The 140,958-nt window shown below is 35.9% G+C and overlaps 12 protein-coding genes and 3 long non-coding RNA genes across 48 annotated transcripts in view; 7 read left to right on the forward strand and 8 right to left on the reverse strand.

The window, feature by feature from the left end:
* The first annotated feature begins 9,428 nt into the window (after window positions 1–9,428).
* On the forward strand, window positions 9,429–11,827 carry LOC147566728 (large ribosomal subunit protein eL20-like). The gene is made up of 4 exons (XM_086653252.1): window positions 9,429–9,704; window positions 9,828–9,943; window positions 10,039–10,102; window positions 11,268–11,827. Exons 1-4 carry the CDS (start codon window positions 9,690–9,692, stop codon window positions 11,607–11,609), a joined length of 537 nt encoding a protein of 178 aa, XP_086509378.1. The 5' UTR covers window positions 9,429–9,689; the 3' UTR covers window positions 11,610–11,827.
* Window positions 11,828–15,582: 3,755 nt separating this feature from the next.
* On the forward strand, window positions 15,583–18,472 carry LOC147566729 (hydroxyethylthiazole kinase family protein). Its single transcript, XM_086653253.1, has 2 exons — window positions 15,583–16,350; window positions 17,809–18,472. The coding sequence occupies exons 1-2, from the start codon at window positions 15,868–15,870 to the stop codon at window positions 18,202–18,204; spliced, it is 879 nt and encodes a 292-aa protein (XP_086509379.1). The 5' UTR covers window positions 15,583–15,867; the 3' UTR covers window positions 18,205–18,472.
* A 5,132-nt stretch (window positions 18,473–23,604) lies between these two features.
* On the forward strand, window positions 23,605–33,670 carry PAP23 (purple acid phosphatase 23). 4 transcript variants are annotated; one of them, XM_086653257.1, is made up of 16 exons: window positions 23,612–23,637; window positions 23,687–23,785; window positions 23,893–24,263; window positions 24,366–24,557; window positions 25,076–25,412; window positions 26,072–26,289; window positions 26,450–26,640; window positions 27,275–27,556; window positions 28,548–28,634; window positions 30,439–30,466; window positions 31,036–31,083; window positions 31,541–31,698; window positions 31,924–32,013; window positions 32,158–32,259; window positions 33,139–33,478; window positions 33,600–33,670. In XM_086653257.1, the coding sequence occupies exons 3-11, from the start codon at window positions 23,966–23,968 to the stop codon at window positions 31,056–31,058; spliced, it is 1,656 nt and encodes a 551-aa protein (XP_086509383.1). In that variant the 5' UTR covers window positions 23,612–23,637; window positions 23,687–23,785; window positions 23,893–23,965; the 3' UTR covers window positions 31,059–31,083; window positions 31,541–31,698; window positions 31,924–32,013; window positions 32,158–32,259; window positions 33,139–33,478; window positions 33,600–33,670. The 4 variants fall into 4 exon arrangements, with proteins under 4 accessions (XP_086509380.1, XP_086509383.1, XP_086509381.1 ...); XM_086653256.1 differs by lacking the exons at window positions 23,612–23,637; window positions 31,541–31,698; window positions 33,600–33,670 and adding an exon at window positions 30,766–30,824 and having other exon boundaries at window positions 23,648–23,785; window positions 28,548–28,999; window positions 30,439–30,492; window positions 32,102–32,259; window positions 33,139–33,540; XM_086653255.1 differs by lacking the exons at window positions 30,439–30,466; window positions 31,036–31,083; window positions 31,541–31,698; ... (2 more) ...; window positions 33,139–33,478; window positions 33,600–33,670 and having other exon boundaries at window positions 28,548–29,151.
* A 4,477-nt stretch (window positions 33,671–38,147) lies between these two features.
* Window positions 38,148–39,785, reverse strand: LOC147566731 (uncharacterized). Its single transcript, XR_015237470.1, has 2 exons — window positions 39,541–39,785; window positions 38,148–38,735 (listed from the first exon to the last, which is right to left on the reverse strand). It is a non-coding gene; the product is annotated as an uncharacterized LOC147566731 (long non-coding RNA).
* Window positions 39,786–43,580: 3,795 nt separating this feature from the next.
* Window positions 43,581–49,786, forward strand: LOC147566732 (uncharacterized). Of its 2 annotated transcripts, XM_086653258.1 has the most exons (11): window positions 43,581–43,802; window positions 43,897–43,982; window positions 45,342–45,480; window positions 45,621–45,702; window positions 46,961–47,040; window positions 47,304–47,406; window positions 47,515–47,671; window positions 48,243–48,371; window positions 48,516–48,602; window positions 49,171–49,215; window positions 49,363–49,786. In XM_086653258.1, exons 3-11 carry the CDS (start codon window positions 45,378–45,380, stop codon window positions 49,558–49,560), a joined length of 984 nt encoding a protein of 327 aa, XP_086509384.1. In that variant the 5' UTR covers window positions 43,581–43,802; window positions 43,897–43,982; window positions 45,342–45,377; the 3' UTR covers window positions 49,561–49,786. The 2 variants fall into 2 exon arrangements, with proteins under 2 accessions (XP_086509384.1, XP_086509385.1); XM_086653259.1 differs by lacking the exon at window positions 48,243–48,371.
* A 458-nt stretch (window positions 49,787–50,244) lies between these two features.
* On the reverse strand, window positions 50,245–58,233 carry LOC147566733 (4-hydroxy-tetrahydrodipicolinate reductase 2, chloroplastic-like). Of its 4 annotated transcripts, XM_086653262.1 has the most exons (10): window positions 57,854–58,233; window positions 56,619–57,615; window positions 53,743–54,097; window positions 53,381–53,618; window positions 52,710–52,843; window positions 52,536–52,610; window positions 51,688–51,789; window positions 50,764–50,873; window positions 50,591–50,678; window positions 50,245–50,506 (listed from the first exon to the last, which is right to left on the reverse strand). In XM_086653262.1, the coding sequence occupies exons 4-10, from the start codon at window positions 53,418–53,420 to the stop codon at window positions 50,438–50,440; spliced, it is 618 nt and encodes a 205-aa protein (XP_086509388.1). In that variant the 5' UTR covers window positions 53,421–53,618; window positions 53,743–54,097; window positions 56,619–57,615; window positions 57,854–58,233; the 3' UTR covers window positions 50,245–50,437. The 4 variants fall into 4 exon arrangements, with proteins under 4 accessions (XP_086509388.1, XP_086509389.1, XP_086509387.1 ...); XM_086653263.1 differs by lacking the exon at window positions 57,854–58,233 and having other exon boundaries at window positions 53,743–54,031; window positions 57,323–57,392; XM_086653261.1 differs by lacking the exon at window positions 57,854–58,233 and having other exon boundaries at window positions 53,743–54,031; window positions 56,883–56,941.
* Window positions 58,234–59,156: 923 nt separating this feature from the next.
* On the forward strand, window positions 59,157–64,137 carry LOC147566734 (Small nuclear ribonucleoprotein family protein). Of its 2 annotated transcripts, none has more exons than XM_086653264.1 (2): window positions 59,157–59,339; window positions 63,333–64,137. In XM_086653264.1, exon 2 carries the CDS (start codon window positions 63,521–63,523, stop codon window positions 63,851–63,853), a length of 333 nt encoding a protein of 110 aa, XP_086509390.1. In that variant the 5' UTR covers window positions 59,157–59,339; window positions 63,333–63,520; the 3' UTR covers window positions 63,854–64,137. The 2 variants fall into 2 exon arrangements, with proteins under 2 accessions (XP_086509390.1, XP_086509391.1); XM_086653265.1 differs by having other exon boundaries at window positions 63,484–64,137.
* Window positions 64,138–65,003: 866 nt separating this feature from the next.
* On the forward strand, window positions 65,004–70,252 carry LOC147566735 (Tetratricopeptide repeat (TPR)-like superfamily protein). Of its 3 annotated transcripts, none has more exons than XM_086653266.1 (3): window positions 65,004–65,476; window positions 67,228–68,548; window positions 69,129–70,252. In XM_086653266.1, exons 2-3 carry the CDS (start codon window positions 67,333–67,335, stop codon window positions 69,959–69,961), a joined length of 2,049 nt encoding a protein of 682 aa, XP_086509392.1. In that variant the 5' UTR covers window positions 65,004–65,476; window positions 67,228–67,332; the 3' UTR covers window positions 69,962–70,252. The 3 variants fall into 3 exon arrangements, with proteins under 3 accessions (XP_086509392.1, XP_086509393.1, XP_086509394.1); XM_086653267.1 differs by having other exon boundaries at window positions 65,259–66,313; window positions 66,352–68,548; XM_086653268.1 differs by having other exon boundaries at window positions 65,296–65,476; window positions 68,105–68,548.
* Window positions 70,253–70,313: 61 nt separating this feature from the next.
* On the reverse strand, window positions 70,314–70,805 carry LOC147566736 (uncharacterized). The gene is made up of 2 exons (XR_015230538.1): window positions 70,684–70,805; window positions 70,314–70,552 (listed from the first exon to the last, which is right to left on the reverse strand). It is a non-coding gene; the product is annotated as an uncharacterized LOC147566736 (long non-coding RNA).
* Window positions 70,806–71,297: 492 nt separating this feature from the next.
* On the reverse strand, window positions 71,298–79,265 carry LOC147566737 (heat-inducible transcription repressor). 2 transcript variants are annotated; one of them, XM_086653269.1, is made up of 12 exons: window positions 78,717–79,265; window positions 78,283–78,434; window positions 77,542–77,824; window positions 76,412–76,489; window positions 75,727–76,298; window positions 74,329–74,958; window positions 74,034–74,188; window positions 73,535–73,749; window positions 73,324–73,457; window positions 72,719–73,062; window positions 72,459–72,562; window positions 71,298–71,822 (listed from the first exon to the last, which is right to left on the reverse strand). In XM_086653269.1, exons 3-12 carry the CDS (start codon window positions 77,816–77,818, stop codon window positions 71,746–71,748), a joined length of 2,586 nt encoding a protein of 861 aa, XP_086509395.1. In that variant the 5' UTR covers window positions 77,819–77,824; window positions 78,283–78,434; window positions 78,717–79,265; the 3' UTR covers window positions 71,298–71,745. The 2 variants fall into 2 exon arrangements, with proteins under 2 accessions (XP_086509395.1, XP_086509396.1); XM_086653270.1 differs by lacking the exon at window positions 78,283–78,434 and having other exon boundaries at window positions 78,717–79,215.
* Window positions 79,266–81,980: 2,715 nt separating this feature from the next.
* LOC147566738 (uncharacterized) lies at window positions 81,981–90,542 on the reverse strand. The gene is made up of 8 exons (XR_015230539.1): window positions 90,280–90,542; window positions 89,271–89,502; window positions 89,014–89,173; window positions 86,445–86,872; window positions 86,094–86,191; window positions 85,955–86,019; window positions 85,644–85,855; window positions 81,981–82,020 (listed from the first exon to the last, which is right to left on the reverse strand). It is a non-coding gene; the product is annotated as an uncharacterized LOC147566738 (long non-coding RNA).
* On the reverse strand, window positions 83,032–85,510 carry LOC147566739 (uncharacterized). The gene is made up of 3 exons (XM_086653271.1): window positions 85,436–85,510; window positions 83,800–83,890; window positions 83,032–83,535 (listed from the first exon to the last, which is right to left on the reverse strand). The coding sequence occupies exons 2-3, from the start codon at window positions 83,887–83,889 to the stop codon at window positions 83,062–83,064; spliced, it is 564 nt and encodes a 187-aa protein (XP_086509397.1). The 5' UTR covers window position 83,890; window positions 85,436–85,510; the 3' UTR covers window positions 83,032–83,061.
* A 4,960-nt stretch (window positions 90,543–95,502) lies between the features above and the next one.
* LOC147566740 (serine carboxypeptidase-like 7) lies at window positions 95,503–115,099 on the forward strand. The gene is made up of 14 exons (XM_086653272.1): window positions 95,503–95,970; window positions 96,091–96,236; window positions 96,493–96,572; window positions 97,160–97,282; window positions 102,815–102,917; window positions 103,042–103,079; window positions 103,526–103,627; window positions 109,223–109,309; window positions 109,408–109,554; window positions 109,714–109,785; window positions 109,866–109,987; window positions 110,949–111,062; window positions 111,166–111,211; window positions 114,700–115,099. The coding sequence occupies exons 1-14, from the start codon at window positions 95,786–95,788 to the stop codon at window positions 114,781–114,783; spliced, it is 1,449 nt and encodes a 482-aa protein (XP_086509398.1). The 5' UTR covers window positions 95,503–95,785; the 3' UTR covers window positions 114,784–115,099.
* Window positions 115,100–129,937: 14,838 nt separating this feature from the next.
* Window positions 129,938–137,525, reverse strand: LOC147566741 (Translation elongation factor EF1A/initiation factor IF2gamma family protein). 9 transcript variants are annotated; one of them, XM_086653279.1, is made up of 13 exons: window positions 137,077–137,405; window positions 136,684–136,720; window positions 136,474–136,599; window positions 134,684–134,824; window positions 134,448–134,588; window positions 134,162–134,239; window positions 133,192–133,517; window positions 132,975–133,085; window positions 132,406–132,893; window positions 132,002–132,170; window positions 131,046–131,285; window positions 130,825–130,959; window positions 129,938–130,534 (listed from the first exon to the last, which is right to left on the reverse strand). In XM_086653279.1, exons 3-13 carry the CDS (start codon window positions 136,586–136,588, stop codon window positions 130,412–130,414), a joined length of 2,067 nt encoding a protein of 688 aa, XP_086509405.1. In that variant the 5' UTR covers window positions 136,589–136,599; window positions 136,684–136,720; window positions 137,077–137,405; the 3' UTR covers window positions 129,938–130,411. The 9 variants fall into 9 exon arrangements, with proteins under 9 accessions (XP_086509405.1, XP_086509400.1, XP_086509402.1 ...); XM_086653274.1 differs by having other exon boundaries at window positions 134,445–134,588; XM_086653276.1 differs by having other exon boundaries at window positions 134,445–134,588; window positions 137,059–137,405.
* A 1,510-nt stretch (window positions 137,526–139,035) lies between these two features.
* The window catches only part of LOC147566742 (histone-lysine N-methyltransferase ASHH3-like), a 9,968-nt gene continuing 8,045 nt past the window's right edge, over window positions 139,036–140,958 (reverse strand). For all 15 annotated transcript variants that reach the window (XR_015230545.1, XR_015230546.1, XR_015230543.1 and 12 more), the window contains exons 13-15: window positions 140,046–140,106; window positions 139,872–139,955; window positions 139,036–139,576 (exon numbers count right to left, since the gene is read on the reverse strand). Coding sequence is in view for 8 of the 15 variants with exons in the window: in XM_086653287.1 (XP_086509413.1) it covers window positions 139,878–139,955; window positions 140,046–140,106 (139 nt within the window). In the remaining 7 variants the exon portion in view is untranslated. The remainder of the gene's footprint in view (window positions 139,577–139,871; window positions 139,956–140,045; window positions 140,107–140,958) is intronic.

Raw genomic sequence — 140,958 nt, forward strand, 5'->3', positions numbered from 1 at the left:
TTATTCGTTTTTTATGGAAAATTAAGAACTTTAAATGAAAGATCTAGCTTACAAACTTTTCGAGAAAAATTTATTTATAAATTAGTCAAATTCAAAAATCCAATTGTTTAGGTAGATCTTTGAAATATTTCTTTGTCTGTACACAGACGCCCGTACTTGGTCCCTACCACAAGGAGTTATTTTTTTCTTCCTAAGGAGGAACAACTTACCTACTCTCTACCTCCACAATTATTTAAAGTTTTAATCTTAAAATAATGTAATTTTTGTTTTGATATTTAAAGATTTTAAGTAAATATAAACTTTCGTTTTATATTTAAAGTTTTAATCTTAAAATAATATAATTTTTGTTTTGATATTTAAAGTTTTTAAGTAAATATAAACTTTCAATCTTAAAAGTTTTAATATTTAAAGTTTTAATCTTAAAAATTTTAATATTTAAAATTTTAATCTTAAAATATTGTAATATTTAAAAATTTAACCTTAAAATATTTTAATATTTCTAAAACAAAATAAGAAAATTAGAGAGAGAAATGTAGAAAGGCTTTACTTTCTATCCAATCCATTTAGAATTAGATATCTTAAATTTCCAGTTTTTCATGGAATATTTTTTGGAATTAGATATTTTGAAGGCATTCTCTAATAAATATCACTTCGTTTGTTTTTTCAATACAAGTGTTCCTAAGAAGCTTCCAACAACCCTTCATTATCATGATAGCAAATCTAAAACACTAACTTAACTCTATGTTTAAGTTGGAAGATAGGTGAATAAACAATAACTTAACTCTATTTTCTAAATAGAGATGAAAGTAAGAGCAAAGAACAGTTCATACATCTCTAAAATCTCTTAGTGGAGGGTATTCACTCGAAACTTATTTAAAGTTTTAATCTTAAAATAATATAATTTTCGTTTTGATAATTAAAGTTTTTAAGTAAATATAAACTTTTGTTTTAATTATTTAAAATTTCAATCTTACAAATTTTAAAATTTAAAATTTTAATCTTAAAAGTTCTAATATTTAAAGTTGTAATTTTAAAAGTTTTAAAATTTAAAGTTTTAATCTTAAAAGCGTTAAATTTTTATTTTTTAATATTTAAAGTTTTAATTATAAAAATTTTAATATGTGACGTTTTAATTATAATTTTTTAAATATTTAAAATTTTAATAATAAAAGTTTTAATATTTAAAGTTTAATATTGTAGACGTCCTTTTCCACTTTAATATTGTAGACGAAGTCTGGTGGATGCTATTCCGAATAAAAATCTACATCAAGAAGCAACATCATTAATCCATAGAAAGCAGCAAAACAATCGAAGCAACATCAACATCGTTAATCAATTTCAGACTAATTAGAGTCGATTACATACTACAATTGGACCAATTTTAAACTAATTACACCAGTTTCAGGCTGGTTTTTTTTTTGTAGAAGATTGACACTGTTGACGGGTTGTAAACATGTCCCTAATAAAAATCTAGATTGACAAACATAGTTGTCAATCAAATGTTTACTTTAGTCGAGAGAAATGGCAAAACGATCATTCTAAGCGTATAAAAATGTTTGAAGGTAAAGAAAAGTTCTAAACCCCGACATTCCAACTGAAATATTATGTTCCTTTTTTCTTCTCTCTTTATTACTTAACTGGCGACGGAACATTGAAGAGTATCGGTCCGGTTTCAAGGAAAATCGACGTTCGAAAAACAGACAAGGTCATTGTTGTAGAAGAAGATGACAAAAAAACGGGTCTTCAGAAGGTTTTTGAAGAAGAAATAGAAGAACAAGACATACAAAATCAAATTGAGTGGATAAAAAAACAAGGTAAATTTTCTTTCTCTCTCTCTACATTGTTCTTCCTTAATACATTTTTTTGGTGAGAATGAAGTTAGGAGATATATCATTGTTTTTATAAACATTTGAATAAGAGTTCATATTTTTAAAGGAAATTGGGTCGGAGGCCAAATTTCTTGTATTTTTTTTGTTAAAAAGACGACCCATCTTTTTAACTAGCGAGGCCCCAAGTAAGTTATAAAAATAGGCTTGAAGGACATTTTTAAAGGCACCAACTTTTTAAGAGTAAAAAATACCCTTCATTCAATTAGAAATACCTAGTAATAATCTAACTAATAAATCAGGAATTTGAGTTTTTCTCATGAACGAACCGAGTTGGATTGTCGACGCCGATTAGGATTTCTGGGGTTTGAATCGATTTTGGCTATAAGATAGGTTGATGTTTTTAGGTTTTGGTGATTTAATCTATTTGCTTGTTGTTTGAAGAGACTTTTAAGAGGTTTAATTTAGTTTTTGGTTCTAAATTCTAGAGAGAGAGAAAGTTTTATATACTTTCGATGGAAGGAGAATTTGATAGTGTTTCTAGGTATAATCCAACTTCTTCATTGCTTTATTTTCATTGAGTTATGAATGATGGATGACAATTTGTTAGTTTTGATGTTTATGTTCAAACTTATTTGTTGGATTTATATGGAAGTTGTGAAAGTATAGTTGATGCAAGCAATGTGTTTGATAAAATGCTTGAAAGAGATGTTGTTGCTTGGAATGCAACGTTAGTTGGTTATCCAAGACTTAGGTTGGTTGAAATAGCTATAAAGTTGTTAAATGAAATGCCTATAAGAAATAATTTTTCTTGGACAATCATGATTGGTATTTATGTTCAAATTGAGAATTTCATGAAAGCTTTGGAGGTTTTTGGAAGAAATGTAAAATGATGGTGTTAGAGCTTATAAAATGACTATTATGAATTTGTAGGGGTTTTAGCTAGTTTTTCGATACAACATTCTATTAGACAAAATATAATAATTTGTAACAAATTTCATGTTAAATCAATTCAAAAACTAATTTGCAAACCATTTGCATGGCATTGCAAGGTGTTTGCAAGGCTCTACAAGGTGTTTGCAAGGCTCTGCAAGGTGTTTGCAAGGCTCTGCAAGGTGTTCGCAAGGTTGTGCAAGGTATTTGCAGAAGTCATGCAAGATGTTCGCAAGGCTCTGCAAAGTTTTTGCAAGGCTCTATAAGGTGTTCGCAAGGCTCTGCAATTTGGTTGCAAGGCTATCCAAGGTGTTTGCAAAAACCATGCAAGGTGTTTGCAAGACTCTGGAAGGTGTTTGCAAGGCTTTGCAAGGCAGTGCAAGGTGTTTGCAAGGTATTTTCTTATACTAGGGTTAGGTTGGTCTTTTTATTGAAATTGAAAATTACATAATTGCCATCAGGGAGGTGAAACCTAAAAAACTTTGATGAATGTTTTTTAACCAAAGTCATAATTTTTTAGGGAGTTTTGGCCAAATTCCCGTATTTTTAAAGGGGAGGTTTGCTCTTTTGGTGTATGAACTCTTCTGATCAGGGGATAAAAAATAGTGCAAAACAATGATATAAAAATTTAAATGACGAACCTCCGAAGGAGCAAGAGATTTCAGAATTTAAAGTTTTAATCTTAAAGTTTTAATCATAAATTTTTTAATATTTGAAGTTTTAATTTTAAATTTTTTAATATTTAAACTTTTATTTAAAATTTTAATTATTAAAGTTTTAATATTTAAAGTTTAATATTGTAGATGTCCCTTTTCCAGTTTAATATTGTAGACAAAGTCTGATGGATGTTATACCGAGCAAAAATCTGCATCAAGAAGCAACATCATTAATCCATAGAAAGCAACAAAACAACCTCAGCAACGTCAACATCGTTAATCAATTTCAGACTAATTAGAGTCGATTACATACTACAATTGGACCAATTTTAGACTAATTACACCAATTTCAGACTATCAAATTTAGTACTAAAACATACAAATCAGAGACCAAAATTGGTTAACAAGTTAAACTGATAAGAATCCTATAACGTACAAATCATTGCATTTTCGTTTCCATATACAATATACAACAGATAGTGAGCATGAACCCATGAAAATACATCAGAAAACTAAAATTTCAACCTGTTGGTGATGATGCATACCTTTTTTTTATTTAAATTGAAGGGTTCAGTTTAGTAACAATACGCTATACTAATTTCACAACACTTTAAACATATAATTAGAGAAATTTCTCCCAAATTCATCACATTAGACATCTAATCTTTGAACCTTACTCACATGTATACAATGAAGCCCTAGTTGGTGACGATTTCCGACCAAACCCTCCCAAAAACCGAGCTTCAAAACCCCCAAAGGCCGAGCTTCAAAGAGAAAGAGATAAGAGAAGACCCTAGCTTTTGGTCGATACGAAAACCACAAAAACTCTTATCTCGATCTGATATGAACCACAAAAACCGAGTTGAAAACCACAACAACCCTTATCGTTGATGTTTGGAACGAAGAACCATAGCTTTTGGTCTAGAGATGCGTTCTGACCAAACTTTAAAGCAAAAAATCGAGTTCAAATATTGTTGTTAATGTTGGAAGGTATGGAACGAAGAACCCTCGATAGCTTTCCTCTACAAATCGAGTTGAAATTCTCCCAAATTCAAACATGAATGGCTGGAACGAAGAACTCGGGTAAAAACTTAGCCCTAGTCGAATGGTTTTTGTAGAAAGAAAGTGGACTTAGATTGATCATTGGACATAATAGATCGTTGAATTGGATTAAGGATGCAATTTCAAGGTTCTGTTATGTCTAAAACATCCTAACATAATGAGTTGGAAACTTGGAACATACTACTATGACTAAGATTACTATGTTTGTAATTCCTCTAAATCTTATTCAACACGAGCATGTCTTGAGTTCTTGACAACCTGAGTTAAGCAATGTTGATTATGAAACAAAAGAACGACTCTACTAGATTTGGCTGTATGATGCGTGAACGGTGTACATGAAGCATGTTATTTTCTTTATACTTAGCTTATGAACCAGTATCATATAGTACATAGTCAAGAATATTTAAGAGGATCTAATGAACTTAGGAATAAGTACTACGACGTAAAATTAAGTAATATGACTAGGCAAGTCTTCAATACAGATTAGCCGATAAACTCTAATCCGAAGTACTAATCTATCTTTGATCATAATCAACATTGTTGTTTTCTCTTTATCTCTCTTTTGTTGTTTTGTGTTTCTTGGGGTTGAAGGTATAGACTTGAGCAAATAAGATTTGTCTTTCACGTTCTTAGTTTGTAGATCTAGGTGTCTGGTCTTTCTCTTTAAACTAAATCAATGTTGTCCACTTTCTTCTTTTTCGTCTCTCATTTTGGTCGCTGCTATTTAGAGAGCTACTAAGTGGGGGTTGTCCACTTTCTTCTTTTTCGTCTCCCTTGTTCGTCAACTTTCTATTTAGAAAGCTGGTTATTTGTAGATACATTTTTTGCTATTTACAAAGAGTTTGACTGTATCACAACTTCTTAGATATTTAGAATTAGACTTTTATTTTACACATATGTCCTTCCCTCCATTTAAAACCTTACTCTTCCCTCCAAAAAATTTTAAAGCTATTCTTTCAACTTTTATCTTAATGTGTTAGGGCTTTAAGGCTTCTTTAGGTAGTTTTCAAAGAAATCTTGTTGTAGATTTATCTTGAATCATATACACTCATGGAAGTTGATTTCTCTTTAGCTTTTTAGGTGGTTTTCAAAGAAATCTTATTATAGAAAAAGATGAGATTTTGTTGCCATATTTTTTGTTAGTTCTAGCTGAAATTTTTTTATTTAGATTCGGTGGTTCCTGCTGAAAATCCATTTTTTTCCATCTTATAGTTTTTGTTGTTTTTCACCGAAATTTGTTGGTAAAAACGTCACCAAAACTGTTCGTCGTTCTAAGCATTATTTCACCGAAAATTTGGGTCGTTCATAAAAGTTAGGCAAAAACGTCGACCTAGAAATCTAAGTTCGTTTTTGGAATAGTCACCACAAATTAGTTTATCTTACATCTAAAGTTATGTCTTCAGTTAGAATGTTGTTATATGAGTTCAATGAAGAGTTGTAGTTGAGTTCTTCTATATAAAACTCTTCCATTACTGAATCTTCTTGACCATCAAGCTACTCCGTTAATGTACATTACTCATTGTTAGTTTCTTTCATATATACTAGTGTTTCTGGTAGGTGATTGTGAGTTGATTGTTCATAGTTGTGGTGTTGATTGTTGGGTTGGTGGAAGATGTTGGTAGTTGGGTTTAGGAATGAAGGAGATAAAGTATCTTCTACTCTATAATCAATATATATATTTTTTTTCAGTTTGATCCTTATCAAAATTTGATTTTAGTTCCTATGTGCTCTGTAAATAGCAAAGTCTTATTTACAGAGAAAGTGAAAAGATTCCAACTTTTGGGCTCTCTAAAGAGTCAAAGTAGCTTTGTAACTAGTTTTGACCCTCTTTTTTCTAGAGTTTGAAGATTTGAGTAAAACATATTTGTTTCTTACTTTCTCTCACTAGAATTCGGTTTTGTAGGTCTAGAATTCTAATCTCATATCACAAATACAACAATCATAAAGGAAACAATAGGCCGCAAATTTGGGGAATAAAGAAAAATCTTCGGGGAATAAATTCACCAGGGAATCTGTGTTTCTTTGTAAATCTAAGAGCATATTTTCTATAGGGAATACATAAAATATTTACAATTTACAAAATTAACTTGAAGTAAAAAATAAATAATTTTTTTTTATTTTAAGTTCTTTACCTCTCTTTCTTTCCCCCTTCTTTCCTTTTTTCTTCAGAAAAACTTATCCATCTCGACTCCTCCATAAATTCCAGCCAAACTTTTTGTTGTTCCAACTTCTATTGCCCTTACTCTTTTAAAATAAAAAACAAAGTTAGAGAGATAAAGAGCGCAAAAACATTCTAAACCTTAGAAGACATCAGATAACATCTCTTGTTCTTAATACATCTTTCATGAGACGTCCAATCCAAGTTTCTTCATCCATTAATCCTCCCAAGAGAGGTAAACACAATCTAAACCGTAGAAATTAGTTAATTTTGAGCCCCAAAACATATTTTTCATCACTTCTAAACATATTATGTTTGTTCTCCATGTGTTTTAGGGTTTAGTGATTAGAAAAAATTAGAGAAGAAGATGAAGAAATACTTGAAGGAGTTTAGGGTTTAGATTCGTAGAAAGATTTTGTTAAAGTTTATAAAAACTCCTTCTAAATTCTTTGATGGGATCTTCCAAAAATTTAATTTTTTTAACTCCCAAAATTGGAAGTCCTGTAACAACAAATAGAAATAAAAAAAAGTCAATCTTAGTTGATCAATTGTGTAGAAATTTTTATTCCCCGAAGATTTTTCTTTATTCCCTAAAGTCGCGTTCATGCAAAACCTAGTGATATCGCGATTAATAAGAATATTGCTTATTGACATCTTTATCAAAAGTGCGAGAAGGGAATCGTTGTCTTCGTTGGAACTCTCTTCGTATTAGCCGAAGAGAAAGAGTTTCAGGCAAAACCTTGAAACCTTTGATCGATGGTCTCGTAAGTCTTGATTGTTTCGTGGTTGATTGACCATAAGTGGTAGCTTACACATAGCATATTCAACCGACCACAAGATTTTTGTGGCAAGTCTCGTGGTCATACGACCACAAAACCCATGAGTGTTATGTGACCCTTTAGAAGGGTTTCACAGTAGACCTTCCTCAAGGGTTTTAGGGTTTCAGACAAAACAAAAATTTTGTCGGTAATGCTTTCCCTTTATTTAAGACTAAGGAATTTTTGGCGAAGGGAACTCTTTTGTTTACCGAATAAGGATTGACAAAACCCGCAATTTTCCTTTAGAATTTTGTCCGCAATTTCTTTTTTCCCGTCAAACTGTACCCTTTTCTTTTTAATTTTTTTGAATCACATATGACATAATGAAAAAAACGAGGATCTCTCTTTAGATTCGTCACTGAGGCTGAGAGAGAGGACTCTAACCTGACTCGATTATGAGAAACAAAGTGCCTATATTTGTTTATAGATGACAGGAGAGGATAAACCACATGCCTCAGACTCAAACCACATACTCTTAAGGTTATAGTTGATGAGCCAAATAAGAATGCAAATACTAAATTCACAAACTCAAATGTGATTTCTGACAAAACAATATCTTACTAACTATATCCTTTGGGTTGAGAAAGAATAAAACTAGTGAAACGGAGTTTGTTCCTATATTATTTGGTTAACGATTATAAGAACAAGGTCAATGTAGGAGTTCGGGGAGCTCGTGATTTTTTCAACTCTAAGAGCATCTCCAATGCAAGACTCAAGAAAACTCTAAAAATCCTATGTGTCAAGTGTGAAAATGGATCTCTAAATGGTATGTTTCCTATTTGGTTATTTAGAGATACTCTAATAGAAAACCTTCTCCAATGCAAAACTCAAGAGAAACTCTAAAAAACCTATATTTTGATGTAAAGTTAATTGGCTTTCTTATGTGACACTTAGAGATCCTCAATAGGACACTCTAAATTTAGAATGTCATGTTAAGGATCTCTAAAATAACTATCGCTACCTCGTTTTAGAGATCCAAGTTAAGTGTTGCATTGGAGATGGATTTTGAAGAGAAACTCGCAAAAATTCTATGTGACATTCTGAGATTTAAAGTTTGAGCGTTGCATTGGAGATGCTCTAATATGGGACTTCCAACAAGACTCCCCAATTGCATCCCATCTGCTTCTCCTATCCCTTTTCAGATCAAGACATCATTGTTAATGGACCACCGTGTAAGAATCTCCCTCTCTCTCTCTCTACATTGTTAATGGACTTCCTGAAACTGCTTAAACCCTAATTTCAAATGTGTTTGAAAATGGTTTCAAACCTAAGGATAGTTCAATTAGTATGTGGAGACCGATCTGGTTGTGGCGGTAGTTTTAGTGGTGGTGGTAGAATACGGATCTGGTGGTGGAGAGATTTGATCTTTTGTTTGAATCTGTTGTGGTGGTTTGGGGATTCAGATCTGGTGGTGGTATAAGGAGGTTTTGATGATCGGTTCTGGTGGGGTGATGGTGGTGGTGGTGGTTGGGTGGTGGTGATGGTGGATTCTGTAGTAATTCTCTTATTCTAGTACAATAATATTGGCAGTTGTCCGGCGACAATAAAGGCTTTCCGACGAAAATGGCGGTTCTCCGGCGACTATGGCGGTTTTCCGGCGACATCGACGGGGAAGCAAATTAGTATTTTAATTATTTTGTATTATCAATTATTTTGTTTATTTTGTCGGATCTTTAGGATTCTTTTGTCAGATCTTTAGGGTCTCTTTTCTCGGATCTTTAGGATCCTTTGTGTCTGTGTCTAGTCCAATTTCTCTCCCTTCATGAGGCTCTTCTGCATTTGTGAAGTTTTCATAGGAGAGAAATAATCAACTATCATCCTTGTAATCGTGATTTTACATCACTTATGAATGGATATGTTTCCAATGGTTCAAAAAGAAAAAAACAAGACTCCCCAAATTGAAATTATGTAGGGCGTGAGAAATATACGTGTATGAGATTTATCTTCATTATGATAACGGGCCAAAGTGTAACCGGGGGGTCCTCAACAAAAAAAAAAAAAAAGTGTAACCGGGTTAAGTGTGAGATAACAACCAGGGATTGGGTGCAAGAGGTCGACCCGAACTTAATCCGCGTAAGGCTTTTAGGGTTTTGAGAGAAGAGGCAAAAAAAAAGCCTGCCTCAGCTTCTCCATATATAAAGTCAAGGAAACACGTTGTCTTTCTTCTTCTTCGCCTCAGAGAGAGAGAGAGAACTTGTTCTTTTAGGGTTTTGAAATTTCACTTCTCATTGCAGACATGGTAACATTCAGGGTAAGCTCCTCTTATCTCATTTCCTATTATCTATAAGGATTTCGTTCACAGTCCGATCTAAGTTGCTTGGGTTGTTTTTTGTGGTGTTAAATGAGTATTTTGTTCTTTGTTTTCGGGATCTAGTTTCACCAATACCAGGTCGTTGGAAGAGCCCTCCCTACTGAGAGCGATGAGCATCCTAAGATTTTCAGGATGAAACTTTGGGCAACCAATGAAGTTCGTGCTAAGTCTAAGTTTTGGTAATGGACTAATCTTTAAAATCCCTAAATCAGGAACTGTTGTGTTTTTTTCTATCGTTCTAATTATCTTCTTTCTTGGGAATTTGTGTTGGAAGGTATTTCTTGAGGAAGCTGAAGAAGGTTAAGAAGAGCAATGGCCAAGTACTTGCCATCAATGAGGTATATATATCTTTCGACGTGTACCCTTTGGCTCCTTTATGTGTGTGGTTGTCTAGGATGTAGATTTTGAATTTTATAATTTTGTCACCATTGAAGCAACTTCTTTTTTCATGCCTGAAATTGAGCTACTGTAGTATCTTCATCCGTGTGTTTTGATCGATATTGATATCATTTGGATCTTATACTCTAAAGTGCCTTTGAAAATATTGTCGTTGAAGCCAGCTCTTGAGCAGTAATGCTATTAGCTTCCTCATCTTACGCTTTCTTTTGTGAAGTTTCCAAATGCTTAGTGTCCCCATACTCTTTTTCAGAGCTTTCTTGGCAGCGATAGTAATGTAGTAAGGTATTGTTTTTGTAGCAGTTAGTTTTCTTAGTAACCATGCCACATAAATTTAGTGAAAGCTCGGAACAGTTATGTAGTTTTACTGTTTTAGTGATAGACCAGGGCTGGGCCAGACTTGCAGGAGGCTCAAACCGGTGCTAACAATGGGGGCCATTTTGCATGTATGGTGAAAAATGAAAATATATACCCAATGATGCTTTACAGAAGATTTGAACCCTTGACAGACCTCTTGGCTCTTGCACATAAGCCAAAGTCATAACCACCAAGCTACAACTTTATTTCTATGAAATTTCTATTTAGAATATACTTTTTGCTGAAAATGGTCTATAAGACCCAAAAAATGAGGCCCAAATTATGTTTAGGCCTAAAGCAGCTGCTTTGGCTGCTTGTGTCGGCCCTGTGATAGAGTAGAGTGGCTGAATTAACTTGCATGATTATCACTATCCTTGTTAACTTTTATTCTTCTCTAGGAAGTTCTATTGAGAGTTGTTCTATACATCATTAATACAGTTTGAAGTATAAGAAACACCAACTTTCGACTGCTAGTTCTACTTTATCCTGTCGTAATGTTAATTGCATTATGATTAAAGTTGTGTATATATAATGACTATCATCTATGACTTACTCTATGAACAATTGAGATTTGTTAGTTGCACAAGAGTAACATGGCAGATGGAGTAGTTCAAAAACATGTTTACATTAAAAAAGAAAAATTTATATACTGTTGCGGAATATAGTTTAAAAAAGAAAAATTGGAATTTATCTTTGCTGATGAAATCATGTTAACAGATTTAGTGTTAATGATTTGGACTACGTGTGCAGATCTTTGAGAAGAGCCCAACAAAGATTAAAAACTACGGTATCTGGTTGAGGTATCAGAGTCGAACTGGGTATCATAACATGTACAAGGAATACAGGGACACAACTCTTAACGGTGGAGTAGAGCAGATGTACACTGAAATGGCTTCACGACACAGAGTTAGGTCCCCATGCATTCAGATCATCAAGACAGCCACAATCCCGGCCAAGCTTTGCAAGAGGGAGAGCACAAAGCAGTTTCACAAGAGGGACATCAAATTCCCCTTGGTCTTCAAGAAGGTTAGACCACCAACCAGGAAGCTCAAGACCACATACAAGGCAACCCGTCCCAACTTGTTCAAGTAGATTCTGATTTTCTTGGTTTCTTTTATCGGATTATTAGTTGAGGTCAGGTAACAACTAGTACTTTTCCTAGTATTTCCTATGTACTCATCAGAATCGTTCTCTGGTTTTTAAATTCGTATTAGATTGTTGGATTTATTTTGGTTTGTAGGAAAAACAAATAGGATTATGAAACCTAAAATGAGTTACATTGAGCTATTGAAATATTTCTATGTCCTAAACTTTAAATCTTAGCTAGTTGAAGTATGGAAATCAAAGTCCATACTTCCATTTTTGGGGTAAGTTTGGGTTGCACTTCCTCGGTGGGCACAAGAAACAAAAGTTTTTTCCACTTGAATAGAAACTAGCCCTTAGGCCAAATGAAGCATGACTGCGACACCATTGTTATCACAGGTTCTTGACTCATATCAATTACCTTGGACTCAATGTTTTTGTTCTGTCAATTTATTCGTTGGAATGATACATCAAGGAGGTTGAGCTCCAATAAATTGGGGTATACCAATAAAGTTAAATCTTTTGTTCACCCATAGTTCAAATTTCTGCTGAGCTGTTTTTATTCTTTCCTTCATTTTGGAAGGCTGTAATTTTTGTGATCCAGCTCTCTAGGCTCGCCTGAATGTGAGACTGGCCAAAGCTCATCTTCATTTATATACTCCCTCCCGGGCCTTCAGTGCATAAAGGAAAGTCTGCTGGGAGAAGTATTTATTGTCTAGACCACAATTTTCGTAATTAAGCTTTGCCTCCTAATTTTCATCTTATCATCATTTTCACCACCACAAAGTTGGACAACTACCACTTTTTTTTTTTTTTGAAGCCAAGGGAACCATATCCATTAATAAGTGATAAAATCACATTGTTTACATGGATGATACATCATTCTTATTTCTCTCCTCTGAAAATTTCATGAGAGTTACATACCTTTAAATGCAAAGTGCCTCATGAAGAGAAAGAAATGGGACTAGACACTGACTCAAACAAAAAACCCTAAAGGCCGACAAAAGATCCTAAAGATCGTGAATGAAAAGACCCTAAAAGGTCGACAAAATATTACAGTAAAACTTATAAAAGAACCACCGCCTTGTTGCCGGAAACCGTCGCCGTCACCGGAAAACCGCCGCTGACACCGGAAAACCGCTGCCGACACCGGAAAACTGCCGCCGACATCGGAAAACCGCCTCCTTCTTCGGAGAATTGTCGTCATCATACCACCATAGAAATCATATTACCACCACACCACCTTCACGAAGCACCACCTGATCTTGCCGTAGAAAACAAATCAACTAAAACAAACTTCAAACAGATTTGAAACTTCAAATTACCCTCCAAAATCCTAATTTTGTTCCAGAAAACTTGCATTCTTGATATGATTATTACCCAAGTAGATTAATAAACCCTTTCAAATTTCAGTTGAACTTATCACTTTGAGAACTTCATAATCTAAGGGAGAGAACCCAACTTTAATCTTTCTCTTTAAATGAACATTGGTTTAAAGTAAGTTGTTATTTTTAGATGAAGACAGGGAAAAATGGTTGTTCTTCACTGCTTGGATTTAGATGAAGACAGGGAAAAAGACAGATAACAATAGTACTTTGGGGTGGAAGGAAAAGGAAGACTATGAATCTGACCTAAAAGATTATTAATGGAGGAGAATTAACAACAAAGGAAAGAAAAATAGGAACCGGTGAAGGAATGATCCTTCGCCGGGAGAACGAAACGCAGGAAAAATTGACAACTACCACTTTGACCACCACTCCACCTCTTCTCTCTCCTTTGTTTTTACCTCTTATTCTCATTATTTCTACAGTTAGTTCTCCCTTCTGTCTCTCTCAATGGTGCTCATTCTCTCCTCAGTTTTTACTGCTCGAGGTCTCCTTTGCCTCAAATTGAAAGGGGGTTAGGCGAATGGAAGATTTCATTGCGTTGGAATTGAGAGAGAGAAGGATAGAGAGAGAATAAGCACCATAAAGTGAGATAGCTTCCTTGCGTTGGAATTGAGAGAGAGATAGAAACAAACACCGAGAGAGAAGAATAGAGAGGGAATAAGCACCATAAAGTGAGATGGCGAGAGAAGGAGAGAGACCGAGAGAGAGGATAAGCAAGAGAAAAAGAGGAAGAGCGAAGGAGTTGAAGGTTAGTGAGAAAATAAAAATTGCAATTTTTGGAATGAAAAAGCCCCTGGGTAAAATCTAGTTGACCAAAGTTGTCGGAGATTTTTCTTTATGTCTCAAAGACGCGACCTTTTATTTTTATGAAAGAGAAATATCATCTTGGGTTTTAGGTTGTTCGTTATTTGGATGCAATATGGTTCAAGATTTGATCCATGCTAAAATACTTATGAAAATAATGGTCTCATTTTCCTCTCATCTAACCCCTTACAAATAAATTTTCACATCGAATCCCACATGCTATGTAAATTTTTGTGTACCTTCCCTGGGCGGTGTCACGAATAATAAAGTGGTTTGACGTTGCCACCCAAAAGGTGTACGACACCTATGTTCGAATCAGTTCATGCAGTAGAAGTACGCCTTTATCTTTAAGTTTGTCGTAACTTTGACAAAGGTAAACAAATATGTCTCTTGGCAGCGGAATTACAAGATATCAACACACTGCAATACTCAAGAAAACAATGAACAAAACACGTCAACATGTTTGGGTGGAACTCGATCTTTATTCACAATGGCTGAATATAAAGGTGTTACTTACTAGCCCACTAGTGACTCCCGTTGGACTGTTACACGACTTGCACACTTCCCTAGTCACTCACTTGCTCGGTTGCTCTTACATGAATGCTTTGCAAAGGAGGGGAGAATGCTCCACACACATTTAAGGGCGGAGAATTCCAGAACACTCTAAAGAATTCTCTACCCTATTCGTCTAGACTATTCTAGAGATGTCTTGGGTCTTCCAGAGCTTCTTCGAGGGTTCCATAAGTTTCCCGACTCTTACAGAATCTTCTCAAATTTTCAAAGGTTCTCCGCACAATTCAGTCTCCAAAATGCTTCAGAGAGTTCCACTAAGACAAGGGATGCCACTTTAGCACAATAATTCGATTAATTTTTGAGTGACAAAAATTATGGGGTAACATGCTCTGCCGCCTAATTTGCTGACGTCGTTGGCGCGAACCTGTGGCAACACAGGCAACTACCTCGGCTCCTTTGCTTTGTCATTTGTTAGTGTGTTGCTCCTTTGATACTTGGTGATGCCTTCCAAGCTTTTGTGCTTTCCTTGGCCTTTCTATTTTTTTCAATAATATTTATAATGTTTCGCATGCAAAAAAGAAATATTCTACGAGTAATAACGTTATTATAGTACTGACAATAATTATACCTCAAATTATTTTTTGTTTGATCAGACTATGATTAATAGAGATTGATTTTGTTTGATTATTATTCAATCTGTATCTATGTCTTACACACCAGACATCATTTATGCCTTTTTGACAAAATAATGAGTCCAACAAGATAAGCTCAATTACCAATTATCCAGGGAGTCTGGACTCAATTAGCAATAAGCGTTAATGGGGTAAGATTAAACAACCCTTACCATTATCATCTTACACCAAATTAGGATCTTAAATGTCATATTGTTTTCCCAAGACATCATTCTATTCAAATTACACTAAATCCATCAAAATCATCTTACACCAAATTAGGATCTTAAATGTCATATTGTTTTCCCAAGACATCATTCTATTCAAATTACACTAAATCCATCAAAAATATCTTCAAATATCCAAATCCACCAAATTTCGTTGACATTTTGTCTCATACTGAGTATCACATACATTCATGGACTCTTAAATGTCTTAATTTGACATACTCGGACTCTCAAATAACCTTATCGAACCCAAATAGATCAAAATATTCAAAAAAACACACTCAAATGTATAAATTTGAATGTGGTAGATATTAATAGAATCTCAATCGTCTTAATTTGAATGTGGTAGATATTCACAGAATCTCAATCGTCTTAATTTGAATGTGGTAGATAACTAGATATTCACAGAATCTGAAATGTCCATGAAAATCCTAATGGAGAAAAGGTCCATCTAAACCAATAACCCCCTAATAATTCATGAAGTCAACGATTTCCATTCATTCCTTCCTCCAAACAGGCCGTACAATGTCTTGATCATTCAGTTGTCTCTCTCTCTCTCTGGTAAACCCCGACCACGCCTACGATACATCTCTTGTTTCGCCGGTTGCCGGCTCTGATTCCTGAAGTGATTCTTTAGAGGGAGGTGCAAAGAGAAATCCATCTGATGTCGACCGGAAGTGAAGGAGGAGGAGGAGGAGGAGAAATGGTGTGGGCACAGAAATCATGGAGGAACTTAGAAAGAGTAAGAGAAAAATCACCCCTGATCCAGTGCATAACTAATTTTGTATCGATGGATTTAATGGCGAATACCCTTTTATCAGCTGGTGCTTCCCCAGCTATGCTTCACTCTATCGATGAAATCACAGACTTCACTCCTAACGTCGACGCTCTCTGCATAAACATCGGTACCCTCACCACTGAATGGCTTCCGTCTATGAAGTACGCCGCCGGTTTGGCCATTCAATTGGGTAAACCCTGGGTTTTAGACCCCGTTGCTGTTTCCGCTTCTGCTTTCCGACTCAACTCCTGTCTTGAACTCGTCAAACTTAAACCCACCATTATTAGGGGAAACGCTTCTGAAATTCTTGCTCTTTCAAATGCTTTTCTAGGAGGTTTGGAAGAAAATGAGACCCATAATAATACGAAGGTACTACCACACTTCACTTTCTAACAATTTATATAGGTGTTTAGCCATAGTCATTTCGATTTTTATGTCAAATGCTTTCAATAACTTGTTGGTCTAACTAATTACGATAAACACGTAGAAATAGAAACAATGAGAAAATATACATCAATATGATACTGAGGAGTTAGCGTCAATGTGCAATGGTAGAATAGCGTTTATTCCTCGTGTGTGCGTCTTCTTTTTTTGAAAGGTAATATGTACCTGTGTCTCGAAATGGGGACGTAGAGGATGAAAATCAACTTGGTAACAACACTCGTGCACCTCTATAAACGTTGCATATTAGTATGTTACTACTCTTCATTTTGTTCTAGTAACCCCTTTAGATGTGATGTACATGTGTGTGTTATATTTGAAATTTATGACGAAGTATATTAGTGACTATCCGAGTTCCTGGGCCCGCAGTAAGACAGAAATGTAAGGCTTCAGATGACACATTGGTAAGAGTACTTGTTATTTCGTAATTACACATGAGCTATAGAATACCCTCCTAGGCGAGGACATATCATGTTGGTTGACAAGTTGGATTGTTCTTGAAACTGGCACCTAAAATAATCCGATCGTTGACACTCCTTCGGTTCGGGAATAAGTTAATAAATGCTTTGAACCAAATGGCTCGTTTCGTTGATGTCTTTACTCTTAAGTATGATGCCTTGTAAAAGCCATTTTTTTGCAAGCTAACAATTACGTGAAACTAACTAAGTTAAGGTGAAAGCTTTGGGTAGTTCACATGTGTTCTAAACCATGCTGCCTGCATATGACTGCACTCTGAAGTGCCAGTGTGCATTACACATGATAAGTTCAAAGATACAAGTTGGTGGCTTTTTGTTCCTAACTAATGCCAACTTCTTGGGTTTTAACTATTTGCTTACTATACGAACTTTTATAGTGATTATCTTCAAAAGGAAGTTCTAATCCTCAAGAAACACAATCAATATACATCATTTTGCATTTTTGTTTATTTAATTTGAATATGCAAACTCTACATTATTTTTGTTTTCTATTTCATGTTGCTTCAATACAAGTGTATTAACGTTTACGTAGAATAAAGAGCCAGATGAAATTTTGGCACCCGGCCTCCAAGTTTTCAGCCACTATCTTCTCATCCATATCACGGGTTCTGACGAAGTTATACTTGATGGCTCCAATCAATGGTTGTGGAAGGGGTATGTAGACGTTCTTAGTGGTGAACTCCAATGAAGTTTCTTAGCCTAAATGTTTCAACCAGTAACTTAAAAGACATAAGAGGTGTAGGTTAAGAAAAATGTATAAAGCTAAGAACAATAAAATTCGGAAATAGGTTGTGTGAATTTGATATTGTATTGTACTTAATATCATCTGCTTCTTGTAATATCAGAATTATAGTTTAAAACAAAGACTTGAAGTTGAACTTATGAAATGATGGTTGTTCTTATTATAAAGGGGGTGGACAGCTCTCATGAATCAAGAGACGCAATAGAAGCAGCGAAGTCATTGGCTATAGAGAGTGGGTGTATAGTTGCAGTATCTGGAGCAGTGGACTTTGTGACGGATGGTAAACGGTTGGTTGGTGTGAGGAATGGGGTACCAATGATGCAAAAGATTACGGCAACGGGGTGCGCAGTTACAGCTCTAATTGCAGCATTTGTTGCAGTAGAAGACCACTTGCATGCTTTTGAAGCCACTGTTTCTGCGCTTTCTATATTTGGTGTTGCTGGTGAGATTGGAATGGAGATGTCTAAAGGTCCAGCTTCACTACGTGTGCACTTGATTGATTCACTGCATTGTCTCGATCAAGCTACATCCCTTTCACGGATTAAAATCAATGCTCTGACTTGATTGAACTATCCAACGGGCAATAACTGTTTCAATAATGTCCATAACACTACTACATACACCATGTTTTATAATTCAGTAGATGCGTATGCTTCGTGACGCGCCTCAAGTTGGTTTCGTCTGTTTTCATCTTGAGGCACACACATTTGCAGCATAACAAATAACAACATCCACATTTTTTGTTTGTTGAACACTTGACTTTTTTTTTATTTATGTATTATGTTATCTTGTTTATATAAATGTGATGTGATATCATTTTTTTCTGCTAAAAGAATTAGCATATGCTTTTAATGCATCTTGCCTCCTCACAGCGCTTCGCTTTTCCAGAGCATACCACCTGAGGCGGAAAAACAATTTTTTCATCATCGACTGTACATCAGCTCTCTGGTGAATAGCAAACAGGGTAGCCAGCTTTTCTTGTTGAAACAGTATGACTTCCATTTTCATGCTATTCTCGAATTGCGCTTTATGTGTTAGCTGGAATTAAGGCAGTTGAAGGTTGAAGCCCCTCCTATGAAGTTCCTCAGAAAATTTGCCGGGGATTGTTTAAGAATTTATGTTGGAAATGGATTCTTAGTTGTTTTTATACTTCGTCAATTTTGTACAAAACTTCGAGAAAAACCCTATGGGGAAAAAAACTGGACGAAGGAGAAAGAGTACAACTAGACAACTAGTGCATATACTTCAATCGGTATTGGTTGATTATTCATGCGTTGCACCCCCTTCCCATGAACTAATTTTTTGAAAATAGTAGGCAATTACTTTGAGAATAAGTCAGCAAAATTATCACATGATTGTAGCTGGCCTAGTTCAGATTTACAATTTTGTCATACTTTCTCATCAACCACCACTTTCAAACTCGCTTCTGCAACTCTACTTATCCATACATGTGTTAGTTGAAATCAAACCCTTAGCTAGGGCCATTTTCTGTAATTTTGAGCGAGTTCCATTCGTTAAAACGAAAAAATTGGTGAACTTTGCATTTGTGTCACCGAGGATTTGATTTTCGATCTAAGGTTTGTACAAAATTGATTATGTATGAATGAGATATCAACAATCAAAGAAGCTTTAAGGTGTTCTGAGTACAGATGCGATCTAGCGCTTTACGCAACCCAAACCTTGCACACTCGCGTGAGTGGCTTTTTGGCCCACTTCCCACTTCAGGAGGAGCAATTAGACGATTATGAAATGGGTGAATAGGTGTTTGTTCAGATCCAAGTCACCAAATGGGTGAATAGGTGTAGATTAGACTGTTTAGAACATTTGATGATTACGAAAGCAACAGTTCTAGTGTTTGTTCTTTCAACAATCATAAGTTCAAACTGAGTCTGCTCACAAACAGTCACCTCGTATATATAAACCATAGTACCAGAAATCAGAGTAAATAACTCACTTCAATATACAAAAATATCTGGAGATTTTAAAGCATTCAAATTTCATAATACATACTGAAGTCGTTGTCTCTTGGGAGACATTCGCCTACGCTGCTGGTACAAATAACACGACGATCGTCGTCTTACGAAAAAAATCACTCACCTTGGTCTAACAATCTATTTTCATTTCTTACTTCCATTTTATTTTACGTTTCACATCTGAATCATGGGATCGGAACACCTATATTGTCATGGATATATGTGGAAAGATTTCACGAAGTTATCAATCTTCATATAAAATAATAGTGTTATTTCCCTAATGGCCCCCAACTTTGTGACCAGCTTCCCGCCTGGCCCCCTACTTTACGAAAAATACCCATATGGCCCCCTTCCGTTATAACACCGCCACTCTCTCTCCTCCATCATGTTTTCTCTCTCTGCCAAGTCATGCCACGTCATCTGTTACGCCACCTCATCACCTTCTCAGGCGAGAGTCGCCGGCCGGTCAATTTCCGGCCGGCGACTTCAAACCTAAAAAAAAAAAACATTTTTTTTCTCTCTTCCTCTCTCTCTCTCTAAATTTTTTTTTTCTTTCTTCTTTCTCTCTCTAGAATTGTTAGATCTAGAGAGAGAGAGAGAAGATTCATCACGAACAGATCTCTGTTCGTGATGAATCTTCTCTCTCTCTCTAGATCTAACAGTTCTAGAGAGAGAAGAAAGAAAAAAAAAATTTTAGAGAGAGAGAAGAAGCGAGAAAAAAAAAAGTTTTTTTTTAGGTTAAAAGTCGCTGGAGAAGGTGATGAGGTGGCGTAACAGATGATGTGGCATGACTTGGCAGAGAGCGAAAACATGATGGAAGAGAGAGAGTGACAGTGTTATAACGGAAGGGGGTCATATGGGTATTTTTCGTAAAGTAGGGGGCCAGGCGGGAAGCTGGTCACAAAGTTAGGGGCCATTAGGGAAATAACCCAAAATAATAAGTTCGTACTTTCAGTAATCTAATTGTTGATTATTTGCGGGATCGTGATGGCAGTCACGGTGGCAATTAAAGATAATGGTGGCGGACGAAAATGATGGTGACTAATATATGAACAAACAAAAATTTTATATGGACAAAATTTTAAGTGGGAAATACACAAAAATGACATAAATATATACTACATTTAAACTATATCCCTACAAGATTTGTTTTTCAAGATAATTCCGTCCTTTTCATTAGCCCTATAGATTCATTTTCTTCTTCTCTAGTTACTAACTCTTTAAAGAAAGAAAGTGCAAGAAGAACATTGTTGAAGATGACAAGATCAAACAAATCAAATATAGCCACGGTTGAAGAACCTTCACAAAGAGAAAAATAATTTCTTATCCAAAACCAAATTTCAGTATGCTAGATTTTTTATTCATCAATGTACTTGATTTTTTGTTGAATAACTCTAGACCAAGATTTTGAGCTTAGTTTCTAAGGTTTTCGAAACCCAATAAACCAAACAATTTGTTCCTCCTGCTCGTGTTTCGTGGGAATCCTAATAAAATTTTAGCAACCGAACGAGATTTTACCACAAAATTGGGAGGTTGATCATTATCCATTGAGATCCTTTCTTTCACCATTAAAAGCTTGAAAAAAATAAAATAGTAGGTTAATTGAAGAGGTTAGAACTTAGAGCCCAATTATCTCTTGTTATATGTTTGACTGTTTGAGAGTGATAGAGGAATAAGATCTTCTCTCTTTATATGTCTAAGCGTGATGGAGGTTGTAGTTTACTTGTAATTATGGTGAAAGAAGAAGAAAAATGTGTTTATCTTTAATCTAGTTTATTTGTTTTATAATCCTTAAGTTAATTTTTATTTTATATCGGGTCCTCATAGTTGTATACCCCAATTAAGATGTCATTTGACAAAACTAAAATAAGTTACTTTTTTTACTTATTTAAGTAGAAAAGTAGAAGGTTTGGTTGGTAACGCGGAAATTTCCGTCGCCAGTTAAGTTAAAATTTACCTTTCTTTTAAAATTTAAATCTGTAGCTTTTGACTTTAAAATTAAATAACTTATGTTTAACTGTCCAAATTTTAGTTTACCTAAAAAAAATTCGTTGTCTACTTCCGCTCCACCATTAGAGACCAAACTTCCGCCACACCATTGGTACTTGCACCACCACCACAACCAACCACTAAACCTCCTCCACCACCACCACCACCACCATCACACTTCAGCCACTACCGCCACCACTACACCTTAACCACCACTGCCACCACCATACTTCCATTACTACCACCACTCCTCAACCACAAGTCCACAACCATATTTCCACCACAATCAGACCTCCATCACCACCACCATCACCATGACACCTCCTCCACCACTATCCCTATGCATCCACCACCCGTCCCCCACCACCATACCTCAACTCTCAACATCATTGTACCTCCACGGCTCCACCACCATACCTCAATCACATCTCAACCACTACCACGCCTTCGTCACTATACCTCCAAGGCTACTCGACCACAGTCACTGCCACCAATATCACCACAAAAGTAATGGAAAAAGTCAAAAATAAATTAAAATAAGATTAAGTATCTGGAGAAGAAAAAGGGGGATTTTGACATATACCCCCACTCTTATATCAATATTAGGACTACACCCCCGTTTTTTTAAAACTTTTGATTTATACCCCCACTTGGACGGAAAACGGTAAGTCACCGTTAAATTTGAAGTGTGTGACTTCTACATGTTACTCATGACAAAAATGCCCTCAATTGAATCTAATGTTGCTCTCTTTAAAATCTCAACTCTTTCTCTCTCTAAACCACATAAATAGCAACAAATGCCATACTTCAGCAAAACTATCCACCCATCTTCAAACCAAACTCTTCTTTTGCTTCTCAATTCGGTTCCAGATTCACAAATATTCGTCGACTCAAAACCAAACTTCAATCTTTTATTCTGGGTTCTTCAATTTTTCTCTCTATACAACTCCAACCAAAATTTACAACGCGATTGAGGAAAATGTGTAGATGAAATTCGTCTTCCTGGTAATTGAACTCTTCTCTGGTTCGGTACATTCGATACAATAGAAGACACAAGTTTGGCTTAAGATCGAGAAGCCTCGAAATTACTAAGCGAAAATGATCGAATGAATTTTTGTCATATCTTTTTTGGTATAAATAATGAAGAGTAGATCGCCATTAATGATCCTCCAAGTTCATCATCTTCTTCACAATATAATAACAATAATAATGATGATTCTCACATCACTATGAATTTTCCTACCCAAGATTCAGAAATTAATCCAATACTTGAAGAAAGTAGACCTAATTCAGAGGAAGAAAGTTCAAATTAAGGATTTGGGCAAAATTGAAGCAAACCAGCCACTAAAACCAGGAAATGAATAATGGTATGTATGTGTGAAGAAGGATTTACAGAAAGTTCTGAATTTGTTTGGGGGTGATGTGGGTGAAGCTTTGTTTAATTCAATACAAGCTGGTCGGGGTCCAACTAGTTCCACTCAGATGTTTGGCATGTCCATTGGTGCGAGTTCCTGATCGTCTTCCACTTTCACTAGAAGGAGATTAATTTGTGTAGTGAGAAATTAGTTTGCTTTAGAGAGAGAAAGAGGGTTTTGTGTTTTTCTTTTTGTTGTAAATAACTACAATTCCAAACGGGGCTTGTTCTTGAACTTTGGATGAAGAAAGTTTTGATTTGAGTTTTCTTTCTAGGTTGTTGTTCTTGACCATTTCCTCTTCTGCGTCGTAATAGGTGGCTTTCTCGAACCCATTTACCAGTTTCCTTAGAGATTGATGGTTAAAAGAGAAGAAGATGATGGTTAAGAGGGAAGAAGATGGGGTTGGCCGTTGGGGTAGAAAATGAATTTTATAAGGGCATTTTTGTCCTTCTTTACATGTGCAATTCGACAACATGAAATTTAATTCCGAGATGACAGTTTCCATCCATGTGGGGGTATAAATCAGAAGTTTTAAAAAAACGGGGATGCACTCCTAATATTGATATATGAGTGGGGTCAATGTCAAAATCTCCCGAAGAAAAATAAGAAAACAAATTATAGTAGGGACCCATTATAGTATTACCAAACTTAACTTTTTTTTTTGATGAGGATATTACCAAACTTAACTTACTCTTTTACTTATAAACTTCATTTCTGTCTTTCATCTGTAAGACTGTAACAAGAATTTGGGATCAATCACTTGCAGAGGTGGGTAACTCGAGTTCTTTTCCCCTATTTCGTTATCCAGAAAATTTTAATGAATGAATTTACAGTTTCATCTCAAATCTTATCACTAGTTATTGATTCAATTGCAGGCAAAGATAGTTCAGTGGTTCACCAAATTAGTACTAGGGTATGATCAAAAGCAGGCATACTAGAATTTGAGTCATGGGTTACTCCTGCAACAAGCTTTTGGAGTCTGGGTTCTTCTTCTTCATCTTAGTGTTCATCATCCAGATTACAACAATACAGACGGAAGAAATTAAAAAGCAGAATCCACCACGAACAACACTTGAAGGTCCATTTCCACCTGTAACTCGTCATTTTGATCCTTCCTTACGTAGAGGAAGCGATGACTTGCCCATGAACCATACCAGACTCACCAAGAAAGTTCCTACAATCTTCCCAGAACAGATTGCTCTTGCTATCTCTTCACCAACTTCTATGTGGGTTTCTTGGGTTACTGGTAACTAAACCCTAACCCCAATTCATCATACTTCTGTTCTTCAACTTACCCATTTTATATACCTAATTTGTGTTGTTTGGGGGTTTGGTGAATAATGTATAGGAGATGCTCAATTGGGTTCCAAAGTGATTCCACTTGATCCATCTAGTGTTGGCAGTGAGGTTTTGTATGGGAAACAAAGTGGCAAATATCAGTTCTCAGCTAAAGGGACTTCAGCTGTGTATAGTCAATTGTACCCATTCGATCGCCTTCTTAACTATACCTCCGGCATTATTCACCATGTTAGGCTTCAAGGTAACGAACGTCAAACAAAACCCCTAGACATATATAGATCTTGCTTTGAGTATTTTGTTTGTTATTAGGAGTAGTTCCTCATTGGACTAATTACTAACCCATGGCAATTGAAGGATTTAAGTAAGGAGTTTTTTTTCTTCTGAATCATTAGTTCATCTTCATAATTTTAATAGAGATGTCAAAAAGTAATTTTAGTGAAGGATCTTAAGTGGAAGTTATCCACAATACTGGAAATTCATGATTGCTCTGAATCCTCTTTTAATTGTTCTACATTATCTTGAAATTGGAAAATGTTTTGTTCAAAAGTATCTTAATTGTATGGGTGCTCACTGTATCCTCACTAGTTCATGGATGAATGCAACAAAAAAGTTTAGGTTCACTTGTAGGATACTAATAATAATAATGTGCTTAAGTTACTAGCGGTTTGAGTAATCACCTTTGAATGCATTGAAAAAATGGTGACGGGGTTTAACATGGAAATCGAGATTACAGTATTTTTGGCTTCTCATCTCCTTTAGGTCTTGAACCTGAGACTGTGTATTACTACAAGTGTGGGGATACTTCCTTATCAGCTATGAGCAAGGAGCATAGCTTTAGAACCTTGCCCCTCTCTTCGCCCAACAGATATCCTGGTCGGATAGCAGTTCTTGGAGATTTGGGTCTTACGAGCAATTCATCAACAACTATTGATCATGTGATTAAGAATCATCCTTCGATGGTATTGATGGTAGGAGACATGAGTTATGCAAATCAGTACAGAACAACAGGTGGAAGAGGAGCTCCTTGCTTTTCATGTGCATTCCCAGATGCACCAATAAGAGAAACATATCAACCCCGGTGGGACGGATGGGGAAGGTAATTTTTTGTGAACTCCTTGAGCATCTACTAAGATAAGTGCTGCACCTAACTTTTTTTGCCAAATCTTTGAACCTCCTTCATGAATGACATTCTTTGCTGAGAGTTTTGTTCAGCAAATATTTACGGTTTGTCTTCACCCCAACCTATATTATCATTGATGGTAGGGCTCAGGAAAAAATATGTTTTTTATTAGCATAAGTTTGTATTTAACATAGACGCATTGAAAAGCAGAATTAGATTAAAACCTAAAAATAATCTGGGACTTCTATCGAATTTGAGCAGAGTCCCACACTCCAATATCTTAGCTGTCTTCGTTTATGTATAGTTTGTTAGTCGTTGTAACATTTTCACCATTTGACGTTAGAAGTAACAGGGTGGCCTTGTGTCTTTCTACTGTTAAGAGCAGGGTCTGGGTCTCGCTGTTTCATAAAAGAAAGTAACAGGTAAGAGCATGCTGAAAGTTTGAGGAATCGATTTATATACAGCCCTCAGGATTTATATACAGTACCCTCAGAATTCTGATCACTTTGAAGCTTCAAAATGTATTATTAGAAAATAGCACGTAATTTGCGGAACAAACATATTGGATTTATTTAGAAATATAATAATTTCCTTATGTCTGAAATATTTACTTGTTAGTTGAACGGGATATTTAGGTTTATGGAGCCATTGACCTCAAAAGTTCCCATGATGGTCATTGAAGGCAACCATGAGATTGAGCCTCAAGCAGCTGGGGTCACTTTTGAATCATACAAAGTACGTTTTGCGGTTCCTTCACAAGACTCTGGCTCCAACAGCAGTTTCTACTACTCTTTTAATGCAGGAGGAATACATTTTATCATGTTGGGGGCATATGTTGATTACAATACAACAGGTGATTTTATTTGTTTCTCGTTTTTGTTCAGTTTATAACCCATTGCTTCGTCATTTATGTGAATCAAGAAATCAAGTTGATATTTGTTTCAATTTCTCAAGTTGCATCAACGGAGTATTTCACACTTTGTTAATCCCTAATAAGATAATATTACGTCTAGGTACACAATATTCTTGGCTAAAGAAAGATTTACAACAAGTGGACCGAAGTGTAACACCTTGGTTGGTGGCTGCATGGCATCCACCATGGTACAACAGTTACTCTTCACACTACCAAGAATTTGAATGCATGAGGCAAGAAATGGAAGATCTTCTGTACCAATATAGTGTGGATGTAGTCTTTTCTGGTCATGTAAGTCAAAGCTTTGCCCTTTAAAATGATTTCCACTCTCACGTTCTAAGTAGCTGGGTCATAAGAAACTCACAAGCCAGCTCAGGCTCAGAGGTAGTCCGAGCCAAATCTGACGGTATCTGTCCGAGTTAGAAACACCACTTGTAGACTTTGGACCAAGTTTGATCTATATACATACATACATCAATACATGGCCCGTTGTTTCTCAATTAACTCAGTAGTATCATAGTCGAACCTCTGCATAAGAGGGTCTTGAGTCCAATTGCATAGCTCATGTTAACATATCATGTATTCTCGAGAGACCAAGTTATTTTCTATGCTAAAGCTGGCAATAGCATTTTCTTGCCTCTCTAATTTGCTAAAATTTTCATAATAAATATTAAATAGTAGATATTCTTTTTAATCTATGTAACATGAGCAGCTGTAACGGTATTCGTACTAACTCAAAACCAATTGAGAATGAGCGGAGAGACCCTAGATATTATGTTCTTAGTCATGAGATTTCCCTTGTTTTTTTGAGTTAATGCGAATACCGTTACAGCTGCAATCCCTTAAGCCATTCGTCACATATCTGGCAAGAGCTTTCAAGTCATGAAAGAATGACTAAAACAGGTGCAATCCCTTCTTATGATAGGTGCATGCTTATGAAAGAATGAATAGAGTGTATAACTATACGCTGGATCCATGTGGACCTGTTTACGTAACAGTAGGTGATGGTGGGAATATTGAGAAGGTTGATGTCGAGTACGCAGATGACCCTGGAAAGTGTCCTTCACAAGGAGATAATACACCTGAATTTGGTGGGGTGTGCCATTTGAATTATTCTTCTGGTCCAGCAAAAGGTAGATTCTGCTGGGACAAGCAACCCGAGTGGAGTGCGTTTAGGGAGAGCAGCTTTGGGCATGGAATACTAGAGGTATCTCCTTGTACTTTTATTATATGGTTGTGTTTCCATCTTGCATGGTACTCTTTAGATAGGAAATTCTATTGACTCCTACAATTCCACATGTGAGTCAAAGAAAAAAGAAAATCTTGTTTTCACTTGGAAGTCATTGTTGACAATGGGTGTGTAATAGTGTATTAAATCTCATCTTTTCTCTGGTGAATCATTTGGGGTTAAAGACTGACCCAAATCCACGTCCTTATCACACTGTTGAATGATGTACAAACTTGCTCTTTCGCTTGATTTTTTTTTCGTTTGTCTTTATTTTAAAGTTCTTCCATTGTGCTACATCATTTTCATTCCGCTATAGCAGTAATTTCTTTCTACAAGCAATTATTCGTTTGTTATGTTCTCTGAAAACTACACCAATTTCGAGCAAGTATTCAAGAGTATGATTCCAACTGACATATCATCAGAGGAAAAAGTTAGTTGTATCTAGAATATCTTTAATAACTTGCATTATTATTCAAAATATCTCTACCCTATCAGAGAGAAAACTTGATATTTCGTGTCTATAGGGAATACCATCTTTTAACACGATTTAGGTCTGAGTTGCATCTCTAGTTAACATCAAGGTGAAGCTTCTCGGGTGCCGAAATCAGAAAACACACATCCAACAAAAGAACGGAAACCCAAACTACTCTGAGATGGTTGTCGAGATCGAGATGTCATTAGAGGCACTATCCCAAGGATCAGTCAAAATCTAAGTGGGTTTACGGTGTACTTAATTAATGTATATTTACTTGTTTTGATTTACTTACAAGCATAAGTATCATATGAAAGTCTCAGAGCAAAAAAGAAAACAAGTTGCCGAATATGGTGGTTTATTTTATGGTCCTTTGTTGCTTTCTAGCTTTACACTATTCTTGGTATTCAAATATTAAGTCTTCCGCTGCTCTAAAGTCATTACGAAGCTAGCAGTTTTTTTCCTCTGTCTTATGTATTAATGACATTCTTTTGGTAGGTTGTTAATTCGACACATGCATTATGGACATGGCATAGAAATCAGGATGTCTACAAGGAAAAGAGTCCTGGTGATCAGATATACATTGTAAGGGAACCTCAACTTTGCTTGAAAACCGCGAGGAATGGTGAAGGATTACTTGGGGCATCAAGTAACCCTCCTTCGGCCGAATGACCTACTTTGAGAATTTCAGAACTTTGTATGTGGTGATCAATTCTGTTGCCTACAGAATTAAGGTGGATGGATGGAGACCGGTTCCTCACCTTCCCAATATTATTATGTCAACTCTATTGTCAATATAGACAAGTAACAAACCTTGTATATGGGTTGTCACCCACGAAATGTTTCGTGGGGTGGTTCAACGAGATTATTCACGAAGCATGACCCACAAATTTTTTGAACATTTCACAATTGCATTCCAGGTGATGAGACTACATCAAGTGCCTTTAGAGGTAATGACGTAATGAGACTACGTCACACTATAGTTAAGGTTATGAAATGTGTGAGATAGTTATATAGTATGTTCGTGATGTTTGTTCTGAATTGATTAATGATAGAGTACTGTTGGTTATAATTGCAATCGAGATAGTATTCTGAGATGCAACATAACCTTAGTTAGTGGCATATTCAGTAAGTACATTCCGCCAAGTCTGAAAAGTACTTAGATGGTGTAGTAATACTCCATCTTTATCTTCATTGATTTCAACTCCTAAATTTGATAAGGATGCAAACTCAAAATTTGAGAACCAGTCTTAAGAAAACTAGAGGCACAATTGGGTGGTCTTTTGGCTGAAGCATCCTCTAAAGAGGATTTCACTTGCAAGGTTGGGCAACCAACGGTTTTCAGACTTCCTGGTTTGGGTTCAAAGAAGATTGATTCAATAGGCCTTGGGAAATCTACCTCTTCCTGGTTTATGTTTATCTAGAAGTTCTAAAACTCTATAAAAGAAGTTGAGTTATCATTGTTATGCACATCTTTGAAGAATATTAATCAAGTTTATTGTTGACTAGGACAAGATTAATGGGTTATTGCTGACTAGGACAAGATGAATGCAAGGTAAAGGTGACTAGGACAAGATTAATGAGTTGTGTTCAAATCTCAACCTTTGAGTCCTAACTGTAGGATCCCACTGGTCATTGGAACGCTACAGTTCCTATCTTTTTGTCTTCTCTTCCTTACCTGAAATCCCACCTCCAAAAATTCTCGCCTCTTTCATCTTCTCCGTTACAAATCTTCTCAAGACTTGTCGATTGCTACCTCTCTAAGCTTTCACTTTCTTCATGAAGCCAAAAAAATAAAGAAATTGGTGATGGGAATCTCTTCCAATGGCTGAAACACTGTACCATCTCAATCGGAACCTCTCTGCTCGGTAATCCTGTTCTTTTCTTTGACCGATGTAAACTCAAAATCTTCATTTGAACTCCGAATGTGTTTCGCTTTATGAAGATGTTCTTGTTTAATTTGAGAAAGAATTGAAAGATCTCATCTTCCCCTAATCAAATTTCATTTTATTTGGTCTTTCTGAATGTGTTTCTTATTTTTGTCCAATTTCTTTTATATTGAGAATTTCTGTAATAGTTATTTGGTTAGTGTGAAGTTCTATGACCAAAGTTTAAGTTCTTGTGAAGTAACTGGATACACCTAAGGTGTTTGAGAAAATCTGTGCGAGGGAATTTGTCAATCTCTTACTTTGTTTGGAAAAATATCTCTCCTTATTTTGTTGTACACCTACATCCGATCCACTTTTGCTTGAGAAAGCCAAATAATTCTCCTTGGTTGGTATTATATTTAGCTATCTTTTTGCCATTATTGGCCATGTAATTATCTAATTCCTATCAAAAGTTAATTTGGGTGTTCTTTAATCGTGATCTGGTTCTTTGTTTGATATAGATGTATTGGACAAATGAAGCAGACTCAGGTAACATTCTAATGCTTGGCTGAAATGTGAGTGATTTTGCTTCCATATTTGAACAAATGTTCTTGAATTTCCTGTCTTTTTTGCATTCCTTTGGAACATTTACATGGATAATATAAATATTTATCATCACCCCAAATCGACCCCAAATAGTCTGTACCTATGAGTCTTTCTCTTCCTCCTCCATTATTTTCTTTGCCGGACATTCTTCTCCTTTACAATCTTGCTCCATCTTCTTCTTCAATCTCATGCTTTCTTCATCATCAATGAAGGAACTATGGTTAACTCACCTTATATAACAGGAAGTGGAAACAGCTATCTCTGAGAGAAAAAACACATAAAGACGGTCACAAGAAGAATGGTGAGACAATTTCTTCATCTTCACATACCATCTCTGAAGCTAAACCGTAAAATGTTGTATCTTCCTCTTCACAGTTACATGACTTCAGATTTTCCCTAATAATCTAAAAATCTAAATCTGTTACCTTTTGCAAATCGTTTACATGTTCAGTTTGATTTTGGTTTTATATATTTTTTGAAGTTAATGATATATATTGTTTTTGTTGTTATAGGTTGTGGAATACGGAGATCATAGACTATGGAAAGGTTACAATGTCAGGGTATAAGCTTATATCATTTCTTCTCTTCATCTTTGTTAATTAGTCTAGATTTATCATACACCTAATCGGGGTATATGGTTCTGCATCTTTCTTTCTTTTTAAGTGCTTCGCCGAGATATAATATTCTACGTATTTGTTAGTGGTAGTCGAGATTGAAGAAATACTTGTTTAGTTGACTGGTTTCCGTCCCTCTTGAGTCTCAAGAAGGATTAAGTTAGGTTTCATCAATTTAGTATTTCAATAGTGAATTTCTGGTTCCAAGAGTGGTAACAATCTACATTACCAAAGTGACATCCATAAAATTCCCTTTCTTCTTAAAGATATCTCAAAGTTTCATAAGCAAGTTAGATAGTTGATGTGTCTTCTTAGTCTGTTTCTTTTATTCAAAGCATAAAACTTAGGATTCCCTTGCATTTTTTTGGACAGGGGATTATCCATTTCCTTTTGTTTGGAGCAGGAACATATGATGAAAATGGAAATGGAACACTACAAGAAATGCTTCTTTCATCTATACGTTCTGTCTATAAGGGAAACAAATAAAAGATTTATAAGCAACATAACTTTTAAATTTTTTGTTGAAAGAACAAAGTGAAGGATCCTCTTAATAATTTTGATGTCAGTTAAACAATTCATTTTGTGTACCCATATGCTTTACCAATTTGATTTTGATTTTTTTTATCTTTTTGTTTAATAGAACCGCAGAAGAACATTAAGTATCTCGTGGGTTTGTCTAATAACAGGCCTAATCATATGTAATCAGCAGTTAGATTCTTTTATGATCATTTAATGAATTACTGTTCTTTACCTAATTATTGTTCTATCAAGTGTCGCTTCTTACAGATTTGTGACATGGTTATGATTCCAAGATGTCTGAACATTATACTTGCAGTCCTTCAGATCGATAAAACTTCTTTCTGGGGCCAATCCTAGGTAAATTCGAGATTGTTCCAAATTCCATATGTTCCTTAATTTCAAGAGATATTATTCACAGCTGATTATGTGTTCACTTGGGTTTTAGTGAATTTCAAGATATATTTGATCTGAATGATTTCATTGCATCCTTGCGAGAGGTAGTTCGGATACTGAAAGTTTTACCACCCGAGCTTAAGACAATAGTGGAGCAATAAATGTTTGCCACCAATTAGTTGTTTGAACTTATCATACTACCTTCACCAGGTTAGTTCGGTCTTCCTTTCAAGTCTTGGTTGATTTCTTTATTGACTGAATCCGATATCAACCATTTTATGTTCCACATTGATGTTTAAACAAAACCAATGCTCGCCTTGATAGCATTGAACTACACTCAGATAGAAGAGTTGGGTAAAAGGGTTAATAAGGCCAAACTTAGATAATTGAATACTTGAGTGTTGTCTGATTAATTCTTGAACTGCTATTTTGACATCTGAGACACCATTTTTTAGAAATCCAATGAACTAGGACAAATTATAATTCGCTCGAGTATATAGCAAATTTAGGTATTTTAGTCATTGACTTGATCTCTTGTGTTTCACATATGCTATGGTAATCGTCGTAGTTAGTGTTATGTTAGTTTATTCAAGTACCTAGAGTAATTTTTTCTCTTAAGAGGAAAACACTCATGTGCTTCTATTAACCGGATAACAGATTTTATGATGAATGTAAGCGACGATTTAACATGAGACTCTTGAAGACCTTTACGGATTGTCTTAATTGCCTTCATGTGCCAGTTGTCATACTCGATAAGGTTTTGTGCATGCATGGTGACCTTTCCCATGAAGTGTCGCACTTGGATCAGGACAGGAACATAACTTGTCCAAAAGATGTTCCAGACACAAGCTTGCTTTGTGATTTTCCTTGGTCAGATCCAGCTAAAGATACGAAGGAGAATGAACGACAGAGGAGTTTCATTCACCTTTGGACCTGATGTCATGGCAGAGTTCTTAATGAAGCAAGATTTAGGCCTTATATGTCGTGCCCATCTGGTTATTTGTTATCAAACTTGGACTTTACTATGTTTCACTTATTGGTTTGTTACATCACTTGCGCTTTTTTGACATGATTTTGCTCTTATTCCAGGTTGCGAAGATGGGTATGAATTCTTTGCTGAAAGACAATTTGTAACAATATTTTCAACCCCCAACTACTATGGTTTGATAATGAGGTATGTTGATGAAAACTTAATGTGCTCATTCCAAATTCTCAAATGCGATATGGACATCATTCCCTGGTTTTACTCAAGGTTCTATAACACCAGAGGGGAAAGGGTTGACACGATGGGGTAAGATTGATTCCTCATTTGGTTGATTAATCTCAAAGAGAATAAGACAATTTATTAGACCTACTGGGCACAAAATGTTATGTATCTCTCACTCTTAATTTGTTTGGGATTTTCCCATATTTAGATTATTTTGGTGATGTAGTAAGCTTTGAGTACGTTGAATCTCTCACTTTTATAAGATAGTAAGCTTTCAAATTTTCTAGACTAAGTGTTGTGAATCTCGCACTCTTATTAGCGAGTTCTTTTTGTCGAGTTGCAGAGGAGTAAGCTTTGAGTATGTTGAATCTCTCACTTTTATAAGATAGTAAGCTTTCAAATTTTCTAGACTAAGTGTTGTGAATCTCGCACTCTTATTAGCGAGTTCTTTTTGTCGAGTTGCAGAGGATTTGACTATTTGGGCATAGAAGATTACGATTTTTCTCAAGTCTATTGTAATCACACTATAAATTTGAAATTAGACTATTGATGAGCCAATTCAAAAATTGATCAGACTGTCAAACTACATAACATATTATGTTTTTTTTTTACTGATTCCACCTTTGTATGACACAGCAAGAGTATTTTGCCAACAACCCATGGTGAGAGGAACAAAATTTTGAATTGGTAATGAGTGAACTTCTTTTTCATTTTTTTTGTTGAAAACAACTTCTCCTAAAAGGGTTTTGAGATTCTATTTGATTGAAGAACAAAGTTGTCAATCTCCTTAGCAATTTTTCTTCATTTATATGTTTAACAATAGGTTGAGAACAACAGATTGATCGATTCACTCTTTTGCCTTTCTTTATTTTTCTAATTTGTTAGTAATCTTATGCTCGCACTCTTTCTCTTTTATAGTAACAGATTAAGACCAGCCTCTGGCTATTTTAATCGATGTTCCCTTCTTTTACTTTTTCTTTGATCAACTGTCATAATCTGCTAGAGTTTTGCATTAGAAAGATGGAACCCAACTGCAGTTTTTTACCATACCTTGCTAAATCTGACTTGCTTTTGTTTTACATCGACAATCATATTTCCTTTTAAATTTCCCTTTTCGAACTTTTTGGGTGATTTACAGAATGCATCAGGTATTCATTATTCTTTTGCTTGTAACTTTGATTTACTGTAATTTTTCGAGGTCGGTGTCCTGTTGTTGGTCTTTGTATTATCAATTTCGGTTTAACATCTTACATGTCAATGAATCGAGACGTTTCCAGCTACTCGTAGTTCAAGGGCAGTATAACTAGGTTTGGATTACTCTAAGTTGTCCTATTTTATTTTTATCATTAATGATGACCTCTTGATAGCTATATATCTTGTAACATGTTTCCTTCAAGGTTTTTGAGTACTTTGCATCTTTCATTACCCTGAATGAATGAAATGGGGGCAATCATTCCCATCTCCCCTCCATCTGAACCAAGTGTTGGAGACATATGCTTGAGAGGAGCACGAGCTCTCGGATGTGTTCCTTCAACATTTTTTTTTCCTTTTTCTGTCCTAAAAATGATGGCCATATATCCTTTGCAGTGCAAGATCATCAATTTTGCTCTCACATCACGACTATAGGTCTAAATATTGTAATTTAAATTGGTCAATATAGATTTAATGTTCTATTGGTTTTAATTTTTGGATGATTGCTGAATTTATTATACGCCATCTTCTTACCATCCTTGAATTAGGTCTTTCTATAGACCTCGTAAACTTCGTCCTTGACAACCACCTGTAAGTATTTTTCTTCTATGAAAATTGAGTCTTAATATTTAGAGTGTTCTAAACTAGCTTCTCGAATGATGGACGTCTGTGGTAGTCTATCCGATTTTTTGTGTATCTAGGCGATAGGCCGAAGCCGATCATTCGAGAGACCAAGTGTAGGGATCAAGTTATAGTACTTCTAATTAAGGGTGAGCAGCAGTCGGTTACCGATCATTTAGGGTCCGACCGAAGCCGGTCCAATCAATGTCGATTTGGCTAGATCACCGGCCGAAGCCGAGCCGATCAAATTGCCAGCCAACTTCGTTCGGCCCGGTTCGGTTTGGTTCGATTGATTTCGGTTGGTCAGTCCGGCCGAACACAAGAAACCAAATAAAACGTGAGAAAAATGAAATTATTGAAAATGATAATGTTTAACAATGTAATTCTAATCAAAACGTTAAGAGATAACGTATTAGACACAAAATAACTAAAATCTTTCAACAACCATATATTTAAGTTCAATTGTCTTGTAACCATCATAGAACATAACTAATTTAAAAAGATAAATTCCATTCACAAAGGTCAAACAAGTATATAAAACTTGAATAGTGGTGTATTAGTTTGATGGGAGATTGGGAGCTTTGATGTTAAGATTTCACACCTTACAGAAGGCGGTAAGAAGAATAGTTGAAAACTATATCAAATTAGGTTAGATTTTAACCTTTTTCACTTAAGGACAAATTAAATAGAAACTTATAATTCAAAGGAACTCTTTATTCTATTAAAGGTTCCAATCCCTAGAATATTCCTTTCTTAATTTTCAATCCCTATTTACTATTTAGTTTCAACTTTTAAATACTTATTTATAGTATTATTTATACAATATTTATATATATATGTATAATAAATATATGCAGTTCGGTCAGTTCGATTTTGGCGGTTTTCAAAATCCCAAACCGAAGCCAAACCAAACTTTGATCGGCTGATCGATTTTTCAGCCGAGCCGAGCCGAATACTATTCTGTTCGGCTTAAAAACCATTCGGTCTGGTTCGGCCGAGTTCGGTCTGGTCGGTTCGGCCGACCGTTGCTCACCCCTACTTCTAATAAGTCCGAGAATCGTTCCACGAGATAGGTAACTTCACATTAAATCTTAAATTAACACTTCATTCATTAATTTTGGTTGGTTTTTATAACAGGAAATTGGGCCGAAGGCCCAATTTTCTGGTTTTTTTTGTTAAAAAGACATCATAAGTTTTTATAAAGTTAGGGCCCAAATAACTTTCTAAAATGTTCCTCAAGGACAATTATGAAGACACCCACATATTCAAGGTCAAACTTGCCCTTTGTCTAATAAACAATACCCAAACAACCAATTTGAAATCAAAACCAGAAACTACTTGCTTCTTTATCAAAAACGAAGAACAAGAAAAAATGGGGGATTTGGGCGATTTTCATCCAACATGGTTGAACTGGATTTCGTGGTTTTGTGATCAACAATCTATTTTAGGATTTTGTGATTGAATCTCTTTAGTTGTTTTGAGTTTTGAGTTAGTAGTTTCTTAAGAATTTTAGTGAGAGAAAGTTGTAATTCCCTTTCATAATTTGTTAGGGATTCAAAAGGTTGAAAGAGAATCTCAAAGTATTTCTAGGTATAATCTAATAGAAAGAGTTGTAGATTAAGTTTAAAAGCAAGTCTTTGATTTAGTTAAATCTCTATTAACCTCATTTTGGGTGAATTGTTTAGATAATCTAAATTTTTTTTTTATTTTGTTTATGTTGGATAGATGTGATTAACTTTCATTGTTAACTGATTAATATTTATGCACGCTAACTGTTTGATAAAAATACTGAATGAAGATTGAATTGTTTCCAAATCATATTGCAAATCAGTTTGCAAACCACATTGCAAATCAGTTTGCAAACCACATTGCAAATCAGTTTGCAAACCATATTGCAAACCATATTGCAAATCAGTTTGCAAATCAATTTGCAAATCAATTTGCAAATCATATTGCAGATCACTTTGCAAACCATATTGCAGATCAATTTGCAAATCATATTGTAGATCAGTTTGCAAATCATATTGCAAATCAGTTTGCAAACCATATTGCAAATCAGTTTGCAAACCACATTGCAAATCAGTTTGCAAACCATATTGCAAACCACTTTGCAAACCATATCGCAAATCAGTTTGCAAATCACATTGCAAATCAGTTTGCAAACCATATTGCAAACCACTGCATGTATTGAAAAATATTTAATGAATTACAACCTATTTGTATTACATATTTTATTTTACGGGGGTTCGGGGGCGTAGCCCCCGTTCTTTTCTGGAGAAATTTAGAAACAATTAATAAAATAAAAGATGAAGAATTAATCTTTCGAAAAGGATTTAATCTTTCGTTCATCCTACATCTATTGAAAAATATTTAAAAAAACATGTGAGTATGTTGGGAACATTTTGAAAAAAAATAAATTGAAACTGACTTGTTTGCAAACTAGAATGCAAACTACTGCAAATCAATTTGCAAACCACTACAAATCAGTTTGCAAACCAGAATGCAAACTAGATTGCAAACCACTGCATACCAGATTGCAAAGTCACCAAACAAATTTAGAATCCTTTTGCAACTTAGATGTTAATACTTGCACATCCTTCAATACAAACGAACTCAATTTATGTACATCATGTATGTTACATTTTGACGAATTACAAACTATTTGTATTACGTGTTCTTTTACGGGGGGTTGGGGGCGCATCCCCCGTTCTTTTTTGTAGAAATTTTCAAAACATTTAATCGAATAAATATGTGAAGAATTAATCTTTCTAAAAAGATTCAATCTTATGATTTTAATCTTTCCTTCATCTATTGAAAAAGACTTAACGAAACATGTTGTGAATATTTAAAAAAGAAAAAGAAAAATTGAAACTGATTTGCGAAGATATGCAAACAACTGCAAATCAATTTGCAAACCAATACAAACCACAATGCAAATCAGTTTGCAAACTAATGCAAATCAGTTTGCAAACCACGAATCAGTTTGCAAACCAATGCAAATTAGTTTGCAAACCACTGCAAATCAGTTTGCAAACTACAACAACTTAAATTCATAAGACCAAATAAGTAATCAAATATATACTCAACATAATCAAATTAAAAAACTATAAAAGATTCATCAAAATATTCACAACACATTCATCAAAATATTAAGAACAAATACTCTATTCAAACGCAGATAAGTCTGAAATCATGCTTGTAAATGTGAAGAAATCTCTCAGTGAGGTTCCATTAAAGACACTTTGAGCACATTCTATCTTCCCACATTTTGCACACATATCAGTTAGAGCAGCAGAAAGATTTGAACTTCTTGGCAGTAATCCACTCTTATCTATATAAAAATGAATCCATTTCCCTTGATCTAATGCCCCGAGACGAGCACACGCAGACAATGTACAAACAAAAATAGCTTCATTCTGTTTACCTGAAGTATCACACAACATTTCGTTGAAATATCGAAGTGCATCACTATATCTTTCGCTCCCGAGGAAACCCGAAATAATAACAGTCCATGAAACTTCATTCCTTTTTGGCATGTTATTACACAATTCTTCAGCTCTAAACACCAAATATAATACAAAAAATGAATACCCATGTTCCTGAAACATCAATAGAGTACCCATGTTCCTGAAACTTCATTCTTTTCTTGACTTGAGTACCCAAGTTCCTGAAAGATCGATAGAGTACGAAAATGAATACCCATGCTACAAACATTCCAGATACTGCTTCTATTCCATAAAGCGGGACACTCGAAAACACCAAATAGAAGCAACATTGGTGCTATGCTCCACAAATGATCATAAATAAATCCAAAAAACTCACTTCACGTATAAATTTTTTCACAAACATCCTGTCGACTACGATAAATGATTAACCTATATACGGCGTCCTTCGTGGCTAGTATAGATGTTGATGTCCTGACTTCACAAGCTATAGTTTCATATAAAATCTTCAAATGCTTCTTATTAGACATTAACTTCATGACCAACACAGACACAATATTTGCATGAATTAAAGAAATCAATTTGCATTCAAAATACTTAGTTGAGATTAAAAGATAAGCTTCCATGGATCTTTACAAAAAAAAAAAGTAACAACCCACCCAAATAACCAGCCAAATCTTGCCTACCCATAAACAAAAGATTATGATATCCCTGAATGAATCAGTGATTCCCCACATTCCTGACTATGATTACTCTGGTTCATATAAAACATAAAATCAAGTTGATAACTAAAGCCAAGGCATTAAACAATGAGCAACTATTACTTTATGCATACCACGACCATTTGAAACAAGAACATAATATGATTTGGTTGAGAAATTTCAACGAACAGTTTGTAAACAACTATTACTTTATACATACCACGACCATTTGAAACCCTAAATATCTACCATTGACAACAACATATCATATACGAAAACATAATACACAATTAGTGAGAGATAAAGTAGTAAGAGAGAGAGAGGATACCTGAGCTAAGGAAGAGGATTAGAAATCATCAAGTTTGAAATGAAAACTCTTTAGTGCTTCGATTACTACCAAAAGGTTATTAATTCTTCTAACCTTAACAATATAAGAATAGAGTTTACCAAATGAAGATTAATCCAGAGAGAGGAGCTGAAAACCCTAGATTCGCTTGTTGTCTTCGTATATAGAGAAAGACGAGATAGAGAAAAAGGGTTTTTTCTGGTTAGATAGAGAAAAACGGGATAGAGAGAGGGAAATATCATACCAATATGAGTTTTTAATTTTCTCTAACAAATAAGGGTAGTTTAGACTTTTTCTTATATGAATTAATTTACAAAAATACCCCAGGGAGCTGAAGCCTACAAAAAGTTGATAGATCCTTTTTAACCAAAACCCAAATTTTTTAGGGAGTTTTGGCCAAATTTCCCTTTTTAAAAACTACTTAAAAAAAAACAATATTAATAGACTAATAAGAATGAAATTAAGGTGGAAAAGAAATCTAGGGTTCTTGATTCCACCACACAAATGAACTATCTAAAACATGTTTTTCATTAACAAATCTCTTTTTTCATGTATAACTCAAAATCTAACATAATAAACTATTTAGATTTCGGAAGATATTCTTCATTAACACATTTCAATTGATTATCATATAAGAGCTATATTCCTTAACAATCATTCATCATCTAATAAGCATACCCCATCTAATAACTTAACAAAAGCATGAAATATCTCACTATGAAGTTTGAACAATGAAAAGACCATAAAATCTATATGAAATGACAATTAATAGGCATTGAAACTCAATAGAAGAATTTATTAATCAATAACATACTTCAAAATGAGCCCAAGTATGGGTTTCCTCTACAACCCTAGATACAAGATTAGCTACTCATTGAATTTAGAGACATATACATTGATTGATAAAATAAAATACATGAAAATAAATAAGACAAAGAAAAGAAATCACCAATTGCTCCAATGGTTCCCAAGTATGATCCAAATTATGCTCCAAATCCAATTAATAACAATTTGAAAGTAGGTGGAAGTAGAAAAGTTTAGAAAAGAAATTAGAAATGAATTAGTTGTAGAAAAGAAATGAAGGAAGAAAATGGGATAGAATTAGAAAGTAGATCTAGAAATTCGAAGAGAAAGAAATTAGGTAGAAGAGGTGATAGAGGCTAGAGAAAGAAGAAGAAGATGATTTTAGGGTTAGAGAAAGAAAAGTAGAGAAGGAAATAGATTAGAGAAGAAATGGGAAAGAGAAAAAGGAGTGGGAATGAGAGGGTTGTTGAAGTCTACCCAATAATGTGAGGAAGAGGTTTATTTATATTATTGGTGGCTAGGGTTTTAGATGATAATGTTGAAAAGGGTAAAAATGGAAAGGTTTGGTTACTTTATCTCCAAGAAATAGATAAGTATTGGCTAAGGAATCAACTAGTACAATTGGGAACAAATCTGGAATTTCTGGTGAGAGTTATGGTGAAAAGATGGCCACTTGTCAATTAGTTATAGGCTGAAATTTGAGTAGGACAAAAAAAGGGGCTAAAGGGTAAATTAGGGAACTTAAAAGTAGAACAGAAAGACCTCGACTTTAATTCCAATGCTAAGGCGCTTCTCGGTTCACCATGTTATTTTGTGCTAGGAGCAGCAGCCGTCGGATTAAAAAGAAAGAAATTAGATGGCCAAGATTAAAAGAAATGATGTAGGACTACAGAAGTTATGTGGCCACGGTTGTATTGGATCATCTGCACCAAGGGTCCCACTTTGATACTTCACAGGAACACAGACATTCGATATCCCACATCTCCGACCTCACCACGTCATGACTTTTATCCCACTAGCCAGAACTGTGCCCGACTGCGTCCCACTTGGTCAAATGTTGTTGACCAATCATTGACTTTACATATTTCCCTGGTCTGTACTCCGTTTTGACTTTCGTTTTCTCCTACGGGCTCGTCTTGGACTTTACTTTTCACCCATGCACTGATCTTGGCCAAATTACTAAAATATTCTTGATTCCAAATGACCAAAATACCCTTCATGCATATTTTTCTCGTTTTGAATCATATTCACACCTAACTCTATAAAAGACATCTAATCAAGAAAATCAACCATTTTATTATAATAAAGACTCAAAACGCCATCACTAGGCTATGCACTAATATGTAAATTGATTGAAGAGATGGGTGTGGGATTTTCTTTGTGTTCACCATTATTTCTTATTATTTGAGAATCCTTGAGAATAATCAAGGCGACTGTGAACCTATCCGAGTGTTGATTAAATGTGAAGTTTGCTTTTGGTAATCCCATTTGTACTTTAGAAGTTTAAATAACAGGAGCTCATCCTTAGCTCAATCGGTTACTGCAACTTGGAATGCAAATTCTTCTTTGTTATTATAGTTTAATTTTTTCCCTTTGTTGATGGTTGATATATATTTGAGATATTGCTCCATTCCATTGTTTTGATGTACTTGAGTTCTCTTATATATTCAACTTGTTCGTTAGAAGATAATGCGGGAATGTGTTATGTGATTAATTTTTGGCTTCATTGGTAAGAATGCAGTTTGATGTAAATTTCAGAAGAAAATAATATAGTTAGATCTTTAGTGCAAGTAATACGCCTAAGCACAACCACAGTAAGAGACGGAAGTCGAGAAAAGGGAAGAATCATAATTAAGTTTGTTTACATTAGGTCATGCCTCTGAGTACTATTTATTTTACATTATGCACTATCAAATAAGTTACGCAAAAATACTCTCCTAATAAAATTTTAGGCATTGCAGCTACAATTCACTCATTATGACTTCAGGGGGACAAGGAACAATGTTGGCAAAGGATTATGCATTGTCTATGGTTGCTTCTGCTGATATGGGTCTTACGAAAAAAAAATTCTTGATTGAGTTGACGAAGTAGACAATGAACCAGACTTCGTAAACAATCTAAATCACTACATAAGAGACTAGAGCCATTGTCCTTGGCAATCTTCACATATGGGAAATAAAATGGCTTTTTGACAAAAAAAAAAGGGTTCTGAACTACCTGCTTCTAATATGTTTCTACTATCATTACATCTTTGTTGTTTTTCAATTGGTTTTATACTTGGACACTATGGTATTTTACGAATAATGTCACCTAAACATATTTTTTTGATCATTCTCAGCCAAGTGGGTATGTGGCATAACTCTATGGGACAATATGATGAATATAATGTATTATGTCTTTAATATAAATCGTGATGGGAGTTTAAAAGAATGAGTTTGGAAAGTTTTTTGAGAGACGGGCAATTAGGCAGCTTGAAGGCTATGCTCCGGAGTCCGGACTAACTATCGGGCCAGATGAACTCTTCAAAAGAATCTTTTAATCAAGTTGTTATTTAGTTGAAAAAGTGAGACGGAGTTGGAGAACGTGGAAAGCTTGCACCTATAACAAATTTGTCTAAAAATATCGTTAAAAGTTCATTTTGGAGTGGGTAACAACTCAAACATATCAACAGTCTATTGCAAATGTGTCCTGAAGTTTGGTTCTTAATACTTTAATATATGTTCTTTCTTCATTTATTAATTAAGTATTAAATCAGATCTCTATAAAGTATTGGTACTAATATAAATTTCATGATCTCTATGTTAACTTGTAACGGCTTCTCGGCCTCAATTATATCCGTTACAAATGCCCGAAATGTTCTGCTAGTTTCTAACGGGTTTTGTAGTTAGTGCCTGTTACAAATGTCTGAAGCCCTAAATTCACAAACCTTATTTCTTTGGGAGAATTACTGAAACCCCCACCTTTTTATAATGCACATTACGGAAACCCCCACCTTTTATTTATAATTACTAAAACATCCATCTTTTTTGAATTTTCCGTCACTTCAACAGAATTGTGCCGTTAGTGAATGTGAAGTGACCCAAATGCCCATTAGTTAAACTACCCCACATTTCATTGACCAAATAGTTGGGGCGTCTTAGAGATATAATGATGGGGCGCCTTAGAGATATAATGATGGGGCGCTTATAACCACGAATGAATTCCCCCTCCTCCATTCCACGACCAAACGAGAGAGGAAATTTCCCCCTTTTGACAAGAAGCCTTCATCTTCATCCCCCTCATCTATCTCTCTCTCTAACGATTAATTCAATCCACTTTATCTCCAAGCAACTATCTCTCTATCTCTCTCTCTCTAAGATTGGTTTCTGCCTGGTGTAAGAAGGTTGAGTTAGGGTTTCAGTAAGTGGTGTATCAATCTATCAGTTCCTCCTAAACCGAAGGTACTCTCTCTCTCTCTCTCTCTTTCTCTTGTAATCCATTGAAGCTACCCAAACTTACTCTATCTGTCTCTCTCTCTCTTCTAATCCATTGAAGCTACTCAAACCGAGCAAAATCGAATGGGAAAGGGAAACTCAAACCGAGCAAAAATCGCCCAAAATCGACCAAACCGAGTTAATCAGGTGCTCCATCTATCTCTCTCTCTCTCTTGTAGCTTATTCAAGTTACTCAAACACCCTGAAATTGATGTGTATTATGATTTAGGTAAGATGATTAGTTTGAAATTGATGTGAATTGAAATCAGGGTTTAATTTTTTTGAATTAGGGTTTATGCAAACTAGGGTTTAATACTCTCTCTCTTGTAGCCCATTCAAGCTACTCAAACACCCTGAAATTGATGTGTATTATGATTTAGGTAAGATGATTAGTTTGAAATTGATGTGAATTGAAATTAGGTTTAATTTTTTGAATTAGGGTTTAGGCAAACTAGGGTTTAATACTCTCTCTCTTGTAGCCCATTCAAGCTACTCAAACACCCTGAAATTGATGTGCATTATGATTTAGGTAAGATGATTAGTTTGAAATTGATGAGTATTATGAAATTGATGTGTATTATGAAATTGATGTGTATTATGAAATTGATGTGTATTATGAAATTGATGTGTATTATGAAATTGATGTGTATTATGAAATTGATGAGTATTATGAAATTGTGTATTATGAAATTGACGACGAAGTAACTTTTTTGAGTTCATTCTTGAATCACTAAAATCCACCGCATTCGGGAAATTGGCAAGTAAGAAATTTTTCACCAAATGAATTAGGTTTGCCGGATACCATCATTTTCCTAATTCCATTGCAATTGCCGTTTGTGCATCTAGAATACATCCATGAACAATCTAACACCGAATGTCCATGTTGATCGCAAAGTTGACAAATAACCTAAACATAGTGAATATTGAAAAATCAGTAATTATATAAATCAATCAAACGAACTAATGTAAAAAAAACTACCTCTTGTTGTGATCTTGCATTTTGATACACATTTGATGAACTTGAAGAAGCCATTAAATAACTAAAGTAAAACTTGTTGATGGAAGGGGTGAAGTTTATATGGTGGTTTCAAACTTGGGTTTAAATAGAAAAAAATTGCATAAAAAGGAGCAAAAAGCAGTCAAAAGGTGGTCAAAAGGTGGGGGTTTTAGTAAGAGTATTATGAAAAGGTGGGGGTTTCAGTAAGAGGCCAAGTCTGTTTAGAAAAGGTGGGGGTTTCAGTAAGTGTATTAGAAAAGGTGGGGGTTTTAGTAAGTTTATTATGAAAAGGTGGGTGTTTTAGTAAGAGGGGCAACAAAGTAATATTTAAAAATATAAAGTTAAATCTGACAGAATTTTCAAAAAGGTGGGGGTTTTAGTAATTATAAATGAAAGGTGGGGGTTTCAGTAATCTGCATTATGAAAAGGTGGGGGTTTCAGTAATTGCCCCAATCCCAAATGTGTCTTTAGCCTTCTTCGACTAAAGGATGGGTTAAACTTAAACGCAGTAATCTAGAGAGAGAGAGAGAGAGTAGAAGAAAAGAATGGCGATGGAGCTTCTAAAGCTTCCCCTATCCCGGTCTTCTTCTGCTGCCGCTGCAACATTTTCTTTCTTCTCCAAATCACCAACAACTTCAACTCTACCCAGTAATTCCTCTCTCTCTCTCTCTCTCTCTCTCTCTATATATATATATATATATATATATATATATATATATCTAACTTTACACTTTACATGTACTTTGTTAACATATTTTGATTGATTAGTTTTGTTATGAATTTCTCAGGCAAGTGGTACAATACCCATATTCGGTTTCCAGTTAGAACCTATGCTGTTTCCAAGTTTGGGAAAGCTCAACTTCAAAAGAAGTAGGTTTTTTTTTTCATTTGTCATAATTAGGGTCCAAAATAGCTTCTTTTTGTTCTTCAACTTATACTATTAGCCAATTAGGGTTGTTAACCTTCAGCTGCATTTGGGTTTGTTGTATTACAAGTTGGTTACTTTTTACCAGTTTATGAAAAGAAAATGCTTCCTTTATGTCTATTTTGTAAGTATAGGAAAACATGAGAATTATACATCAATAGCCTGTTCTAACGTATGCCCTAAGACTTATTAAAAATTTGTTCTTAAATAGTTCAAATTTAAGTTGAAATTAAAGAGCAAAAGCTTAGCATATTAAGATCAGGGGAGGGAAAAGCCATGATTTTGGATCAGGCCATTCAATGTTAAGAGTGCTCGACGTTTCAATCTTACTCTTTATGTTTAGAAACCTAACTTATCTTATATCGCCCTTGTTCCTGCCTATATGCCCGCGTGAAATTGTCCAACATTTTCTAGTGGTTGTTGGTCTCTTCCTATGCAGTAAGGCTCGGCTGAGTCAGCCGAGTAACTCGGGACTCGGCTCGGACTCGGCCATACACCGAGCCGAGTCCCACCGAGTTCCCGAGTCTAGGGTTAGCCCGAGTGACTCTCTTGATAGTGTAGGTTTGTTTATGAAAAGATCACATCATTCTGAATCCTTCATTCTTGAAATTTTTCAGTGTATCTTTGTGGAGTTGTAGAATCATGTGATTGTTTCTGTGAATGAACTAACAACCGTTGGATTATTTCTATATGGTTTCTATAAGTAGGTCTTAGCAAACTGAGTTTTTTGGGTGGAATTATTACTTTTTGTTTATGAAATAACTCCAAGTTATTACACAAGAAGGAAAACTTTGTATGCAAGCTAATAGAAAATTTGACAAAGTTAGTTTTAGAGGTGCCAAAAGATACATTTATACCTTTTAAATGGAAACATTCCAGAATTGGCTTCTTTCAGACTTCAGAGTGGGGGCATGGTCACCTCCTACCTGTGGTTCCACCCCTACTATAACCAATCGAAAATCACGTAAAAATAGTGTAGTCCACTTCAAAACTTAATTCTATTATCTTGGTCTATTTTTATCCGGAAAACAATAAACGGCATGCTTAATCTTCCTCGAAGTCATTGATCAGTTACAACTTTTTTCACTTCAGCTCAAAATTTTTTAGTCATGATATTGCAGTAAGCTAAATGCAACCTTTACGAGCTTGGAAGTGGTACTTTACATTTTTTACTAATCATCGTACACATCTTCTATGTTTCAGGAGAAAGAGACTAGATGAAGTTTGTCTTGAACGGTTTCAGCAATACAGTCGAACCTATATACAGTCGTGGATTCTACAGGGTGAGTTTGTGTTCCCTCTCGACCTGCAAGTTGCTTCCCTTTTTATAGGTTTTCGTAAGGAGGAAAAAGGATTCATGTGAGATTTTATAAATCCTAAGGTCCGTGCATTCAAGAGGTATTTGTTACTCTAAATGTACAGACACCGGTGAGCTTTCGAGTCATTTTATTATTTATTTCGTATTTGCATAACCTATTGATACACCAATACTGGAAATTTGTTCCTGTTAATTGTTGTGGGCCTTCTAACCCAAACCCAATTTCAGGCAAAGTAATTGTCGATGGAAGAGTTGTAAACAAGGCTGGAACACCTGTATCTGATAAAGCAGTTGTTGAGATAAACGCTGAAATCCCGAAATATGTATGTAGGTGATGACTCTTCAGAAACTACTAGTTTAGCAGCTCAAATTTTTCATATTGCTTCTGTGACAAACCTGGGAAGTCATGCATATTACCTGATTCATGCTTCTAAACCAGGGCAGGATACAAGTTGGAAGCAGCTATTGAACAACTAAGTGTTGATGTCGCTGGAAAAGTAGCTCTAGATTCAGGGTTGTCAACTGGAGGATTTACTGATTGCTTGCTTCAATATGGAGCATCATTTGTTTACGGAGTTGATGTAGGATATGGACAGGTATTTTACATCTCGTGCTATGAGATTTCATTTTAAAGATTCTTTTAAATTTGTAAAAAGAAAAAAAAAAGGATAAAAGTGTGGTTTTTTCAAGTTGGAGTTGTGTTTCATGGAGGTAGACTCACAACCTCACATGTTGGGTTTAGCTGTACTGATGCCAGTACGAGGGGTCCGTCCAGAATTAACGGAGTGCGATTACCTTTTTCAAACACTAAATCTGGAAGTCAATAAATGCAGAAGGATGTCTATTGGACCATACCTGAGCACATAAATCTTATACTCCAGTTAGCTGCAACTTTTTTTAGTTTCGAGTGGTAACTTACAACAATTGAAAAATGGAGTTGAAACTTGATTAAGTAATATAAATATAACCTTATATTGCTATCTATTTATTTGCATAGTGTCGTTTTACATTGTATGCTCTAAGCTCTTCCTAGTTTCAGACGTTTCATATCTTTGCAACTCTAGTTCTAATTTCGTCTTTGCCATCTTCTGGTTGTTGTACAAAATATTTGGTCGTCTTTTTGTAGTTATTATAAATTTATGTAACAGACAACCTTTTCTTTACCAGGTGGCGGATAAAATCCGTCGAGATGAACGTGTCTCTGTCATAGAGAGGACAAATTTGAGATATCTTTCTGAACTCCCACAGAAAGTGGACTTGGTGACATTGGACCTTTCATTTATCTCCATACTCCTGGTATACTTTGATGTAGTGTGAAATGACTGCAGTGTTGAAAGTAAATGTATAGTATGCTGCAATGTCATCTCGTAATTTTGCCTCATTTCTTGCTCGTTGCCAAGTTTATTAGTAATTCAGGTTTTAATTCTTTTGTTAATAAAGGTGATGCCTGCCGTCATCAAAGTCATGAAAGATGAAGCCACATTAGTTACGCTTGTTAAACCTCAATTTGAAGCTCGCAGATCTCAGGTGTGTAATTTTGCTGAGATTCCTTCATCGTTCATAATTCTTGTTTTGCGTTAATCTCCTTTCATATGAATGTTATTTTGTTAAATTTTCCTTTGTTTTCTTTGTTGAGCTTACAAGTTTGCAACCATAAAGTACGACAGTTTTTCGAGGTTAACCCTATTATTTAACCAAATCATGGTTGTTTGTGAAGTTGATGCTCTACAAGAAAGAAGATTATGCAAAAGAGACGTATAAATATACCTTATAGAACATCCTCTATAATTTCATAGTGGCAATCAAGTACTGGTTGAGTATAACTTGGCTGAGTTTGCGATAAGAAGGATGAGACATGTACAGACTACCAACTCCCGCATTTCCTTTTCTGTAAAAACTACATGCTTTAGGAGCTTATATACTTTAAGGCCGAGCCATTTTCCAAACTAATGTAGTTAGAGGAGTCCTGCACTTGTAGGAAATATCAAAGCTTAGACTAGACGGCAGACGCTAAGTATTCATAAACTTCCTAAAATTTTTGTAATTTTATTCTTACCCCTACGCCCTTATATATTTTGTTTGTTTGCTTTTGTAGGTGGGGAGCGGCGGTATAGTTAGAGATCCCCTAGTCCACAAAGAGGTTTGTATTCTCCTGTTCTTATATCAGTTTTGAAACAGCTCAAGAGAAGTGTTCATCTTTTGCTTTACCTTTTCTCTTTAACGAAAAACGTAACGATAACCTCCATATATTTTACATGTTCAAATCCAACCTTCCTTCATGTTGTAGGTTCTTGAGAGAATAATTGCGGGTGTTGAGAATTTTGGGTTCTCCAGCAAAGGTTGGATTGAGTCTCCCCTAAAGGGTGCTGAGGGAAACACAGAATTCCTGGTTTGCTTTCATAGAACATCTGAGAAGCCGCCGGCAGATAACCAATATTCTTCTGATAAAGAAGAAAACGTCAGCTTGGAAACTGCACGCTGTTAACTTTCTTGTTGCATACGTAAAATAGAAATAGGTCGAAAATTGCTCAGTGTGAACGACAATGTGTTCTCTATCAAGTTATATTTATTTGCACTTTTTTTTTGTTTTGGGGCCGGGGGATTATTCCTTTAAGATGTTCATATTTGAGATCTGATATCTTCCTAATCAAAATATAAGAGGTTGTTCTATTGAAACACACAATAATTGAAGTTATTAGCATTTCTATGAAGTTCTCTTTTCTTACTAGATGAAGTTACACTGCTTACAACAATGGCACAAGAAGAAGAATTGAGTGTGGATTCTTAGACCAACAGCCAAAAGTCCCATCAATTACACCATTGGCTATTGGTACTACCTTTGATTAATAGTACAACGCGATGACCCCACCCCACACAAAGTTTCGCAAAACTCTGTGTTTTCAGAAAGCAGGAAAAGTAAAACTGGCAAATAGATAAATAACTTAAGAAAACCCTAGCATTAGGTATAGAAAGAACACTACCACAATGCAATCTCCTTTCGTGATCTTGCGAACTTGTACACAATGTATAAAAACTAAACAAAAAGGTTCGGACTCCTTTTGAATGGAGTTTGATAGACAGACACAGACGATAGGGTACAATAGTACTACTGGATATTTAGGAAAGAAATTTCAACAAAAGAAAAGAAGCAAAAGATGAGTAGACATCATATCGAAACAAAGGAATTTAGTTATAATGTGACCTCATAAAGTGGATAATATGATTCTCCTACAAGAAAAACATGACACCGTCGTACATTATTGATCAAACCATAGCCCTAACTGCAAAAATGCCTTGTACCTCCTCAAAATCAAATGAACTGTTACAACAAATAGAACAAGCGAGCACTACTGAATGTATAATCATCGCATGTTACCCTCCCGCAAGACGTCAATCATGTTATATATGCGCTTTTCCTCCTTGGACTTCACCTGCTCAGGAAAACCAAATAAAACTAATCAATTTCATTAGAACACCAGCCCAGGACAAAGAGATGGCACAGAGGAGTTACCGACCTTCTTTGCCAGGAAAATGGTAGCATCAATAGTACCCTCAGCATAGATTGACCTCCCACAAACATTATGCTGAAACTCGAACGATACCCTGCACCAATATAAGATGCTGCTTTTATTGAATATCCAAAATTATTATAATACACTTCAGTCGAAGTGGTAAAAGAATTACGTACGTTTGATCAGGTGATGTAAGATGATACATATGAAATGCATGTCCAAGCAGGTGCTCCTCTGGCACACCCACCATCTCCAGTTGCTCTCTAGGGTCTCGTACTTTTTGTACCTGTTAGGAGTGCACGATCACAAATCATCACATTACGATCTCCTCCTCGAACACTAAGCAAGTAATTTTCTCTTGGTTCATGGAAAAAATCACTTTATGATGGGTGGCCTTAGGCCAATTACTACTGTCAGTAGATAATATTATAGATAAATTCAGGATTCTAGATATCACATGTCAGCAGAATTGCTTTCAACAGATAAGCGGAAGTAACAATTTACGAGAGAGTAAAGGTTGTAGCATACCAGCATCTGTCACCAGAATACAGGTAATTTCACTCTCAAGTCTCAAGTGTGAGGAACTTAAGATTAAGGTGGTGTTTGTTTTTTCTGTCAGATCTAAAATCTGACTCAAGTCAGACTTCATAGTACGGACCGACGGACTGATTTTTTCTGACTTATCTGAACGGATGATTCAGGTTGATTTTAACTTAGACGACTCAGACTCGAATAAATCATATTCAAGAAGTTTTAAAAAGAAAAAAAGAACAGAAAAGAAAAAGGAAAACACCACCCAGAGATTAAAAACAAAGCAATTCTTGTTGCAGTTTAGTAGCTCAGTGAGCACAATAAATACCATAAAAGAAAAACGAAGAGATTGCATGACTAGCTCTAAAGCACTAAATTCCATGTCAGTTGGTCCAATTTTGTTATTAAATAGACGATACTCAAATCGATTTCTACCTGTAGCAACCTTAAATACCAATGTTATTGATGTCATTTGGGTATTAGACTTCTCCGGTGGTCCAATATGGAAACATGAATTCCAAGCACAGTTGAATATATGTGACATTAATCAATCATTAACAAAATCAAACCTGATCGAGGTCAAAAGAAACGGCAAGTTTTTGAAAGCATGAGATGACATCCTTGGTTGTACCAGAGATATCCAACTTGCTCGCTTGATGAGATTCCATCGCCTGTAGAAAGGTGCGCACGTGCAAACATAAGATGAATTCGATAAGCAAACAAACAAGCCGAGAAATCAGTGTGTTAGTAACATGTTATCTTCAAGCATCAAATCTATATTTTCTAAAAATAAGAAAAGCTTACGAATTACGATTAAGAAATACCTATGAAGTTTGAAGACCACTCAACATCAAGAGTACAAAGCTGAATGTAGGATATAAAACCAAAATGCTCAACAAAACTGATCATTTTCACTCAAGTCAACCCTTACTGTGTTACAATCTAAGAATTCATCATGAAGGTTTATGGATGCAGGTCTTCCAACTCCCAAGTTAGCTAAAGCAAATCACCATTTACAGAAAAGAACCGCCAAAGTAAACAATAGATTCCATAAGTGGCTTCAAACCTAACCAAAGTAATCTAGTCTATCTAGAGTCGCTCCAAACTAAAATTTTGAAGGTATATATATGGTTTGGGTGGAAGTTCTTAATTTACATTTGCTTCTAAGTCCTGAATAGTAGCATACATGTAGCTTTTAGTGTCCATAGAAAACTATCTACTCATTAACGAATATCGATGAATCAGTCTTGTTAGTGATCAGGAAACCTGAGTTGAACATAAGTTCCCTGTTTTGGCAAATTTGTGCATCGTGCTTCACGATTATGGGCATGCTAAGAGAAGACGTAAAATGGGTTGACAATACCAAAGAAGGCAGGGAAAACGGGAAAATGAGAAAGATACCCTTAAAACAACCTACCTGTAAAGAATAGCCCGAGAAAGCTCCAGGAAATTGCTCTGCCATGATCTCCATGGCTGCAATGAACGCAACAACCTACCAAATGCCCAATATATAGCATATGTTATGCAAAATCATGAAACACAACAAAGAAGACATTTCGGTCGAATGAGAGAAAGGCCAAGGTTCAACCACCTGCTTTCCCATCTGTGGAGAGATCACAGCATATACTTTTGATTCCTCCACGGTCTTGTACAACTTATCTCTGTCTCCGCCAGTAGTTCCCATCACAAAGGGAACTCCAACTTTGCTATATAGCTCCGCATTACCTAAAATCAAAGAGGACTTTAAAAGAACGGAAGACAACAAATAAAACTCAATAACTTAATCATTGTATACAAGATACAAAAGACCAACTAATGTATTAGACAGTCTCTCCGTAAGACGTTATTCGTCCTGCACAGGTTTTGAACAATTTACAATGTCAAGATGTCTCCAAAGATATGACAATATTACCTTGTCAAAGTAAGCACTAGGTGGACAATTTTAGAATCTCATGTGACGATCCATAGAGGTTCCATGCCTCTTCATAAAACACAATTACTTAAAATGTAGTTTCTAATTCATATTAAGAACTGGTGAAACCATCACCCTCTTCCAACAAGAAGATCCCGATTAAGTGAATATTTGTAGTAGGAAATGTATGCTTTATAGATCTAAGATCGAGTAGGTGAGTATTGTAGTTGGTATGAACTTGTAAAATAATGGATGGTGAAGGCTATGAACAAGAGAGGGAACTACGCTCAAGTTTGGAATTCAAGTACATTATATAATCTACTACATGTTTATATAAGAAGAAGCAATACCATTGACAACATCAGGGATGGTAAAATCTACAACAATCATGTCAGGGTATTGTTTATACAAGGAGGCAAGAACGGTTTCTCTATCCGAAGGACCGTGGACGTGAATATCCTAACCATCAACACGGACAATTTGACCATCCTCCGATTGGCAACCAAATGATGCAGGAACCACCTGAAGGCCAGCAGAAACTCCTGCTTCAATGATAGCCCTCCCCATTTTCCCTGTGCAACTGTTCACCTACCAACACCCAATATTTTTGGGGTAAAAGTTGCAAAGTTTTAATCTAGAAAAGAGACCTGAAATAGAAAATAGAAGAAAAGTGACACAAAATTTAAAGAAGACCAATTTGGACGGCTTATACCATGATTGGGAAGGAGAGGTTCTGCTGCAAGACTGGGGACGAGGTTGATTTTTCCATCTGCATAGTTGCCATAATCGTTGTTGCCCGTGTGGTGTTTTTGATGAAGATGGAAGAGGATCTAGAAATGAGTTGTTTGGAAGCATATAAACATCTAGTTTGCTGATGATTGCTCAAAGTAGACTTCTTAGGTGAGAACTGTTGTTGCGGAAGAAGCAGGTTGGCAGCAGCAGCAATGGAAACCATCTCTTTTTAGTCTTTCTCTTTATGTATCTTTGATAGCAACCCTTCACTGAAAATAAAAACATAACACTCGCATTTCAGGAATTAATCTTAGGGTGTGTTTGATTGGGAGTTTCTCGGGGAAAATAGAAACAGTTTCTCTAAAATTTAGATTTTTCTTTTGTTTGGTACTCACTTTAGGGAAAGAAAGATTTTCAATCACGTGACTTTTTTTTCCAAATTTTCCTTAAAAAAGGGGAATCTCCTTACCCACCCCGTACTTGAGAAAGTTTTTCTCCTACAAAAACTCAACCATCTTTTACCCGGTCAACAAATAACTAACAATTTTTCTTTCAACCTCCACCGTGCTTCTTCATAAAAAAAAACCTCCACCGTGCTTTCTTTCAACAAATAAGAACCTCCATGATGCTCTCTTTCAATCCTAAAGCTCCAGTTGAGAACTCAATCGAAGAAGCCATTAACAAAGAAAAAACAAGCTTTCAACATGGTTCTCTCTTTAAATAGGTTATTCGGGTGTGCAATCTTCATATAATGTGAATGATCATAACTTATAAGTGGGGTTTTTTCATCACATGATTGGATCCCTCTTCTTCATGTTGCAGTATTAATGATGTTGATGAAGATCATAACAATTAACAACTACTTCATGACTTCATTTTGTATCATTTTGTATGTTCATATAATATACTTCTTCAACTTTGGTTGTTAATAGATCATCACCATCGACTCTAGCTTTGGCTTTAGACTCAAGGATAGTTTAAATAGATTAAGACATTAAGTAGGGGAAGTAGAATCTCATTTTGACATTTCAAGTATTGTATTTAATTTTAACATATGATTTCTTATAAATTAGTGATCAAAGACTACCTATTTCATTTGGTTGATTAAAATCTAGATATAGTGGTTTCCTTTATTTATTTTTCTATGTTTTGAAGGGCTTTGGAATTACAGGTTCTAAGCCAATTGAGGCATGAAATGATACAATCATGAATTTCATAATTTGAATCATACCATTTCTAACAATATATGATGAATTTTATAGTGGATACAAAATTGAGAAAAAAAAAATTAAACATGATAACCCAAACAATAGTAAATGAAAAATTGCAAACTTACATATTTATTTTTTTGCGAAACAAACAACGGAAAATATAGAAAATATTTATGATGAAAATGTTTCTCCGAGAATATGTTTCTCTGAGAAAGAGTTTCTCTAATTTTTTTTCCTTTCCCCGAGCTACTATCAAACACAACCTTAGGGTCTGTTTGATTCGTTAAAAAGCCTGAGTAAGAAAATCACCCTTTTTCTGATGGGAAAGAAAACAAGTGTTTTCACATTAGAAAGGCAAATTCAAGTGTTTGTTATGGTTGTGAGAAATTTTGAGGTGCCTTTAAAAACCAATTTCTTATTGGACTTTTGCCGGGGTGTTTTAGAGAGCTCGTGTCTCCTCCCCAAATCGATATAGAGAGAGAGAGAGAGAGAAACACATGATAGTTTATGAACCTGAGTGATTTTTTTCAAATGTGATATCTCCATCATTTGAATTTTCTACCATGAAATACAAATTCAGTTTTATAAAACTGATCACAAACTCATATTACCAAATCAAATTAATTTTTTAAACATTCAAGAACAACCCCACAGTAAGATTTAAGAGAAGTTGAATATTCTCAAAAATCAAGTATTGATGAGTCTGGTGGTATGATTCGGTTGATCAAAAGACTTTGGGGATTGTGGTGGTTTGAAGAGATTAGGTTTAGGGATTTTCTAGTTTGAAAAATTGGGGCAAGATTTTCTAGTTTGAACAGATTCGGGATTTAGAGAGCGACTAAAGTACTGAATAATTGTAGATCCATTTCCAAAAAAATAGTTATAGATCGTCCAATACTCCAACAACCTCTTGTATGAAAAAGCTTCTCATACCTGACTAGTCAAGTATTCAATATCAGCCCATGATGAAATAACCAGAAACCTAATCTTTGTCTTCAATCTTTTCTATTATTACATGGATGCTGGTGTTGATGGTGATGGTGACTAGGGTTTTGAGATTGAGAAAGATAATAGAGATCTAAAGAGAGATAAAGAGTTTAAGAGATTGAAGATATCGATTGTGAGAGAGAGAGAGAGAGAGATAGTTACAGAGCATATTAAAGAGAAAGATGAAGAGAGTCGTTTAGAGAGAGATGCCGAGTCTTTTTTAAGAAAGAGACGAGAGAGACCGATTTTTCTTGGCGAGAGGGTGAGAATTGGCTTTTACCACCTTTTGGGTGGTAAAATTTATCATCCCATTTTCTTAGCTTTTTTTCTCATAGGAAAGAAAATTTGCCACTTTCTTAGGCTAGTCAAACAGTGGAATTCCACTTTCTTAAGAAAATCGGTTTTCTAACTCTATTTTCCCATGTATCAAACGGACCCCTATATTTGTATTACGAAAATCAGTAGTTCAATAAAATTTAAAGACAAAAAAGAACAGAAATTCAGCAAATGGGCTATTTCACGCTTTAGAAACTTATGGTCATAGGACTTTTTATTAAAGAATATTTTCATATGAAATTTAACTAAGTATATGAATTGCACATATTTCGATGTGATCCATTGAGAAATTTCAGTAAAATACAGTGTAGGCATGACACACGCCTACGGCACCAGGAATCCCGTCAAGTAAGTTAAGTGAGACGTTCTGTAAATGTGGCATGAATACTTTGTATGTTTAATTCCACAAACTCAAGTTCAAATACACTATTTTCAACTTGATTGCCCACAGAAAACTCGTAGTATAGAAAAACCTACTGTACGAAGAGTACATTATATCCTAGGTGTGTGCTATCCAAGGTGTATGCAAATAGTACTTAAATGTATATATATATATATATATATATATATATATATATATAGTTACTAACACAACACCGGAGGATTGACTCGACGATCAGAATGCCGTGATACCCTCATCACCTGTCATTTGAAATGGAAACACGACATATAATGCTTTGAAATAACAAAACTTGCTAAATGACAACAAATTCCAACAGTTTTTAGTGTATGTAGTTTTCATGGACAAACTGGATGAAGGAAGCCATTTTATTGCCTACCCACATTGTAGTTATGTTTATACCATCATGAACAAATAAAAGTAGAATGTGTAACAAAAAAAATTGTGTGAACTATTTGTTTCTTATACAACAAATTGAATTTGTGAACTAGAATACTGGAAACCATAACACAATAAACAAATTAGGATTCATAGGGTGGTTTCTAGAATCTAGGGTTTTAAAGATTTCATTATTGGAGAAAGAAAGAGTTTAGAGAGATAAGTTGGTGATTTGAAGAGTCAAATACCTGAAACAGAAGAGAAATAACGTTGAGGAATATTGTGAATCTCGTTTTTTGAACAACAGCTTGAAAATCTATAGGGTTTTAGAGCAGTAGAGATAGAGAGTGAGAGAACTATTATGGGGCAATTACTGAAACCCCTACCTTTTCATAATGCAGATTACTGAAACCCCCACCTTTCATTTATAATTACTAAAACCCCCACCTTTTTGAAAATTCTGTCAGATTTAACTTTATATTTTTAAATATTACTTTGTTGCCCCTCTTACTAAAACCCCCACCTTTTCATAATAAACTTACTAAAACCCCCACATTTTCTAATACACTTACTGAAACCCCCACCTTTTCTAAACAGACTTGGCCTCTTACTGAAACCCCCACCTTTTCATAATGCAGATTACTGAAAACCCCACCTTTCATTTATAATTACTAAAACCCCCACCTTTTTGAAAATTCTGTCAGATTTAACTTTATATTTTTAAATATTACTTTGTTGCTCCTCTTACTAAAACCCCCACCTTTTCATAATGAACTTACTAAAACCCCCACCTTTTCTAATACACTTACTGAAACCCCCACCTTTTCTAAACAGACTTGGTCTCTTACTGAAACCCCCACCTTTTCATAATACTCTTACTAAAACCCCCACCTTTTGACCACCTTTTGACTGCTTTTTGCTCCTTTTTATGCAATTTTTTTCTATTTAAACCCAAGTTTGAAACCACCATATAAACTTCACCCCTTCCATCAACAAGTTTTACTTTAGTTATTTAATGGCTTCTTCAAGTTCATCAAATGTGTATCAAAATGCAAGATCACAACAAGAGGTAGTTTTTTTTACATTAGTTCGTTTGATTGATTTATATAATTACTGATTTTTCAATATTCACTATGTTTAGGTTATTTGTCAACTTTGCGATCAACATGGACATTCGGTGTTAGATTGTTCATGGATGTATTCTAGATGCACAAACGGCAATTGCAATGGAATTAGAAAAATGATGGTATCCGGCAAACCTAATTCATTTGGTGAAAAATTTCTTACTTGCCAATTTCCTGAATGCGGTGGATTTTGGTGATTCAAGAATGAACTCAAAAAAGTTACTTCGTCGTCAATTTCATAATACTCATCAATTTCATAATACACATCAATTTCATAATACACATCAATTTCATAATACACAATTTCATAATAATCATCAATTTCATAATACACATCAATTTTCGGGGTGTGAAGACTTGGTTAAAAATTGGTCAATTTTGTTTGACAATTTTATTTAGGGGGAAAGCAAAATACTTCTCCACCTCACCTCTCTCTCTTCACCTCACCTCACTCTCTCTCCACCTCACCTCTATCTTCTCCGATTAAGCCGCCGGCCGAAAAATTTTCCGGCCGGCGACCATAAAAAAAAAAATTTCACTCTCTCTCTCTCTCTCTAGAAACTCCGGCGAAGGGGTTTCCCTTCGCCGGAGTTCTGGTCTGTTCTTCAACAGACCCGAACTGATCTGTTCTTCAACAGACCCGAACTGGTCTGTTCTTCAATAGACCGGAACTCCGGCGAAGGGAAACCCAATCGCCGGAGTTTCTAAAGAGAGAGAGTGAAATTTTTTTTTTTTTTTCTCTTCATGGTCGCCGGCCGGAAAATTTTCAGGTCGGCGACCAAATCGGAGAAGACAAAAAGGTGAGGTGGAGAGAGAGTGAGGTGAGGTGGAGTGTTTTTTTATTTCCCCTTAAAATTTAGTTCCCCGGAAAATTTCTAAAATTATACATATTCCTTTTAAAATTTTACACCCCGGAAACTATTTAGCTTTCCCAAGCGCTGACCATTTCCTTCTTTAGTCTTTCTCTGTTCTCTTTGCTTGAAAAACGCCCTAATCTCGCCGGATTTTGACGAACAAGATCAAGTTAAATTCAACTCTATATTTTCTTCCATTTTCCTGTTGGTGATGAGAACCAGTGAGATTCAAGTTGGAACGACGTCTCTCTCTCTCTCTCCTCTTCAACAATCATCTGTACCATCTGGTAAGTTCAACAGCCATTTTCTGCTCTGATTTTCCTGAAGTTGTTTTCTGAATTGAACATTCATGTATGGTCATCGTTTTACAGTTCCAAGTCAATTTGGTTATAGAATTTAGAGGTTTGTTTATAGCACGAATTCAATTTTATAATGTGTTCGTGGTATTGAGAAATTTCATAAAAAATAGCGGAAATTTCATAATCAGAAAATAGACAAGAGAAACCCTTTTCATTAGCTCTTTCGATTTATAGGTGGATGGAAAAGTTCTATTTTGTAAGATGATGACTTGTTTTAGTATACCTATGAATGGGTCAATCCGTTGCCCCTCAAGTGTTTGACATATTGTACGAGAGAATAAGATTTCCATGCATTTGTACCTATAAAAGTATAATAAAAGCTTTCTTTCTAGTAGCAGGAACCTTCTGGGTAATGTAGGTTCCATACCTTGGTAAGTTTGACAGGGAACTTCTTTATTCTTACGTTGGTGCTTCACAAATTTCATTTTCTTATAAATCATATAACTAGTGATCACTTAGGTAATTCTTGAGCATCACAAAATAGTTTAGAATCTTAATAAGTGTTCAAGTTTCGAAATACATCCAACAAATAGTCATAAAATTTAGTTGCCTTAATTTAGGATCGCTCTGCTGAGTTTTTTGTTGATTGAGCTTTCGGTAAGTTGATGTTTCAAGTTGATTTGGTTCTTCTATCTGAGATGCGTCAAATGTCTTGTGAATCATGTTTGTACTCAGATGACTATAGGTAACTCTCTATTATCTCATTTTGTGTTGAAAGTTCTTTTGATGAGCATAGCTTGTCTTGATGTTTACAAGCTTCTCGTTCGGTTTTGGGTTTCCTTTCCCCAAACTTGACGAACTGATTTGGAAAAGTTCCCCCAAACCAGATGTGGTGTTTGAGAGTTCCCCAAATATTTCACCACTTCTGCCCACCACCGCCACAGACCACCATGTTTTCCTTCACCATCAATCATCTTCTTTGAGTCATCACTCGTTCACTGTTAACCGCTACCACCTTCTTCTCCACCAACCACCCCCATCTTCACCATTAACCACACAACAATTTTCTCCATCAACCACCCCTATTTCCAGTTTCTCTAGCAGAATCTTTATCTTCTCCATTCAGGCATTCACCGCAATCATTTTTTATTTTTTATGCTAACTCAAGCCTTGTCTATAGATTGAATTCAGTTGCATGTGGTCGGCTCCCAAGGATTGGAGTTAGGTTGGTGCCCGTGGGCAGTGGTGTGCTGATATTTTGTAGACCCGTTGCGAAGTTTTAGTTGGGGCTCTAATATGACAATGTGAAAATAATCGAGATAACTGTCTAAAAAACATGACCCCTCGTTCGCTCATTCCTTTGATAATTTTTAACTTCTCTTCCAATTGTTGTTTTAATTACTGAATTCTCCGCGGAGATCTATGTACTGTCTGCTGAAACTTCAAGGCTTTTTTCCTTTGAGTGCCCACCACCTATTTAAATAGACCATATAAACAATTTAAAAGCAGAATCTGAAAAAAACTTCCACCAAATAGAATCTGATCTATGACTAATAACAAATAAACGCAGAACAAATTCACAAATATAGTTGAAGAAGTCGTAGCAGTTAATTTAGGTTACCTATTCAAGAACAGTTGGTTAAACAACTAATATGACAATGTGAAGTTTTAGTTGGGGCTCTAATATGACAATGTGAAAATAATCGAGATAACTGTCTAGAAAACATGCCCCTCGTTCGCTCATTCCTTTGATAATTTTTAACTTCTCTTTCAATTGTTGTTCTAATTACTGAATTCTCCGCGGAGATCTATGTACTGTCTGCTGAAACTTCATGGCTTTTTCCTTTGAGTGCCCACTACCTATGTAAATAGACTATATAAACAAATTAAAAGCAGAATCTGAAAAAAACTTCCACCAAATAGAATCTGAAAAAAACTTCCACCAAATAGATTCTGATTTATGACTAATAACAAATAAACGCAGAACAAATTTCACAAATATAGTTGAAGAAGTCGTGGCAGTTAATTTATGCTACCTATTCAAGAACAGTTGGTTAAACAACTAATCTGCAGTAAAGGGTTAGTTGGTTGGCTATTAGGAAGTAGTATATACTTCAAGAAACACTTGGGATTGAATTACCTTAAATCATGCGGATAATGCATAGTCGATGTATGAATATGATTCTAGAAGTTGATGTTGGTGTAGACGTATTCTTTTCGACATTCACCGCTAAATGGAATGATCACGGAGACCAGTTTATTTTTGAAGTGCCTAGTTGCAGGATGAAGTGTAGAGGCCCTGAATTGACTACAATTGTATAGGGCTTGAAAAATCTAGTCTGATAAGATAACATTATTGTGAAGGGATTTTGGAGCTCAATGAGTATTTTGTTGGGAGTTATTTTAAGTACGAATTGTGATCATAGTTTCTCCCGGAGTACTCTAAGAATTTGTTGCCTAGTGGATGAATTTTGTAGAGAAATTCTAGAATGATAGGACAAAACTATTTTAGAAAGACAGGACAAAATTGTTTGCTTTTCTCTTATTCTAATTCAAGCGACGGTAGAATTAGCAGTTGGACTTTTGGTGTTCCTTTTGTCTTCAATTTTGTTTTTGGTTAGGTTGGATTTGGTTGGTCTCTAAATGAGATGTAAAGTTGATTTAGATTCTCATTATGTGCTACTGCTCCTTATATATGGGGAATGAAGCATGTGTCATATGTGCTTACTCTGGATATTGCATGGTAACTATTGCAATTTTATTCAATCCTCGGTTTCTGGAATTCTAGTATTTTGCTCTGTGCATTCAGTTCCTAAATTGACCTCTTTTATTGCTATGCAAGGTTGCGTGTTATTACGTGGTAGAGTTGCATCTACCCTCTATAACCTAATGGAACACACACACACATCATATGTACAGTATTAGGTATCATCTGTGTCTATGACCTTCTTGCCAAGTATATTACCAAGAGAAAAATTTGGACGTTGTCTATGACTTAGCTTTTTGGAAGTCATTTGGAAATTGTAGAGAAAACGGAAAGAGAATAACGTTTCAATAGCAATTAAAAAAAGTTAGCATGTATTCCACTGCCTGCCTCACCCTATCACCTACACATCCGCACTTGGTCATCCAACCCAACTTTCACTCACTACCTGCCTCTCCCTCACTCGGTCACGCATGGACGAAGGTCAACAAAATACTTCACCTTCCTGTTCTCCACCCACTCATTGTAGTTTAAATTTAGCTTTTAGTCATCAACGTGGATTACCATGCCTTTTTTTTACTCTTTTACTTTTCTTCGGACATGGATGAGGGCCTCCCCTCGGCCCTTCAATTCATGTGGTCTTAACGTGGATCTACTTTTTCAAGCTAATTGTTAGTAGGATTGGTTTGCTTCTCCCACCCAATGACTTTATCCTTACTTTGGTCGTCTCGGCCTCACAGGATTCAATTCCTTTTGTGATGTCGTTGTCCCTAGTTAGTAGGTGTTCTGCGGCTTATCCTATTTATGGATTTCAGTTGAACCGACATCTCTTCGTTGAGAACTCTGGTCGGGGACTTTGATCATTGCTTTTGAGACTGGTTACTCATCCTGAAGTTATGACATGTTCTTTTCACCTTTGGGTCAGGCGAGTTTCACTCGATGCATTGTTAACCCACAAGGATACGCTGATATGGTCTCGAATTAGTTTAGGTTCGATTCTGATGCTAAAAGCCTAAGATGACTTACGGGAAGGACAACTGCTAGTCCATATGTGTGTTTAGCTAGGTCAAGTTCAGGTTTGTTTTCACTACGAGACACACGAGATCAACAAAGTTAGTGGTTGTTGCTAGTAAATATAACAAATGTTGAAGTTTTTACTTTTCTTTTCCTTTCCTTTTGTGTTTACCTGATTAGGTATAAGTAACAAACTTGTTGATTTTGTCCCTCAAGTTTCGTACCTCCCTACGCAAAAATTGTTCCAAACTCTTTAACTTCAGGTTTTACAGCGAGAAGATTTTAATGCGCATTTCCCTGGAGAATCTTCAGGTTAACTTCAGGTTAACAGTTGCTGAATTGGAGGAAAATCTGTTACTAGTTCTTTGAAGATATAAACATTCTTGACCACTATCTTGTGAACATTACCTACAGAAAGAACTGGTGAAGCTTTAAACTACGGTTAAAGCATATGGAGCAGCCAGCGGAAGTTTCGTCATTCGAAGCAGATAGTTCTGCCGGCAGCTCGGCCAGTATTAGTGAGGTCAGGAAGCTGTTGTTTCGCCGTATGCTGGTAGGGGTCAATGATGGCAGGTTCTTTTTAGGTACTTTCCACTGTATGGATAAACAGGGTAATATCATTCTCCAAGACTCAGTTGAGTATCGTAGTGTTCGACGTTCTTCACCATCTCCGATGGAGCAACGTTCACTTGGTCTCATTCTTATACCATTGTCTTGCCGATCCTCCTGCCATGTGGATTGCTCCATTGACGAACAGTTATCACTTTTATCACTTCAGAACTAGGTGAAAATTTTACCAACCATTTGTCAATCAGTACCCAATATAAATGCTGCCATCCTGACTGATGGGCTTACTGTCTGTTACATCTTTTTTTTTCCATCTTGAGGAAATATTATTCGAAGCGTTCTAGATTATTCGCAGAGCATGGACCCACGAATTTTGAACATTTCATAGTTGCATTCCAGTTTCAAGTTTGATGATTTGTTTCAAAATAATACTTTTCTGTGACCCACTAGATTATTTCGAACTTTTAATTAATTCAAATGCTTCTTTGATACTTGAATATACCTCAGATCTTCCAACATTACGGGAGTATCACATTTATTTTCATTGGGCATGGTATGTTATTTTGTTGGGAAATTTGGCTAAAATCTCATTAAAAAATTGGGTTTTGGTAGAAATGATCAATCAATTTTTTTTAGTTTTCGACTCCCTGGGTACTTTTTTTAATTTGCAGCAGCTTTGCAATGTCTTGCGATAGCTTTGGAGCGCCTTGCAATGACTTTGCAATCGTTTTACAACAACTTTGGAGTCCTTGCAACACCTTACAATAGTTTTCCAATACTTTGGAACAACTTTGCAACGCCTTGCAACATCTTCACAAAAAATATTTTGATTTTTAACCAAACAAAATAAAAAATATTTGTGGTTTTAACAAAAAAAAATACAAAATTTGGGGTTTTAAAAAACATATACCTTGTCTTTTTATCTAAAAGAAATTTAAAATTGGTTTTCGTACTAATTTCCTGTATTTTGTACTTACAAAAGGCTGACTCTCTCACGGAAGTTCACTGGAATTTTAATTGGTACGTCAAGACCATTCCCCCTATTTCTTTTCTTTTTATGAAAGTATTGTACTAGGACTTTACGTGTGCAAGATCCTGTTGGAAAATTATTGGTAATTAGTTAGACTGATCTTCATGTAACCTTACAGAAACAATTGAGCATGATGCTCTTCTTCACTGTTCATTGGATCACATCGTGAAAAAAATTAGATGACTGTCACGGATATTACACATAACATCCACTACTTTACAATTTTATTAATCAATTTAGAAAGCGTGGAGTGGTTGTTGCTATTCCAATACACAATAACGTCACCTTTACCGTTTATAAATTAAATCATACGGCTTTTACCAAGTTTTGGTTAACCACATCCAAACATTTCTGAACCTAATATGACCAAATGGTCCTCCCAGCTTATCCCTATATTAAAGTGAATAGTGACCCATCTTTACTAACTAATTAATGTATTGGTACAATGGTACTAATTAAATACTAATCTAATTCTTCATGATCACTATGTTAATTTGTGACGGTTAATCCGTCGCAATTATGTCCGATGCAAATGCCCGAAATGTTATGATAGTTTGTGACGGCTTTTGTAGTTAGTGTCTATTACAAATGTCTGAAGCCCTAAATTCACAAACCTTATTTCTTTCTTCAGTCTTTCTGTGTTCTCTCTGCTTGAAAAATGCCCTAATCTCGCCGGATTTTAACTAACAAGATCAAGTTAAAATCAAACTTTTATTTTTTTCGATCTTCCTGTTGGTGATGAGCAAGAACCACTGAGATTCAAGTTGGAACGACGTCTCTCTTCTCTCCTCTTCAACAATCATCTATCTGGTAAGTTCAATAGTCATTATATGCTCTGTTTTTTTTTCCTTAAGTTGTTTTATGATTTGAAAATTTATGTATGGTAATCGTTTTACAGTTCCAAGTTATAGAATTTAGAGGTGGGTTTGTAGCATGAATTCGATTTTATAGTGGGTTCTTGGTAGTGAGAAAATTCACTAAAAAAAATAGTCAAAATTTCATAATCAGAAAATAGACAAGAGGAATCATTTCCATTACTTCTTTCGATTAGGTGGATGGAACCATGGGAAATAGGTAGGAAGTTTATTAAAATGTTTGACATATCCCATTGCCCCTAAAGTGTTTGACATATTGTATGAGAGAATAAGATTTCCATGGATTTGTACCTATAAAAGTATAATAAATGCTTGCCAGGGAACTTTAGGTTCCATACCTTGGTAGGTTTGACAGGGAACTTTACAGTATCAAATAGTTTCTTGAGTTTGAGGAACTCGAGGAAGCAAGACTCTTAAACCAACCAAATTGTATCAACTTCACCTATCGATTCCCACAAGTGTGTTCAAAATGTTATGAGCTTGAGATTTCGATATGGGTTTCTGTACCAAATGTATCACCGTTCAAAATTGCGAGGTATGAGATCAATATAATCCAACTTCTAAATCATATGACTAGTGATCACTTGGGTATTTCTTGAGCATCACAAAATAGTTTTAGAATCTTAATAAGTTTTCAAGTTTCGAAATACATCCAACAAATACAGTCATAAAATTTAGGATCGCTCTGCTGAATTTTTTGTTGATTGAGGTTTCGGTAAGTTGATATTTCAAGTTGATTTGTTTCTTCTATTTAAGGGGCATTAAATGTCTTGTACATCATGTTTGTAGTTTATACTCAGATGACTATAGGTAACTCCCTATTACCTCATTTTGTGTTGGAAGTTCTTTTGGTGAGCATAGCTTGTCTTGATGTTGACAAGCTTCTCGTAACGAGAAGCTTGTCAACTTCAAGACAAAATATGCTAATCATGACAAGAAAATCCCCTAAATCGGGTTGTTCGCTTTTGTGTTTCCTTTCCCCAAACTTGACAAACTGATTTGGAAAAGTTCCCCCAAACCAGATGCGGTGTTTGAGAGTTCCCTAAATATTCCACCACTTCTGCCCATCACCGCCACAGACCACCATGTGTTCCTTCACCATCAATCATCTTCTGTCATTCATCACTCGTTCACTGTTAACCACCACCACCTTCATCTTCTCCACCAACCACCCCCATCTTCACCTTCACCATTAACCACACAACAATTTTCTCCATCAACAACCCCTATTTCCAGTTTCTCCAGCAGAATCTTTACCTTCTCCATTCACCGCAATCATTTTTGTCCTCTCTTATTTTTTGTTCTTTTCTAATAAGCCCTTCTGTTGGGGGAGGTGGTTGATTGAGAAGATGAAGGTGGTTGTGGTTAATGGTGGTAGAGAAGACGAAGATGGTTGATGGTGAAAGATAAACTGAAGACGGTAGTTTTTGGTGGTGTTGGCCAGTGGTTGGAGATGATGATTGAATATTTGTTGAGTCTTTTACTTAAGTTTTTTCTTATATTTATTGAACTTGAAATTTATCCGTCCAAATACCTTTTCTTTATGGGGTTAATTCCATTTTGTCACCCCAAAGATGACGATCCAGCCGTTTTAGCCCCCTTGACCAGCTATCTCATTAACTTAAGTTAATTTTAATGTTTCTTTCCAATACCACCCTCCTTATGTTTGTTTATTTGAATGTTTAGGTGATCTACAACTCACAAGTGAGTCTAATGGAGAATCATTTCTTCTTCTCTCTAGCTACAGTCCAGTTTTACCATCATTTTTCTGACTCCTAAATAGCAGCTAAAATGAGAGCTTTTCTTTACTTGTCTCAGACAAAAGCTAACATCACTAAGACATCTACCTTTACCAGAATTGTTGCTTTCTTAACTACTCAATCCCATATAGAAAACCACTCCATCAGCGATTTTCATTCACTGGAAAACCCCTTTATTCACCTTATTCATTCTTCCAAAACCAAAGAACAACTCAGACAGATTCATGCCCAACTCTTGCTTCAAAATCTCACTCAAAACAGTCGGGTTATCACCCAATTACTATCTTCTTTTTCTTCATTTGGATCAACTAGATACTCCATTTTAATCTTTAACCAAATCGTCGAACCCAATTTATTCATTTTCAATGCATTAATTCGAGCCCTTTGTGACAATCTCCAATTCAAGAACTCCATTTCATACTTTCTCCTTATGTTAGGTCTTAATGTCCAACCTAATCAACTAACCTTCCCCTTCGTCCTTAAATCAGCAGGGTCTTTACTTGCAGTGAACCTCAGTAAATCCATTCATACCCAAATTTTAAAACTAGGGTTTGAATTTGATTCTTTTGTCAGGGTTTCTTTAATTGATATGTATGTGAAACTTCGATTTTTGAATATTGCTTTACAAGTGTTTGATGAAACTCCTGAAAGGACTAAGCTTGAGAGTATACTTTTATGGAATGTTTTGATTAATGGGTGTTGTAAAGATGGGAATTTAAAGAAGGCTAATGAACTTTTTGAGGCAATGCCTGATAGAAATTCTGGGTCATGGAATAGTTTGATTAATGGATTCTTTAGCATAGGGGATAAAGATAAGGCGAGATCGCTTTTCAAACAAATGCCAGATAAAAATGTGGTTTCTTGGACAACTATGGTTGCTGGATATACACAAAATGGAGACCACCAACAGGCTTTGTCCATGTTTTTCAGAATGTTGGATACGGATACAAGGCCTAATGATCGTACTATTGTTTCCGCATTATCAGCTTCAGCGAGGATTGGTGCTTTAGAAGCTGGAATATGGATTCACGATTATATTTCTAAAAATAAGTTCAAGGTGAACAGACAAATAGGAACTGTTCTAGTAGATATGTATGCAAAATGTGGGAGGATTGATTGTGCTGGTCGGGTTTTTTCTGAAATGAAAGAAAAGGACCTTCTTACATGGAGTGCTATGATATCTGGCTGGGCAATCCATGGATGCTCTGGACAAGCGCTTCAATACTTTGAAGAGATGAAAACCAAAGGTAAGAAATAGTATATTTCTTCATGAATCTCATTGATTGATTTTTTTTTAATAGTATGGTCAAGATGCATGTTTTTGTCATGTTAGGACTTTTGTGACGGCGTGATTGTTTGTCATGTAAAATGTTAAGTTTCTCATGTTTCTTAAAGGAGAAATGTTAGTATAACTGTATAGTGACCTTCCCTTCACAAAACTTAAAACTTCAAAGGTACCCGTTCCTTATTAGTGTTATTACATAGTTCACATCTACGACAACACTTGCTCTTGTAGGAGTAAAATGTAGAAGCAAATAAGCGTAGGTGTACTTGTTACTGCTTTTCTATGTAGGTAGTATTTGACATAAGTATAATGGTGGGATTTAGTTCTTTTTTTCTCTTCTTCAGGGAGTTATTAAAGTCATTGTTCGAAATGCCAAATATAACCTTCATATGGAAAAGGTTTTACGATTTTGATGTATATATTTTATTAATGAAAATCTATGAGCCACCATGTATTACAAAAATTTCTGAAGTTACCTTCAAGTTATATTTTGCACCATAACAATTTTGATTGATGTATTTGAAATGTGAACCCAAATGCAGGAATTCAGCCGGATGAAGTTGTCCTTTTGGCTGTTCTAACTGCCTGTTCACACTCAGGGTTGGTGGATGAAGGACTTAGGATTTTCAACACCATGAGACTAGATCACTTGATTGAACCCAACCTGAAACACTATACATGCATGGTAGATCTATTTGGTCGTGCAGGTAGGTTAGAAGAAGCATTAAGTTTCGTCCGGGGCATGCCAATAAACCCTGATTTCGTGATATGGGGAGCACTCTTTTGTGCTTGCAGAGCTCACAAGAACATAAAAATGGCAGAATTGGTATCGGAGAAACTTCTACAACTTGAACCTAAGCATCCGGGAAGCTATATATTCTTGTCAAATATCTATGCTGGAGTTGGAAGATGGGAAGATGTTGAAAGAGTAAGAGGTGCAATGAAGAATAAAGGTTTGGAAAAGCCTCCTGGATGGAGTTACATCGAGGTTAACAGAAAAGTTCACAGTTTTGTAGCGGGTGATCAGAATCATGAATTTGCAGAAAGAATATACACAAAGTTGGAAGAACTAACGAAGAATGCTAGATTAAAAGGATACATGCCTGATACAGAGTGGGTTCTTCATAATATCGAGGAAGAAGAAAAGGAAGATGCATTAGGAAGTCATAGCGAGAAGCTTGCTCTTGCATTTGGACTGATAAGTACTTCCGAAGGAACGACCATTAGAATTGTGAAGAACCTTAGAGTATGTGGTGATTGCCATTCAATGATGAAATATGCAAGTTTGATGACCAAGAGGGAGATCATACTAAGAGATATAAAGCGATTTCATCATTTCAAAGATGGGAAATGCACATGCGGGGATTACTGGTAACTTAAAAATAAACTAACTGATACCAATATTTACTTTTTTCAGGAAAAAATAACCACTTTGTAACTGGAGAATGTAAGAGTGGGGCACTCAGATGATCGATTGTTGCACCAAGCTAACTCTTTTTTTTTTGTTGAAAGTTGCACCAAGCTAACTCGGTGTTTCAATTGCAGAGAGTACTTGTAATCCCCATGAAAGTACTGTATATTTAATTCCAAAGGTCAATTTCCTTGCATTATTGTTTAAGATGCTTAATTTCACTTCCAACTCTAACAAATCTTTTGTTGCTTTAAATTTTACATTTGAATATGGAGTGGGAAGCAGCATCATCTCAGAAAGTTTAGAATGTTAAAAATTCATCTCAACAATTCACTTAATTAATCTACTGATCAAAATAGGGTAAAACATTAAGTTGTAATAATCGGTATAAATAACCCTTAATATAGATGAAATTATGACAGTCTTCATGACAATTTGTAGAAATCACTTGAAGCCATTTAAATTCAACCAAACAAAAGTTGTGATTTAATTCTAAGTTGCCTGAAAGCTTTCTTTCTTTAATTTATTTCCCTGATATCAAGCTCTTTTAGTTGCCTGAAAGCATTCAAAATGACAAATATAAGGACGAGAGGACGGTAATCTTTTGTTCAAATGTCCATATTTATATAGGTGAGGATTTGGAGTTGACCCCAGTTAATTTAGCGGGAACAACTAACATAATTTACCTCATAATCTTTAATCTTCATTATTTTACCAGCCGCCAATGTTGCTTTCTCTCCGATCTCTCTCTCTCTCTCTCCACCCCAAAATTTTCTGTCCCTTCACTTTTCCGGCAGAGCGAAGGATTCTATTCGGTGGAACCAGAACTCTTAGACGAAAGTGATTGGATTTCAGGCGAAAATTTGAAACCCAAAAATCCTCGAGTATGGTCTCGGTGAACACCTAAAACCAGAAGGAAGGTTTCACGCGAAAGTTGGAAACCGCATCGAGGGAGGTTTCCCCCCAAGTTAATTAGGCGGTTATAGTGCTAACGACTAACGTAGTCTTTTCACCCGATCTCAAAGTGGATACCCAAATCACCCACCCTATATGTACTCTTGTGGCCTTCTGCTATAACATATGATATGCAATAGGGTGTAAGGAGTCTGTGTGCTTTTGTTTATGTTTGCTTCTACATTTTTGTACTAGTTCATGAAGCCTTCTTAACGTCTTCGTTTTCTCTCTATAGCCAGTAAAAAGTATATCAAATTAATCTTTCAATGAGTGGTATCACAAATTTTTGTCGATTAAAAACGCACAGGCAATGTGATCTTGTTTCTTTAGCTTTTCAGTATAAAGATTGACAAGATCCCCCAAGGATGGTATATTACAACAATCTCACTAGCTCTTACAGTATTCCAATGGTTTATACTACATTCGAAGAAAAGAAAAAAGTAGTAAATGCATGGATTCGTCCCTCCCTTTTTTATTTTGTGTATACTCAGCAAAGCATCACATGACTATCTGCTACACCATATACATTTCTAAACAATCTCTCTTTAAGAATGGTAACTAAGCAAACAAAAGGGAGGGGGATATAATAGAGTAAGAAGGAGAAGGGAAACCGTTTCCCCAACCCGAAGAACTCAAAGTTCAGGACCATTAAAGAATCAATCAATAATACGCAGACCTGCCTGTTGCAATTCAGGCAGTCTCCAAGAACAGTACAAAGCTCCACAACCACCACCAGATAACCCTTCCCGCAGCGGGTTTCAGAGCGTTGAATCTAATGGAGTGTAGTAATGTATCTAAGAGACTGAGACTCCTCTGGCAATGCTCGAGGTGGCGTTGATCTTCAAGGAATGCTCCGGGATATAGGTTTCACCTGTTTGTCAAGAAGCACATTTGTGTATTAGAAGTCAACTACTGACCCGAGTATATAATTTACTATTGCCCAAGTCTCAAATTGAATATCATTATCAGTTGTGGCCCTTGTTACTCTAGAATCTAGACAACCACACATTGCAGCAAAGGAATTTGTTGGTATTTTATATCTAATTGGATATTGCAGTGTGGCTATAGCTTACTAATGCATATGATTGATATCATATGACATATTCAAGTTGCATCATAAATTTCCATCTCGAGGCTTCTCACTCGGTCGCTAACTTTTCCCTCCCTTCCCAATACATACTGGACGCAGTTTTAATCTGAGAACCGACAAACCTGAAGTGGAAGAGTTTTGATTTTGTGGCCATCCCTATTAGTTCAGTTTTGTTCACGAAATGAAATGTAGTTCAATGTGTCAATAGTAGGTAATGGTCAGGTAGTTTTTCTTTTGAACAAGATGGAGAACTGGTTCAAGTATTATTGTCCTACCACAACATAGTACTATTTCAGTTATTGTTTGTTTCAAAATGGATCCCCAAAATGATTCACTTTACTTAATGATCCTCATCAATCATTTTGTGAGGCACCTCTAATCTGTTTATTGGCAAGTGGAAGTGATTCAGATGCATACCTTTCTCCTTAACGTGAATTTGCAGTGTATCAAGTGTGATTATCCCGTCAGTCAACGGAAGCAACTCCAGCTTGACAGTAGCCATTGATTGAGAAGGAACACACCTGAAGTGCAATATAACAAAGGAACCCTCTTAATTTAGCTAAAAATAGAAACCATCAACTACATAATAATAACAATAACAATAATTATTAATAATAGTTATTATAAGAAAAAAGATTAATAATAACAATAGTAATAATGAACAAAAAAAGGTTTACCCTAGAGGAACTGCACTCTGCAGCCAAAGGTGTGTGCAGCCCAAACCAGTAGATGGAACGACATCAGATATAGAAACAGTGTGTTTGTCAAAAGAAACAGATCCTGCTCCGCCAGGTTTCTCTTTGTGGTTACTCGACGATACTGAAGGAGCAGATTTTAGCCTCTGGACGGACCTCTCTCCACTCACTCTCCCTGCTAACTCCGAAAACCCCACAAAAGGGTTCACGGGTGTAGACGGGGAATTTAAGGACACCACTGAAGGGGGTGAAGTAAATGATGCCGGGGCACGAACTGTTAGGGTTAAATCTTCAGATGTTAAATTTGATGCTTGAAGTGTCAATACCTGAAAGTTCATAAGATTAGCTAGTTAGATAGTAACACAATACGTAATGTTCTTCAAAGAAGTTCACAGAGTACTAAACCGGAGTCTGGTTTTGTTCGACAAATGAAGTGGATGCCCATCACTTCAGATCGTATACCATGGGGTGCTACTGGAACAACCATTTCTTTAGTCATACAATACCAATAAAATAATGGATGATCATGCACACAAGCCATTAGGCCAACACAAGTGGTGAAGCAAATGGTGAGGGAGGTTGTGAACCTGAACTGGAAGTTTAGAGGCTCCTTCCTTGGGCCCAGAAGTCTGTTCAGACATTTCGGATGCAACTGAGATCATCAGATCTCTCGTGACACGCGGACGCCAACTGGTTCGTTGCTTAAGGAACAGCTGTGATTCTATATGGACAAAGAGACCAAAGAGTTATTACGCAACAGATGCAATCTTAGAAGTACCGAGACAGTTATGTGTTTACCAGAAAAATTACAACGGTATGACACTAGAACTGCATATTGATCAGCACTAGACGACATTCTCTTTGCTTCACCAGTTTTCAGCGGAAGGTAAAGATTCGATGTTGAACTTCCAGACAGAGACTGTGATAACTGACGGCTTCTTTCACTATGAGCTTTAGGATTTCTCCACATCGAAGTTGCTGGCTTGAGAATGAAGGAGTGTTCTTCACCTCTCCTGCCGGGGTAAAAGTTGTTAGGAAACAACAAACATTTGTACCCTCAAATGTTCACCTAACCTTTTAAAATTTTATGTACAACTGAAACCCCACATCAATAAAAATTGCCCAGGAACTATCACATGTATCTCATTTTTTGGATAGAGATCATTCACCAGTAATCCAGTGGTAATAAGCCAGATACATGGTCCAAATGTCAAACGGTTAGTAGACAACTAGCAGAACCAACAGAAGGAATTTTGAAGTCTAGCAGTGGAAAGCGGTAAATGATGCACGAACCAACCTTAAGGCGAGATTTGGGAAGCTGTGATTGTTTCCAGCCTCTATGCATGCAATTGGTAAAGATAAAGACGGTCCAGTTTTAGGGGCCTCCTCATAAACAACCGTTATAGCATCAAGATATACCACAAGATCTGGTGTGTGAGACGGAGAAACATTCTGCAGGAACGATAAACTTTTTTTGCTAAATCTTTTGAAGAATTTCAAGAACAAAATATAATCTTAAAACAAAACTTAACAAGTAATTAACATTCTCTATCCAAATATTTACCAACTCAAAGGTGACTAGAAATACAAACCTTTATCTGCACGCAGAGGAGGTCCTCTGCATTGCAGTCAGCAGCAAACGAATGGATTTCCACTGGATGAACAATTTCAATTTTCCTTCTCCACCTCCTGCCAGGAGTGTAAATGCCTTCCAGTCCACAACGAACAGAAAATCTCTGTGGTTCCAATGGAACGCCTCGAAATGATAGAAGCCCCAAATTTCCAACTTCTTGTCTCTTCAGTGGCTTTTTGGGGGATATGTGATCCCAATCATCTATATCAAACGTAGGTTTCGCATTGGAGGTAGGAACAACAGGAGCTGGATTGGAATTTTGAGGAAGCGAAGACATAGAATAACTTCTCAAATGCGAGAAAAGTTGGGAGCCAGAAGTGGCGGAAAAACTGGACTTGTGTGCTGAACTACCAATACTTGTACTTGAACTAAAAGAAGGGGGGGATAATGGACGAGCTGGAGGGGGAAGAGCACGATTCAAAGGAAGCAACCAATTAAGCAAGTCCGCACATGGGTCCTCTGGGTTTGCATTAACTAAATTGTCAGCTTTTGTATAAGCCAAATTGCAATCTTGATATTTCTCAAATTGGAGAACCTCGAGAACTGGATCTGTCAGAGAAGAAACTCCAACATTAACTTGTAAAAGTACCTGCATCCTTGCACACAGGAAGGTGAACGAGAATTAACGTTTGCTTTACTAGCTGTGTTTTATATAAGTTATGTTATAAAGCTCTAAGAGAAAATGCACAAGGTCCACGTCACAGAAACGAATCAGGTAGCCAACGGCCAACCAGAAAGACAGAGTGGAACATGCTCCAAATAGCATAACACAAATTAGTTTTCCTAGATAACATCTCTGAAAGCTTGTTTACCATGACTCTGTGTAGTGCAACAATAGAGCCAATAATTAGCGATTGCATAGTTAAAATGGTAAGTAAAGGAAATCCAACATCTATAATAATAATCCACCAGCTGGACTTCGTACGAAACGACCCCTTTTTCCTTAAGGTCTTTTTCTTTAATTGTATTTACTTGCACTTAATCTAATTGCTTGTTTCACGATTAAGAGATATGTATATGTAATTCCCTAGTTTGATTAAATTTCTTTATCTCACTAGAGTAGAATTATATTTTGATTAGATTTCTTTATTATACTAGAGTAGGATTAGATTCTAGTTCTCACGTAACTTTGTTTTAATCTGTTAGACTCTTGAAAAAGCAGGCAATCAAAAGTTCCACCGGAACTTTAACATTCAGTATTTAGCAAATTGGTAGTTAAGAAACTACAGAGCATACTGAGCCTTCCCAGAAACCAACGTTTTCCCTTTCCATGATTTTAATCCACTGTAACAAAAAAAGAAACTAGAAAATACACACGAAATGCTATTTCTTGAAAAGTTATTTGTTTGGAAATTACCACTATGTCCCCATTTGGGAGAGAACAGCATCTGACAGTGTCTCTAGCCACCCCACCAGATACACTGGCATCAAATTTTCCTCTATCAATGAAGGCATTGAGATTATCACATGTTCCTGACAATTTACCCGCTCCTGGTTCATTTGTAGTGATATTTTCTCTTTTTAAATTAGAAGTACGATAAGATGATTCAGGAGAACTTCTTTTTGACCAGAGCAGCTCATCTGACTCTGCTATCCTAACAAAAAAGTGAGAATTCTTAAATCTGGTCAATTGTGCTTCAGATTGCTTTTTATAGTCTTCCATTCTAAGAATAGATTCACTAGCAGAAATATCTGTTTCTGGAACAGGAATCTTCGTAGTTAACTCGGTTACGCCATTCTCCTCCGGATTCTGACTAATATTACTGTGCTTCATATCGGTCTCTTTCTCTCCCTCGGTAGCAGAGTCGGGCTTACTTTCAGCATTTCCATTTTGATGCTTAGACATAAGTGCAGCAACTCGAAATGGAGTTATAATTTCTTTGTCCTTATTAGATGCAGATAAGCATGCCAAGATACTAATCTGTTCACCTGCGGACAGAATGCATATTAGGCCCCAATAGGCATCAAGCACATGCTAGATCATAATTTAAATGCATACAGGATGTAACTTTGATGGAAAAGATTGTGACATATACAAGTACCAGGAAATACAAAAGAGCGGTCTGAATTGGTGAATGAATGTATATCAGCTGCATCATTCCAATTATCAGGAAGATCCTCTGCAAGTGCATGTAAAGCGTCAGAATAAGTATAAAGTTACTATTACATACATTTAGTCTACTGAAACCACTCAATCTTTGATTGTTATGAAAGATTGTTATATAATTACTAAAACACGCATCAAAAGCCCATGCCCTTAGATAGCACGTGTTTTTATATTCTTTTGTTTTAGCAATTTTGATGTGAAAAGCATGTCGGAATTGGGATCATTATGATTCTTTATTTTCCCTCTTAAGTTGCTTTCATAAGTTATCATTCAAATACTGTTATCTATCTCTATTCATCAATCAAGGTAGACAAAGGAGGCCAGCTATGTGATTTGGAGCCCCAACATTCCTCCGAGGGACAAACTTTTAATGTGGCGTCTTCACTACTAAAAATACCAACTATTAACAATGTATGCAAAAGAGAAGTGAACAGATGCATCTGTGCAAGCATAACTTGAAGTCAGTCAACCATCTTTTGCTATGTTGTCCTTTTCATCAAAGTGTGGGCCTACTTTATCATCATTTTAGACTTCATGGACTATAGCACGTTCAATTGATGTTTCTTTACTACTATGCTTCATGTGAAGGTTGCAGGAAAAGAAAAAGAGCTTTGTATCCCTCACGAAACCTTTTGAGCAATATGGAACACAAGGAATAAAGCTACTTCAAGAACAAGAGACCTAAGAAAGTGAACATGATTCATTTGGTGCAAAGATCACTTTCTGCTTGGTCAAGAGGTGTGGAATGGGCTAAACAATGACAGTTTCACAACTTCTTGGGAGGCAATGATAGATACATCATAATTAGTTTTTGTGATAGGGAGGATTTCTTTTTGTAACTTCTCGGTCAGGGTTGCTCGAGTTACATCCAGGCTCTTCATGTAAAACCTAGTTTCTTTTTGTTGTATAACCTTTATACATGTTTCATTTTTTCCCTCAACCAAAGTGTCATAAAAAAATTAAATACTGAACTGTGTCTAAGTTATAGTTGACTTTGCTCTTCTCAGTCTCAATCATATAAACACATGCGGGAAAACATGCATAACATAGGCAAAGGGAACATACTGCATGGAATGTTTATCCATCCTTCATCATCAGTAACATCTACGTGGTTTTCAACAGTTGGAACTTGGTTATTCATAGTTGAACCTAAATGGCTAAAGCTTCCACCTCCAACTGCATCACCGTCTTTTTCACCATCTTCAGGTAGTGGAAATGGATCTTCAGCAATAAGACCCTCCAATGTGGTTGCTGCTTTTGGCACCACACGGGCCTCCACGTGACGTTGAGCAGCCGATTGATCTGGAGCCACAGTTTGAGCAGTTCGCAAGAGAAAATTCATCTTTCCCTAAAAAGATACAACTCGTAAATGTATAAAGGCGTTATTATAGTAACAATCAGGATGCCAGTCAAAAACAACTACAATAAGAAACTACGCACCACGTGCCAAAACATAGACCCAGTACCAATTACGAAAAAAAACTCAATAATCTAATTCTAGAGGCTATAGACACAATATAAGAGAATAAGAACATTGGCATTGGTGTGAATCCTAATTTTTATTAACCAATCACTACCCATATATATATAGACATAGAGAGAGAGCAAGAGAGAGAGAAGGGAGATGGAGTGGAAGAAAGTAAGATCCATGGTACGAATGAAAAGGAAAGGGAACCATGTCAGAATTCATGGTTTGCTGAGTCAAATTCAAACCTCAGTTAGTAGAGGCGAAAAGGCGACAGCTTTCAGCCCCCATTTTACTACTTAAGTAGGTAAATCAGTGAAAAATGCATTAGGGTATACTACCTGCTAATTCAAAAATCTGATTGACGAGGGCCGGTAGACCAACCACAGGTGCAGATCAGGCGTCAAGGTAGTCTATTATGTTGTAGAGAGAATGATCCTCCTGTTCTTTTTAGTTTTCCCCTTTTGATTCTTCCAAAATAGGGTTTTCAAGTCTAAGAAAGAAAAGGAAAATCAATTAGAATCATGAACAGATAGATTTCTTAATTCCTTCATTGTCAAATTTCTCAGCAAATTACGAGCTTGTACCTCTACTAGAAGATACTATGGTTTTCAAATGAAGGGAAAGAGAAAAGAGGTCTATTGATATTAAAGAAGGCAGATCATCAAATCAAATCAAATTGAATTTGTTACCATATCCAAACAGATATAAGAAATAGATCAATTTGAAAGCCCTAAAATAAACGAAAAAGAATGTGGACTAAAATTTAGAGTACCTATCACTGTTTTCTTCTACTACTGCTTCAGCTTCTTCTCCGATCACCAGCTTAACGAGCAATCGATTACTTTGAAGCCGGACGATCAAGGAAGATAGAGAGAGAGAGAGAAAGAGGGTTCAGGGGAACAAACAAGACTCCTCTGAAGTTCGGATTTTCCTGGTTTTCAAACAGCGATCAGGATCTCGGAATCCCCCGTTCACCCAACAAAAATTCTTCCTCTTCCCATTTTTCATATGGGTTTTCTCAATTTGATATGGGTTTTCTGAATGGGTGGGGCTAAAGGCCCAGCGAAAATATTGTAGGTCAAGGATTACACACAAATTGTGAGAGGTCTCGTACTCTCGTGTAACAAGAAAGGGGAAGGAGGAAATAGAAGATTGAATGAAACCTCTCTAATAGCTAACGAAGTCATTTCATCAAAAAAAAAAAAAAAGAAAAAAAACGAAGTCTATGGCTTTTTGGTTGCCTACTTTTTGAAAAGTATGGTTTTTCTTTCAAAGTTTATCACCAACTCGCCTACATATATAAAATGTTTGTGTTTAACTTATTCTGAAATCCTCTTCTACCAAGCATACTTGTTCAAACTAAAGACATCTACGTCCTTGTGGCAAAAGTAAAGTTATTTACCTATGCATGGCATATAAGAAAACATATGAAAATACAAAAGGCATGGTCAACTGGCAATAGCGACAAGGTTTGACAAGGTGGTTATGACAGATTCCCCAACTGATTACGTCGACGTCCTCAACGACTTACCTATCAAATACTCCACGATCTTATCTGCATGGTCGAACAATAACTTGACGCGTTCCCAACTAGCTTCCTTTTCTGGTAGGTACTTTCACTTCACTAAGAACTCGACCCTCAATGGCCTATTCTGATGAGCTTGAACACGACGATTTGCTACAATCTGCTGCACCTCTTTTGTTGGTTGGAACTCTAGTCTTGGATTTGATCTCTGTTGGTTGGAGCATTGAGGATCCTCCTGATCCTGGTTGAACGACTTCAAGTTGATTGCATAGAAGACTGGGTGAGCCTGCTTCATCCATTCTAAGAGTTGTACTTTAAACAATACCTTTACAACTCGAGCAACGATAAGAAAGGAGCGCTTTTACTGTCTCACCAAGTTCTCGTGTAGCTTCCTCACGAAGTAAGAAGTGTCCTTGTGTAACTTTACGAACACTAACTCTCCTACCTTGGGTTGTGTGGTCTTCTCTTTTGGTCTGTGAACTTCTCCATCCTTGTTGCTACTTTCTCTCTAGGTGTGCTTTACCGTTTTTTCCCGTTCTCTGCCATTCCTTAGAAAAAGTGAATGTCGTGGGCTACTACTTGCATAAATGTTGCGACTGTGTGGGTGTTAACATGTGTCCCTCTCTTGTCAGTTCAAAAGGTGTCTTGCAAGTAGAAGAACTCTTCTGCAAGTTGATGCAGAACTAAGCTACATCCAGTAAGTTCACCCAATTCCTTTGGTTGGCCTAACAAAGTGCGTCAAATATTCTTTAAGAAGAGAGTCAAAATTCTCCGTCTGGTCGTCTTTTTTCGGATGGTTGGTTGTCGAGAAGTTGAGTTGTGACCCCAAAAGTTTCATGAGATCGGTCCAAACCGCATTGTAAATCTTGTATCACGATCACTGGCAATACTCTTAGGAACGCCACAACACTTCACTACATGCCTCAAGAACAAAACTGGTGTATCCTCCGCATTACATTAAGTTGGTGTCAAATAAAGGTAGCATACTTCGAAAATCGGTTAATCACCACCATAATAGAAGTATACTCCCCCATTTTGGAAGGCCACTAATGAAATTCATACATACAAGGATCTCTCACCGCCTCAGTCATCTTCTCCTTTAACTCCTGTGTGTTCTATTTTCAGGATTGATCCATCTCCTACTATTTCCAGCCCTAATTGTTTCTGCTTCTCCCACCACAAACCTGATTATCCCGTTTTGGACTCGCGTACTTCACCTACTCATGGACCATATCGTCATTCGCGTGATCGTTATCCCCCTTCTACGTAAGGGATCACATATGTTCGAGCGCGACTTCGGCCCACTCCTCCTCTTCCTACCCATTAATGGACTATCTTCACTTCGATAATTTTAGTACCACTCGTAAGGCATTTATTTACAGAGGAAACCAAATCTTTTCGCTAAGCTATGGAGCCTCTCGCCTAGCGTGAGGCGATGGCTAAGAAGATCTCTACTCTTGAGGCGAACAAAACTTGGACTTTGACCCCTCTTCCTCCTGGCAAGAAGCTCATAGGTTGTAAATGAGTTTACAAGATTAATTATCAATTTGATGGTTCAATCGAGTGCCACAAAGTACGACTTGTTTCCAAAGGCTATACCCAGGTGAAAGGTATTTCCTTTGTTGTTAACTAGGCATAGCCCGTGCCTTCGGCACGATAAGAGTCTGATTTCAAACTTATTGTGTGATTACCATTCGTTTGAGAAAAAAAATATTATCTTCCATCTTTTTGCGATTGACTCATTTATATCTTTATCTAAAAGAGGCCGCTAAAACATCAAAAGTAGATACGAATATCATATGATATAAAGATCTACAGTTATCTGAGGATAGATGGAATAAATAAAGGAGAACAGTCGAGAGACAATAATGTGAGGAAAAATTATTTGGAAATAATAATCTTTCTAGAAATAGGTCGATTAAAATAACAGAAAAATTAGGAAACAAATTGTATATGTAGCATGAGGGTGTACTATAAGAGAAATTTTGTGGAAATGAGAGTAGGTACCAAAAAAAGCTGAGATAGGTCATAAACATCAAAACCTTAACAAAGTACTCCAACAAAGTGATTTCATGGATTAGGAAAATTTGCTCATCATCTTTAACAATTGGCATATGTAATACTATCAATAGAATTTGTTACAGATCTATATGGATCAATATTAAAACCAATTTGTAATTTGTTAATTTTTTTAACCTAATAAACCAAAAAACGAAAGGATAAGCTGTAAACTTTATGTACACCGACAAAGAAATGGAAGAAAAACACACTTTATATGGACGAAAAAAAATTGACAATTTTTTTGCCGAAAAGATGTGGCAAGATTCTTTTCAAAGTTTGATTGAATCTGAGTCGTTCATCTTTTAACAGTCAGAATCCAGTCAAATATTCAAAATGGACTTGCCACATCATTTCGACAAAAATTTGTCGAACTTTTTTGTGAACTGAGCATTCTGTTATACGAATCAGTGTTAAAGTATTACTTACAAGAGTTTAGTACTCTAAAATTATCAAAAGAAACACACAATCGTACACCAAGTTTCCTACTAAACTAAAAGAATTTGAATACGAGAAAATCCGAAACAAGATAGGAGTAAGTGAGAGATACACAACACTTCGTGTAAAAAAATTAAAAAGAAGGAAACATATAACAAAAGCTCCAATTCTTCATGTAAAGACACATGAACACCACCTGAAACAATAGTTAAAAAAATCAAAACAAACAAATGTAGAAGTATCAAAATTTAGGGTTCGGATATCTCTCTGCAAATAATAAGAAGCAAGACCCTGTAAGTATGAACACCAAATAATCAGAAGAAAGACACTTCATGATACGAAAAAACCCTAAACATAGCTTCAAACGTAGGTAATTTCATAATTGCATGTTAACAAAAAGAAATTTCCATAAGATTGAGGCTACAATTTGTAAGGGAGAATTACTGAAACCCCCCAACTCTGATAATGGCTTTACTGAAACCCCCCACTTTAATTAGTAATTACTGAAACCCCCCAACTCCGTTTGATTTAACTTTGATATTTTCAATATTACTTTCTTGCCCTCTTACGTTTTTCCCCCACTTCTGATAATGCCTCTACTGAAACCCCCCACTTTAATTAGTAATTACTGAAACTCCCACTTTAATTAGTAATTACTGAAACCCCCCAATTATTTGAAATGAATGGAGAAGATCAAAATGGAGGGCCAAGATGACACAAAATTATAACCGTTTTTTTTTTTGACAAGATGTAAATGTAAGATGAAGTTGTTGATTTCACAGAAAGTTCCCAACGATGGCATTCCATTTCTGAAATGTTTAGAATGTGACAAATTTTCTCTGGTTGTCCGATATTATATCGAAGAAAAGCAAGTCAAAATTAGGTATCATCAAAATTAGGTATCTTTTTTTGTGTGTTCTTAAAAAAGAAGATATGTTTCATCACCAAGCTCTACATAAGTTCCAACCATTAAACTAACATCCACTAATTTAACATCCATTTCAAAAACACTAACATCCATCCGACAAAAACTAACACCCATTCAATAAGAAAAAACCATCAATACCACTATAAACTACCATAAATTCCACAAAAACTAAAAGTTAAATGTAAAGTTATTGGACCTTGCACCTCTTGTTATGTTATGGTTAATAGAAACTTGAGCGCCATGCTTGGACGCTTTTGCCTTACCTTTATCCTTGTCAGCTGCTTTGGGCAATGATGTGCTACTTGATGCTCGTGATACTACTGCGGCTGCCCGTTCTAATGCTATTTCATTAAGAGAACGTGGTGGTGGTGTTGCTCTATGATGTGCAGATGGAGTTGGAGTGGCAAACTCTCCAACTTGTGAAGGATACCCAACTACGACAGGTGTACTATTTTTTGAGTTACTTCCAACAGCACCCCCTTTACAACTTCTGACATTATGACCAATTTCCTTGCATCTTGAACACTTTCTAAGTTTGCTTGTTGACGTTTGATTAGGTTCTCCAACAGACTTATATCTATTCACCTTTGGTCTACCTGGCTGCCTCCTCAATGGAGGTGCATTGACTGTTTCAGTGGTAGGCTGCATATTCAAAATATGAAAGAATAAGAAACTAGAAACCCTAACCTCTTTATAAAGGAAAAAAACCTAATGGCACAACGTAATAAACATCACAATCTAAGGCATTCATTCACATAAAAGGATCCCCACATAAAACAAAAGTCACTGAAAACAACACAATATAGTGCACTACACATGCTACTTAAATGATAAACAAATATGAGATATAAATGATAAACAAATATGAGATATAAATGATAAACAAATATGAGATATAAATGATACCTTTACCCACTCAGTAGAATCACCAATTGCATGTACACTTCCTTCATATGAATCTTTGTATGCCCCACATCTATATAGTGCACTACACATGCTACATAAATGATAAATAAATAAGCATAAAAGATAAACATAAGTATAAATAAGTAAGTAGGAAACCATACTTTTCGTATAATGCACCACCTAAATCCATCGGAGCACATACAACATGAATACAAACAAACTTTCTAAGTTGCCACTGACCACACGTGCAAGTCATGTTGACTACATCGACTGTCCAACACTTTTCAGAGTTAGTCAATTTAACTTCAGACTCATTCACGTTGGCCCAATCAATAGTGTACTGGCCAATTGTAGATTCCATTAACTCCACTTCTTTTTGCATCCTCGAGACCAAGAAATTATCTCTCCAATACTTACTATTTTCTCTCCTATTTGTATGTATAACTCTAAGCATTTGGTTATGTTTGATGAATAACACACATATCGGTTTGTTCCTCAAAAGTTTCACCCAATTATTGAAAGACTCACTCATTCCATTTGTTGTATGCTCAGACTCAGAATCTTTGTCATAAAATGTCCGAGCTTATGTATACTTCGATTCCTTTATCAAGTAGTCATACGTTTTTTCTTTTAATTCTCGAAACTTGGTGATGTACTTTTCGAAGTTTACCTCCTTGTGAGCTACACCTGCCCTCCACATAAGGCTCTGCACGGAAGAATCCTTAAGATACTTCCTAAAATTTGCAAACAAGTGTCGTGAGCAAAATCTTGAACAAGTCTCAGGAAACACTTTCTCTACCGCTACTACAATATCTTTTCCTCGATCACTCATAAATGTAATCCTCTTGCCCTTCAACATCAAATGTGGCTTCAGTATTTCAAGAAAATAAGTCCAGTTACCTTCATTCTCTGCATCACAAACCATAATTGCCAACGGGTACAAACCCCCCATTGCATCTAATGCAGTGGTCGCCAACAAAGTCTACCATACCTACCTTTCTAAAAAAACATCCATCTGGACCTATTATAGATCTGCAAGAGTTCCTGAATTTATGGAGTGAAAATTGGTATGCCACACAACAACACTTGAATTACCTAGTTCGCGTATCTATACCATATTGTGCAACACTACCACGATTGGTTTCTAGAATTTTTTCACACAATAATGGTACAAAAGCAAATGACTCTTCAAAACTCTCGTATATCCTATCTTTCATAAGACACCAAGCTCTATAACCTTTCATGTAATTGGTTTTGATTGTGTAATGTTTAAAGATGTATTTTTAAACATCTTCTAAATTAAACCCAGATGGACTCTCCCTAGCATGTTTCTCAACGGCATCTGCACAAAATACATAAGAAGCACTACTATTCTTCTTACCAACTCTATGTCTGCATGTATGCACATCATGTACCATCCTAATTTTTATTGTTTTTGTACCACGAATTTGAGATGCATACATAAGCCATGGACAAGGTTTTACATCATTAACTTCATGATTGGGTTTGGGTTTTCCGATACAAACATACCTTATCCTATCACCGTCATTCCTTGGAAATCTCATTTCAAATTTATTCAAGATAGCATATTTTTTAGCCATCTTTCTAAATATGCCAGCAGATGAGAAAACCATACCTTTTTTAAATGCAAGAGGAACTTGACTTTCATCAGTGAATTCCATTTCGAAGTCTTCCAACACCTCTGTGTCCTGAACAAAGTGACCAAACTCTTCGTCTTCTTGTGCTTAATCAAAATGAAGTGGAGGTTGTTGGGCATGAGGATTCTCATTCTCCATAGCCTCTTCAACCTCAACATCAGTTTCTGCTTCATCCCCCTCATCCACATCAATTTCTGGTCCATCTTCCTCACCCAATAATCCATTGTGAGCCCAAAAAGTATCTTCATCTTCCTCATCGACACAAATATCATTTTATCCCATTACATTGTCAGTTATGGGATCTATTTGAGCTTCAAAAAATACTGGAATAGGATCAGGAGGATCATCTACAGTATAGTCATCAATAGTTAATGAAATATCGATGGAAGTAGTAGCACCTAGTACAAGACAAAGACAAACATTTCAAACAATCTTACAAAACAATCTTATAAAACAAAACTATAATGAAATTGGAGAAGGGGAACAAAATCGATTACTTAATGGTGGTGGAGGAGGTGTTTCAGCCATTCTTTTACGAGTACCTTTACCCCCGATTGGGTTCCTGTTAGTCAAGCATGTTAATAAGCATCCTCTAACATGAAGCAAATGGAATCACAAATCAAAAAAGAAGCTTACAATTTGTAACTCGAGCTCATAATGTATGTCTTCACGAAGCTTTTAACCAAATCAAATCACTAGTAGTTCTAAACAAAGCTTGCAATTTGTAACTCGAGCTCATAATGTATGTCGTCACGAAGCTTTTAACCAAATCAAATCACTAGTAGTTCTAAACAAAGACAAATAGCAAATTAGATACACCCATTTAATAAAAAAACTACCATGATTTCATCAAATTATTACACAAATTATCAAATGACTCAAAGGCTATACTGCAACTTCCATTGTCATGATACATACACAAATTATCATGACAATGGAAGTTGCAGTAGTAGTTGCAGTAGTAGTAGTAAGATTGAAAACTAAAACCCTAAAAAATGGTTTCATGGAGGTGGGAGTGCGTTGGTTGAGTAGGGAGGAGGAGACGAGCGATTTCACGTGAGGTAGTGAGGGAGAAGATGATTTAATGATATATGCGCCCCCCGTTTGTAGTATCCGGCGCCCCATTTTCATGTACTTATTTTGGTCTGGTTTTAGTAAATGGTGTTTTAGTCATTTCAGTAATTCTAACTGCACAATGTCGTTAAATTAAACGGAGTTGGGGGGTTTCAGTAATTACTAATTAAAGTGAGGGGTTTCAGTAAAGCCATTATCAGAGTTGGGGGGTTTCAGTAATTCTCTTTTGCAAGTTTTCGTTGTTGGACATGGTGTTTCATACCTATTGTTCAGTAAGAGAACAATTTCTCCATCTTGACAATTCCCATCAGTAGCAACACCACTACACACCATCGAAAACCCTAATATGATGAAATAAGAAATAATAAATAATAAGGATTTTTTTGTAGGAGTTTTACATGGAATAAAGTAGGTTGGAAAATGCTAATCTGCCCTACTTTCTAGATTTTTAGACTTCTTTCACATAGCTTAAGGGGATTTATCCCAAATAACCAAAGTTATAGTAAATATCACTAATAGAGCTTTCCATATTAGAGAGAAAAAACAATTAACTTTAAGGTACTTGGCTATTATCTTTGACCTACAACTATCTACAAGCTCATTTATCATCATTTTATGAAATGATTGTGCTTTAATCTCTCTCCACGGTTTCATAGGAATTTCAAGTAGGCATTCGACGTGTGAACTGAACTACATTTACTGTTTTACAATGTACATTTGCCTTATGAGAGATAAAACCTAAACACAAAAAAGACTACAGTACAAAAATTTAAATGAAGAACTGAAAAGGAAGCCACAAAGTAAATTGTACTCCTATTTTTCATGAATTAGATCCATTAGTTTGAATTTGAAGAACAAATACACAGGGCCGGCCCAAGTAGTTTGGGGGCCTAAAGCGAACCAAAATTTGGGGCCCTTGTGCAGTAACTATAAAAAAAAATTTACCGTCAATTTAAATTAGTACTAAAAGTATAAGTAAAAAATATAAAAATGGATTATAAACTTTATAAAAAGTGCATCCAATTTCCATACAGAAACGAGCTAAATATGTTTTGAAAACATTCTTCTTGCCTTTTGAGATGCACAAGCCACTTCCTATCTTGTCTATCTACATTAGATAAATGTCGAGTATAATACGTCGAAGACAAGCGTCTCTTAAGAGCATATTTTGGAAAATAATCTTCATCTCTTAATACTCTAATAGGTCCCCTTTCGACTAACAAGTCCCTTAATGGTTGATCAATTGTTATCCAACTAGCCGGATCACTAAAATCTTCATTAGTATTCTTGTTCTTGATATCTTCATCAATGTTCTCCTTCGCTAGTTCCTCACTAACGTCTTCGTTTCTATGTTCTTCAGGAATAGTTTTTTTTTTTAATGTTCTTCATTTGTATTCTGATGACCAACGTCATCACCAACAATTTCTTCGACCATATTTCCATTACAAGATTCTTCAATCACATTATTAGGTTCTTGTGTGGAATTATTCTCAGGTTTTTTAGTTGTCGTAAAATACTTATTTAGAGAACTTTCTTGAGATTTTGCTGATATCACTAATCTTTTTTTCTTTTCTCTCTTAGTATGTCCTGATTCGTATGTACGCTTCATTGCTACACTAAATATCAATGAAATAATTTAAGTATAATGTCAAAACTTAGACATAAAATAGAAAAGTTTAGACCGATAACCATTGTCTATCAAATAGTCCAATTATATAAATTCAACATCATATAATATAAAAAAACATCTAGTGTAATAGTTACAACAATTATTTTACATATTTGTTGCATAAAAAATAACATTGAAAGATCTAATTAAGACTTACATACCTTGTAGTTGGTAAAGTCGTAAAGATCCTATAACATAACCAATAGAAGATGAGTACACTGTAGAGACAAAAAAATTAACTCACATAACAAAATTTAGAAAGAGAAAGAATAAAAAATAAGGCTATTGAGATGAAAAAGGATGGAAAGAAAGAGAAGAAAGTAGAAAAATTAAACATACCAGGAAGGCAGGAAATTAAATAATAGTATAATACTATAAGACAAAGAAAGATGTGAGAGAATGAGAGAGTTCAGTGGGACTTTAAAGAGAGAGGGTTTTAGTTTTAGGTTTAATAAAATAGAAATTGGGTGAAGCCTAGGTTACTAGGTTTCCTTTTCAAATTGGGTTCTTTCTTAATTGGTTTGTTTATTAATTGGAGGTAGGCCCACGAGTCACGTGCAACTTCTCTTAACAATCCGAGACGCGCAATTCTTCTCAGGAATGGCGGACTAATTCAAACGGACAATTGTTCTTTAACTTTTTCCTGACTGTGTGCCTATAAAATTTATACCTTTGGGTCCCTTCTCCAAAATGGGGCCCAAAGCAGCTGCTGGGCCGCCCCTGCAAATACATAACCGAGCTTTATAAAATGGTTGGTATCTGATGAAATCAGCACAAAAATCAATGAAGATTTGAAAGGATGATTGAGCTAACCCGATGAAGGTAGTATGACATGATTGAACAACTAATTGGTTGCATAGATCATAACATTCCTTGCCCAACTCCTATTTTGAGCCCTGGTGTAAGTACTTTCAATATTCGAACTTCATCCCTTAAGATGTGCAATGGAATAATAAAAATATCTTGGAGTTCACTGAAGAACCAAGTAAACAGATTATCAATGAAGATTATCTCTTGAAACTAAGAATCATATGGTACTTTGCATGAATCTAGATCAATATCGAACTTGCCTATGATTGGCCCAGAAAGAAGTCTTACGATTTTAACAATTTGAGGGACTACAAGTATAACATTCAAATATCTTGTAATCATGGCCATGCCACAAATATCTAAAAAGTGAGACTCGATCAAGAATCTTGTAAGAAATTGGTGGATACCAATAACTCATAAATTTGTGATAAGAGTATCTCATTACTGATATCAACTGATTAAGTCCGCCATTACAGGAAACCACGAGATATCCTATAAAATGAAACGATAAAAGTTACAAGATCAAATTGGTAAAACGTGAGAATATAAAATGAATTGTTTGACATTAATCAAAATTATTAACCGGACACTTCTATAGCCACTTTAGGGTATATGATACTTCATATATAACAGACATCAAAATTAAGGGTCAGGGAACTTATATTGTCATAACGGTAAAAAGTATCAAAAAAAATAACGAAAATAGCGTATTCTAATTGAGAATAGCCATATGGATCTTTAGGAAGATCCTTAAAAGTTTGTGCTTTGAGCAACTAATACAATAGTTGTATTGCATATAGCAGTGGCATATATTCCGAGAGACCTAAATGAAAAAAGCATTCCCTAGTGATCCAATTTCCATTCTCATGAATCTCATCACTTGTTCCTGCTAGAAATAAAAATGGAGAATCCCATCGATTCAAGATGAATAAATATAAATGGTATAAATTGCTCATTTCCCTAGTAATAAGGACCAACCACTCACATTCCAGATGAATAACTCATTTAATTCTCGGCAAGTGGCTTCATGTTAAGATTTTGAAATAGCTTTTGGTGGAACATAAAATCGAACTTACTTAAATAAACCATAAACTGGTTACTAATATGACCCTGAATATAAAGATTTTGAACCACATAAAAATTAGAACTTGAAAGTAAAACCCTAATAGATATGAATTTAGAACAGAAAGAATATCATAAGAAGAATAAACACTAGAAGATCATAAGAAAAATAGGCACTCCATAAACCCCAAATCTGGAGAAACTTACATGGTTTAATTTTAGGGCAACTAGAACAGAACTGAAATAGAGTTTCACAAAAACATATTCATTGATGAAATTGAATGGTAAGCGGTGAAGATTGAATCGATTGTGAAGGTGGGAGAAGAAGGGTTTTGGTGAGCAATGAATGAAGAAGTTTGGTGAGATAGAGACAGGGGAAGAAAATGAAATTGAGTAGGGGAGAGGAATCGATCGTGAATGTGGTAGGAGAAGGGTTTGAGTGTGGAGAACCGTTGATTCGACTGATGCCACTAAATCTGAGATTGGTTTCAAGAGAGCGGATTCACTGAAAAGGATAACCTTGTCATACATTACGTGGATGCCTAGTCAGCAATGGGGCATTAATTTTGTCCTAGTCATCATTAACAAGTCTTGTTTTGTTATATAGATTACTTAGGGTAGTTCGTGAAGGGTACGACTTCCTCCCGTATGGACGTTGTTCTTTGTGTCCTTCGGTAACTAAAAAATATTGGGCATGGTCTCCTTTTATATTCGTCTAGCTCTCATGCTATACCAACTCAAATTGGCAAGTTGTTCCTGATGAGACATGAAAATGTCCCATCTGATTCTCTTAACTCAGGCTAGTTAGTCTTTTTCGAGCTGTTACTCTCATGAATTGTGTGTTTCTCTTGTTCAGGTGTCCTCTACGGAGTTGAGCTCGAAAAAACAGATAAAAGGGGCATTTTGGTCAATTGTGATCCTGGAAATTTTGGTCAACATTGATGCTCGGTTGAAAAGTGCAGTCCATGACGAGTCCGAAGGTGAAAACAGAAGTCAAATTGGAGTTCGTATGAGAAAGTTAGACCAAGTCCAAGTTTGGGTCAAAGCTACAACATCCAGAGACACGTGGCGCATATCCGGAACGTTAGTATGAAACTTTCGGTACAACGGTGGGCACGAGAGGGACAGGTTTCGGGATCCACTCCAGAAGATGATTCTGTGTATTGCGACAACGGTACTACGATGCTCCACACACGTTCCAACAAAATTGGCTGCAACATGTGCACAACGAATCCATCTAACGGCGGTGTCAATTTAGTTCGTTGATCCATGATACACCGTATCAACCCTACTGGCAGCAAATCACGTCTTGAATGGTCGCTGCCCATATTTCTGGGAATTTGGTAGTTATTTGAAAAACAAAGGAAAGTAGCGAGAGACAAAATCCGATATCTCTCTCTAGAATTCAAACATGACAGTGAGAGAGAGAGCTTGAAAGAGAAAGAAATCGAAGAGGATACGGTAGAAGATTGAGAGAGAGCTTGAAAGAGAAAGAAATCGAAGAGGACATGGTAGAAGATTGAGAAAGAGTTGAAATGAAGATTCGACTGGAAGAAGGAAGTTCTGTCTCCTTTTTAAGGGGGAGATTATTTTTCTTCTCGGAGGGAAGAAAAGACAGAGAGCAACAAAGGGGTATCTCGGTTGGGGTCAAAGATCAACTCCTCTCGAGCTCAAAAGGACAGTAAGATTAGAGAGAGAGAGAGAATTCGAGTTTACTGTTTTCTGCTTCTTCTTCTTATGATTCTTCTCTTTGTGAGAGAGAGAAGATCAGATTGAAAGAGTAGAGAGAGAGAAAGCTCCCGGTTTGTAGAGAGAGATGGAATTAATTTGAAAACTACATTAAAAACATCTTTTCTTCTTCTTTTATTACTGTTACTGTTAGAAAGAGAAAGAGAGAGTACATTACTGTGTTATAAAGAGAGAGAGAAAGGTTAGAGTGAGTAAGAGGGAGAAAACAATAGAGAGAGAGAGAAGAACCAGTTGAGGAAAATAATTTTCTCACCAGGAAATCGTTTCCGGGAAGACGAGAAAATTATTTTCCCTGAGGGTGCGTTTGGCAGAATTCTGGGAAAACAGGAGAAAATCGAATTTCTTAAGGCACGTTTGGTTGCAACAAGAAACAATTTCCAGCGAGAAAAAGTTTAGTTTTCTTTCATTCTCTTTTATTCTTCATATTTATTTAAATCTCGATCATGATTAACCAATACTCTCCATCTAGGGTTTTACGATGAAACCCATTTTTGATCTTTTAGAGATATAATTTTTATTGATTAACTCTTGATTAATGCTTCATAGTTTAATTCGTTTTAGTTTGATAAATAGATTTTCTTTTCACTATTTATACTTTTCGATTTGATGCATCGTGCTTATGTTAAATCATTTGACGGTTCATACTTATTAATTGATAAATAGTAGTTTAGAGATTTATTTATTTAAAATAAAATGATTACATTGTTATGTTTTATTCGGTTTTAACGAAAACATCTCCCGGAATTAGGATAGTTCATTATCCGAAATTCTGAGTTATAAAAAAAAAAAAGAGAATTAACCATTTTAAGTATTTGTTTCTAAAGGTTATTTTATGTGGTGAATTTCTAAAATCCTAGGTCCTCTCCCCCATTTAAGTTCGTTGTATCATAATTTGTTTTATTAATTTGTTCGTTATTATTTTATCACCAAAACCAAAACCATTTTCAAAATCGTCTTACTTCCAAGTCTTAGAATAGGTTTCACTTAGTCTCTGAGGAACGAACCGGTCTTACCAGAAATTATTACAACTTGACACCCGTGCACTTGCGGGTGTAGACCTATTTAGGAAACTTTTTAGACCCATCAGTTCCCTTACCCGTCGCTCCGCAATTGGGTATTTTATTATGCTCGGCTTGAGCCTTCTATTTTGGAAATCCAAAAACAGTCGACATTTTATCGTTCTTCTGCTGCAGCAAAATATCACGCCTTAGTTGCTCTGACTGCAGAGATTTGATAGTGCCTTCGTATTCCCATTCCTAAACTATTTTTGGTTCACTGTGACAACATGACCTCTATGTATATAATAGTAAATCTAGTTTTCCATAAACAAAAGAAACATATCGAATTAGATTGCTGACATTTTTACCAACCCACCTTGTCATGAACAATTAAGTCCTTCAAGTTGGACTTGTGTCAGATTTCTTCTCGCACTCCAACTTGGGGGAAGGCATTAGATGTATCCAAGGTGTCCTTGGACAAAGGCCCAACCAGCCACATGAGAGGGGCAACCCCCGACCAGATTCAACTGCCGCAAATGCTTTAAATTTGACGATTATTATGTAATTAGGTTTAGAGTTTTATAATTGTAAATATATATGTATATATATAAATATACTTGTATTATTCATTAACAATATATTTTGTCCAAGTTATTATATTGTGCCTCTTTATTGTTATTTTGTCTCTCCATTCCGATCTTAACATAGCCACAATTGATTCCACTTCACGATAGTGTTTCATGGGATTGGGTCAAAGCCCCAATAGCTTTTGAAAAATAAAGTTTGGATCTCCTGCAGAATATAAATGAGTTGCACGTCTACAAGCCAGTTTCCTGACAGTAAACAAATGGGAGTTACGCAACTTGGTTTACTTTACACGATGTTTATGGATTTGACATTGAAGAAAATCTCGTCCTGATGTTGTTTTCTAGTAAAATTGCATACGTGACATCCACTAAAATAATGACACATAATTTTTTTTCTCCAAACAAAAATATTCTCTCTCTCTCTAAAATCACTTTTCTGATTGTTTTTTCTCTCTTCAGTTGCCACCTTCTCTCCAATTTTTTTCTTTCCAATTCTACTTTTTCTTTTCAATGTCTAATTTCTCTATCAATTTTTTTTTTATCTTCGTAAATTTTGTCCTTCCTTCCTATTTGCTCTTTTTTCACCTTTTATTTTCTCTCACGCACATCTTCTCTCTCCAATCTCAACAAACTTTTTTCTTATGAAAATATACAAATTTATACTTTCTTTCCATTTTATACTTTCTTTCTCTACACTTTAGGAGAGAAAGTATATGATATTTTGTTGTGTGTAGTACATAGTCAATTGTCTTGTACTGTACATATTATTATGTCCTATAAATTTTTTAAAAATTTACAAATTTTAACAAGTTTAACATAAAATTCGTTAACGTCACAAATGAATAACAAAACAATCCCCTCATCATCATCAACATCAACATCCTACCCACCAAAAAATAAAAACTAAATACATAATTCTTTCTAATATCATCGTCATCTTTATATAAAAAGAAAAGGAGAAATTTCATCTTCAAGTCTTCGAATGTAGTGGACGAATCTGGTTGTGGTGGGGAGATTAGTGGTGTTGTTGGGGTTCAGATTGGTGTGGTCTGGGGTGATGGTGGAGATCAGATCTAGTGGGGGTTAGTGGTGATGGTGGCGGGTTCTATGATTTAGTGGTGGTATGGTGGAGGTGGCGTGGAGCAAGGAATAATATGGATGTGGTTACTGGTGATGGTGGTGGAGAAGAGGGTTGTGATTATGGTGGTCGTGGTGGGTTTAGTGGTGTTTATGGTGGTGGTTGGTCTGTGGTGTGTAGCAATGGTGGTGTTTCCCGTAGTGTGTACCGAGGTCGTGGTGGTGGCGCGGAGAAAGGTAGAAGAGAGAGGGTATATTTTTTTCACTATATTTAATACAATAAAATTGGCGGTTCTTCAGTGCCGGGAGAGACTTCCTGGTAATGGCGGCGGTGGCTCGATCGACTGAGGTATTTTAGTCTTGTTTTTTGGTGACCTCGAGGGTCTTTTCATCTTTGATTTGTAGGATCTTTTTATCTTTCTTCATTTCGTCAGTGTGTAGTCAATTTCTCTCACCTCATGAGGTACTTTACATTCGAAGTTCTGTGAATTTACTTATGTAACTCTCATATCGTTGAACTGAGAGAAATAAGAATTATATCCATGTAAATTTGTGATCGTATCAATGAAATATGGTTTCGTGTGGTTTCACAAAAATAAAAAAAAAAAGTCTTCAAATTTAAAAGTAATTCCCACCTGACAAGAATTATACAAACACAATAACAGAATAACAACCTCTACACATCATAAACTACTCCATTACCAAAGCATTTGAAGTTGAGTACGATAAATCAATACCAAAGTAGACGGGCCTCGCTAATAGAATCAGAAACTCATAAAATCCAGAAAATTATTAGTATTATAGTAAATATTTCCTACTATAATGTTTCATGGTCACATTTAATTACCTTTTCTTGTTGGTCACATTGAATGAGGAGAAGAAGAAAATTACTACTCAAAAAAAAAGAAGTCAGGAGAGTAGGTGGGGCCTGTAGACTGAAAGTCATAAAACCCAGAAAACTATTAGAAGTATTAGTTCAACAAAAAAAAAAAAAAACTGGAGTATTACAAGTATTGTTTAATATAATTTTTTTTGGATCGTTGTCCAGTTTTCCATAATGTCTCCTGGTCACATTGAATTGGGAGAAGAAGAAAATTACTTTCTTTTTTGTTGAAAGAAGAAGAAAATTATTTAAAAAAAGAAAGAAGTAAAGAGAGCAGGTGGTAGCAAAATCTGAAACTCATAAAATGGAGAAAATTATTACTAGTAATTATTTAATTACCCACGTGATTGTGTCTTTTAGTGACCCTCTTGGACTACTTAAACAAACTCAGATTGACTAACCTTTCACTGTTAATCAAAATGGGGAAACCACTTAATAATGTTAATCATCACTTCTGTTGGTCTTGTTTTCATCTCCTTCTTCTTCTTCTTCTTCTATTGGTTCATCATCCACAAATAGCTTTGAGTGGTAATCAGGTTAAATATCTTCCAGGATTAGAATTGCCAGATGGAACAAAGGATCTACCTTTCTACCTTGAAACTGGGTATATATCCATCTTCCTTGTTCTGTTTTATGATCAATAATATTTGATTAGTTTAGTGCTTTTGAATTTTCCATCAATCATATATATAGAGTGATTAATTTGAATAAATATGTTAATCAGGTATATCGGTGTTGGTGAATCGATGGATGTCGAGTTTTTCTATTATTTTGTTGAATCAGAGAAGAACCCTTCACAAGACCCACTATTGTTGTGGCTTACTGGTGGTCCTCGTTGTTCAACTTTGAGTGCTTTCGCTTTTGAAATCGGTGATTATTATTACTCATTTCATTCTTGAACTTGAATTACTAATGGAGTCTTGCATATATTTTGAAGTAAGAACATTTTGTAATCGTTCATAATAAAAAAGATCTATAATCGTTCGTAATAAGAGCATTTTATAAGCATCTGCGAAACTCTACATTCTTAATCACATTAATAGATTTTATTTTATAGTTTTGCAGTTTTACAGTGTTATTTAAAATCAGCTAATGGTTAATCAGTCTTTTTTTCACGGCGTTTTAGGACCTATAAACTTTGTTGTGGACGGGGAATACAATGGTAGCTTACCCACATTGTCCTTGAACCCAAACTCGTGGACCAAGGTTCGTATCCTTCATCTCTTAAATGTTTGTTACGATTACTAGGTTCAAAAGAACTCAATCTCATTAGGTAGATCGTATTTCTAGTTTATTTGAAAGATCATAATTTATTCCTAAGGGATCATTTTTAGGAGGGAAGTTCTACAGACGTGCTACATTTACACATAAAGATTAAAACCCTTAGCACTTTGCCGTTGAAAGGGCGCCGACAACAATTGTTAGGGGTGTCTATAGAACCACCCTTGTAAGATCTGAGTATTCAGATTATAAAATCGACCAATTTTAAATTATTTAGTGAGGCATTTATTTAAATTGTAAAATTGATGTAATTTTCAGTTCATGAATTTATAGAAACGAAAATGGTAGGGCCAGTGAAAATTAAAAGTCGATTTCAGGGAGAAACTAATATGAATGGCCCTGATTTGAATGTCAACTCATTTAGGTTTACATATTAGATCACGAAGATATTATGGTCGTTGATATCGTTTTCACTCTTAAGTCGATCGCACTTTTTGGTGGTTGTAGCACTGCCGATATACGAACATACTTCTAAATATAGTGCTTATTTGAATATTAGTTATAATTTTCAGATAGCAAACATAATATTTGTGGATGCGCCTGTGGACACTGGATTCTCTTATTCAAAGTCCTCTTATTCAAAGATAATTGGAGACAAAGAATCAGCTAACACAACATATGAATTTCTCATAAAGGTGAATGAACTAATCCAACTCATTATTAATCACGGTATCATTTGTTTTCCCACTTATACAATCAAGCCTCTACGAGTTGCAATTTGTTTTCTTTTTTCGGGAGTGTTACAATGACAAGATCCTTGACATGATGAGTCACTTTAGCTAAAAGACAAAAAAAAAATTTAAGTTTGACTTTGATCTGGACCGTTCTTTTACCCGTGTGACTCATCTTGTCAAATTTCTTTTCTATAGTTAGGTGTCGTTTGGCAACACAAAATAAGTTACTATTTTACTTATGTAAGTAGAAAAGTCGAAAAGTTAATTTGGCAACGAAATTCTTTTTGACTTCACTTAAGTTGAAAAGTAACTTATCTTTAAAGTCTACTTTTTTTTTCTTTTGACTTCAATATGAAGTCATTTTTATGGAAGGAAACAAAAAATAAAAGAATTTATGTTTCAGAGGGAAAAGAAGGTTAAATCAAGGACCGCTGTTTTTCATAAAAAGAAATAACCCGTGAAATGTGTAGGTATATTTAGGGTTTCTTCCTCCATATTTTATTCTTCAACAACTAGTTTCCTCTATCTTCAACAAAAAAAACTTGTTTCCTCCATTTTTAGGGTCACTCTCTCTATCTCTATATCTATCTCTCCCTATCTTTATTTATCTCTCTCTCTATAAAATAACATTGTTATTAATAAGAGGTTCTTAGATTTAAAGCTCTTGAGTATCTTTTACTGTTTTAGTCCAACACAAAAGAATATATTTTTTTTGAATTGTTCACAAAAGAATACATTATGGTGTGTTTGGATGACGGAATCACGAATTCGTGTATTCATGAGTCCATGAGATTCATGATTCCACAGATTCATGAATCCAAGTAATATTTTTTGGTTTGTTTGGCAACTCATAAGAATCCTATGATTTATTATTTCTTGAGTATTTTTAAACACTTCTTTAGAAAAAACGGTTGTCGGAAAAATCGGGTTTTGAGAAAAAAAAATTTTTGAAGAAAAAAATGATTTTCCGGGAAAAAAATGATTTTTGAAAAAAAAATATTTTTAAAATAATTATTTTGTAGAAGGAAATATTGTTTTGTTGATTTTAAGTATGAAATTTAGGTTTATTAATCCAAAATCCTAGCAAACCCTAGGGGGTAGGGTAGGATTTTGGTCTAATACAAATTTTAGAATTAAGAATCCTTAGGATTCAAGAGTCTTTGGATTCTTGGTAGCCAAATAGACCAAAGATTCATGATTTCTACCAAATTTCACTTTTGATAGGAATCTTACAACCAAACACACCATTAAGGAATACTCCTTTGGGTTGTTGTGTTTCATGAATCAATAAAACTCACTCTCTCTATCTATCCCTTCTCCCTTTAATAATCAAAAGCAACAGAAGTACCAAATCTCACTTTTGATAGGAATCTTACCACCAAACACACCATTAAGGAATAATCCTTTGGGTTGTTGTGTTTCATGAATAAGTGAAACTCACTCTCTCTATCTATCCCTCCTCCCTTTAATAATCAAAAGCAACAGAAGTACCAATACTTACAAAAATGGAGAGTCTAATTGGTCATTTTTACAATGTTTTGATTTTCTAATAATAAGCGAATCACACCTATTCAACCAGACAACCACATTTGTTGCTTCTCACCCTAATTCATACAAAAAAATTTAACCTTAGTTTAATGAGGCTTTTTATGTAGAACACTATAGAGGTAGACCATCACTCTCTTCAGTAAAATATGGAAATCAATTTGTGAAACTGATATGAAATTAACTAGATGTTAGAAACATGGGAGAGTAGTTTTCTCTTCCATCATTTATTAAATTGATTCTTTATCTTATTGTCTACCATTTTTCTTCATTCTCATTGTTTATAAGAAATAAACTTAATCTTGTATCACATAATGATACCTTGATATGAATTCATTTTATGTATAATAGAAAACAGTAACAAGAACAAAATACCTTTTTAAAAAATGACGATAACAATACAAAAGGTGTTGCCAAATAAATTTTTTGACTTATAAGTAAGTATTTTGCCAAACTTACTTTATGTCCTTTTTGACTTTTTAAAAGCAGAATTACTTCTACTTCAAATAAAAGTTCTTTTACTTTTCGTTGCTGAACGACACCATAAGCATTTTCCTTTTTTTTTGGTGGGGAAAGTTGCAATTTATTTTGAGATCTTCTCATAAATAATTAGGATTAAAAATAAAGTCAACACATTAAAAAGTATTTGCACCGGATTTGCAGAGTATTGAAAAGTGGGTTTGTAAAAGATTATAAATTGGTTGCATTGCATTGGGTTGTGGTATTTTTTTTTCCGTTGAGAAGGTCACGGGTGGTATGATATTCAATTTTAAGAAATAACAATAGTTTTCATTGGGTTTGAGGAACATATTTTACAAGAGAATTATTTTGTTTTTTTACTCCAAGTGACCAGCTTCATTTTGAGCTTCTTGTTTTTCTTAAATTCAAAATTGACTCAGTTTTGTTAACTTCGTCGGTTAATCTTAATAGTTAACATTTTTATTGTCATAACTGCTCTTTTTGTAAAATTTATTTTGTAAATTTGTAATTGGTCAAATATGGGTTAATTCTCAAATAATTTAACCTGTTTAAAACTAACTTTGGCCGCTAAAAATGAAATTTATTTTCAAAAATTTTAAAAACATTAAAGACGCCTCATTTATCTCCCTCTCTTCCGTTTTATCACCTTTCTCCTCCACGTCATCTCTCTCGCCACCTCATCATCTTCTCGGACGAAGGTCACTGGCCAACCAAATTTTTCGGCCAGACCTTCAAACTTAAAAAAAAAAAAAAAATTCTTTTTTTCTTCTTCTTTCCCTCTCTTCTTCTTCGTCTTTCTCTTTCTTCTTCCCCCTTCTCGCTCTTCTTTCTTCTCTCTCTTCTTTCTTCCCCCTCTCTTTGTTAAAAGGAATTGAGATTGTTTTGTTGGTTCCGGATTTGTAAACTTTCTTTATTGGTTCAGGAACTGTACAAGTGAAATTGAGGTGGAAGGATCATGAATTGTATTGAGAGAAAATCGATAAGAGGGTGAATTGTGTTTGCGCAGAGTTCTAAACATGCTAAGCCTTAATATAATGGGCGCCCCTTGTGTGTGAAAAGAGTTTCGACAGTAATTTCAAAGGTGTCTTTAGATATGCCCTTATAAGTACTTTTTTTATCTTAACCTACCAAACACAAAAAGTGAATTTTTTTTATAAGAAAAACTTACCATAAAAAAATGGTTTTCACATCAAACATTTTCACACATATCAAACAGATCCAACGTGTAATCAGTGTTAAAAACTTTCATCCAGGATAGGTTAAAACTAAAGTTGAATTTTTTTGTTGGGAGATATATTGTCAACTAATAAATTTCTTCGGAGCTCTTCTTTTTTCTCTCTAGAAATCACTTAATTCTTGTTTTCTTTGTACTTCTTTTGTTAGTTTTAAGTAGACTTTATTCTCTTTAGAATTACATTTATTTATTTTAGGAAATTTTAGATACACACCGAAAGTGTTATACACACACTTACACTTTTCACTTGACTTGGTAATTTTGATTAAAAAATTCTATTCTTTGGAAATGCCCTTCTTAGGAAATCCTCAAACCGGATTGAAATTCCAACGAAGGGGGCATTCTCCTCTATCGGCATAGATAGAAAGAGGAGAGTGAGAGCCTGAGAGGAGAAAGAGAGGAAATAAATGGTGGTGGTTGTAAGAGGGGAGGAGGAGGAGAGAGAGATTTAGAAAAGTGACAATGACATTTTACCAGCAACACTTTCAAGGGCAGAGAAGAAATTATAGTGGAGGGATTAATGATAAACAGAAACAAATTTCACTCAAAATTTTATGGAAAATGCTAAATGTACAAAGAATCTTTCACAAGATTCTTAACAAAATGCTATTTGAACGGTCCCGATCAAAGTCAAACTTTGAAGAGCTTTGATCAATTTTTGTTTTTTAGTGAAAAAGAGTCATTAAGTCACAAATTTTGTCAAGGATCTTGTACATGTAGCACTCCCGAAATTTTATACTCATTTCTTTTTGTTTCCTTAAAACAGTAGCCGTCATTTGTCTTTAATACTTCCATGAGACCCGACCACTGTAGCACTTCCCTTTCACGTGTTTCTCGTTTGGGATGTGGGATTTTTGGGTTCACATTTGGTTTGATTGGTATTGAAGATCTAAGAAAAACCTCAAATTTAAGTGAGGGGACCTGAGCATTCAAGCTTTCAACCAACTAAGTTGGTTATACCTCATAATTGGTCAACTAAAAGTTGGTCTGACAAAAAGTTCTTTTTTGAGTGTTTCTTTAAACCGAGGATGGGCTCCCTCTTAGGAGATTTGACACTGATGGTAAACAAATTTACCATTACGTCTTATCTTTCACGGGAAGATTATTGAGACTAACTTAATGTCTGATTTTAACCAAAAGTTTGGTTATTAGATTCTTCAATTTATAATTATTTATACCGGCTTCCTTTTAGTTTGACATACTGAAAGTGTTATACACACACTTACACTTTTCACTTGACTTGGTAATTTTAATTAAAAAGTTCTATTCTTTGGAAATGTTCTTCTTAGGAAATCCCCAGACCAAATTGAAATTCCAACGAAGGGGGCATTCTCTTTTGTCGGCATAGATAGAAGGAGAAGAGTGAGAGGAGAAACAGAGGAAATAAATGGTGGTCAATGTAAGAGAAGAGGAGGAGAGAGATCTAAAAAAGTGACGATGACATTCTACCAGCAACACTTTCAAGGGTAAAGAAGAAATTGTGGTGGAAGGATTACCGATAAGCAGAAACAAATTTCTCTCAAAATTTTATACTCAAATTTTTTTTGTTTCCTTAAAACAGTAGCCGTCATTTGTTAAAGACCTGTCCTTAGCTTCTTTAATACTTCCATGAGACCCTACCATTATAGCACTTCCCTTTCACGTGTTGTAGATAGCTGATTTTCCTTTTGGGATTTGGAGATGATGCTGTTCTCGTTTGGGATGTGGGATTTCTGGGTTCACCTTTAGTTTGATTGGTATTGAAGATCTTAGAAAACCTCAAATTTAAGTGAGGGGACCTGAGCATTAAAGCTTTCAACCAACTAAGTTGGTTATACCTCATAATTGGTCAACTAAGTTGGTCTAAAAAAAAAAAAAAAAAAAAGTTATTTTTTGTGTGTGTCTTCAAAATGAGGATGGGCTCCCTCTTACGAGATTTGACACTGACGGTAAACAAATTTACCTTACATCTTATCTTTCATAGGAAGATTATTGAGACTAACTTAATGTCTGAAATTAACCAAGAGTCGGTTATTAGATTTTTCATTTTTTACAATTTTCTTGTTGTTGAAATTTGACCCATAATAAAGTTTCTGGTAACTATTTATACCGGCTTCCTTTCCTGACATATTTCAAGACTATATTAAAAAGTGTATGCAAGTTTCCATATGAATAAATATCAATATAATGATTTGGTACATATAAAATAGTTTTAATGTGATGACCTAATGAAGCTATTCTTTTTTTTTTTGCAGTGGTTGATCAAGCACCCACAGTTTCAATCTAACCCACTCTACATTGGTGGTGATTCTTACGCGGGGGTAATCCTTCCAATGGTTGTTCAACAATTAGTTAGGGGTAATGATTATTTCTTCTCAATTACTCCAAATTATGTTTCTTAAATTATTTTATCAACCAAGTTCATGTCATATCTTCCAAAAAAAAAGAGTTCATGTCATATTATTAACGATCTTGATTGCAGATATTGACGTTAGGAAGTACCCTTTCCTCAATTTTAAGGTACTATTCTACTTCTTTCGTGGTTGATTTTTTTTCCCATAAGGTCATCTACGTTTTGTAATATTTGGTTAACTTCGTTCGTCGGGTTAAAGAAAATGGTCCTGTGTGTCTGATTCTATACCTATTTTGTATTTTTGACATGAACACTCATGTGCCGTGTGCCCAGTACTCTTGGAGTCTCTGGCTGGTACAACACCATATTGGGGATATAGGGGCACGTGCCCCCACCCACCCTATTCCTATTAAGTCAATCCAAGAAAGGAAAATCTTTCTCTGCACTTGTCCCTAGTACCCAACGTTCAGGGCCTTTATGTTAGTTGATTATGAAAAATGATTTTCTACAGTTCACTTGTCTTCCTAAATCATCAATTGCATAAAGAACCTAACATCTCAACAAAAAAAAAGAACCTAACAATGATTAAATGCTACTATTATATATATAATAGGGTTATCTACTTGGAAACCCGAAGAGCAATGACCAACTAGAAGCTAATTCCATAATACCGTATGCACATGGAATGGGCCTTATTTCAAATGAACTCTACCAGGTAAGTACACCAACCATCATTCATACTACACATTTTTTTTTTGCCACTGTTTTGGGAGAAGTATTAAAATTTCCGGGGAAGACGGTGGAAAATAAAAAAAGTTAAACCAAACACCCCTATAATGTCGTCGGAAAAAAGTCGCCGGCCGGATGTTGCCGGCGACTTCATCATCTTCTCTCTCTCTTCTCTTTCTCTCTCTTCTCTTTCTCTTTCTTCTCTTTCTTCTCAATGTCTCCGGCGAAGGGGAGAATTAAAAAAAAAAAAATTCGCCGGAGATGGTGTAGTCGTCGGAGATGGTGGAGTCGCCGGAGAAAGGAAGAAGCTGAAAAGGATTTGGTTGTTTGGGGGAAATAAAAAAATCTAATTTTTTTTGTTTCCACCCAAAACTTCACGCCCCGGAAACTATTTAGCTTTCCCCAAAGCGCTGGCCCTTTTTTTCTGCACAATAGTACACATTAATTTACGTTTGTTTTCTCAAATTTTAGTTTAACCAAATGGGTGTTCAATTGAAAACTGCGTATTCCTAGAAAAATGGAAGGAAATAATCACTTTCTATTACATGATAATTATAACGTTTCTCATTTTCCATTTTAACTATTTTAAATGTTTTATGTATATAAAATGATATTTTAGAACAATTTTTTTTTTGCTTTAAAGTTGTCTTTTTTTATGTATGCTTTTTTACAAGGGGAATTAGAACAGACACCCATCTTTTTTTTGGACCCCCAACTTCTTATCCTTCGGACTTTCATTTTTCGACACAGACTACAAAAGTCATTACATTCAATATGACATTAATACATCATTAACAAATGCATGAATTGAATATGTCATAGAACTAAAAATTATATAAAACTATTAGGGTATGTTTGATACGTAGGAAAATTTAGTGGGCAAAACGATTTTCTTAAGAAAATCGGTTTTCCGCTGTTTGGTTGGCCATTGTGGATGGGAAAATCGAATTCTTGAGAAAAAAAAAGTGTGCAAATGGTCTAATTTTTTTTCCCACCTTTTAGATGGGAAAACTGATTTCTCAATCACGATTCATAATGCGCTCTCTCTCCTCTCTTTTTGGCATCCCACTACTCTTCCTCTCTCACACTCCATCTCTCTCTACAATTCATCTCACATTTGATGAAATCTAAACCCAAATTGAAATACAATAAGTAATGTGAAGGATATATCCTTTTGGTCTAAAGGAAGGTCCTTCCAAAGGAGTGTCCTTCGACCAAGATGACAATGCGTACGATTCGGCTCATAGGATCAGGATGACCTTATTCATAAGATCATCCTCAATTAGGAGTCGTAATACTTAGCTAGAAGCCGCTTACGACTGTCGGATCACTTTGGTCATCCGCGGTTAACATAGACCAGATCCTACAACGGGTTACACATAAGAATGGTAACTTGAACGAAGAGAATAGACTTGTGGGAACCGGCCTATAAATGGATATGATCCAGTCTGATAGTGCTTAAAATGATAAAAAAGAATTGGGCTAAGAAAAGAAGCCCGGAAAAGTGTAAAACCCACTATTGGGCAAACTAGGTCAAACTCTTTAAAGGAATGACCCTGGTCGGCCACAAGAGGGTAACGGGCCGGACAGACTAAGCCCATTAAGGGGCTTGTCTGGTCGGCCACAAGGAGTACTTCATCTCATCCTTCAAGAAGGTCTTAGATGATTGAAAGAAGGGGATTCAAGTTATACATTTGGTGTCTCAAGTAGAGGAGCTACACTTGAAGCTTCGGGATTTAGTTCGCGGGAAAGTGAATAAAGTATTATTTTTTTCCTTCTATTTCATCTTTAGTTCATGCATATGATCCTGGATAATCTAGTGTTAAACATATGATGTTTGAGATTCCGCTACTAACACTAGTTTGATGATTAGGGTAGTCTTCGAGACGTGTAATTCCCAACATAATGGTGAATCTGTTAAATGGGAGAAAAGTAACAGAAATCTTGATGAAGCTTGATGAAATCAATGAAATCTTGTTTTGTTGTTCTTCTTCTCTCATCGGCATCAGCAACAACTTGTCTTCTTCTCTCATCGCCATCAACTGAAGTTAGATGAAATCAATGAAATCTTGTCTTCGTCTTATTCTCTCATCGGCATGAACAACAACTTTGTCGTCTTCTTCTCTCATCGGCATCAACTGAAGCTTGATGAAATCAATGAAATCCTGTTTTCTTCTTCTCTCATCGACAACCTCAGCTCAGGCGTTCAGACAGAGAGACATGGTTGTTGGATTGAATAAACCTTATTTCAAATTATAAAAACTAATTAAGAGAACAAATACATACTTGTTGATATAGTTATCGATTCTTTATTTGTATAAAGACATTCGATTCCATTTTGGTGGATTTCCTTATTAATATTGGGTGAGTTTTCATTTGGGTTTAGATTTCCTTCTTGATTTATACAAAGAAGAAGAAGAACACAAGATTTCCATTTGGGTTTAGATTTCTTCAGTTCCGGTTCTATGGATCCTCAAGATCTTGGGATAATGGGGTTGGATGGTCCTCTTATGTGGGCACCATTTTTTTGTGTTGGATCTTGGATTGTCCTTAGGGCAAGCCCAACATCAGTCTGACTCAGGCCCTAGAAACTACTTTTTTACCCAAAATTTTCATCCTCAGCTCAGCCCCAAAAATTCATCTCCAACCTCAGCCTCTCTTGGGGCCTTAAATATGTGCATGTGGGAATCGCGTTTGTGGCTTTTTGTGGGTGTGCGAAAAACGTGTGTGATTTTGTGTATATACGAAACACTTGTTTGAACTAATTTCGAAATAATATTTTTTTTTCTAAGGTTGGAAAATTATTCGGGAACCGACACGTTGGTGGGATGTATTTTAATTATTAATGTGTTAGTTTTTGTTCGATTAAAAAAAAACTAATCAAAGTTTTAAAATAAAAAAATTAAACTAATTTCTTTAAAAAAAAATAATTAAAGAAGATCCTAATCGTTGGATTTTATCTAACGGCTAGGAAAAGCCCCAACATGACCGTTGGGGACATCCCCAGAAGTCTGTCGAGGCTCTCAGCCGACCCTTAATTAAGGGTCTGCTAGGGTTGGACCTGGGGGAAGGGGCTCTAAATTTGAATTTAGGGCCCCTCTGGCTCTAGGTTGGACTTGCTCTTAGTAGGGCTAGAATATGTCATCTTATGTGGGCACCAATTTTTGGGTGTTGGATGACCCAAAAAACACGAAAGCTCACCATTTAAGAGATCATGTTAAACTATTTGCTAAAGGCACTCTGAATTTCCAATGATTTCATCAAACAGTTAAAAGTACCATTTCATATGAGAAAAATTGATTTTCTTTTCTATTAGAAAAAATTCGATTGTCTTACTTAGGCATTCTCGCGTATCAATCGGACCCTTAGGTCATGTTTGGCGGACGGGAATGGAATGTAATTCCCGGGAATCACATTCCCGTAACACGATTCCCGGGAATCAGATTATTCAGTTTGATGTTTGGTTTGGTCAGGAATAGGAATTCGATTCCTGATAGATTCCTAACTTGGTGTTTGGTTCGTGTAGGAATCGGAATATAATTTTTTGTAAAATTCCTATTATATCCTTAAACTACATAAATAAAACGTCAATTTTATTATGTACTTTAATCAGTATTATTTATTCAAAATTGCAGATATGAAATAGTAACATGACACACCAATTAAATAGTATCTAAAATGCCAACAACCTTTGGTTGGAGTCGTAAAGGGTATAATCTTCCACTTCGGAGGTCAAAGGTTCGAGGGACGCTGACCATTTAAAAAAAATTATTTAAAATAAATAAAGGTCATCGCTAAATTTTTTTCTTTTTAAACATTATGAAATCGATTGTAATGAAAAAAGAAAAAGAGAAGAGAGAAAAAACTAGAGAGGGAGAAAAAGTTACATTTGAGCGAGAGAAAGTATTGCTATGGTGGTGGCTAACCATAGGTTTTTAATTTTTTTAGTTGTGATATTGTGTGGAGGACGATTTTAATAATAGTCATTCTAATATTTTATTAAGGATAATTTGGTCTATAAATATTAAAACAAAGCATTCCCGGGAATGGGAATCACAAACCCACCCCCCTCCCTGGGTTTGCTATTACCCCATTTTGAGGGAATTCTATTCCCCCGGGAATAGAATTCCCACTGCATTCCCGCGAGCCAAACAATATCAGGATTGTGATTCCTAGGAATCACATTCCATTCCCACGCGATTCCCGCGCGCCAAACATGGCCTTAAGGTTATCGTCTAGGCGTGAAAGTCGATCCTTACCTTTATTTTATTTATACTCTTTTATACAAGTCAATAAAATAGATTACACCTCCACCATTAATTGAACTCCGGAATTTTATAGCAGATGTCCAGCCAACCACCTATATGTACCCAAAATTCCGACTCCTATATATACCCAAACACGATATCAAATTAGTGTAACTGAACTCATCTTACCCTTTATAATGGAAACAAATAGTAGGGTTTTATAGGAACTACTCGTGGATCCTAATCCAACGGTCCCATGGCGTCTTATCGCTCAACTACAAGGGCTACGTGGATATGCCTCCGGATTCCGTGTATCTTACACGTGCTGCAGAAGAACCGCCAACATAGTGGCACATGATCTAGCGTCTCTCGCTCTAGTTCCTCTATAATGAGCTATTGCTGTGTTACCCCTTATGGTTAAAATTGTATTGTTCCGTTGTTTTCATCTTCATTCTTGTATTTGGAATATTTATATTTATGGTAATCTGATCTTACTCAAAAAAAAAACTCATCCTACCCTTTGTTAGTGTTATTCTTTTTTGTTTTCTTCAACAGTCTGTTGGAAATTGAAGGTGTTTAATTTTCGAATGATCAAGAAATTATAACTTGCACAAACAAAGAAGAATGGAGAAGATATTTAAACTGAGTTAAATTAATTGACTTGATTTTGATGAAAATAAACTACAAAGACTGGTCTATTATAAACCCAAATTCTACCCACTACTAACATGATCCCACTAACTTATCTATTAACACCATTAACTTACCATTAATCAACTAAAGAAAATAACTTCTCACTAACTTAACTTTCTAATTACTTAAATAATAAAATTAATCTTCTCATTAAAATTGAGTTTAAATAAAATTTAACACACTCTCTTAAACTCAAACGGCATAATGTCCATCATAATCTTCAACTTGAATGATGAACGAACCTTTGGCTTAATAAAAATATTAGCCATTTGTTCTTCAATTTAAAACTTCATATCAGTCTGGTTTTTTATCGTACTCTTTCACAACTAATTTGTCTACTCGAGCATCATCTGGTTTGTAGTTGGTTTTGAAAGACCATTTCAACCCAATTGTCTTCTTTCCTGCAGGAAGAGAATTTAACTCCCAAGTGTCACTTTTCTCAATTGAATGAATTTCATCATCCATAGCTGAAATCTACCCCACTTTTTTTATTGTTTCTTTAAAAGTGATAGGATCGGTGGGATTACAATCTCTAAAAGATACAAAACTTGCAAAATCCTCGTCAGACCTATTATTATCATTGCTTACAATGTTGTCATCCTACTCTTTGTTAGTGTTATTCTTTTTGTTTTCTTCAACAGTCACTAAGGCAAAATTGCAAAGAGGAATATTTCAATGTTGATAAGAGAAATGTTAACTGTTTGAAGGATCTCCAAGTGTTCAAACTGGTAAGTTATTAAATGATCTATATATATATTCTATTCTCTCATATATTAATGCCGACAATGAACTACGATGGATGAACATGACTTGGATTCATTCTCAGTGTACTTCAGGGATAAAAAAGGCCCATATTTTGGATAAAACTTGCTCTCATTATTCCCCACGAAGGGGAAGGGACTTATACAGAAGATCGCTTACAAGAATGAAAGATGATTTCATCTTGCTACCTCCAGTTTTCCCGGGGTGTCGGGTATATATACTTATAGTCTTAACTAGTATTTGTTGATTCTTTTTAAACAAATTATTTCTTCAATATGTAAACTTTGCATTTCATTACAAAAAAACTTTGCATTCTTACTTTACGTTATATATTTCATTCCAATCTGATCTATAGTCAATATGTTTGCAGAGTTACGGGTACATGCTTAGTGCTTACTGGGCGAACGACGCTCGTGTTCGAAAAGCTCTCCATATAAAAAATGTATGACACAAATCCATTTTATTATTTTTACTAATTAACATAAGCATTTGACTTAATTGCTGGTTTTTGATAATGAACAGGGAACAGTAAAAAACTGGATTAGGTGCAAAAGATATTTGTTACCTTACAGAATAGACGTCAAAAACACTATAGAATATCATAGAAATCTTAGTACCAAAGGGTACAGATCTCTTATATACAGGTATTTCAAGTACAATATTCCCTTCTACATATATAGTGAATTTTTGTTTGGTAAGGTAGTAACATGTGTATGTTGTCCACTTGAGAGGGTTGGATACCGCCCGGTGGTTAGCGGTGAGGTTCTTGGTCCTTTATACAATATATTAACAGGCGGGTACTCGATATTCATCACTGGGATACTCGATCCGTCTGATGGGTAATTAATGGGCGGGTAGTGGCCAGAGGACCTTGATCGGATAATTGTCACGTTTCTTGATAGAGACAACCAGATGGACCAACTGACCTAACTGGTACCACCGCCCGATAGACACAAACCATTAGTTGTACAGTGTGATCCAACGGTTTATACAAGGGGTTCCTAATCGTTGGATCATAAAAATGTAGGTCTCTTAGCACCTCTTCTAGAGCTTCCTTGGCTGCCTGTATGTAATAGTCCCACATCGCTCGCAAGAGTGTTCGGAGACTGGGTTATAGGAGTACGCTGAAGCTTAGTAAGTATCGAGGCCTTTTGGGGGAGCTGGGAGTGCTCTCACCACGAAAAAAACCTCCTACCATCTGTGCAAGGGTTGTGGCGAAAGGGAGGACAATATCGGTTGTAAGGGATCCATGGTGTCGCTGCGTATTCTGATGGTCGGGTGAATCGTGTGTCGTCGCCAAAACCGAGGCCTTTTGGGTGGGCTTGTGGTGCCTTTGCCAAGAACAAAATCCCGTACCTGTGAGAGGTGGTTAAAGCGGGGACAATATCTTCAAGGCAAACGCTGTATATAAACCATTAACATGAACTCTAAGACTTTTGTTTGAACTCTAGACTTTTCATATGTTGTATGATTTGTAATGTTGTACAAGTCTATGAATCTTGTAATCGATGTGTGTTGGTTAGAAGTCGGTCACTGTGATACAACTAATATGAACAGCAGGTATAAATGGGGTTTGAAAATATGTCAATATTTTTACTTATACAGTGGTGATCACGACATGCTAATAACCCGGATATCTACCGAAGAATGGATACGACTTCTCGGCCTACCCATTGTAGATGACTGGCGACCATGGCTCGTCGACGGACAAGTTGGAGGGTTTGTTGTTATTTATGATCATACAACTCTATGAATTTGTGGTTTAACTACTTCATCATTATGGTTCTAACAAAAGTATATCATTTGGTTTGGGTTGTTGTAGATATACAAGGAGTTATTCTGGCGGCATGACATATGCTACTGTTAAGGTAAGCTAACTAACCTTAATTGATTTCTCTAGCTCTTCTCTCTACATATACGAGGGTATAACTGTTGGGAAAAATGGGCACTTAGGCGCAGCGGAAACAAGAGTTTTTCCCTTTGTGTTAGTTACGAGGATAATATAGAAGAATATGTGGGAGCAATAAACAAAGAACTGAAAGTAAATAAGACAACGATTTTTAACGTGGAAAACCTCCTCAACGTGAGAAGTAAAAACCACGGGACTCGTAGTCCAACCAAATCAACTATGATAGCAAAGTAGTTACAGACTACGTCCAACCGAGACTCAGACCCTTCCCAAAAGAATCAATCTCAAACACGAAGAAACACGGAAAAACCCTCACAAGAAAGAACAAAACAGTCCAGAAATCTGCAGCCCAAAACGACCCTAAATTCACTAGGATTCCGGCGACCAATCAATGATCCCTCCGTACAAATACTAGAAGAATATGTCAAAAACAGTTCTGCCAAATTTCAGCTCAATCGGAGAAGAACTCACCGTCGGATTTTCCGAACAACGAAGACTGCGCGTGCTGAAAAAGTTCTGCCCCGCTCTTCTCGGCAACCTCCTTCTCTCCCTTCTTCTCTTGTGCGTTTCTAATTGTGTTGCCCCCTTTGGTGCTCCTCACACACATCTAAATTAGGTTAAGGTAGTATTTATAGACTCCCCCTTAATCCTAATTCCACCGTCATAAGTAACCGATCCAAAGAAACTCGGCTTGGGTCCGGGTTTGGTTTCCTAATCCAAACCCAACTAGGTTTCCCCACTAGGAGGAAAACCCAACAAACTCCCCCTCCGACTAGGTGGGAGAAACAGCCAGCCCTGTTGTCCCCTTGACAGCCCTGGAAACAGCCAGCTCCGCTTTTCCTCGACAGCCCTGAACAACCAGCCCTGCTTCTTCTTGACAGCCCTGGAAACATCCAGCCTTGCTATCCTTGACAATCCTGTAATCAGCCAGCCCTGTTGTTTCTTCCTGAACAACCAGCCCCTCTATCCCTTCCTTGGAAGCAACATTAATGACATCACTCTCGCAAAGAATAAGAAACTCATCTTCAGTAACAGTCACTCTCTCTTTACTATCTTCTTGCTCCTTTCCTTGCTTACTCTCTTTCTGCAACAACCAGCAATTCTTCTTTAAGTGCCCTTTCTTATGACAATAATGAGACTCCACATTCGCAAATTTGTTAGATTTGCTCCTGCTCTTGTTCTTCGTGGACTCTCTATTTGAACTTCTCCCCCTCGACTCAGTAACCAACAAATCTGAATGCGAAAAATTAGGATTTGTCTGCCTTCTAGTTTCCTCATTCAAAACACTGTTCTTCACTAAGTCTATTGATATAACTCCTTCGGAAGTAGAGTTACAAAGAGACATCCTGAACACCTCCCAAGAATCTGGTAATGTACCAAGAAGCCATAAACTATGAATTTCCTCATCAAAGTTTATTCCCATATCAGATAGTGTATTGAGTAACCCCTGAAATGTATTCAACTGATCCGCCATCGGAGTTCCCTCCTGATATCTCAACTCAAGCAATTTTTTCATCATATACATCTTATTGTTTCCTGTCTTTCGAGCAAATAACTGCTCCAGCTTCAACCACAACGAACGAGCATTAGTCTCATTCTCAATATGATGCAACACATTATCATCCACCCATTGCCTCATCAAACCACAAACTTGTCGATGTAACAATTTCCACTGATCATCAGTTTTCTCATCGGGTTTCTTCTCTTGAAACACCGGAACGTGAAGTTCCTTCACAAAGAGCAAGTCTTCCATCTTACCCTTCCATAGATGATAATTAGCACCATTCAAACTTATCATTCTACCCATATTTTCCATCACTAACACAAACAAACCAATAACGGAAGTTATCACAATCCAAAGAACTCTCTAACCTGGAGCTCTGATACCACTTGTTGGGAAAAACGGGCACTTAGGCGCAGCGGAAACAAGAGTTTTTCCCTTTGTGTTAGTTACGAGGATAATATAGAAGAATATGTGGGAGCAATAAACAAAGAACTGAAAGTAAATAAGACAACGATTTTTAACGTGGAAAACCTCCTCAACGTGAGAAGTAAAAACCACGGGACTCGTAGTCCAACCAAATCAACTATGATAGCAAAGTAGTTACAGACTACGTCCAACCGAGACTCAGACCCTTCCCAAAAGAATCAATCTCAAACACGAAGAAACACGGAGAAACCCTCACAAGAAAGAACAAAACAGTCCAGAAATCTGCAGCCCAAAACGACCCTAAATTCACTAGGATTCCGGCGACCAATCAACGATCCCTCCGTACAAATACTAGATGAATATGTCAAGAACAGTTCTGCCAAATTTCAGCTCAATCGGAGAAGAATTCACCGTCGGATTTTCCGAACAACGAAGACTGCGCGTGCTGAAAAAGTTCTGCCCCGCTCTTCTCGGCAACCTCCTTCTCTCCCTTCTTCTCTTGTGCGTTTCTAATTGTGTTGCCCCCTTTGGTGCTCCTCACACACATCTAAATTAGGTTAAGGTAGTATTTATAGACTCCTAATCCTAATTCCACCGTCATAAGTAACCGACCCAAAGAAACTCGACTTGGGTCCGGGTTTGGTTTCCTAATCCAAACCCAACTAGGTTTCCCCACTAGGAGGAAAACCCAACAATAACTCGTGCCCGCCGGGCACAGACAATTCTATCAAATGCGTCACGTGAGGTGTTCTATACGCGCCCCACTGCAGCTATAGACGCCCCTCAAAGGCTAAAGTTTTAAGGGATCTACATGTAAATGAGACGTCTACAACAAAAATATGGGTGCCTTTAAGTCTTCCCAAAGAAAAATTGGATCTTTGAAAAGTTGTTCTTCCTTATAATCTCAACCCTTGGTTGATTTTTAATCAAATCTGAACCCTCAAACTTTATAGAGTAAATCGTAACTATTAGAGACAAACATGAGAGAACAAATCTTAATCATTTGGAGGAAGGGGAAAGATACCCTTCTCCATTATTATATAGATATTTGGTCGTTGCTACAGGCACATAAGGTTTTGCTATGCACTCAGTGATATCAAGGAAACCTTGTGCAATGTTTCCGATTTTGTGGGCCTCGAAAATGGTTAAGGAGTCACATATTTCAATTTTTTTTGAAAAAAAAAACGCATCCTTCATCTTCTCCACCATCACCATCATCATGGTGGTCGTTGCTGGTGATTGTGAAGAAGCGGAACATGATAGAGAAGAAGATAGAGACATGGGAGATAAAAGAATTAGGTCCTTCAAATAAATGACCTGCTAGTAGCATAATAAAATTAGTTGGGTCTAGATTAACCAGTTTGTTACCAACAACCTTTGGTTCGAGTTGTAAGAAATTAGTTCTTCCACTTTAAAGGTCAATGGTTTGAGGCACGCTGACCATTAAAAAAAATTAACCAGTTTGTTTAACATACATTTTGTGCCCCTAACCGCCGCCATATATTTATGTTGAGCAGGGAGGGGGTCATACAGCCCCAGAATACAGGCCTGAAGAATGTTTTGCGATGTTTGAGAGATGGATATCTAATAGCCCTCTTTGAGTAAGAAACTCAACCACTCTATTTCACAGAGACGAAGGAGCATTCCCCACCAAAATTATCCCATTTATCTTGTCTATGAAGACCAACAAATAAACAACTAAGGAGAGATACCCAAAAAGGGAATTGCATAAAAGATGATTCGTGCGTTCAAAAGTACAAAAATTAGGATTATTTGTAATGCAAAAGTGGAAAACGCATGTAGTCGGGCTTTGTATTTCAATTTGTAGACTACTAAATTGCCTTTTCGCTATTTTCCTCTTACTTTTCTCAAATATGACATTTTTCATACATTACGTTTTTCAATTTGTAAACTACATTTGTCAAGTAGATTGGGGGTCATACTGGGCCACAAGCTTGAAAATGTTTAGTAATGTTACATATGGACTTCAAGTAGTTCTATTTAAGTAAGAAACTTGGCCACTTTATTTTAACAAAGATGAGAGAGCATCCCACAAAATTTAGGTTTGCTTATCATGTCGATGTTGACCAACAAATAAACAAGTTAAGCGATGCACCCAAACTAAAAACTGCATAAAAGTCCTCATTCAAAATTACAATAATTAGGATGGTGTTGTGATGGGTCATGAAAATTTCCCATCTTAGTCGTTTAAATTAGTCGAGTTAGTTCATTTCGAGCCTTTATTATAATAAAATGGTTGGTTTTCTTGATTAGGTGTCTTTTGCAGTGTTAAGTGTGAAAAATGGCTAAAAATGAGAAAAAGATACACGGAGGGTATTTTGGTCATTTGGAGTCAAGGGTATTCTGGGAAATTTGGCCAAGGTCAGTGACGCGTGAAAAGTAGAATCCGAGACGAGCTCGTAAGAGAAAACGGAAGTCAATTCGGAGTCCGGAAGAGTAAGATATGCATAGTCAAAGTTGGAGTCAAACAATGTAGACTAGTGGGACACTGTTGGGCACCATTCTGGCTGGTGGGACACAACCAGGTGACGTGGCACGTCCTGAATGCACCCAACGGACAGAAGCATGTGGTCCCTCTTTTCCCTTTTAAGCCCTCCGGAAATTGCTTTTATGCCCCTCCTTTTTGTCTCACTTTATGTTCAACCAATAAGAAATCATTTCTTGAGTAGAAACAACCCTAACTTCCTATTTTAACCCTCTTTCTCCCATTTTTCTCCCAATTAACTCCTAAAACCCTAGCCATCAACCCATCTATAAATAAATCTCTACCTCTTTCATTTCTCTCTAGACTTAAAATCCCTCTCAAAAGGCTTCCATCTCTAATTTCTAAGCCACTTCTCCTTCTATCTTCTAATCCTAAACTTATTTCTTTCTTCTTTTCTCTAGCCACCTTCATCTATTCTCTACAATTTCTTTCTACTCCTAATTTCTTCTTCTAAACTTCTAATTTCTCCATAACTTCTTCTCTAGAATCTCTTCTTCTTCTATCTCTCTTCTAAATTTCTCTTCTTTCATCTTCTAAAAAGCTATTATTTGGAGTTTTGGATAATATTCTTGGAACATTTGGAGCTAATATTGGACATCAACATGGAGGCACAAGGAGCTATGAATCTAAATCTCATTTGGTGATTTCTTTTCATTATCTTTTGTAATTCCATTTACTTTAGAATTTCAATGAATATTACTTTAGATTTTATGAGTAGCTAATCTTGTACCTAGGGTTGTAGAGGAAACCCATACTTGGACATATTTTGAAGTATGTTATTGATTAATAAAACCTTCTATTGAACTTTAATGCTTATTAGTTGTCATTTCATGTATATTTTATGGTCTTTTCATTGTTCATGCTTCATAGTGAGATATTTCATGCTTTTGTTAAGTTATTAGATGGGGTATGCTTATTAGATGATGAATGATTGTTAAGGAATATAGCATTTATATGATGATCAATTAAAATTACTTGATTTTGAAATGTGTTATTAAAGAATATCTTCCAAAATCTAAATAGTTTATTATGTTAGATTTTGAGTTATATATGAAAAATGAATTTGTTGATTGAATGCATGTTTTAGATAGTCCATTTATGTGGTGGAATCAAGAACCCTAGATTCTTCTTTCTCACCTTGATTTCATTTCTTTTAGTCTTTTATTGTTTTCTTTTAAAATAATTTTCACAAAATCAAACCAAAATTAATGAATGGAGTGTTAATTTAAGATTTAGATAAAATTACTTGTCCCTTGGAACGATTTCCCGATTTACAAACTTTACTATAACTTGACCCGTATACTTGCGGGAATAGACCTATTTTAGGCCTATCAAGTGAAATCAATCAACAAATTCCTTTTTCATATATAACTCAAAATCAAGGAAATGAAATCAAGGTGAGAAAGAAGAATCTAGGGTTCTTGATTCCACCACATAAATGGACTATCTAAAACATGCATTCAATCAACAAATTCCTTTTTCATATATAACTCAAAATCTAACATAATAAACTATTTAGATTTCGGAAGATATTCTTTAATAACACATTTCAAAATCAAGTAATTTTAATTGATCATCATATAAATGCTATATTCCTTAACAATCATTCATCATGTAATAAGCATACCGCATCTAATAACTTAACAAAAGCATGAAATATCTCACTATGAAGCATGAACAATGAAAAGACCATAAAATCTACATGAAATGACAACTAATAAGCATTGAAGTTCAATAGAAGGTTTTATTAATCAATAACATACTTCGAAATATGTTCAAGTATGGGTTTCCTCTACAACCCTAGGTACAAGATTAGCTACTCATGAAATCTAAAGTAATATTCATTGAAATTCTAAAGTAAATGGAATTACAAAAGATAATGAAAAGAAATCACCAAATGAGATTTAGATTCATAGCTCCTTGTGCCTCCATGTTGATGTCCAATATTAGCTCCAAATGTTCCAAGAATATTATCCAAAACTACAAATAATAGCTTTTTAGAAGATGAAAGAAGAGAATTTAGAAGAGAGATAGAAGAAGAAGAGATTCTAGAGAAGAAGTTATGGAGAAATTAGAAGTTTAGAAGAAGAAATTAGAAGTAGAAAGAAAATGTAGAGAAGAGATGAAGAAATTAGAAAAGAAGAGAGATTGGAAAGAAATTATGGTGGAATGGGTAGTGAAAGAAAAGAATGGAGGCTAGGGTTTGTTAGTTTAGAAGAGGTAGAGAGAAAGGAAGACTATGTTGTAATTTAAATGGAAATCTAGAATAGAGGATATCAAAAACTAGCGAAGTCTACCCAATGTGAGCCACTATAACGAAGCATATAAAGGATGAGAAATTACAAGCTCAAAAGTGTGTAAGATGAGAGTTACAAGTTACAGTATACAAAAGGGTATGGGGTATATACAGAAAACAAAGCTTAGGTTCCTTAGTCGGAAAGCATTAAAGCTTATTGGGCCCTTACCCTAAGTATCTAATTGGCTGTAGCAAAGGCCATTCTCATTGGATATTAATATGGCAAGATATATCTAAACACTAAAGTAGGGGTGTACACGAGCCGAGCTCTTAACGAGCTGCTCGAGCTCGGCTCGACTATTGCTCGTGCTCGACTCAAATATTAACGAGCAAGAGCTTAACATAAGCTCAAGATCATGCTCGTTTATGTAAACGAGTCGAGCTTGATCATTCTTTATCACGAGCTACTCGTAAACAACTCGTTTAACATATTTTTGTAATATTGTAGTATATAATTACGTATTAGTATTGAAACTTGTACATGAAATATCAGCCATTAAAAACTTATTGGAATATTAATCATTAATCATTATTATTGTATGTGACAAATGATCATTGAAGTATTTTGATAATTTAGAAAGTTTTAATTTGAAGTATTTTGATAAACGAGTTTAAAAAAATGCGGGCTCGAGCTCGAGCTCGAGCACTTTCAAACTTATACTAACCGAGCTTGAACAAGTGGACAATTACTCGAACGAGCTCGGGCTCGAGCTCGAGCTCGACAGTCAAATACACGAACCAAGCTTGAACATCTTACTACTCGGCTCGGCTCGACTCGACTCGAGTACACCCCTACACTAAAGCACCCATTTACAACATGATTAAGCTATCACAAAGGTTTTATAGGCAACCAACTCACTTATAAAACTCTCTTTGGATGACCACCACTCGAAATAATTGTCTCATTAAAACCTTGTCAAAAACACTTTGCGAGACAAAATCTGATGAAGGAAAAAGAGTACAATATAAAAGATTTTTTGAGTGGCGTTGGATACGAAAAGTGTTCCTCGTTAAAATCTTGTCATATCATTGGGACAAAAACTTGACGAAAGAAAAGAGTATAGAGCGTCGATATCCAGTACTAGCGATATAAAAGTCTTCACGTGATAATAGGCTCCCCCTAATGAATATCATATCTTAGACCGATGTAGTCTTACATCATCAGATTATCCGAACGTCGCATTCTAATGTCTTCTGCTAGTTTTTTAAAAGTTGTAGTAGGCAAAGACTTAGTAAACAAGTCAATGAATTTTTCACATGATATATAAATAATTAGTTATGGTTTGAGCAAACATGTAAATGCTCAACGTAACCATTAAACAATATCTATGTGTTCTTTTTGTTTTAATCTAATAATATTATGTTTGCAACATTTCTTCAAAGATGGCACACATAAAGCTCTGTGGTGGAGCCTTATCTCGCTTGCTCGCAAAACCTTATGTTCCCTACATAAATGTGTACTCCTGCAGCAAACACTTGTGGTGTGAGCATAAAGAACGTGTGGTTGGAGCATTTTCTTACCTTCTGTCACAACAAAATGTTATTTCATCACATTCCAGTCATGTACATGCACATTGCAACACTTAAAACTATTGAGATTTTTGGAATTTTTTTTATAATTTGTTGACACAATCCTCTTTGTTTATTGCAGTATGTCATATTTAATTAGCACAACAATTGATTTCACGAAATTTGTACATTTAGTAGAGCACACAAAGAAATGTTTTTACGGTAAACATTCTTTCTTATACCATTCATGTTTTTGTCACATACATACAGACGAATTTTAAGGCCATTTGTTTTCTTCCTTGAGCATATAACATTGTGTTGATATTCATTGGTTTTTGTTGAGGATCTCTAACCACTTGCGGACTCAATTTCTATAGAGGGAGATAAAACAACTTATGATTCACACAAAAAAAAAAGAACAAACAACTTGTATTTCTTCACAAGGGAAAGAAAAAAAATGCAAAAGACAAATAATATGTTTCTATGGAGGGGGGTATAACATTTTAAGTTCATGCAAAAGACAAACAAAAATGCATTAATCTAAATGTTTTTGTCAATAACAAAAGAAATAAATGCATAAACCATTTATTTAGGTGGGTGATTCGAGAAAATAAGAAAACTATCCGGGGTGCAAAATTTTAAAGGGTGGAAAATAAAAAAAATATTAGCCAAACGCACCCTCCTTTGTAGAGTTGTCGGTCGGCTACAACTTTCTCTCTCTCCTTCCTCTTTCCCCCCTCTCTCCATCCCTTTCCTTGCTTGTTTCTCTTTCTCTAAGATCTGGCGAAGGGGAGAGCCCCTTCGTCGGAACCCTTCGTCGTCTGAATCTGGTTCTTTTAGATCCAGACGGAGGTTGCTTCATCTAGATCTGGAAGAACCAGATCCAGACGAGTTTCCAGCGAATGAGAGACCCCCTTCGCCGAAATATATAAACCACGGACAAAAAATAGAGAGAGAGAAGAGAAAAGTAAGAGGGAAAAAAAGAGAGAGAGAAAAGAAGAAGAGGCGAACTTGATGGTGGCCGGCGTTTCAAAAAAAATTTGTTTCCACCCAAAACTTTGTATCCCGGATGATTTTCTTATTTCCCCAAATCACCCACCTTTATTTATTGACAAAGCAAATTGTAAAATGTTTTAGATAAGATGCTAGTGTTTGTCAAATGCAAATGGTGACTTTCAACAAAAAAAAATGCAAATGGTGAAATGTAGAATATATTTATTTTATTTTTTTTACAAAAAAAAAATTGACTTAAGCTATTTTTTTTGTTAATGGGTTTGTGAAAACAAAGTCTAAGATGTATAATATATTTATGTTTGCACAAGGCAGTTTAGAAAATGCATTAGTCTTAATGTTATGTTTCGGTTAATGTGTCTGTCAAAAGCAAAAGAAAAAATGCATAACATTTTAATTTTTGTAAAAGACAAATAAAAAAATGCATATCGAAAAATACTTTAAACTCATCCATCTCCCTACTCTTGGTTCTGCCCACAACCCTATTCTGCTCACCACTAAACAAAACCCTTCTTTAGGGCGGAAACCGTTCAAATTCATTCGTACATGGATGTCCCACCCCAAGTACGCCCTCTTCATCAAAACTATCTGGATATCCATCTCTAATCCTATTCAAACCAAACTTAATTATCTAGCCATTCGACTATCCAAGTGGAATAAAGATGTTTTTGGTCATCTGGAAAACAACATTAAATACCTCACTTATAAGATTCAAACAATCCAAGACTCGCAGAATTTCAAAGAGGCTTACTCGCAGATAGAAACTTTACTTCTCCAGCAAGAAAGTTTATGGAAAGAAAAATCTAGAGTAGCCAACATTAATCTGGGTGACAGGAATACTCAGCATTTTCACGCTAAAGCTGCTACTCGTTATCGTAAAAATCAGATTCACTCTATCAAGAATGCAGATAACTCTTGGACCTCGGACGACGCAGAAATTTCTTCTATCTTCGCTACCCACATTCTCAATATCTCCACGTCTGCGGGATCCAATTTATCTGCTAATCTGCTTGAGTGTTTCCATTCTCAAATCACTACCCTCCAGAATGACTCCCTTATTATCATCTCTATGATCGAGGAGATTCGGAAAACCACTTTCTCTCTCAAGCCTGGGGCAGCCCCGGGACCTGATGGCTACCCTCCTTTCTTTTATCAAGCCAACTGGGATACTGTACAAGAGGACATCAAGGATATGGTAACTCATTTCTTTAGAACCGCTACATTCCCGGATCAATCCAGTCATACTCACATCTGCCTACTTCCGAAAACCAAAGCCCCCCAAACTCCGGCAGACTACAGACCGATTAGTCTTTTGAACACTACTTATAAAATCATTACTAAAATCATGGCTAACAGGCTCAAACTCATTCTGCCAGATCTCATCTCTTCCTTTCAGGCGGCTTATGTGTCTGGCAGGCAAATCACAGATAATATTCTCATCAGTCAAGAGCTAACTCATTTTTTTAAGAAAATCGGAGGGTCTACAAGTTATTTTGGTCTCAAACTGGACATGTCCAAAGCTTTTTATCGTATCGAGTGGAACTACCTTGAGAAAATTATGTACCTTATGGGCTTCTCCACCCATTGGATCAATCTTATTAACTCCTGTCTTACTACCAGCACAATGGCAGTTCTTATTAGGGTTATTTCCCAAATGGCCCCCAACTTTGTGACCAGCTTCCTGCCTGGCTCCCTACTTTAGCAAAATACCCATATGACCCCCTTTTTCCGTTATCTTTAACTTTCCGTTACTCTCTCTCCTCCATCTCATTTTCTCTCTCTACCACATCATTTGTGCACGCCACATCATCATCTTCTCCGGCAGGGGTCGTTCGAATATATTTTTTTATTCTCTCTCTCTAAAAAATAATGTTTTTTTTAAACTCTCTCTAGATTTGTAGAGAGAGAGAATAAAAAAAATATTTGAAGGTCGCCGACCGAAAATTTGGCAGGTCGACGACCCCTGCCGGAGAAGATGATGATGTGGCGTGCTCAAATGATGTGCCAGAGAGAGAAAATGAGATGGAGGAGAGAGAGTAACGGAAAAATGAGGCCATACGGATATTTTTGCTAAAGTAGGGGGCCAGGCAGGACGCTGGTCACAAAGTTGGGGGTCATTTGAGAAATAACCCTTCTTATTAATGGTCGTCCCGGATCTACTTTCAATGTCAGTCGGGATTAGGCAAGGTGATCCTCTTTCTCCCTTCTTGTTTGCTATCCCGATGAAAGGACTCAGCAGATTACTTGAGCACAATAACAACCAAAACCCTTTCGTTGGTTTTCCAATCCCTCACTCTAATCTTGTGATCAAACATCTTTTATTCGCTGATGGCTGCATCATTTTTGGCCAAAATTCCCTTGAAAATGTTCATAATCTCAAACAAATGCTTAAAGAGTTTAGTGAGGTTTCTGGTCAAATGATAAATTATGCGAAATCAAACATTTTCTTCTCCAAAAATTCTCACCCAAATTCAAGAGAATGATCATTCGTAACCTCAAGGTTCATCAATCTTCTTCTAATGATAAATACCTTGGGACCAATCTCTTTATTGACAGAAACAAAAATCAAACTTCCAAATCTCTCCTCACCCAAATCAAGAACAAACTGGCCAAGTGGCAAACCAACCTTCTCTCTCAAGCTGGTCGTTCCATAGTCATTTCGACTATTGCAGCAGCCGTTCCTTGATAGCAAATGCAGTGCTTTGCCATTTCTAAAGGCATTAGTAACAACATCGAGTCTATTCAAAGGACTTTCTGGTAGAGAAAATCTAAAACCTTTGATGAGCCTAAAAGGTTACCCTAAATAGGTCTACACCCGCAAGTGCACGGGTGTCAAGTTGTAATATTTCCGGAAAGACCGGTTCGTTCCTCAGAGACTAGTTAAACCTATTCTAAAACTTAGAGATAGTATGGTTTTGGTTTTGATTTTGGTTTTATAAAATACTAAAGTACTAAAACAAATAAAATAAATGAACTCAAATTGGGGAGAAGTCTAGGATTTTGGAATCCACTCTATAAAATCACTTTTTGGAACAAATACTTAAAATGATTAATTCTCTTTTCCTATAACTCAGAATTTCGGTTAATGAACTAACCTAATTCCGGGGGATGTTTTTGTTAAAACCGATAAATCATAACAATGTAATTGTATTTATTTTGAAAAACAAACCTCTAAACTATTATCTATCAAGTGATAAGTATACACCATCAAAGGATTTAACCTAAGCATGATGTATCAAACCTAAAAGTATAGATAATGAATAGAAAAGTTATTTAACAAACTAAAACAAAGTAAACCATGAAGCATAATAAAGAATAATCAATCAAAGATATATCTCTAAAAGATCAAAAATGAGTTTCATCGTAAAATCCTAGATGAGAGATTTAGCTATTCATGATCAAAACAAATATGACAAATAAGAGAAGAAAGGGAAGAACAACTAAACTTCTTTTTGCTTATTTCCTGTCTGGCAGCCAAACGCTTCTCTGGAGAAAATAATTTTCCAGCGTCAATGGAAAATGATTTTCCAGCAACACTTCTTGACCAAACGCGGTCTTCTTCTCCAACAAAATCTCCCTCTCTCTCTACTGTTTCTCTCTCTCTTTCTATTTCAATATGAATCAGCTAACACATGGAAATTGAAATTGAAGATTGTATTATATAAAGAATTAAATTACAATCCTCTCTCTCTATATACAAATCACTCTCACTCTCTGTTTGTGTTTCTCAATTTCTACTCTGTTAGTACTCTCTCTCACAAAAAGAACTACACAAGAAGAAGAAAAGAAGATAGATAATTCTCTGGTTTAGAAAAGAGGAATAAGAATACAATTCGGAACTCTCTCTCCCCTTCTCTCTCTAATATTTCTGTTTAATTGAGCTTCAAAGAGGATTTGATCCCCAAAGATGAGATGCCTTCATGTTCTTACCTTCCTGTTTATATATAGAAAAGAGAAGAATAAGACTCAGACCCTTTATCAATCTCTCTCTAAAAATCTTCACATCCCAGCTCCTCTTAATTTCTGTTTCAAGAAGATATCCAGCTATTCTCTCTCTGTTCTTTGATCTTCATCAATCAACCAAATCTTTCAATACTTCCTGTTTCAACTTATTCCCAGCCGAATCCTTATCTCTCTAATAATTTTCAGAATCTTTCTATCTAAATCAGTTATCTTCTTCAATCTCTCTTTCTAATTGGAATGAATCTCAAATCTCAATCTCTATAGCAAATAGAAATCGAATCTTCCTTTCAATCTTCTTTCCTGAATCAACCAAGATCTATCTTCATTATAGAAATTAGAAGCCAAGAGATCTCCTCTTCTAATTGGTTCTCTGTTAAATATCCCAACCAATCTCTCTATCTTCTGTCTTCAATCAAATCCTCTCTCTCCCAATAAAATCTCTTTCTTAAAAGTGGCACAAATCTGCAACTTTACCTCTTGGTTCAGTATTGAATCTTGTTCCTCTCTACTGTTAAAACCAAATCTCATATTTCCTCTCTGGTTTCTCATTTTGATTTGAAGAATCAGTGAAGAGGATAGGAGAAACAAATATATTTCTCTCTTTAAAGATATATACTTTCTTTATCCTTTAATAGTTTCCAAAATATAGGGAAGGGATAAGGGAAAAGAGACTTAACCGTGTGATGTAGTTGCTGCCCACACGTGGTAGTTGGCAAGAGGATATGGTAAGGTGCTTCACGCTTCATTATAAGGAAATCAGGTCGCAGGTCGGTGATGAGGACATGTGGGCAGGAGAACTTTCGGCCGCTAGATTGTCAAGGGACACGGTACTATAATGTGCTCGGGTGCATGGGCTCTTATGCCTCTGGACAACCCTAGGTACCCCCTATTGTGACCGAAGGTAGCCAGAAACTAATTTGAGCCGTCAGATCCGCCTCCCTTGAACGCGCCACGTGTCAGTGAAAGCCTTTAGTAAACCAATCTTGACCCCAACTTTGACTAGCTATATTTCTCTCATCCGAACTCCGATTGGACTCCCGTTTTCGCCGTTGGATTTGTTTTGAACTCTACTTATCATCCGATATAGACGTGGACAAATCACCAAACTCTATAAATGACCAAAATGCCCCTAGTATGTCTTTCTCCCGATTTTAGCTATTTTTCGCGCTTAATTCCATAAAAGACACCTAGACATGAGAAACAAACAAATCATCAGAGTAACTGCTCGAATTGGACTAACTAGCCTTAGTTAAGAGATTCAAATGGGACGTTTTCATGTCTCATCAACCTTCCATACCATCAATTGGTCCACTATTTGCAAACCTCGCAAATTAGGTGGATTAGGACTTCGTCTTCCCTCCCTAGATAAGCAAGCTTTCCTTAACAAACTTAACAGGGTATTCTCAATAATCCTAAAGCCATTTGGGTTGAAGTTCTCAAAAGCAAATATATCCCCAAATCTCATAAACCCACGCCTCCCAAAGTCAATCACTCGTGGCCATGGAAATCGATCAGCAAACAATTTAGCCAGGTGGAGGGACTCATATTCTGGGATATTAATAATGGTAATCAAATCAATATCTGGCATGACTACTGGATTCCCAATCATCCCCCTCCACTCAACAATCTAAGTGGCATTAATCTTGAATGGGTTGCCCAGCTTATCACTAATAATTCATGGAATATAAATTTCATTAACAATTGTTTTGATAGTGATATTTGCAGGGCGATTGTTAGCATAAATTTGCATATAGGCAAGGATGACACGGCAAAATGGACGCTCACAAAATCGGGTAATTTCACAATTAAATCCATGTATATCTTAGAACGAGGGGTGGCAATTTGGTCCGAACCGGCGGTTTTTTCCCAAACCCGCCCCTAATGGAACGGGTTTTACCGACCCGTTTACTAAACGGTTCGGGTTAGGTATGAAGTTAAAATAAAATAATCGGGTTCGGGGCGGGTTTGGTATTGATAGCCAATACGCGGACAACCGTTTTTCTTATATGGACAACTATTTTCGGGCCCGATGCGAGTCAACTATGCTTGACTTAGTTGACTTTGATTTAATAAGGGGACAACTCCATAAAGTCTTAAATATAAATAATTAGTAACATGTGGACTACTAACAAAAATAATAGTTAAAGATTGAAAACCTAAACTGTCTTCTTCTTCATCTTCTTCCTTCTTCTTAGTCTTATTCTTCTTTCTTCACTTCTACTAAAAGTAAACTGTAGTTTCTCTCATATTTTTTTTATCAAACCCTAGATGGATGAAGAAGGCAAAATCTCTTCTTAGTCTTATTCTTCTTTCTTCACTTCTACTAAAAGTAAACTGTAGTTCTACCATTTTTTTCATCAAACCCTAGATGGATGAAGAAGACAAAATCCCTCAATCTGCACCTGAAGAAGTTTTTCCGGACGTTTATATAATAGACATTAATGACATTGATGAGGTAAAACAGAACATAACTTGCGACGAAAAGCTGGTAAAATCGGACAATTTTCCATATTTTCGTAACAACTTAGCTTCTGTTATGCCATATTTTCGCAGAAAACCGACGAAAATATTGCATAACAGAAGCTAAGTTGTGACGAAAATCTGGCAAGTTTTCTGATTATGCCAGATTTTCGTCGCAAGTGATGTTCTGTTATGCCATATTTTTGCACAACCCGAATTACCAGATTCATCTTCCTCTTCACCATCGTTTTCAGAGTCGGAACCAACAGATCCATCTTCGTCTTCCACATCTTCTCTGATTTTCTCTGCCATCAATACCATCTTCTTCTTCATGGTTGGTTTTAGAGTTTTAGGGTTCTAACCTTTGTCTTTGGGAAGATTCTACAACAACTCCCTTGCCTTTGTTTGATGCCATAACCACCAATGCTTCTCCAAGGAATTTCTCTCTCTACAAATTTGGGTGATGATGAAGAACAAGTAATAGAAGAGATGAAGACTAAACTAACCTAGGGTTTATGGAGAAAGAAGGAGGTCATCAAATAATACATCTGATTCTAAGAGGACTTGAGTGAAAATAATAGAGAGTTTTCCCCTTAAAAATTGATGTCCATATAAAAATTTAATTTTTTTGCGTTGTCCACATAAGATAGTTGTCCATATAAGAAAAACGGTTGTCCGCGTATTGGCCACCTTGGTATTAGATAGTAAACTCCGCCCCCAACCGATTAGTACTAATATATTAAACACTACATCTACTTAAATCATATAAAACATAACATAGTTAAATTGATAATTATTGGGACGGTAATGGTAAAACCCGTTTGCTAACGGGACGGAGTTGGGAAGGGGATGAACCGTCCTAAACCCGCCCCGTTAACATCCCTACTTAGAACAGGTAGCTCGGTACCGATGCATGACCAAAATGACTGGTTCTTTATTTGGAACATGAACACGATTCCTCGTATAAAACTATTCCTATGGAAATGCTGCACAAACAGTCTACCAGTGAAAGACAAAATTGGTAAGTATATTGGAAATTCGTACTCTTGCATTAATTTTAATGAAAATGAACTCTAGACCATGTGATGTTACACTGCAACTACGCGAAAGGATATGGTTCACCTTTCATGTTAGAACAGAACAATTACAAACAGTTACCATATGGATTAAACAATGGAAGGGCCTAGATGAGGTCACAATAAATTTATATGCAAAAGTATTATGGTTTATATGGAAAGCCAGGTGCGCAAACTGCTTTACGGACAAGAAACAAACCCCTCTCCAAATGGTAGCAAGGATAAACAACACCTCTACTACGCCTCTTAAACTTGATTCGTTAATCACTAATAAATGCAGGGAAAAACCAAAGCATCACAAATGGAGCCCTCCATCGACACCATACCTTAAAGTCAATGTAGACGCTTCTTTCACGACACTTTCCGAACCAGCAGGAATTGGGTGTATTATACATGATGCAGAAGCAAACTTCATAATAGTAGCAGCAGACTCAGTTAGGGGTCAAAATGCAGAAGAATGTGAAAGTATGGCAATACACAACAACATATTATGGGCCATTGATATGCGTATCCAATATGTGCATATAGAAAGCGACAATCTCAATCTAGTTCAGTTCATAAATGACAAAAGCGATGGTTTACACTGGCCGTCCAAAAAAGTCATAGAACAAATTCTAGTTCTCAAGGATCAATTCGCGGACATAGTCTTCTCTTACACTCCCAGGGAATGCAATACCAAAGCTGATGCTCTAGCTAAATGGAGAAGAAACCATGGTCAGAAAAAAATTTAGAATGTAATCCTCCCTTTTATTTCTGTTTTAAGTTAAGCTATGTATGGACGGATCAGATTTTGGTTTCAATGGTATCCTAGTTCATCAAAAAAGTTTCCAAGATTCGCCAGGGTACCTATTTCCCCACATTTTGGGATTATAAGTTGTGGACAGAAAATAAAGATGGTGATTTCCATGGTTTCCTTACGTGAATCGAAGTCAAATGCCAATATAATGACTATCATAGATCCTAGTCAATTTCCAAAAAAAAAAAAAAAAAAAACTTTTATGAATGTAAAAACAACTGCCCCAATTTGTAAATCATGTTCTAACCAAAATTTCAAAAGTTCGTTATTTTAAAATGCCAAACTTCTAGTGTTCATGTTGATTGCATTAAAATATTGGATGTTCAATCCATTTCAGCCAGTTATGATGCATCTTAGGGTCCGTTTGATACTTGTGCACATGTGAGTAAGAAAACCGTTTTCTTAAGAAAATCAGTTTTCCGCCGTTTGGTTGGGCACTATGAGTAAGAAAATCGATTTCTTAAGAAAAAAAAAAGTTGGGCAAATAGTCTAATTTTTTTTCCCACCTAAAAGGTGGGAAAACTGATTTCTCACCCTCTCCTCCGTAAAATTCTAAAGGCACCTCCATGTTTAGGAAAAATGATGACGGAAATTCTAAAGGCACCTCCAAAAGTAACTATGCACTAAATTGTAGAGGCACCTTTATAAAATTCTAAAGGCACCTCCAAAAGTAACTATGCACTAAATTGTAGAGGCACCTCCATAAAATTCTAAAGGCACCTCCATTTTTAGGGAAGATGATGGCCGAAATTCTAAAGGCACCACCAACAAGTTACAATGCACAAAATTCTAGAGGCACCTCCATAAAACTCTAAAGACACCTCCATAAAATTGTAAAGGCACTTCCCTTTTCAGGGAAGATGATGATCGAAATTCTAAAGGCACTTCCAATGAACCCTAAATTTATGAAACTCACTCTTAAAACCCTAATTCTAAAGGCACTCCAGTGGTTTTCCCACTCCTATCGAACATCAAAAAACTCAATTCACATGTGAAAGCAAATGACTTTCTTACTCATGATTTCTTACTCATCATTTCTCACGTATGTTCCATATTTGGAGAAACTAATCATCTAATCTTTTGATAAATGAAGTTAGGAGTTGTTTAGTTTTGGGTTGGAAATGAGATGTGGCTTGCATTGATCAAAATTGATTTATATTCTTTAACAACTAATCAACCAAACAAAAATGTAACCATGCTTAACCCTAAACTCCTCTTCTCACTACTCTCCTCTGCCAAAAAAAAATAAACAAGTATTTAGGAAGATTTTCATTCAACAATATTTCTTCACTTCAGCCCCCCAATCACCCGAGAAAACGAAAAAAAATAAATAAAAAGGAAAACATATAATATTAGTACATGGGGTGGGGTGGGGAGGGGAGGATTAATCCACATCCCCACCATAATTTGAAAAACTGCAAATGGGAAAAAAAAAACCCCCAAAGAGAAAAAAAAATAGATGAGAGATCTGGCAATGTGGACTGGAAACACTTTGAGATTCATTCTCTCTAGCCACTTTTTCTTTAGAATCAGGCTGGATTAGGGTTCCACCCTCATCTTCATCTACTGCCTAACAATTTAATTGTATAGAGCTTCTTGGAGAGTCAAAAATTTACTGAATTATTCGGGTAATGATTCCAACACCAATGGTTCTACCAGAAGCTCGTAGAAATACTCTCCCCAAAGCTCGACAATCAGAGAACTCTTCCACACAAACTGCTCCTTCCAGAATCACCTGCACCATGGTTAGATAAGAGATGAGTTACGAACAAGTTAAAAGACTATATATAGTTCATAAGTTCTCATCTCCCCTTTTCTCGTTTTGTCATGATATTCATAAGTTCAAACTATATTGGCGATAGTCCATCTAGATATGCATAAACGAGGACGTTGTTACTCCTATAAATTGAGACAATCAGCAACTTTTAACTCCCCTTTTTTTTGAAAGTTAGCAAAGACTGACTGAGAAGAGTTGGTTAAGGAGAGACGAGTGTAGTAGTTCTTGATATTTCCCTTTATTATTACCTCTATCAATGCACTTTGTTTTGATACAAGGCAGCGGGGTGCTCGTTTTGAGACGTTCCCAGTTTTTTGATCAAGCAACGACAATATTTTTGCCACTCTCGCAGCTTCCTTCGCATGGTGTACATGAAACTCAACCTGCACAGTTTTCACTTCTCACTTAAATCACATGCTAGAAATGTAATGAAGTTAACTAGAAAAATGTGTGGAGGGAGGGCACCAACCTGAGAGCCAATTAGGATTGGCATTACCACGTCCAAAATAAGGACCTTCAACTCCAGATGAGTCGCCACAGACACAGGGAATTCTGGGTGACAGAGCACTCCACCAGTCATCACCCGATTTCCATCTATGCCTTGCAGACTGACTGCAACATTGTCTCCAGCTCTTGCTATAGTACAAGCTTGAGAGTCCCGTTCTATGGAGCGAACTGTAGCTAATTCTCCAGATGGGAATACTAGTACCTAGAATCGCCAAAAATACTGTATGATGTCAATAGGTTTTGCTAATGAAAACGAGACACACATAAAGCTTGGAGAAGTCCACCAGCCTTTGGTGCAGTGGTTGGACACCCCTCTTATGCCCATGAGGTAAGGGGATCGAGTCTCGGTGGTAGCAGTTTGCCATCAAGATTTATCCCATGTAATTTAGGCTATAAATAATGTAATACTTTGTCGGGCTTTAGACCTCTTTGTTGTTGGGCTTTAGGCCTCTTTCATTCTTGGTTTAAATTAGGCGGTTATCGTGCTTATTACATCTTCATGATGTATCAATGCCTTGTAACGACTAGCGTAGATCGTAGTCGAATTCTCAACAAAAAATAAAAATAAAGCTTGGAGAACCAATATTACAAAATTTAACGAAAAAATAAACACGGAATTGAAGACGACAAATTTGATTTCCAAATATACGGAACAACTACTTCAGCTTGACAAAATAAGTGTGTTCACTGCCACTAGAATGCATTAAATGGAGGAAGCCTTGGGGATTGACATGACAAACATATCCCAAGCCCACACTGCCTTATTCCTCCTAAAGAGGAACACATTTTGTATGGCTCTAGGTTAAGAAATGAGTATATAACATATATGTACTTTAAAGAATTCAAAACGTATCATGAAGTACCAAGTCCTCAAAAGTCAAACCAAGTAACCAACCAAAATTGCAAAAACAGGTTTACCTTCAAACCACTTTTAAGAGCTCCAGACTCCAATTTACCACTAGCAGCCACCTGCCCTAGTGAATGCGACTTGATGGAATCACAAATTGGCATGCGCAGTGGCTTTGAGATATCCCTCACTGGAGGTTGGAATGAATCTACAGCTTCCAAGAAATAAGGACCCCTATACCTGCAATTTGACCATATTTAAGTATGCCAATATCAATTATCAGAGGCATATATAGTAACTGTGTAAAGGGTATTTGAAGGCTTTCGTAGAAAATCTGAAGCGAGTAAGCTTGTTATCAGTCATAATAAATGAAATAAAGATCGGACTCATTCAAATTGTAAGATAGAGAACGTCAGATGACTTATGGGGTTAACCTACAAGGAAAAACTGATGCAAAGATTTCAACCCAACTTACCAAGACTTTAAACGAACATCAGAAGCGGCTGTCACCAAATTCTGATTTTCCATAGCACTAACAGGGACCCATGACAAAAAGGATTCCTTGAAACCGCAAGAATGGAGAAACTTGCCAAGCTGCGATTTTATTGAATCAAATCTATCTTTTGAGTATTCCACAGCATCCATCTTATTAATAGCCACGATAACCTGATCAACCCCAAAGCTTCTGATTAGTTGTGCATGCTCTCTCGTTTGACCTCCATTAGCATCAATACCGGCTTCGAACGAGCCTTTCGAGGCATCAACAACGAGCACTGCAGCATCTGCTTGTGTAGCACCAGATATCATGTTGGGGATAAAATCTTTATGGCCTGGGGAATCTAGCAAAACAACGTGATACTTCGTTGAGTCAAAATAGGCAACAGCTACCGTCATGGTTATACCCCTTTCCCGTTCTTCAGCACTTTCATCTAGTGCCCATGCATAAGCAAAGGAACCTTTTCCCTGCATTACATGGTAAACACATAAGTTACATCGATAACATACTAAAGATTTTCCAAATTGCTTCTAGAAAAATGAGCTCACCTGTATTTTAGCATCTCTTTCGTATTTATGCATTACTTTAGCGGATATTCGCCCTAAAAGGCTTAGAAGTCTGCCTGACAACGTTGATTTACCCGAATCAACATGACCAACCTAGTAAAAGATCAAAATTTAAGCATAAAGCTGGAAATAAGAACAAAGAAAATATCTCGTATGACGAAGATGAGAAGGCGGTCCAGTTAAGCAATAATTGACTCACAATAGCAAGATTTAGTTGAGTCAGTGTCCCTTCTTGGGCAGGAATCATCCATGTCTCTTGTTTGTACGAGGCCTTGCTAGTGCTTGTAGGCTTCTGTGTGTATCCCAAATCAGCACCCACTGTCACATTGTTGAAACCATCAGTTAGGTTTTGCAGTTTTCCCTCATTGACTGAGGTACTGTTCTTCAGCATACTAGGTTTTCCAACTTCTGGCACTTTAGCGGAGTTACTTTCTTTTAAGTTATTGCTCCGTGGTGTCTTATCCTTTTCTTTTTTCCTGGTGATGCTTGAAGAAGCTCTTGCAGATGACAATTCGTCAAAATTAGCTGCAAGTACGATTGCAAAATTAACAAAAATAAATTGGTGTTTATTATTAGTTAGGAAGGAATTAAAAAAAACAAAAGTGGCTACAAACAGTACTGAAGTGAACAATTACAATAGAAGACCATGCAATTACTTAATTTTTAACACTTTAAGGCTGGAACTACCAACCACAGTTCCCTTATCATTCCACTAGAGAAGAGGAGAGTACCCACCAAGCAACTAAAAATGGGGGGGGGGGGGGGGGGGGGGGTAGCACCGGCTGTACGACACGCTACCATGTGACTATGCGGTACGCTAGTACGTTTTGGACTAATTTTAATAGACAAAAGGTACTCTTTATGATGCATATAGATTAGATACACCTAAGTTTAGTCATTTTAGCTCTAGTAAACTTAAAGAAAGGAACAGGATGTGCCTGAAATGCATACATTTACTATCCTGCTTCACAAAACCACACATTCACTATTTTTATATTATCAATTAACTTGAATTCACTGGCTCGTATATATACACAAGCTTAAGATATGCATATCTTTGAAATCAGGTTTTGGATTGTGGGAATAACCAATTTCAGCTCTTTTCATCTAGATCGTGTTAGCAATTCTAAAGCATTCGAGTCAAACTTATTTCAATGCTAAATGGTTACCTTCAGACACCTTAACGGCAGAACGCTTGCCAGAAGAAACCAAATCATCTTCAGGGAGGTGATCAAAGTTGAAAGAGGCTGTTAAATGAAGTACAGTTTAGGTTTAGAATCTTCGTAATACATACAAATATAATTGAAGTAGATAGTGAATTTATAATGGCCCTTCGAGGAATAAAAATATTTTTGTAAATGCGTAAAAAACTCCGTAGTTAACCCGTAGTATGTAAATGATGATAGCATCATACTTGCAATGAGAAAGAAAGCATGAAAGATTAGAAATTACTACAGTTCCCTTGTATCTTGGCGACCCTGTTCAAGTTACTGGTCTCGTAGGTAGTAGATTCATCATTTTGCATTATCTTTCTAGGCACTTGTGAAAAAAGGGACTTGCCCAACATGGACACTCCAGAATCTTTGGACGTGTCAACTGCAGAAAAAGCAATTTGCTTATTACACAAAGCAAAGAAAAAAATACAATAATAAGAATTTAGAAGTAGTCCCAATAGTTCAATGCCAGCTTACATGTTTCTTTAACAGGCAACGGATTCCGCAACACCCCACATATATCACAAGCAGATAACTTGTCATCATTGTCAAAAGTGCAAATGGGACAGTGCCAAATCCCAGGTTTTGGAGGAGGCAGTTCAACATTTGATATTTCATCTGTTGCATTGAAGAAAAATAAAGGAAATTAGATTCATAAGGTATATCACCACCCAGCATATACATAATTAGCATATTTTTATAATATCAGAGACCCACGGAAGATATTACATACACAGCTATTGCAGAGCTAAGACGAAAGAAAATAACTCATAAAAAATAACAAGATCAGTGACTCCCACTGTCCATTACTCTTGAGCTTGTCAGTCTTCAAACGTAATTTGTGTAATACATATGACCTCAAATCTGCTTATAGAGCTAAACAAAGTCACTTGACAATCTCAAAGAAAGCAAAGCCAGCGACAATTTCATTTGTCAGGTTACGCGCCACATATATGCTTGAAGCCAGAAAAACAAATTTTGATGATAAATTTATTGTTGTGAAAAAATAAAAAATAGCAAGTTAGTGTGATCAGCCTAAAAACTAGCTGAGGTCTACTCATATTTTGACAGTAAGAACACTAGAACACCGAATAAAAAAACCTTTTTTTATTAATGTTTTAAAAGTAGTTCGAAGTGTATGCCTCGAGGCGAGGCGGCCATCTGATGGTTTGGGGCGTATGTTTTTAAACCTGAGAATAAAATGTGTGCATCTGAAGTCACATGTTATTTTGAGTTGTTGGGCAATACAAATGCATTAGAACACGCAAACTTTATATTATCATAGTAAAGAGATAAACCATGTTATGTTTTACATAAATGATGTCATTTTTCTTACAAAAAACAGTCTATGCCTTTTACGCATGGAGGCGTGCGCCTCGAGGCGGCAATTCGCCTTGTGAGAGCAAACCGCCTTGAGGCTAAAAACGTATTTTAAAACATTGTTTTAAACTAAATTGGGGGACTACAAAATGGTAAGATTCATCAGACAATGAGGGAGACTATCAAGTTTTACAGGTTTATGGTGTACTTGAAGTTGAAGTGATGTTGCACTCAATATCTGCTATACGGGATACACAGTCCTGTCGATGTAATTGTAGACCTCGTATAAACTATAAAGCGCTAAAAGTTACTCAAATATGCTTTTATATTTTCATTCTAAGTCCAACAAGAAGTATACCCAGAGAATTTTAAGATGCACGGAAGAAGAATATAACATGAATTAAGAACTAGCAACTTCCCTTATTGTAAAACAAACAAATAAACCATCAAAAATACTCAGATGTGAAAGAAATTTGATTGAATCAAGAAAAGTTTAGTGTACCACATCTGAGACCAGGCCAGGGAACCATGACACCAATTAACTAAAATAGCTTAAAATGTAATTTATATCTTAGTCTTAGCATACTATTTGCGTATATAGATTTCCAAACTAAAGAAAAGAAAGATTCAAAAAAATATCCATTTATAACAGGCATACCTCAAAAGGTAACTAACATGCATAAGACGAATTCATGGATAATCTTCCATGTAGATGGTAGCATCTTAATTGAGCATAAGAATGTTCACTTAAGTGAGCAAACAACAACAATATAACGGAATTATTAAAGAAGCATAAGCTCCAATACCCATAATCTGGTTTTCATAGTTGATACAAGAAGAAAGGTTTAAGATCAGAGAGTAAAGACAGTGGGACACCAAATAGCAAATTCACATCAAAATAACATAAAAGTAGAATACAAAGGGAAGTTATGTACATCTTTACTGACCATATCCTTCGGTATCTATATCGTGTTGATAGTCTTCATACTCTTCATGGTCGTAGTCATCATAAACCCCATCTTCCGTGTCATAATCAAGGCCGTAATTGACTTTACGAGGCATTGTCTTAATTCCTAAACATAAATATTGAAGCAAGCATTAAGTCCACGAAATATAGAACATGTAAAAGAAAGTGAGAAAAGCAATTCAAAACTGACCTGTGTTGACTAACAATTAGCAAACATGGGGAATAAACTAATCATCCAAATAGACAAATACAAACAACAGGAAGAGGTCAGGTAGGATCAGCTAACAGGAGCAAAACCTAAAGCAGCAAAACCTAAAGCATGTTCATGGAAGGTTGAATTATAGATTGATAACAATCGTCCATTACTAGATTGTTTAGTAAAAGTACGAGCTACTAAGTTTGAGATAGAAGAAAAGAGGGTTAATTGATTGATGTTGAGGAAGGCAGTCGGTAAAATCAAATTGAATTTATATGTAGAAGAATGTGAGAAGATAGAGAGGGAGAGAGAGGAATTGAAAGCCCTAAAATAAAGAAAAAGATGTGGAGTGAAATTAACAGTAAGTACCTATCTACTATTAATTACCTTTACGGGTAAGGAGCTATTTTATTCTTCTACTACTACTAACTATTTCACCTTCTTCTTCTTCTTCAATCCGAGTGAGCAGAAGCAGAGATTAGAGAGCAATTAATAATTATAGTGTTGTCTGGCCGTTCAACGAAGAAATAGAAATATAGAGAGAGAGAGAGAGAGAGAGAGAGAGAGAGAGAGAGAAGAAGAGTCCCTCTAAAGTTTGGATTTTTCAGATTTGCAAGCAAACCCACCGGCCAGAGGGTTTCCAGATTCCCCCGATGGAAGTTCTGAGGCGCCATCGCTATTACCTAAGGCACTTTTTCGACATAAATCATTCCAACATTTTGGAAGATAAGCGTCGCCTTTAAAAATAAAAATAAAGGGCGCTTATAGAATTCGCCTAACCTTCATACATTTTTAGAAATTCTGTACAAGTTGACTGTAGTGATCAAAGAACCTCCACGTCTCCAAAAACATAGAAATTCTTTCATTAACGGCACTCACCATCATGACACTATTGTTCCTAGTAACATTTCATGAGTACTTGCTTCAAGTGTGAATATCGGCCTCCTAATCTCTCACTTCTAGGGGTGTACTCGAGTCGAGCCGAGCCGAGTAGTAAGATGTTCAAGCTCGGTTCGTGTATTTGACTGTCGAGCTCGAGCTCGTTCGAGTAATTGTCCACTTGTTCAAGCTCGGTTCGTATAAGTTTGAAAGAGCTCGAGCTCGAACTCGAGCTCGAGCTCGAACTCGAGCTCGCATTGTTTTAAGCTCGTTTATCAAAATACTTCAAATTAAAACTTTCTAAATCATCAAAATACTTCAATGATCATTTGTCACATACAATAATAATAATTAATGATTCATATTTCGATAATTTTTTAATGGTTGATATTTCATGTACAAGTTTCAATACTAATACGTAATTACGTACTATACTATTATAAGAGTATGTTAAACGAGCTGTTCACGAGTAGCTCGTGATACAATAAAGAATGTTCAAGCTCGGTTCGTTTATGTAAACGAGCTTGATTTTGAGCTCGTGTTAAGCTCGGGCTCGTTAATATTCAAGTCGAGCACGAGCAATAGTCGAGCCGAGCTCGAGCAGTTCGTTAAGAGCTCGGCTCGTGTACACCCCTACTCACTTCTCCACCTTAGAGCATCTCCAATGCAAAACTCATAAAAATCTCTATTCATCTTATGTGTTAAGTTCTAATTGAGATTCTCACTCCTAGGTGGCCTTAATAGAGATCTTCAATTTTGTTTTGTCTTCAATGCAAAACTCTAAACTTATCTTATTTATTTATGTGGCATAGTTATTTTTGTCAATAAATAATTAATTATTTTAGAAAATATAGAAGACTCGATTTCTATTGGTTGAAAATCATATATTGATGAGTTGGACAATTAGAGATATCTCAAGAGGACACTCTAGAAATAGAGTGTTCTCTTGAGATATCTCTCTTCCACCTTCGACACGTCATCTTGGAGATCCAAATAAAATGTTGCATTGGAGAGGAGTTTGAAGAAAAAACTCTAAAAATCCTACGTGGCACTTAGATCTAAGATCGAATAGAGTGTTGCATTGGAGAGGAGTTTTAAGAAAAAACTCTAAAAATCCTAGGTGGCACTTAGATCTAAGATCGAGTGTTGCATTGGAGATGCTCTTAGGGTGTGAAAAGTTAGCCTGAGAACTAAAACACTAAGGGAAATGACCCACCATGAACTTCACATATACACAAGTACCCATCATGACGTAACAACTTTGAATGAATTGTTTTTGGTGAGTAACTAGCATAAAATGTTAATGTAAGACCTACATTTCTAAAACTAACATAACCTGTAAATCAAACCCACATTAATCTTAATTTTAGTTGCTCTTGTTTCTAGGTTTACCCGTTTATTAACATTTGGTCTCGTTCTCATCGTATTGTTCAACATTTCTAGTCTACTTCAATTTCTTCACATTGCTTTTGTAAATTTTCAATTAGGTTTGCTTTTCAAAAGTAAGGATACATTTGGAAATGCACCATAAAATTCAGAGTTTGAAGCAAACAACCCAATGGCTCAATTTACCTATTAAGTACAACAAGATATAGATGCGAAAGGGCCAAAGAACTCCCAAGAACCCAACAAAATATATCCCATATCCTCTTCCCTAGCTTTAAATGAGGAAGCCCTTCAACTCTCCAAATACTAGAAAAGAAAGTAACTAATAGTACATGAGGAAGCATAACTCTCTCACTCCTCTTCCACAATAAGAAGCTCAAGAGAGAATCCTTTTAGGAGGAAATGGAGTCATATGAAAAATCAGCTCCTAAATCAATACAGTATGATACAAAACGGATTCCCGTCATAGGAGGAAGCGAGAGAGGAGACAGATAGAGGCGGCTTTTCACACGCCTGGCTTCAGACAGATAAGAGGCGGCTTTTCAAACACCTGGCTTCAGTTTCATCCGCCAACATAACCTCCCTCTTCCAACCCCAACGAAACAGGCTCTCCAATTCTCATCTGCAACAAGTATTTATTCAGTTACGAACGCAAATGCTATTCCTATTACCCTATATGAACTACCTAATTGTGCACTCCCCAGTGAGTCACATGCTTGAATGAAAATTTTACCAGATAAAGAAGAAATTCAGACACTGAAACATTAGTTATGTAAGCTTCTATACTTTTGAGGTTTGGGTCGCTCAGAATGGGTTTCACCGACAGAATGATTAGTCAATGCTTACACAAATGCAATACGATACAGAGAATACTGATCCGACCTATGAAGAGGTAGTAAATGAAACAGAAAACTTACTCATGGTTACATCACAATGTTACAGAACTCCCATTCTACTTTTGACATGTCGAGAGTTTTAACTCTACCATCTTCAAACATAATCTGCCAAAGATTAGAGATATGTTAACTCATTAAAAGTTGTGAATTAAATACAGCTTTATCGTCTATAGGTGGTTACTCAAAACCTCTTACCATATGTTTTCTGGATTTAATGTCGAACTGTTTTATAATTCCGAACTCAGAATCAGCTTCTCTATAATCAGAACATTATCATTAGAATAAAATATCCACATAATTAAAGAAAGATATTCTTTAACTACATATTTAGAAGTGATAAAAACTAGGCAAGTTCTTCAATCCACACCATCCTAAATCCACCGAGGGTTATCCCGTGGTTGTGTTTCTTTGACAGGATCTGGGTGGATATATAATAAAAAGAAATATGTCATATAGTATATAACAATGTCAGATCCCATCCTCAAGTGATCAATGAACAATCAGCAACTTTAGACTAGCATCTAAACTTTAGCCATCCGACACCAATTGTGGGTTAAGACTTAAGACTCTCCATAGATAAATGGTCATAACTTTTCACAGAATTAGCTTCATAGCTAGTTTGGATACACAATGCTACGAACCGAAGTCGTGAGGCACCAAGAAAACAATGGGGATAGTACGAGAATAACCTGGTTTTGAGAGATATAAAATGTAGTTTTACCTCCCAAAGAGGAAGTGATAACTTCTAGAGAATGATATATGAAGAGCTTAAATGACAAATTGTTTTCGTCAACTCACTCAGAGAGTCTTTAAAGGAGATAATAGCATCTATTAAGAGTTGTGCCATGCACATAGTGAAGGATTTTGCACATGTGGTTCAAGCTCCTTTTAGTTCCTTTGTCATTATGGTTAAAACATAAATGATCATTTCTTTTTATAAAATAATAAGCAGTTGGTAGTCCATAGTGGGGAAAGGCTTGATTGAGTTTCGGCCAAGTTTTCAACAACTTTTAACATATACACACATCTATCTCTCTGTGTCAATAAGTGAAGTAAGAACATATATTAATACAGATATAAATGACTTTTTGTACATGGGATACATACT

The sequence above is a fragment of the Eschscholzia californica genome, unplaced genomic scaffold (assembly GCF_041429995.1).
Source record: "Eschscholzia californica isolate CP2 unplaced genomic scaffold, dmEscCali1.0.p SCAF_1, whole genome shotgun sequence".
Classification (NCBI taxonomy): domain Eukaryota; kingdom Viridiplantae; phylum Streptophyta; class Magnoliopsida; order Ranunculales; family Papaveraceae; genus Eschscholzia; species Eschscholzia californica.

Coding starts and splice junctions, on each gene's coding strand:
- LOC147566728 (XM_086653252.1), top strand. Junction 9,944..10,038: donor CGTGCTAAGTCTAAGTTTTG/GTAATGGACTAA, acceptor TTGTGTTGGAAG/GTATTTCTTGAGGAAGCTGA. Junction 10,103..11,267: donor AAGTACTTGCCATCAATGAG/GTATATATATCT, acceptor CTACGTGTGCAG/ATCTTTGAGAAGAGCCCAAC.
- LOC147566729 (XM_086653253.1), top strand. CDS start 15,868: ATGTCGACCGGAAGTGAAGGAGGAGGAGGAGGAGGAGAAATGGTGTGG. Junction 16,351..17,808: donor AGACCCATAATAATACGAAG/GTACTACCACAC, acceptor CTTATTATAAAG/GGGGTGGACAGCTCTCATGA.
- PAP23 (XM_086653254.1), top strand. CDS start 23,966: ATGGGTTACTCCTGCAACAAGCTTTTGGAGTCTGGGTTCTTCTTCTTC. Junction 26,290..26,449: donor TGTTGATTACAATACAACAG/GTGATTTTATTT, acceptor TATTACGTCTAG/GTACACAATATTCTTGGCTA. Junction 26,641..27,274: donor ATGTAGTCTTTTCTGGTCAT/GTAAGTCAAAGC, acceptor TTCTTATGATAG/GTGCATGCTTATGAAAGAAT.
- LOC147566732 (XM_086653258.1), top strand. CDS start 45,378: ATGGCGATGGAGCTTCTAAAGCTTCCCCTATCCCGGTCTTCTTCTGCT. Junction 45,481..45,620: donor AACAACTTCAACTCTACCCA/GTAATTCCTCTC, acceptor TGAATTTCTCAG/GCAAGTGGTACAATACCCAT. Junction 48,372..48,515: donor CATTTATCTCCATACTCCTG/GTATACTTTGAT, acceptor TTGTTAATAAAG/GTGATGCCTGCCGTCATCAA.
- LOC147566733 (XM_086653262.1), bottom strand. CDS start 53,420: ATGATTGTTGTAGATTTTACCATCCCTGATGTTGTCAATG. Junction 51,790..52,535: donor TCTCGGGCTATTCTTTACAG/GTAGGTTGTTTT, acceptor ACCTTTCTACAG/GCGATGGAATCTCATCAAGC. Junction 50,874..51,687: donor TTTCTTTTGACCTCGATCAG/GTTTGATTTTGT, acceptor CACTCCTAACAG/GTACAAAAAGTACGAGACCC.
- LOC147566734 (XM_086653264.1), top strand. CDS start 63,521: ATGGAGCAGCCAGCGGAAGTTTCGTCATTCGAAGCAGATAGTTCTGCC.
- LOC147566735 (XM_086653266.1), top strand. CDS start 67,333: ATGAGAGCTTTTCTTTACTTGTCTCAGACAAAAGCTAACATCACTAAG. Junction 68,549..69,128: donor TGAAGAGATGAAAACCAAAG/GTAAGAAATAGT, acceptor ACCCAAATGCAG/GAATTCAGCCGGATGAAGTT.
- LOC147566737 (XM_086653269.1), bottom strand. CDS start 77,818: ATGAATTTTCTCTTGCGAACTGCTCAAACTGTGGCTCCAGATCAATCG. Junction 74,959..75,726: donor TCCCAAATGGGGACATAGTG/GTAATTTCCAAA, acceptor GCAAGGATGCAG/GTACTTTTACAAGTTAATGT. Junction 73,063..73,323: donor CCTCTAAACTTCCAGTTCAG/GTTCACAACCTC, acceptor ATGAACTTTCAG/GTATTGACACTTCAAGCATC.
- LOC147566739 (XM_086653271.1), bottom strand. CDS start 83,889: ATGTGTAGTGCACTATATAGATGTGGGGCATACAAAGATTCATATGAA. Junction 83,536..83,799: donor ATTCTACTGAGTGGGTAAAG/GTATCATTTATA, acceptor TTGAATATGCAG/CCTACCACTGAAACAGTCAA.
- LOC147566740 (XM_086653272.1), top strand. CDS start 95,786: ATGGGGAAACCACTTAATAATGTTAATCATCACTTCTGTTGGTCTTGT. Junction 96,573..97,159: donor ACCCAAACTCGTGGACCAAG/GTTCGTATCCTT, acceptor TATAATTTTCAG/ATAGCAAACATAATATTTGT. Junction 111,063..111,165: donor GTCGACGGACAAGTTGGAGG/GTTTGTTGTTAT, acceptor GGGTTGTTGTAG/ATATACAAGGAGTTATTCTG.
- LOC147566741 (XM_086653273.1), bottom strand. CDS start 136,588: ATGCCTCGTAAAGTCAATTACGGCCTTGATTATGACACGGAAGATGGG. Junction 134,589..134,683: donor GTTGCCTGTTAAAGAAACAT/GTAAGCTGGCAT, acceptor CTTTTTCTGCAG/TTGACACGTCCAAAGATTCT. Junction 130,535..130,824: donor AACAAAGTGCATTGATAGAG/GTAATAATAAAG, acceptor ACCATGGTGCAG/GTGATTCTGGAAGGAGCAGT.